Here is a 144179-nt window from a genome sequence, read left to right as displayed (position 1 = left end):
AAAAGTAACATTTGTAAACTGTACATTTTTCTCCATTTATGTACGTTTAGCAAATGCTGCCAGGTCTGCAAATTAAAATGTATCAGCCAGGTGATTCTGCTGCTGTAATGTCACTGGTCAGCAAGCTGCAAAAAAAAAAAAAAAAAAAAAATCAGGATGGTCTGTCTTTTCAAGGTAATGAATAATAAAGGTTCCAGGGTGGGGGTATTCAGCCCATCAAAATTGCTCAATTTGCTAACATGTCCCTCTCCCCTTCTTTTAAATCCTGCAGTGCAGGTACCTGCCAATGGTTTCAAACTCAGGAAAGACCAATTTATTATAAAGCAGCTACCAATTTAAAATTCGTAGGTGCAGTAGTGATGTCTTTCTTTCTCAGCTTGTGTTGTTTCATGCATCTTAATGTTCCCATGACGAAGGAGCAATGCTCTTCGTTTTATTTTTCCTTGAATTTTATTAGTATTTATTTCAAAACAAAAATGAAAGAACATCAGTGCAAAAAAATCCTCATTCTTTGGGTAAATATCAGGGTTTATTATGATTTAGAGAAATAATGGAAGCACCGCTTGGAGTCACTTATCCTCCTGTGCTTGTGAGGATAAGAAATGGGGACTGGGGTGTGCAAGGGGACAACTTCATACCGGATGGGGGTGAATACTTGGCCAGTGTTGAATTCTACATGAACAAAACAAACTTCTGATTGCTGTATGTCACAAAATTTTGTGAAACCCAGGATTTATTTTTTGGTTAAAAAAAACTGTTAAATGAAAGGCTCTACCGAATCCTAAAATACTTCACAGCAATGCCTATGATAGTATTACTCAGTTTACGCACAAGGAGGCGCTGTGTAGCTAATTTCCGTTTCCATCTGCCCAACTTTCAGGAGAAAGCGCCTCATTTTGTGTGACGTCACTGCCTCTGGGTCTGGCAGAGCAGTAACTATCTTTTCATCTAAACCCCAATTGCTGAAAGCTAAACAGCCCTGGATGAAGACTACTGCTCATTCTAAATGCCTCATGGAGGCAGCCTTCCAAAGTAAACTGAAAGCAGGAAAACCAAAAGGTGACGTACCACGCTACAAAGAAAGCCAGTTTCTTTTTTTGGCAGCAGGGGATTCAGGGACCTAGAACAGAATGTGAGTCATACCCCCACCCCACCACGTAGACAGAGTGAATACCTCCCACCTTTCTTTTCAAAGTATCCTGTTACAATCCCTTTCCTGTCACAAAGAGAAAGGTTTGCACCCTGTAAGTTTCAGCATTTCCCTTTGTCTCTGCCAAGCTTACCCAGAAACCTAGCAAATAAAGTCATACAGTATAAATCCTCCGTTATATTGAACCAAAAGGATGTGGAGAATGGGTGAAGTTAAAAGTGACCAAGTGTCCATAATCTTGAGAAAAACTTGAATGTATATCTATTTTTATAAAGCCCTTGTAAGGAGCGTATGCTGTAACCTCCATCCGCCCCTTAGTGTAATTAGAGTAGAGATACATTTGCAGTGGCTGGGGAGAAAGACTTGGACTAGAATCTGAATGGACTCAAGAGTAGGCTGCATTCACAGAGGACAATCTTCAAAGCCATTTATCTGGGTTCATAGCGACTTACCTGAGTAAATTGGCTGGTAGAAAATTAACTTGCTCATCCTGTCTAAAAGTATGTGCAGAGTTCCATAGCACGAGTACCTATCCCTAGAATGAGGGGCAGTGTTCCCTGTACATATCCGGATCAGTCCAGACTCCTGGGTTTGGTCCCCCCCCCCCAGCAGATGGAGACAGAGCAGTTACCATAACAATGCTCCGCCTATAAATAGAATGGTGTCACCTACAGTCTGGCAGTATTCCTCTGTCTCCAACAGATGGTGGGGGTACCAAACCTACAGTCTGGTCTGTGTGGTAGTTTGTTTTGTCAGTTAGTCAGTTAGGTGGTTTTTTGGTTCCTTTTCTTATTTCTTAGTCAATTTGGCTTAAAAAATATAAATAAAAATACCTTAGTCATAGCAGTGTTGTCTTCAGCCTCCCAGGGGGTTGTGAGGTTCTGAGAGGGCCATCCCCCACTGGTTGTGAGGCAGCTGCATAAGAGGGTCGGACTCTAATTTCTTTCTTGGGCAGCTTTGGGTGTGACACCTGGGAGCCTGTTTCACTCCACCCTACAGGAATCAGCACCTTGGACCACTGCTGGGCAAGTTTCTTAAAAAAAAAAAAAAAATAAAATAAATTTAACTTTTCATTTGGCAGGTAGTATCGCGGCGGCTCTCTCCTTCCTGGAGCGGGGGTGAGTTATTTTTGAAATGTTTTCTTGTCAGTGTAAATTTCTGTTTTCTCTCGACGCTGCAATCTTTTTCATGCCACGCGTGCGGCTCAGCCCGCATGCGCCTTTCACGAGAGGGCCTCTGCTCTGCGTGTTTGCTGGGGGGGGGGGGGAAAGGGGGTCCTCCAGGACCGTTAATGCTGTCAAAATAGTGAAAACTAAATTTACCCGAGTGAACTGCGGGCTCAGATACTGCAGGTCAAGCTGGTGCTGACCCGTTCCCGTTCAGCACGGGCACGGATGCCATTTTGCAGTCTTTCAGAGCTGCCACTTGTGCTGCGATGGGGGATGGGTTTTTACCGCCTCTTTCTCCTCAGCAGAGGTTCCCAGGTGAAAGGGACCTTTTGCATCATGATTTGCCAGCAATGGAGGATAGCCCCAAGGGGATTTCTGACTCCTCTTCCTCTTTCTTGTTGGACTTTGTTTTACTGCTCCATAAAGCTTATAAAGCAAAAAAATTAGGGAAGCAGCAGTCTGGCTTAAAATCCGGCTCTCTGGGGTCCAAGCCTATTTCCAAGAAATGCTCTAGGTCTCAGGGGGCTGCTGACACATCGAGACTTAAGCGCCCTCTCCGAACAGGGGTCTTTCAGACTGACTCAGGTACCTCTGATCAAGATACTGACCCTGGGGACCCAGACCCTCAGTCCAAGCCCCCGCAGGAGGTGGATGCTGATGTGCATCCGCAGGGTTCAGCTTGTTATGGTTAAATGTGTTTTGGTGGATGCTTGGGTGCTGTGGAGATGACCATGCCCATGGGGAGGAGCCCCGTGAGGAGCCACAGCAATGGGCTAGACTCGTAATGCACAAAACACAGTTAGTTCTTTATTAAACAGCTTGAAGAGAGCCACCAGAGGTGGCAGTAGTGAGGCAGTCTAGTAGTTGCAGTCTCAGGGACCTCGGCAGAAGGAGCCCTTCTCTCCTTGATGCTGACAGGAGGTTCCGCAGCAGGTTTCCCAGCTAGGAGATACTGTGGATGAGATAGACTGAGAGTTAGAGTACTCACTAGGTGTTTGCTGTTGGTATGCGATTCCACTAGGTATGTTGAGGAAGGTACAGGCACCGAGACAGGGAGAGCAGGCCCTCAAGGAGCAAGTACCTGTTCCCTGTAAGGCACCTGAAATAAAGCAGAGGGCCCCCGAGGAGCGGGTACCCAGGTTAACAAAACCCCGAAGGGCAGAGAGGGAGCTTCCAGCGGCAGCACGAAAGCAGCATAGTAGCTCAGTCTGGCCGAGACCAATCATTACTAACTCGTCGGTTAGCAAGTAGAAGGCAGCCTAAATACCCCCACCAAAGTGAGGAACTTCCGGGGCTGGCCCGGGTCTTTCCTGTGCTGGCCCCTTTAAAAGGAAAGGCTGATGTCGCCGCGCAGGGCTTCGGCAGCGTCAGTAATCCTGCCTCTGAGGAAGGTCGCTCGGCATCTCTGCACTGCTGAGAATGCGGGTAAGTGCGGTCGGCCACGGCCTCTGTGGTCAACCGTCGTAACAGTACCTCCTCTTCAAGAGCCCCCTCCGATGAGTTTTCATCACCAGTCGTCCAGTCCACTTCTTCCTCAGTAGTTCAGTTCTGTTCGCTATCATAGGAATCCAAGTTGTATGTCTCCATGACCTGCTGGAAGGAAGGTCTATCCAGTCTCTCTTGTAAGGAATTCATGGAGGTCGGGGTAGTTGATGATGATACCACGGAAACCTCTTGAGCACTCCTCTGCTGCAAGAGATTGTGTAAATGCTGGATCTCTTGTTGTTTATATGCCAGTATGGCTAACAGGCCTTGGGTGGTTGTCCATGAGATTTCACCAGTTCCTTATTCTTCAAGGTCTTACGGTTCAACTGTGCAAGTACATCCAGTGAATTGAGTATCCCTGATGATTCGGCTCTCCAGGGATCCTTCTCGACTCTCTCTTGGGGAAGTACAGATTCCGATAGGACCATAGCCATCTTCATAGACTGGGATGGTTCCAAAATTTCAAAGCAAGTTCCTGCACAGTGAGGTCCCCACTGAATCTGGTCAGGAGAAGACCAGTCGAACTGAGGCTGGTGTCTCTGTAACCACGGTAACCCTAGAATTATAGGGCTCAGAGCTCAATGTATTATGTTCCAATTCTTAACGACAATGATTGAGTGATCCGTGTGACTTCTCCCGGAATGGGATTCCCATGAACAGATGAGAGTACCAATGGAGGTTTCACCAACGAGGTAAAGAGACCACAATGATCCACCAGGTCCTGTCGGATAAAATTTGCCCAAGCACAAGAATATACCAGAGTCTGTGAGGAAAACCTAGTGCTAGACAGCTCCACTGATACGGGCAACAGGAAAAGGGGTGAACCCGTAGCAGGGCTGAGGGTTATAACTTCAGCCGACTTAGAACAAAGTGGCATCGATCCATGAAGTAAAGGTGGAGAAGCAGAAGATCCATCAGTGCCAGAGACGACTGTTTGAATGTACGGTGTGGTCACGGCCGCCGAAACTTGGGCCCGACCCAGTTGCATCGGTTCTTCGATAGGGTCGGAAGAGTAAATCCGAACAATATCCTCGTTGCCCTTTATGATCCTTTCGGGCTCTCTCCTGTAACCTCTGGTCGATCCTCCCTGTGAGGTTAATAAATCCCTCCAGGGTAATGGGAAGGTCCCGTGCTGCCAGTTCGTATTTAATCTGCGGAGATAAGCCTTCCAAAAATATGGTATTTAAACTGTTCCCCTGCCAGTTTAATTCTGTAACCATAGTGCGGAATTCAATGGCATATTAACTTAGGGATTGAGAGCCCTGTCGAAGATGAAGGCAATCAGCACCTATGGCTGGCAGCCTGCCGGGCTCCTTGAACACCTGTTTGAAGGCGGACACAAACTGAGGCAGATCAGATAGCACAGGATTGGATTGCTCCCATAAGGTTGAACCCCAAGCCAGGGCTTTACCATCTAATAGGGAGAGGATAAAGGTTGTCTTAGTCAAATCATTAGGAAACAGTGATGGTTGTAGGGTAAAGTGCATACGGCACTGGTTTAAGAACCCCCGACAGTGCTTAGGATCCCCAGAGTAACGAGGGGGGTTAGGTAGAGAAATTGCTGTTTGATGGGTTCCTGGGGTCACTGTTGGAGCAGCGGATGTGGAAAAAGTTAGGTCTGACTTCTGCAAAAGATCCAGGCAAAGAGTCAGACGATGGACATCTCCCATTACTAATTCTACCGAGGACTGGAGGCTTTGAAGCTTCTGAAGAAGACCGGGGAATCTTTGGTGTTCTTGACTGTTCTGTGCCAGGACAGGGATGGCCTGGAGTGCGAATGTCTGAGCCGAATCCATGGAGTTAGCAATCTGTTATGGTTAAATGTGTTTTGGTAGATCCTTGGGTGCTGTGGTGATGACCACACCCACGGGGAGGAGCCCAGTGAGGAGCCACAGCACTGGGCTAGACTTGTAATGCACAAAACACAGTTACTTCTTTGTTAAACAGCTTGAAGAGAGCCACCAGAGGGTGGCAGTAGTGAGGCAGTCTAGTAGTTGCAGTCTCAAGGACCTCGGCAGATGGAGCCCTTCTCTCCTTGATGATGACAGGAGGTTCCGCAGCAGGTTTCCCAGCTAGGAGATACTGTGGATGAGATAGACTGAGAGTTAGAGTACTCACTAGGTGTTTGCTGTTGGTATGCGATTCCACTTGGTATGTTGAGGAAGGTACAGGCACCGAGGCAGGGAGAGCAGGCCCTCGAGGAGCGAGTACCTGTTCCCTGTAAGGCTCCTGAAATAAAGCAGAGGGCCCCTGAGGAGCGGGTACCCAGGTTAACAAAACCCCGAAGGGCAGAGAGGGAGCTTCCAGCGGCAGCACGAAAGCGGCATAGTAGCTCAGTCTGGCTGAGACCAATCGTTGCTAACTCGCCGGTTATCAAGTAGAAGGCAGCCTAAATACCCCCACCAAAGTGAGGAACTTCCGGGGCTGGCCCGGATCTTTCCTGTGCTGGTCCCTTTAAAAGGAAAGGCTGACGTCCCCACGGCTTCGGCAGCATCAGTAATCCTGCCTCAGAGGAAGGTCTCTCGGCGTCTCCACACTGCTGAGAATGCGGGTAAGTGCGGTCGGCCATGGCCTCCGTGGTCGACCGTCGTAACGCAGCGAGGGGCTTGCATGTGATGAAAGGGGACGACCCTAAGGTGGTCCTTCTCTTTAGAAGGGAGGAGCTACAGACTTTTTCGGCTACGGACTTGCTCTTCCGGGAGTGGGTTTGAAGTTGAGTAAAGCCATGGATAAGCTATATCCTCTGCCGGAGGATGCTTTAGAGCTGCTACGACTGCCTAGGGTGGACGCGGTGGTGTCTGCGGTTACCAAGAAGACCACGATCCCGGACACAGGGGCTACAGCACTCAAGGACCTGCAAGACAGGAAGTTCGAGGTGCAGCTTAAAAAGATTTTTGGGAGTGCGGGCGACCATGTGCAGCAATTTTGCCTTGCGAGCAGGTCTGCACTGGGTTCAACAGTTACAGGCTAACGTGAGGAGGCCGCTCAAGCACGATGGCTAGAAGCTTCAATGGCCTACAGTGCTGATGCACTTCACGATCTGTTGCGGATGTCAGCGAGGTCCATGGTATCCGCAGTCTCTGCTCAGAGACTCCTATGGTTAAGAAATTGGTCGGCGGACGTGTCCTCCAAGGCGCAGCTGGGTTCTTTGCCTTTCAAGGGTAAATTGCTTTTCGGAAAGGACTTGGAAGATCTGATTCAATCTCTGGGAGAGAATAAGGTCCATAGGCTGCCAGAGGACAGACCTAAGTCACGAGGTGCTTTCTTGTCTCTGGCCAGATTCAGAGGGAATAGCCATTTCCGGCCAGCTAGAGTGCCCAGTTCTTCTTTTCGTCAGGCACCAACTAGACAGCAGTCCTGGTCCCAGCCCTTTCGTGGCAGAAAATTTGGCAGAGCCGGGAATTCCCAGTCTACTTTGGGGGCTAAGTCTTCACAATGAAGGGGCGCCGGTCCATTCCTTGGTGCTTGCGGTAGGGGGCAGACTATCCCTAATTTTCGAGGAATGGGCCAAGGTAACAATGGACCAGTGGGCGCTGGCCGTGATAAGACAAGACTCTGCCTTAGATTTTGCACGGCATCCTCTGGACAGGTTTCTCATCTCTCCCTGCGGTTATGCAACCAAGGGAAGAATGGTCCAGGAAACTTTACAGCGCCTGTGGCATTTAGGAGCCATCGTCCCAGTACCTCCAGAGGTAAGAAGGAAGGGTCGTTATTCCATTTACTTCGTGGTGCCAAAGAAAGAGGGATCCTTTCGGCCCATTCTGAATCGCAAACGAGTGAACAGATGCCTCAGGGTGCCAAGTTTTCTCTTGGAAACGCTCCGGTCAGTCATTGCCTCGATGTGAAAAGGAGAGTTTTTCTGGCGTCCCTGGATCTCACCGAGGCGTACCTTCATTTAGGCATCCGGTTGGATCACCAGAAGTTCCTTCATTTTGCGATACTGGGTCAGCATTTTCAGTTTCGAGTGCTGCCCTTTGGGCTAGCCTCTGCGCCCAGGACGTTCATCAAGGTAATGGTAGTCGTGGCAGCCCATCTCCGGAAGGAAGGGCTGCTGGTACATCCCTACATGGTCGACTGGCTGATTCAAGCGAAGTCGGAACCACTGGCTTGGTTGGCGGTTCACAAGGTACTCCAGCTACTTCAGTCGCTGGGCTGGGTAGTCAATTTATCCAAGAGCAGGCTCATGCCCTATCAGTCCTTGGAGTATTTGGGGGCTCTATTCGACACACAGCAGAGCAGAGTATTTCTTTCCACAGAATGCATTTCCAAATTGCAAGCTCAAGTAAGAGCCTTGTTACTCAAGCATCCTCCCAGGGTCCGGGATTACTTGCAAGTTCTTGGCTCAGTGACCTCAACCCTTGAACTGGTTCTCTGGGCCTTTGCTCATATGCGGCCTTTATAGTCCGTGTTGCTTTCCCTCTGGAATCCCGTCTCCGAACTGTTTTTCTTCCTCTCCCACTGACAGATGCAGCGCGGTCCAGTCTCGATGGGTGGCTGGTAACGGACAGTCTGACTCGTGGAGTTCCCCTGGAGGTGCCTGACTGGTCAGTGGTTACCACAGATGCCAGTCTCTCCGGTTGGGGGGCGGTATGCCGGAGGAAATCTTTACAGAGGTTTTGGTCTCCAAAGGAGTCACAGTGGTTGATCAATCGTCTGGAGACCCGAGCGGTGTAGTTAGCGTTACAAGCGCTAACTCCCTGAAGGGGTGGTCCATCAGAGTTCTCTCGGACAATGCAACCACAGTAGCGTACATCAATCATCAAGGAGGGACCAGAAGTCAGCCAGTGGCAGTCGAGGCTCGTTAATTGATCAGCTGGGCGGAACAGCACTTAGCATAGCGGCTTCACATTGACGGCGTGGACAACGTGAGACAGACTTTCTCAGCCGAAATCACCTAATCCCGGGAAATGGGAGTTAGCGGACGCAGCTTTTCAACTAATATGTGACACGTGGGGTACGCCCAGCATGGATCTCATGGCGATGTTTCGGAATGCCAAGACTCCGCATTTCTATGCTCGTTGCAGAGAGATGGGAGCAGAGGGCGTGGATGCCCTAGTCCTGCCCTGGCCCACCGAAGTTCTACTGTATGTCTTTCCACCTTGGCCGTTGATCGGCAAAGTACTCAGGTGAGTAGACCTCCAACCGGTGAATGTCATCCTCGTAGCCCTGGAGTGGTCCAGACGCCCATAGTTTGCAGATCTCCTCAATCTAGTGGTGATGGGTCCGCTGCGGATTCCAGACAGTCCAGATCTGCTACATCAAGGGCCCGTCTGTTTGGAGGAAGTCGATCGCTTTTGTCTAGTGGCATGGCTTTTGAGAGGCGACGGTTACGGGGCAAAGGCTATTCTTCATACGTAGTGGCTACGCTCCTGCGATCATGTAAGACTTCCACCAACCTCACTTATGTTAGAGTATGGAAGATTTTTTTTGAGGCTTGGTGTTTAGCCCGAGATGTTTCTCCTACCCAGGCCTCTGTGTCGGATATTCTGTGTTTTCTTCAGGCTGTTCTGTCCAAGGGCTTGTCGTGCAGTTCCCTCCGTGAAAAGGTGGCGGCTCTTGGTTGTTTGCGTGGCTCTGTGCAAGGTGTAGTGTTAGCGGCACATCCAGATGTGGCTCGTTTCTTAAGGGGAGCAAAGCACTTGCATTGTCCGCTGAGTCATCCTTGTCCGTTTTGGAGTCTAAAATTAGTTCTCACGGCTCTATGCTCGGCACCCTTTGAGCCTTTGAAGAGGGCGACTATGAAGGATTTTACCTTGATGGTAGTCTTTCTGGTGGCCATTACATTGGCTCGTAGAGTCTCGGAACTCCAAGCTCTTTCCTGTAGAGATTCTGTTTTGCAGATTTCGAAGTTGGGGGTTTCATTACGGACAGTGCCTTCTTTCTTCCGAAAGCGGTTTCTTCCTTTCATATCAACCAATCGGTGGAGCTTTCGGCTTTCGCGAAATTAGACCATTCGGATCCCTTGTCCAGGGATTTGTGGAAGTTGGACGTTCGCAGAGCATTGCTCCATTATCTGGAGGTTACAAATGACTTTCGTGTTTCCCACCATCTTTTTGTGCTCTGGAGTGGCTTCAAGCGGGGTCAGATGGTCTCCAAGACTACCATAGCTCGCTGGCTGATGGCGACTATTAGCTCAGCCCATCTTCTTTGTGGTAGATCTCTTCCTGTTGGTCTAAGGGCTCACTCTACTCGTTCGCATGCAGCGTCTTGGGAAGAGTTCCAGATGGTTTCTCCACAGGAAATTTGCAGGGCGGCTACGTGGAAGTCCTTGCATACGTTTGCGAGACATTACAGACTGGATGTTCAAGCACCAGGTTCCGGTGGTTTTGGAGAAGGTGTGCTTCGAGCGGGCCTCTCCAGATCCCATCCCAGGTAAGGTAGCTCTGGTACATCCCAGGAGTCTGGACTGATCCGGGTACGTACAGGGAAAGGAAAATTAGTTTCTTACCTGATAATTTTCGTTCCTGTAGTACCATGGATCAGTCCAGAGTCCCGCCCATCAGAGGCATAGAAGTACCGGAGAGACCGCTCAGTTATTATGTAATTAATTTTTAGGTCTGAAGAAATTTGCGATTGTCTGTCCTCAAATGGTTCACAGGTTCGGTTCCCAGGAGGGTTAAGTGGACCAATTATTTATTTTTCTTGTTAAAGGGTTATTGTACATAGTTCAAGAGATTTTGATGAGATATTCTGCTTTGACATTGAGTAATACTGCCGGACTGTAGGTGGCACCATTCTATTTATAGGCGGAGCGTTGTTATGGTAACTGCTCTGTCTCCATCTGCTAGAGGGGAAGCCAAACCCAGGAGTCTGGACTGATTCGTGGTACTACAGGAACGAAAATTATCAGGTAAGAAACTAATTTTCCTTTTTATAATGAATTTTCAGATCGATGTATGCTGTTTTTGAAAGAAGTTTAACCTGCAGAAAAAGCAGTTGCAGAGCCTATGTACCTGTGGACTGTTTTTAGTGGGAGGATAAGAACATAAGAAAATGCCATACTGGGTCAGACCAAGGGTCCATCAAGCCCAGCATCCTGTTTCCAACAGTGGCCAATCCAGGCCATAAGAACCTGGCAAGTACCCAAAAACTAAGTCTATTCCATGTAACCATTGCTAATGGCAGTGGCTATTCTCTAAGTGAACTTAATAGCAGGTAATGGACTTCTCCTCCAAGAACTTATCCAATCCTTTTTTAAACACAGCTATACTAACTGCACTAACCACATTCTTTGGCAACAAATTCCAGAGTTTAATTGTGCGTTGAGTAAAAAAGAACTTTCTCCGATTAGTTTTAAATGTGCCCCATGCTAACTTCATGGAGTGCCCCCTAGTCTTTCTACTATCCGAAAGAGTAAATAACCGATTCACATCTACCCGTTCTAGACCTCTCATGATTTTAAACACCTCTATCATATCCCCCCTCAGTCGTCTCTTCTCCAAGCTGAAAAGTCCTAACCTCTTTAGTCTTTCCTCATAGGGGAGTTGTTCCATTCCCCTTATCATTTTGGTAGCCCTTCTCTGTACCTTCTCCATCGCAATTATATCTTTTTTGAGATGCGGCGACCAGAATTGTACACAGTATTCAAGGTGCGGTCTCACCATGGAGCGATACAGAGGCATTATGACATTTTCCGTTTTATTCATCATTCCTTTTCTAATAATTCCCAACATTCTGTTTGCTTTTTTGACTGCCGCAGCACACTGCACCGACGATTTCAATGTGTTATCCACTATGACACCTAGATCTCTTTCTTGGGTTGTAGCACCTAATATGGAACCCAACATTGTGTAATTATAGCATGGGTTATTTTTCCTTATATGCATCACCTTGCACTTATCCACATTAAATTTCATCTGCCATTTGGATGCCCAATTTTCCAGTCTCACAAGGTCTTCCTGCAATTTATCACAATCTGCTTGTGATTTAACTACTCTGAACAATTTTGTGTCATCTGCAAATTTGATTATCTCACTCTTCTTATTTCTTTCCAGATCATTTATAAATATATTGAACAGTAAGGGTCCCAATACAGATCCCTGAGGCACTCCACTGTCCACTCTCTTCCACTGAGAAAATTGCCCATTTAATCCTACTCTCTGTTTCCTGTCTTTTAGCCAGTTTGCAATCCACGAAAGGACATCGCCACCTATCCCATGACTTTTTACTTTTCCTAGAAGCCTCTCATGAGGAACTTTGTCAAACGCCTTCTGAAAATCCAAGTATACTATATCTACCGGTTCACCTTTATCCACATGTTTATGAACTCCTTCAAAAAAGTGAAGCAGATTTGTGAGGCAAGACTTGCCCTGGGTAAAGCCATGCTGACTTTGTTCCATTAAACCATGTCTTTCTATATGTTCTGTGATTTTGATGTTTAGAACACTTTCCACTATTTTTCCTGGCACTGAAGTCAGGCTAACCGGTCTGTAGTTTCCCGGATCGCCCCTGGAGCCCTTTTTAAATATTGGGTTTACATTTGCTATCCTCCAGTCTTCAGGTACAATGGATGATTTTAATGATAAGTTACAAATTTTTACTAATAGGTCTGAAATTTCATTTTTTAGTTCCTTCAGAACTCTGGGGTGTATACCATCCGGTCCAGGTGATTTACTACTCTTCAGTTTGTCAATCAGGCCTACCACATCTTCTAGGTTTACCGTGATTTGATTCAGTCCATCTGAATCATTACCCATGAAAACCTTCTCCATTTCGGGTACCTCCCCAACATCCTCTTCAATAAACACCGAAGCAAAGAAATCATTTAATCTTTCCGCGATGGCCTTATCTTCTCTAAGTGCCCCTTTAACCCCTCGATCATCTAACGGTCCAACTGACTCCCTCACAGGCTTTCTGCTTCGGATATATTTAAAAAAGTTTTTACTGTGAGTTTTTGCCTCTACAGCCAACTTCTTTCCAAATTCTCTCTTAGCCTGTCTTATCAATGTCTTACATTTAACTTGCCAATGTTTATGCTTTATCCTATTTTCTTCTGTTGGATCCTTCTTCCAATTTTTGAATGAAGATCTTTTGGCTAGAATAGCTTCTTTCACCTCCCCTTTTAACCATGCCGGTAATCATTTTGCCTTCTTTCCACCTTTCTTAATGTGTGGAATACATCTGGACTGTGCTTCTAGAATGGTATTTTTTAACAATGACCACGCCTCTTGGACATTTTTTACTTTTGTAGCTGCTCCTTTCAGTTTTTTTCTAACAATTTTTCTCATTTTATCAAAGTTTCCCTTTTGAAAGTTTAGCAAGAGAGCCTTGGATTTGCACACTGTTCCTTTTCCAGTCATTAAATCAAATTTGATCATATTATGATCACTATTGCCAAGCGGCCCCACCACCGTTACCTCTCTCACCAAGTCCTGTGCTCCACTGAGAATTAGATCTAAAATTGCTCCCTCTCTCGTCGGTTCCTGAACCAATTGCTCCATAAAGCTATCATTTATTCCATCCAGGAACGTTATCTCTCTAGTGTGACCCGATGATACATTTACCCAGTCTATATTGGGGTAATTGAAGTCTCCCATTATTACTGCACTACCAATTTGGTTAGCTTCCCTAATTTCTCTTAGCATTTCACTGTCCATCTCACCATCTTGACCAGGTGGACGGTAGTATACCCCTATCACTGTAGTCTTCCCTGACACACAAGGGATTTCTACCCATAAAGATTCAATTTTGTATTTAGTCTCATGCAGGATGTTTATCCTGTTGGACTCTATGCCATCCCGGACATAAAGCGCCACACCTCCTCCCGAGTGCTCCTCTCTGTCATTGCGATATAATTTGTACCCCAGTATAGCACTGTCCCATTGGTTATCCTCTTTCCACCATGTCTCTGAGATGCCAATTAAGTCTATGTCATCATTTACTGCTATACATTCTAATTCTCCCATCTTACTTCTTAGACTTCTGGCATTAGCATACAAACATTTCAAAGTTTGTTTTTTGTTTGTATTTTTATTCTGCTTTTTAATTGATAGGGATATGTTAGAATTTTTTTGCTCAGGTGAGTTTTTAGTTACAGGCACTTGGACTACTTTTCTAATTATTGGAACCTCACTGTCGGGATGCCCTAATTCTAATGCATCATTAGTATCCTTTAAAGATACCTCTCTCCGAACCATGCGCTGCTGAGCGACTGTCGGCTTTCCCCTTTGTTCTAGTTTAAAAGCTGCTCTATCTCTTTTTTAAAGGTTAGCGCCAGCAGTCTGGTTCCACCCTGGTTAAGGTGGAGCCCATCCCTTCGGAAGAGACTCCCCCTTCCCCAAAAGGTTCCCCAGTTCCTAACAAAACTGAATCCCTCTTCCTTGCACCATCGTCTCATCCACGCATTGAGACTCCGGAGCTCTGCCTGCCTCTGGTGACCTGTGCGTGGAACAGGGAGCATTTCAGAGAATGCTACCCTGGAGGTTCTGGATTTAATCTTTCTACCTAAGAGCCTAAATTTGGCTTCCAGAACCTCCCTCCCACATTTTCCTATGTCGTTGGTGCCCACGTGTACCACGACAGCCGGCTCCTCCCCAGCACTGTCTAAAATCCTATCTAGGTGACGCGTGAGGTCCGCCACCTTCGCACCAGGTAGGCATGTTACCAGGCGATCCTCACGCCCACCAGCCACCCAGCTATCTACATTCCTAATAATCGAATCATCAACTATGACGGCCGACCTAACCCTTCCCTCCTGGGCAATAGGCCTTGGGGAGATATCCTCAGTGCGAAAGGACAATGCATCACCTAGAGAGCAGGTCCTTGCTACAGGATCCTTTCCTGCTACACCTGGTTGGTGCTCTCCCATTATGAGACCTTCTTCCTCCAAGGCAGCACCAGGGCTGCCAGTCTGAAGTTGGGACTTGACTACTATGTCCCTGAAGGTCTCATCTATATACCTCTCTGTCTGCCTCAGCTCCTCCAGGTCTGCCACTCTAGCCTCCAGAGATCGGACTCGTTCTCTGAGAGCCAGGAGCTCTTTGCATCGCATGCACATGTACAACTTCTCACCGGTGGGTAAAAAATCATACATGTGACACTCGATGCAAAAGACTGGGAAGCCCCCCTCTTGCTTTCTCTTACTTTCTCTTTGAAAATTAGGCATGAGGTCCACAGTTGCAAAGTACCCCTGAACTTTGTACCTAGGTGGACAGTTTTAAAATTCTTTAGGGGAGTGAGCGCCTACAGCAACTCATGTACCCTCAATGCCATGCCTGTTCTAGCACAGGTTGCCCCAGTAGCACCTGAAGCCAAAGCAGTTCTGTTGTGCTCCCAAGTCCTACTGGCTCTGAGTGGAACCTGAACCTAAGTTTCCTGTGTACAGTACTGTAGCTAAGTCACATAGTTAGTTTTCAAATTCTACAGTTTTAGAATATGTAGTGTGCATGCTATATCCATGCGACACATGTATATGTACTGGTCAGGTATTTGTAGCAATCCTGACTGGTTGTGGAATAGCTTGAGTCAAATGTTCAGAAGGATACCATCAAGGGCTCAATATTGCTGGGTTTCCAAAGAGCCCTGGTTCATAGGTCATGAAAGAGGGAGAACTAGAGGGGAAAATGTTGCAGATATTGTGCATTAGAATAGTGTATGGCCATATCTGAAATCACCCACTTTCGGGTTGTAATGTGAAATTGGGATGGTCCAATTTGATCCCCCAAATAAGTGGCTTTAAAGTAGGGGTAGGCAAGTCTGGTCCTGGACCACCACAAATGGGTCTGATTTTCAGGACAGTCTCAAAGAATGTGCAGTACATGCAGTTATACTTCATGCATATTCATTATGCATATCCAGAAAACTAGACCCGTTTGTGGCAGTCCAGGCCCACATTTGCTTTCCCTGCTGTAGAGGAAAAATCATTAGGAAGGACAATGTGCCTGGAGGATTTCAGATAGGGTCATTATCCTTAGAATGAAATGAATTGGAATACTTGTAGATACTGAATGCAGAAATAATTTAGTTTTATCCAAAATGCAGTTTGTCACTCCCACATAGGAAAATTTGAATTACCCTGCAAATTGTGCATATTTAGTACATGCTCTACCAACCAGGAATGGGGACAGACTAAACCTGCTGCTCTTTAACCATTTGGTAAGGACTGATGTGACATAGTAGAACTGCCGCTAATTCAAGATTTTTATTCTTGCTTTCAAAGAGCTCTAAAACCCAACATGGTTTAGCAAGTTATACTTGCATCAGGGTTTTGAAACCTATAAACATTAAAATGAAGCTTATTTAAAAAAGAACTTAATAGCCAATGAAAATATCCTTTGAACAGGTCTCATTTCTATACTATGTGCGGTGATTGTACTCAGAAATGGGACACCTTTATTTCATATGCTAAGTACTGTCCTCTTCTGACAAATGTATTGCTGAGAATGGCTCGGCAACAAGTGCAAAGGAAGAATCTGGGTTTGCTTACTGGGCCAGGCTTCTGCACTTTCGGCTGAATGGAATGCTCTGGAGGCAGCATTTATTTATTTATTTGTTTATTTATTTATTTACATTCTTTTACTATACCGATACTCAAGACAAGGTCTTATCGTACCGGTTTACAATATAACAGGGGAAACCAATTAACAGCTAAGTAGAAGGTAAAGTTACAAAAAAACAGGGAGCAAAAAACATGGGAGATGGAAGACAGGAAAGATTTAAAATAACAACTGCAGAGTGATAAAATAATCAACTAAAAACCATAGAGTAGCGAGACTTAAATAGAGATTTATCCTAGGCGATTATTAACATAATATATCCTGTGGGAGGAGGAGACAAGGAGAGGTGAGCGGGGGGGGGGGGGGGGTGTGTCGGGGCAGGGACTGGAAAGGGGAGGGGGGGCGTGATAAGGGAAGAAATCGAAGGGTGAGAGTCAATGTTGGTTGATCGAGGTTCCTTCAACGGTAAGCTTGTGTGAACAACCAGGTTTTCAGTTTCTTTCTGAAGGAGAGATGGCATTGTTCTTGGCGTATATCTGAGGGAAGCGAATTCCAATGGAGCGGACCTGCTGTCGAAAGTGCTCGCTTGTGAATAGAGTTGTGGACCGAGGATTTTTGGGGGGGGGCCTTGAGCGAGCCTTTGTAGGCGGTTCTAGTTGGCCTTGCGGAAGTATGTAGTTCGAGAGGGATGGCGAGTTGGAGTGTGGACTGTTGGTAGACGGATTTGTGGATGATGGTGAGAGCCTTGAAGAGTATTCTGTATTGGATGGGTAGCCAATGTAGGATTTTTAGGATTGGTGTGATGTGGTCCTTACGACGTGTGTTTGTAAGGATCCTGGCCGCTGCGTTTTGCAGCATCTGTAGAGGTTTAGTAGTAGAAGCTGGGAGACCGAGTAGTAGAGCGTTACAATAGTCGATCTTTGAAAACAGAATGGCTTGAAGCACTGAATGGAAATCCTGGAAGTGTAAGAGCGGTCTTAGCTGCTTCAGGACCTGAAGCTTAAAGAAACATTCTTTGGTTGTAGCGTTAATGAACTTTTTGAAATTCATTCTAGAGTCAAGGGTGGCCCCAAGGTCTCTAACCTGGCTTGCTAGTGGAGTAATTGCATTGTTGGCAAAGGGGTTGTTATCGCTAGGGGAGATAAGCAGGAGTTCTGTTTTGGATGTATTAAGGACCAGGTTGAGACTCGAGAGAAGTAGGTTGATGGCGTGTAAGCAGTTGTTCCAAAAATTTAGAGTAGAGGAGATGGGGTCTGAGATGGGGATAATGATTTGCACATCGTCCGCGTATATAAAATGGGTGAGGTTGAGGCTATTGAGTAGCTGGCATAACGGGAGTAGATAAATATTGAACAGGGTAGGGGAAAGTGAAGAACCCTGTGGTACTCCTTGATTTGAAGGAATGGGGTGGGATTCTTTGTCATTTATTTTAACTTTGTAGTGCCTGTTGTTCAGAAAGGATTTGAACCAGAGCAGTGCAGAGCCAGTGATGCCTACATCCATTAGACGGTTGATGAGGATAGAATGGTTTACCGTGTCGAACGCCGCAGAAATATCGAGTAGGGCTAGAAGGTATGATTGTCCCTTGTCGATGCCCATCAGAATGTTGTCCGTTAAAGAAAGAAGGAGAGATTCTGTGTTTAGGCGTTTCCTGAATCTGAATTGAGAAGGGTATAGAATATTGTGAGAGTCCAGGTAGTCTGTGAGTCGGATGTTGACAAGCCTTTCCATTAGCTTGGCTATAAAAGGTAAGTTTGCAATGGGGCGAAAATTTGTAGGGTTGGCTGGATCCAGATTGGGTTTTTTTAGTAAGGGTTTCAGCGAAGCAATTTTTAAACAGTCTGGGACAGATCTTTGTTTGAGGGAGCAATTTATGATGTCTGCCAGAGGCCCCCGTGGAAGAGGGACTCTTTGCCCCCGTGGAAGAGGGACTCTTTGCCATTATACATTGGTGACTCCTAATGGCCAGATTGTGTACATTAGCTGGGTTCTGGAGGGAGCTGCAGTGTCAGGCCATTGGCCAAGGAATGTTGCTGCAACAGTTGGTAAGTTAGTAGGGGGATATGAAAATAGGGGGAAAAATCCTCAGTTACTAATTGAGGAGTCATGGCACCATAGTCCAGTAGACTATTTCAGAAAACCAGATGTATTGATATTTTTTGAGAAAAGATGAAGACTATACATTTTTCCATCGATAAGCAGGCTGAATTAGCCATACTATTTGGGTGACGTCATCAATTGCACTCTTGTGGACATTCAATTCTCTAAGAAAAATTTTTAAATTACTGCACGGCACTTCCCTCGTGAAACGCGATACCCGTCTCTTCAGTTAGTTTTTTTTCCACACTCAGGCACGGACACGTGTTCTTTTCTGTGTGTCTCGACAGGTTTTCTTCTTCTAGTTTTCTTCTATTTTTCTTCTTTTTTCATCGTGCTAGTTATTCCTCAAACAGCACTTTTCAGTTCTATAATGACGGGCCCCAAGAAATCGAGCTTTAAATATTGTCATTGCGGACACAATGTCCGTCACTGACAACCATAACTATTGTTACATTTGCCTAGGTCCAGATTATGACTAGGCAGAATGCAAGTATTGCGGCTGCATGTCTCCCAGAGCAAGAAGACAGAGAATGGCAAAGATCGCAAGCCTCCGAGAATGGGAGGGTGCCTCATTGACTTCAGGTAGTTATGCATCCTCACCGCAGCGTTCCATCCACTCGTCTCTGGGACATAAGTCTCATGAGATAGCCAGGAGAGCCTCTTCAGAGGAACCAGGGGGTAAGAAGCTCCTGATTTCTTCGCTTTGGCACCCAAGAAACCCAAATCTCTGGTCCCAGTTGGAGCTCAAGGAGAAGCACTTTAAGCACCATAAATCTTAACCATCGGTATCAACATTGACACTGAGGGACCCAGGCCATGTTACTCCCTTGACCCGTCTCCATGTGAGGAGAACCTAGTGGACTCTCTGATCACAGTGGCTGCAGGCCGCTCAAGATTTTTGAGACAGCATCTGCATCATACAGCCATTCAAAAACTCCTTGTTCTGGTGGCAGAACAATTCCAATCTGACTAGAGGCATTCCTTTCCAAATCCCTCCAGTCCAAATTGTCCTCACAAAATTCCTTTCCAAATCCCTCCAGTCCAAATTGTCCTCACAAAATTTCCAGCTTAGGATAAGGAGCCCATGTAAAGGGGTTCTGAATGCTTTGGACTATTTAGGAAAAGCTTAATCAGATGAACTTGCTAGAGCTAAGGGTGGTTGGTTACACTCTGGTGATTTTCAGAGATCAGTTGGCCAACAAAGTGATCCTGGTCTAGGAGGACAATCAAGTAGTGATGCTTTATATCAACTAGCAGTGAAGTACAGGGTTGTACCTCTTTTGTCAGGAGACTGTCGAGATATGGGACTGGACCCATCTCTTAGAGTATGGTCCTCAGAGCCATGTATCTGGCAGATGAGGAGAATGTCCTTCCGGACAGATTGAGTTGGGTCCTGAAACCCCATGAATGGTCCTTTGATTGGGGGGTAGCAAACCAGATATTGCTTGAGCGGGGCACACCCATGGTAGATCTGTTTGCTTCTCCGCAGAGCATGAAGGTCCTACTCTTCTGTTCCAGGAAAGGGAATACAAGGCAAACTAGCCTTCCCATTTATAAGGCTTGAAACACGAGACTCACAATCATACAGCCTCTTAACACTTTATTCATCTAATTCTTAATGCAGTAAACAAAATAAGAGGGGCACAGAACTTCTCTCCAGCTTTTAACCAATCTTCCACTGAAAGCTGTACTCTAAGCAAAAATACATTACAGCCCTTATCAAGCTGTCAGCTACTCACGGACCTTGGTCTTAAGTTCTACTTTTATGCTGATGATGTACAAATCATCATTCCCATCCATAACTCATTATCTGATGCCCTGAAGCATTGGGATAAATGCCTCACATCCATAAATAACTTGCTCACCAACCTTCTCCTGGCCCTAAACACATCCAAAACTGAAATGCTCCTCATATCCCAACAACAAACCCCAAAACTTAAGACCATCTCCAAAGACCCAGCCTTCAGCGCCTTCTCCTCTCAATCATATGTAAGAGACCTTGGGGTCCTCCTGGACCAGCAACTAAACCTAAAGAAATACATTAATTCAACTCTTAGAGAGGGCTTTTTTAAACTCATGACTTCCAGAGTGTCATCCAGGCCACCCTCTCCTCCAAGTTTGACTATTGTAACTCACTTCTGCTTGGGCTCCCCTACTCCACCATAAAACCATTACAAATGTTCCAGAACGCAATAGCTAGGGTTATCACAAATACGCAAAAAAGCGCCCACATCACACCCATACTCAAAGACCTTCACTGGCTCCCCAACCCCTCACGTATCCTCTTCAAAACACTTACTAGCATCCATAAATCCATCTACAGCCATAATTCGAACTGGCTAGATGAACCGTTCTACTGCACACACTCTAACCGGCCCACAAGGGCAGCTAAAAAAGGACCCCTCCAAGTACCCTCCCTTAAAAAGGCCCACTTTTCCTCCACACAGGATCGTGCCATTTCCATTGATGGTCCCAAGCACTGGAACTCTCTCCCTACTTTTCTCCGTCTTGACCCCTGCTCCAACAAATTTAAAAAGAAACTAAAGACATGGCTCTTTAGACAGGCCTACCCAGACTAGACACCTCGCTTCAGCTCCCTTAGGCTCCCTCCTGATCCACCTTGACTTTTAACGCTGGTATGAACCTCTGTACCTAATCCTGTACATCAATTTTGTACATATTTTGTAACTGGTTATCGTGCTACATTAGCATAAGTACTGTTAGTGGCATTACTTGTTATCTCTTGCTTCTGTTCTATCTGGCCTATCGTTGCAATCTTTTGCTCTCCCCTCCCCCTCTCCTGTGTTTTGTACTTTCTAACTGTCAGTTTTAATGTAAACCGGTACGATGTATCACACTAATGTCGGTATATAAAAGTTTCAAATAAATAAATAAAAGCTAGTCCCAGTTAGACCCAGGTTAAGGCTGCACATTTCTTATAATATAAGTTAGTCCTGGGGGAATTCTGCGCTACTGCAGAGCACAGAATTTGTGCAGAATTCCCCCCCCCATGCAGAATTGCCATTTTCTGCGCAGAATTGCCAAATAGCAGAGGAGACCCCAGCATGCCGCAAACGGAGCGCGTGCCGCGGGAAGCTTCTGTTCACGTGAAGATGAAGGCCTGGGTGCGCCGTTCACGGCACACAGGGGCCTTCCATCTTCGCCGCGAGTGGAGCACAAATGGAAGGTCCCCGGTGTGCCGCGAACGGCGTGCCTGGACCTTCATCTTAATGGAGCGCGTCCCGTGACAGATTTCCACTCCCCATATACATGACTCTGCACTTCTTGGCATTGAATCTCAGCTGCCATATCTTCGACCACTCTTCCAGCTTCCTTAAATCCCATCTCATTCTCTCCACTCCTTCCGGCATGTCCACTCTGTTGCAGATCTTAGTGTCATCCGCAAAAAGACAAACCTTACCTTCTATCCTGTCTGCAATGTTACTCACAAAGATATTGAACAGGACCGGTCCCAACACTGATCCTTGCGGTACACCACTTAAAACCGCTCTCTTCAGAGAGAGTTCCATTTACCATCACACATTGTCTTCTGTCCGTCAACTAGTTGGAAAAATGAGAGATCCAAGATGGCGCATTAGAGTGAGGACGTATTCTGCCTCGTTCTCCCATTCCGCATTTCTTATCGTTTGAACAATTTCCTCATGCCTCACTCTGGTCGAAAGAGAAGGGCCAGAGAGAGGCTGTTACTGGATTCTTCAGATGGAACAATTCAGGGACCGATGGACGCTTACCTTCTCAGAGGAGCGGCAATACCAGGTGAGGAGTCGCTGGAGAGATGCCGGGGAGACAAGGAAATAGCCGGCGCCCTCCCTGACTCTTTACTATCTCTCTCCCTGGATGATAGAACAGCCCCTGGAAACCCTGCAGCTAGTTGGATATCTACCTTTGAACACCTGGAGTTTCTTCTGGGGCATATCGAGAAGGAGGAAGTGCCGAGAGCTGGTGCTGGAGACAGCCTCAGGAGGATGACACGTCCATATACTACTGGGTCGGAGGTTGATTTACCCGATGGAGGAGAGAAACGGGTGCTGGATGAGATTACTTCGTGGCAAGTAGCTGAAGTGAGAGAGGAGGATCTTCAGGGCCTTTGTCCCGAATTAACACCTTTGGTAAGGCCAGAAACTTTTTCGCTTGAATCTATTTGGATAGCAATTGAAGCTATGAATAACAACATGATAATTCAATTCAAACCTGTTGTAAGGAAAATTGCTCAGACTGAGTTACAATTGCAAAATATAAAAGAGAAAATTTTAGATAATAAAAAGGAAGTAATACAATTAAAATCTGAGATGGGAGAAATAAAAAAGTTAAATCAAGGTATGATTAAAGATAATTTATATATACTGCGGAAACTTGAAAATATAGAAAATTATCAAAGGAGTAAAAATCTAAGACTGATTAATTTTCCCAAAAGAATGTCGGTAACACCTACAGAAATGTGGACAAAGTTCGCCCGTAAAATCTTGAAAATACCTCAATCTGCTCTTCCCCCATTATCAAAAATCTATTTCCTCCCTACAAGGAAAAAGATCCAAATAGAAGGTAAAGAATTACAACAATTAACTTCTCTGAATATTTCGGCAATTTTGGAGTCATCAATGGAAGAAGAGGCTTTACCCGCAACGTTAATAATAACTTTTCTTTTATATTCTGATAGGGACTGGGTCCTTAGGCAGTATTTTCGAAACAAGATGTAGTCATTCTGTGGTTTGAAGGTATTAATTTTTCCAGATTATGCAAAGGAGACACAGACCAGGAGGAAACAATTTCTTGAGTTAAGAGAAGGAGTGGTTCAAATTGGAGCCCAATTTTTTTTAAAGTTTCCCTGTAAGTGTCTCATAAAATTCAGAGATGTATCTTATACCTTTTTTCAACCACAGCAGTTAAAGAAATTTATAATTGATAGAATTAATGCCTTGCCAGAAGATGTCTCAGAAAAAGCACCTGTGTAAACCTCCTTTAAGGGTAAAAAAAAAAATGTTCTAAGCAAATGTAATATTACCCAACTCCTATCTAATGCTTTGTATGTTTGAGGTGGTATATGTTAATATTAATTTCCTATTGTAAAATGTGTCTTGTGTGGATCTCCCGGGTTAAGAAAGGGCTGGATAATAGTGAGACAGTAATAATTTGTTTCTTATTAGGTATAGTTTCGTGGTTAATATTCTTGTACTGTATTTCACTAATTTTTCTTTTAATGTTTGCAAATTTTTGTAACATTTGAAAATTTAATAAAGAGAAAATTACAAAAAAAAAAGAAAGTGAGTTGGGATACTGTAAAGGGGGTTCTCCATAAACAGGATGAATTAGCCATGCTTAATACCCTCCTGATTCCCTGGAGAGTCAACTATGGCACTAAAGCTAAGCTCTTATTTACTGAAGGGCTCATGAGGCAGCACTTGCATGGGAACTCCCACACATACTCAGTGGAGCAAAAGCTCTGCTGAGCTCAAAGAGAGGGGTCTGTTCGATGCCATCAGATAATCTTACCCCATTTGTTATGACTAATTCATTTTGCTGTCTACAGAGAAACCCATTTATGGTAATCAAACTCGCTTTCTAGGTATGCGAGAAAAGTATAGAAGAAAAAAAGACCTGTTGCCAACAAAATCAGTTGTTCTGCCAGTTGATGCTGTTTTTATCTTTCCTTTTTTTAAATTTTATACCTTTATTCAGATTTTTTTATATTCCGCTTTTTGCACTTTTTTAAGCACTTCAAAGTGGATTACATTCAGGTACTGTAGGTATTTCCCTATCCCCAAAGGGCTCACAATCTTTCATTTGATATAGTCTGTAAATACGGATTCTCCACTTGTAAGAACTGCCATTCTGCTTGTTCTGATAGAAAGCAAAGTTGCTTACCCTGTAACATGTGTTCTCAGAGGACAGCAGGGTGTCAGTCTTCATGAAACCCACCCATCTCCCCTTGGATTGTTTTCTCCAATTATAAGCTAAGAAAGTAGACTGAAGGGCCCCCACATGAATGTGTGGTGGTATGCCATTCTGCACGTGTCTAGTAGGGCTCAGTTTAAAGTTCTAGAAAGTTCCAGAGTGGGCTCCATCCTGCTGCCATCAAAGAACACTTGTTACAGGAAAGCCTTTCTGCTTTATCTTGCAATCTGTAGTTAAGCAAAATCAGAGTGGTAGTAAGTTTTATTTTTGTGTGAGTCACAGAACTGTATTTAGTTGGGTCTAGCTGTTGTGACATAATATTGGACTTTCAAAATGTGCCCTTCTTGCTAAGTGATGATGCAGGAGGAAGGTAAGGCCAGGTCGGTTGGGGCACAGATGCCTTTCTCCTGTACCGGGGACCATGGCGGGACACTCTAGGAGCTCTTCCCCTCTCCTTGAGCAAGGAGGGAGAGGATGGACCTGCTGGCATCACAGCTGCTCATCGGCCCTCCCCCCAGACCTGAAGATTGCGGTGGCAACACTGGAGGCACACACACGAAGAAGCACAACAAAGGAGTTTGCCCCCCCTTTGTGTACCCCTTTGTGCATGCGTGAGGTGCAAGCCTATGGTGCACATACAACAGTAACCTTTACTACTGACAGAAGGCAGCCTAACAATGGATCAAATACACATTGTTGAACCCATAATTGGTCAGGGCATATATGGAGAACTAAGAAGGAAAACACAAAAAAAGAACCAAATAATAAAAGACTGATCTTTCCCATGATAAGTATTAACTCTTCTGTAATCTCATCTTGCTTAATGTTTACACTCCTACTATTGAGTGTCAAGTCACTATCCAAAAAAATCACACTGATAAATGATCTTTTAGAGGAGTTAAATCCCACTATCTTCTGCATTGCTGAAACCTGTTTGAATGACAACGATCAACCCAAATATGATGTCTTTCACTTCCCAAGACTTAAATGTAAAGACGGGGGGCTACTAATAATCTGTTTAAAAAAAAAATCTTAAACTTAGGCATTACAAAATACAGATTAACCGCAGTATGAGGTGGCAATACTAAAATCACCACAACTTAACATTGGAATGGTCTATTGTCCCCCTGGAATACTACAAAAAGACTGCTCACCTTTGACGAACTATTCACCAAAGCATCTCCATCACCTGAAATTACACTAATTGTAGGAGACTTTAACCTACATGTAGATAGAACACCAAAAACCACACTATGTGAATTATTTTTAGAGACAATGGAAACAATGGGATGGTCACAATATGAAACCAACCCACTCATAAAGCAGGTCATATCCTAGATCTAATATTTGCCAACTACAACAGCTGACTAATCAACACATTCCACAAATTATTGCCCTGGTCTGATCACCAACTAATAAAAGCGAACATAACCCTCCTCAATGCTAAGCAAACAAAGTTCATTAATAACCACACCTTGACCTTCAGAAATAAGATACAACCAGATATACTTGAAGAAGCAATTAAAAATAAGCTAATTAATTTTAATCAAGCTATTGCCTCCTCAGCTTTTGACTCCTGGGAAAATATAATCATTGATATTAGAGATAACCTAAGCCCAATACAGACAAAAATAGCGTACACAAATCAATAAAGCAAAAAAAAGATTACTATGCAAAACAGATTCACAGGGTAATATTTAACTCCAAATTACTCTTCAAAACAGTCAAACACTTAATCAAGGACCCATCTTCCTCAATCTCAATTAACTCCAACTTCTCAAAGATTGCCTGCAATGAATATGCCACCTCCTTATTAGATAAAATATATAGGTTTAAAACACAATTCACTTACCAATTAAAAAACCTGAAGAAAAAACATGGGCAGCCTAAATGGAACACTTGGAGCACTTTCGACATAGTAACTGAACTCGAAATAAATCAAATCATTAACAAAATTAAGCCAGTTATACACCCCCTAGACCCAATTCCGGTGAGTTCCCTTAAAGTACACAGCATAATCACTCCAACAATAGCAACCATAATCAACTACTCGCTCTCAGAAGGATTGGTCTCCTATGGGGCGAAACAAGCTGTGATCAAACCAATCTTAAAATATAAAAATGGCAGAATTGATGATTGGGACAATTACAGGCCAATATCCAACTTGCCTTTTATCACTAAAGATCTAGAAAAAGCAGTGTTATCCCAATTCGAAAACCACCTAGAAGACAATATTCTATACCCAAACCAATTCGGAGTCAGAAAAGATCACTCAACAGAAACTTTACTAATATCTTTAAATAGACCCTGTTCTACAGGGGTTTGATAATGATGAATCTTACATACTGGTTCTTTTAGATCTAACAGTAGCCTTTGACACCGTGGGCCATACCCTGCTATACCATCAGATGAAAAAAATTGGAATAGATGTGTTATGCACCCCATCTGCGCATGGCCCTGCTCACCCCCCTGGTTCCACAGCAGGTCCCGGGGCGGCCTCCCTAGTGGCAGCTGTGAGCTCTTCCAGGCCTCGGCGTCCCTCGGCGGTGGTTGCCGGGCCTTCCACTACGCATCGGGCCTCACGCTGGATCTCGGCGTCCTCGGTGGCATTGGCCACGCCCCTATGCGCGTGTGTGCTCGGACCGCCCGGCCTCTTGTAGGGCCAGGGGCAAGTCTTAGCTCCATGGCGTGCCCTAAGAACATAAGAACATGCCATACTGGGTCAGACCAAGGGTCCATCAAGGCCAGCATCCTGTTTCCAACAGTGGCCAATCCAGGCCATAAGAACCTGGCAAGTACCCAAAAACTAAGTCTATTCCATGTTACTGTTGCTAGTAATAGCGGTGGTTATTATCTAAGTCAACTTAATAGCAGGTAATGGACTTCTCGTCCAAGAACCTATCCAATCCTTTTTTAAACACAGCTATGCTAACTGCACTAACCACATCCTCTGGCAACAAATTCCAGAGTTTAATTGTGCATTGAGTGAAAAAGAACTTTCTCCGATTAATTTTAAATGTGCCACATGCTAACTTCATGGAGTGTCCCCTAGTCTTTCTATTATCCGAAAGAGTAAAAAAACGATTCACATCTACCCGTTCTAGATCTCTCAAGATTTTAAACACCTCTGTCATATCCCCCCTCAGCTGTCTCTTCTCCAAGCTGAAAAGTCTTAACCTCTTTAGTCTTTTCTCATAGGGGAGCTGTTCCATTCCCTTTATCATTTTGGTAGCTCTTCTCTGTACCTTCTCCATCGCAATTATATCTTTTTTGAGATGCGGCGACCAGAATTGTACACAATATTCAAGGTGCGGTCTCACCATGGAGCGATACAGAGGCATTATGACATTTTCCGTTTTATTCACCATTCCCTTTCTAATAATTCCCAACATTCTGTTTGCTTTTTTGACTGCCGCAGCACATTGAACCGACGATTTCAATGTGTTATCCACTATGACACCTAGATCTCTTTCTTGGGTAGTAGCACCTAATATGGAACCTAACATGGTTCCATATTAGGTACTACTATAGCATGGGTTATTTTTCCCTATATGCATCACCTTGCACTTGTCCACATTAAATTTCATCTGCCATTTAGATGCCCAATTTTCCAGCCTCACAAGGTCTTCCTGCAATTTATCACAATCTGCTTGTGATTTAACTACTCTGAACAATTTTGTATCATCTGCAAATTAGATTACCTCACTCGTATTTCTTTCCAGATCATTTATAAATATATTGAAAAGTAAGGGTCTCAGTACAGATCCCCCGAGGCACTCCACTGCCCACTCCCTTCCACTGAGAAAATTGTCCATTTAATCCTACTCTCTGTTTTCTGTCTTTTAGCCAGTTTGTAATCCATGAAAGGACATCGCCACCTATCCCATGACTTTTTACTTTTCCTAGAAGCCTCTCATGAGGAACTTTGTCAAATGCCGTCTGAAAATCCAAGTACACTACATCTACCGGTTCACCTTTATCCCTGATTGATTCGCTGATATAAGGAAGTCTCTGCTTGCACTTCCTTGCCTTGGCATCGGGTTAGTGTCTTGCTAGATTGTCACTGCGTCTGAACCTTGTTCCAGTCTTGTTCCAAGTCTCGTTCCAGGATCCTTCTGTTCCAGTCTTGTTCCTGCATCCTAGTTCTCTAGCGTCCTCCTGTTTCTGTTCGTCTACCTAGGTAGTACCCTCGGACTGTCTCTCTGGTACTGACCTCAACCTGCTCCTCGACCTGCCTGCAGCCTGTGACCTCCGGAACCTGACCCCTGCTTTGATGACTACTCTTCGGACTGATCCCCGGATTCTGACCTCTGCCTGCTCGACCACGTCTCAAGATTCTGGCTCTGCTCCTAGCCTTGTCATCACCTATGCTGTTCTGGTCCTCCTTGCTCCATCTGACCTCCAGTCTCGAACCTGACCATGCTCCCCTCCTTTCTGTGGGCACGCCTGACTCTCATCTCTCCAGGAGACCCTGCGAGGCCACCTAAGTCCAAGTGGCCCAGGTCCCTAGGGGCTCCTCCCAGGGGGGACCTCGGGCTTCCAGTGGTGAAGCTCATCCTAGCCTTTGTCTCCTTTAGTGCTCCCCCTCCAGGGGATAGGTGCTTCTTGGTCCCTACCAGGGAGCCGTTCTCCACTGCTCCAGGACAAGGGTCCATCCCCGAGCACAACAAGATGGAAGTGTTCTAAAATTGTTCTTCCTGGCAGATAGGACATTCCAGGTCAAACTGGGCAACCACTTATCGGACACATTCCATATTGATATAGGTGTCCCCCAGGGCTCAGCACGCTCGGCAACACACTTCAACATTTATAAGCTTCCTCTGTGTACACTACTAGCAAAACTAGGAATCAACTTCTTATACGCAGACATACAGTTCTACATTCCATTCTCCAAATCAATTGAAAACAGAGCATCGGCACTATCAACGTACATGAGGGCAATACAGTAAGAACTGTTTCCAGTCTTGAGTTGCATCTCCGATGATGCTTAGATTAGTTGAAATGACCAAAGGTTCCAGCCAAGTACAAAAGACAGAAGAATGTACTTGGGGGAGGGGGGGGGGGAAGACATTAAATAACAGGAGTTTTGCTTTAATAAAAGGTGCACATCTTTCTAGTTCAAAAAAGTATAAATAAAAAAGGTATATATGAAAAAAGAAAGGAGACATGGGACTAAGATCCCCAAAAAACAACAGACACACCTGGCAAGTTTCTATTAAGGGGCCCTAGTACTGTATGTTTAAATGGAAGATAATCAGCAGCTTTTATGCTGGGGCAGTTACAGGTAACTATTTCCAGAGAGCAGCAAGATGGAAGCAACTGCAGTTACCTCTCCTGCTTTTACTTCTCCATCTGTGGTATTGTAACAAGGCCTGACTCCCTTTTATCTATTGGGTTACCACAGAGGACACTGCTAAGCCAGCAGTACCATTAGCAAAGCCAAAAGGTTTAGATAATGCATCTGGCAGCTACACAAAATCATTAAGCTCCTGCTTTTATGTTCTGAGTCATGTTTAATTCCTGAGAGGATTTTTGTGCTTAAAGTTTTGAAAAGCTCCTGCTTGGCTGCTCTCATCTGAGTTGGAGTGAATCAGAATAATTTGCTACCAGTCCTAATCAGAACCTCTCTATATGTCTCTCACTTATAACTGAGGCATGAATGCGACATGAACAGTTGAAGAGAAGGGAGAGGGAAAGAGATTAAAAAACCCAAACAGCATTGGCCATAATAAAAGTGCTATACCTCTCATTCCATAAAAGTGTAAAGCTGTATCAAATAAAATATATAAGGGCAAGTAAAAACAGATGTTAGATAAAGGCACATAGAGGAAGCACCAAGTTGTTGTTTTGAGCAATGCAGCTATTACTGCTTCAAGGTCATGAGTGAATGGTGAAGACTGGATTTGAACCTGAGTCTGGCACCTTTATGCATTATCCACTGCACTGCCAGCTCTGAAAAAATCTTACTCATCAGAGTATAGCTAATTCTGTTACTTAAAAACTGTGTGGAAGGAGTTTTTTTAATGGCTTTAAGAGTATTTAACTGCAGTAGTATAATGAGGTCAGGTTTTCATTTAATTCATCCACAGGATGCCATCCTGATGGCTCACTAACCAAGTGCTCTGCATTGCTATTTGAAGGACCTGGATTTAATTTCTCTCTTCTCCTGATCTCTGCTCTTGGGGATGGCCAGGGTTGGGTGTACTACGGATGCAATGTTCACAGCCCCTGTAGAGAGAAAGTTTCAATCATCTCTCTGGAGGTACGTAGTGACGAGGTTTAGCATCAATGTTAGCTGAGTTCCGGAGAGAGCTGCAGTTTGTAACCCCTTGGCTAAAGATTGTCACTGCAATGCTTGGGCTGAGTTGGGAGGAGGATACAAATAGGAGAAAAACCTTAGGTAGCTGTGAATGAAGACCCATGGTACTTTGTAGCTCAGAGGCTCGTTTTGTTTGAGTTGGAAACCCAAAAGCGCAGGAGGAAACTGCTGGGGAAAATAATCATTTTTAGAGCCCCCCCCCCCCCCCCCCCAAGTGGTGAACACACAGAATAATTTCACATTTATCTCCGTCGACAAGTAGGTATGAATTAGCCATTATGTTGAAGTGTCATCATCTGATGGTACTGGCATGGATCCAGCTCTCAAAGCTCAGTAAAGACTTTACCAAGCATGCACAGGAGTTCCAGCACATACATGCTGTGTTATGAGTATCCGAGCTAGTGAACAGATGTGTCCCAGTTTCTCAGAATATTTTCTACTTTTTGGGGCCTAATGCTCCTTTCTGCCTTATTGCTTAAAATTTTTCTGCTGTGCTGCCTCAAAGATTGCTTAAAAAAAAGGGCGGAGAGGGGTAAGATGGAGAATTTAAGAAGTAGATGTTAAAGAGCACGGAGAAGCCCAAAGCCAAGAAGCCTGTTGTAAGTGATTTTTAGGCCTCCATCAATGGATGACTGATGTTCGTCACAGGTACACACTCCATCTACTATTGCTTTTTGGACTTGGCCTACAACTCCATCAACCGCTACAGCTATGTTTGGATGTCAGTGCAGTACATAGTTCGGAGCAATGTATCTTTGAAGGATACTAATGAAACAGGAGAGTTAGGGCATCCCAACAGAGAGGTTCTGTGGCGATCCTGCCCGCGGCAGCGCCACGAGCAGGCTCTTACCTTCTCGTCGCCAGCCCGGCCTGACCCCCGACATCGTCTTGCCGGGACGGCAGGAGCCATACCGTGATTTCCTGCAGCAGCAGGAGGCCACCATCGTGCCAGCGCAGCGGGAGCTGTGCCGGGGATCTTCCTCACGGCATGGAGCCTCTCCGGTCCTGCCTCCACGGTCCTGTGGCCGCCATCTTGCCAATCCTGAGGCTGCCCAAGGCTGTGCCTGTTTCCTCGCCGCAGCAAACAGCCGCGGACTTCGGCCTGCACAGCAGCTCGGAGGCTGCTGACATCGTCGTGCATGCTGCGGCCTGGAGGCCGCATTCCCTGGATCTTCTTGCGGCTGGAGCCACCCTCAGTCTTTCCTGTGCGGCAGGAAGCCGTCTCCCACATCGGGGCCTGCATGGCCCAGCTCCAGCTCTTCCTCGACATCAGCGACTGCAGGGCCGCTGTCCAGGGTCCACCAGACTTCCTCTTCCTGCCTTTCCTAAGGTGCGGCGCTGCCTCTCTATGCCCTTCTTGTAGGGCCAGTGAGGGAGTGGGCCCTGGATGATGTCATCTCCTGAATCCACCTCTTCAGCCTACAAAGGCTCCTCAGTTCATTCCTTCCTCGCCTTCGCAAGGAGCATCGTCCTTCCTGGAACTGGTCTCCTGAGGATCTCCACTTCCAGCTCCTGCCTGGCATCCTTGTCCTGGGATCCCATTCCTTGTTTCTGACTATCCTGATGTTTTTCGTTCCTTGGTCTCTTGTCTTTGTTGTTGTTCCAGATGTTATCCTGATGTTCCATTCCTGTCCTGAGGTTCCATCTTCCCGTCCCTCGTGGCCGCGACCAGTCCGGCTGGGCTGGTAGGGCGCGTAGTGGCCCAGTGGTCTGCGACCACCCTGGCTGGGATGTGTAGGGCATTGGTGGGATTCTTCCATCTTCAGAGCCAAGGGTACCCATGTCCCTGTCTCGGATTAGTGTCCTCGACGTGTGAGCCTTCGGCGTCCTCGACGTGTGAGCCTTCGGCGTCCTCGACGTGTGAGCTTTTGGCGTCCTCAACGGCTGAGCTTTCGGTGCCCTCAAAGTGTGAGCCTTCGGCTATCTCCAAGCCGAGTCTGCCATTGCCCTCGAATAAACTTTGTCTTGTCAGTCCATCTAGTCCATCTAGGGTAAAGCCTTACCTTTCGACCGCGGAGTATAGATATCGATAGGGGGACCCCTATGGGGTAAAATGTTTTGAAACTTTTGAGAGAAGTTCCGTGAGGAAAATTCCTGTCAGGAATCTGAAGAGAGCTCCTTAAGCCAGTGGCTACTGTTGCGCTGGTTGGCTGTGGAGGGTGCCCTTCGGTACTGGCCTTAGAGTCTTCGTACTTCCAAGTTTTCATTGTCCTGCAACATCCTGATGTCTTCATCTGCCTTGAATCATCGTATGAATCCTCGTTCTGTGTCTTGTCCTCATCTCTCTTGTCCTCTGTCCGATCTGCTGCTTCCCGCCGCTCCCTAGCGGCAGTCCGAAAGGGCTTGGAATGGTCGGAGGACCATTCAGAGACCATCATTGTGTTGGTGGTCTCAAGAAAGCTCGCAGGTTCGGTCAAGGCTCAGGGTAAGGATGATTCACCGCAAGGGCACACATTTCATCCCGCGCTGGAGAGCGCCCCCTGGTGCTCTCATCCATCGCAGCTCAACAGGTTCCAATAAAAGCAAATGTAGTTCATGTGCCTACATGAATTGGTTAAGGACTCTGTACCTCTGAGGTGACTCCCTTCAGTTCTAATGGACAGTTGCTGCCGCGGCTTCTCCTTGCTGTTTCTTCCCGGAGTCCTTGGGCTGGCCTGACGCTGCAGATCCGCCATGTTCCTGATGACGTAGGGCGCGCGCATGCTCAGAAGTTTGTACCAGCAAGGGCACGAACCTCGGGGGCATCCCCCCGTAGTGATGTCATCTGCTTCCAACATAAAAGATCTTTGCTTACGCTTACGAATCGGGTTAGCAAGGGATTGATTGCGGGGATCATCTCGACCCACTTCATTCTCCACTGCTCTGCCTCTTCGAATTTACCAGGGGTACCCGCTCCTCGAGGGCCCCCGCTTTCTCCTCTTGTTTTCAGATTGCTAAGACGGGATCCGGTACTTGCTCCTCGAGGGCCTACGTCCCTGAACGCTCAGAAGACTCCCTACTGCCTGGAAGCAATCGCAGACGTGAGCATTGTGAGTTTCTTTTCCAATTGCATACAGGAACTGGTACTCGCTCCTCGAGGGCCCATGTTCCTAGAACTCTGAAGATTCTCTTCTGTCTAAGATGCTATCACAGGTACGGAGATTGTGAGTTATTACAGATTGCAGATAGGAACCGGTACTCACTCCTCGAGGGCCTATGTTCCTAAAACCTTCTGAAGACTCCCTTCTATTTCAGAAGTTATTTCATATACAGATATTGTGAGTTCTTATTACAGTTTGCCTAGAAACCATTACAGAGATAATTAACTGTGAGTTACCATCGCTCTCTCAGAGCGGTTCCTGGACCCAGGTACTCGGTCCTCGAGGGCCTAACTCTCCAGCTACTGAGCTTTATTATAATCTATGTGAGTGTATCATCTATGTCTGGTTATTTGTCCAGCATACCCTATCTACTCACTATCTATGAGTCTCTCTCTACAGCTCAGCAAACCTAGAGATTGCAGTTCCAGGATCTGAGGGACTTCAGCCCTGCCAGGCACATCAACTCACTACTGCCACCTCTGGTGGTTCTACTACCTGTCTGATAAAGAATTATCTGTGTCTGTCTCCATACTCCAGCCTAGTCGGTGGTTCCTCTCTTGATATCCTCTTGATGGTGCCGTCATCTGCCATCGACCCAAGGATTCAACATTCTACATTAGAGTGCTCATCTCTCACACTTCAAGAGCTGAGTACAACAAACTGCTACCTTGCAGTCGACCCTCAACTTTTGCTAAAATCTTCTTCCTCAGGAACTGTATCATAACCAATTGCTACCTCTTAGCAGGAACCATACAGAGGGCCAACACCTCCCTTCAGGAGCACTCTCATATAGCAGGTTGCCACTCTGTGCGGAGATCCATAACAGATACTATTTCCTCCTCTCTGGAAGAACAGATCTTAGATGGTTGCTGACTTCTCCTCCCTGGGGAGCAACCCCATAGCAGCTTCTACTACAGATTGCTATGCAGAAGTCATAAGCTATAACAGACTGTTAACTCCTAGTAGACACTCTAATAGATTGATAATTCCGCCTCCTGATGGGGTGATTGACAACAGATTGCTAACTCCTCTCTTCTACAGGAGTCTAGTCACAACAGATAGCTAAGTCCACCCTCCTGGCAGAGTGACCACTCACAGACTGTTAACTCCTCCCTTCTTGAGGAGTGAAGCATGACAGATTGCTAGCTCCTCCTGTCTTGAGCAGAATTACCACAGATTGCTAACTCCGCCCTCCTGGCGGGGTAAGCCACAACATGGAGGGACTGACCGCTGCATTTAATCTACTGCACACACAGATGAATTCGCCTTCCACTTCAGGTAAAGAAGCTAAACCGTCTGAGGTGACGGACAAGACTACTGTGCCTCTAGCAGCTCCTACCCTCTTCTCGGGAGAAGTTTGGAGATACAGAGACTTCATTAACCAGTGCTGCATGCACTTTGCATTACAACCTGGCCACTTTCCCACAGCCTATGCCAAGACACCTATATCCTGTCGTATCTAGATGGATGAGCATTGTCTTGGGACTCTTCGCTGTAGGAGCGCGAGGATCTAATCCTTCATGACCTTGAAGGATTTCTCGAACTGTTCAAGTCAGTTTTCAATGATTCTGCCCGGTATACCATTGCAGGATCTTCTTTGGTTCACCGGAAGCAAGGGAACAAACCACTAGCTGACTTTGCTATTGAATTCAAGACACGCGTCTGAAATATCCTGGGACCCGAGATGCATGAAGACCCTCTTCTTTGAAGGACTGAACTCTTGTCTGAAAGACAAACTCGCCGCTTGTGAGAGGCTTGAGACCTTGACTGAACTAGTGAAATTGGCAACAAGGATTGATCACCGACTTTGCGACAAGGTTCAAGAGACCAAGACTCCCAGGAGACCCTTTCTGAGTGAAGTTCGAGTCAAGTCCACACCCAGGCCTGTTCCTTCAGTCCCAGCAGCTGGCGAAGAGGAACCTATGCAGTTAGGCCGCAACCATCTCACATCAAAAGAGAGAAGAATGCAGAAGAAATTGGGGCTGTGTATGTACTGTAGACAAGCTGGTCATGCTGTCCAAACTTGCCCTATATGTCCGTGAAACTGGAAGACCTAAATCCTGCGGGAGGACTCTTCTTAGGTCTCACCACTCCTCCTCCTCCTCCGCTCTTTCTTCCTGTATCCTTGGTCTGCGGACCCTTAGAGAACCAGACTCTTGCCCTAGTGGGTTCCGGGGCAGGAGGCAATTTCATTCTGCAACGATTAGTGGAGCACCTAAGGATCCTCACTTCCACTATGAAGTCTCCGCTACTTCTTTCATTCATCCATGGAGAGTCCTTACCGGGTGAAGTAACACTACTCACCGAACCAGTGTGTCTACGGACCGGTGCCCTCCATTCAGAGACCATCTCCTTCTTTGTTTTAGAGAAGGCCATGCACCCTATAGTACTGGGATTACCTTGGCTGCAGCAGCATATGCCTCAATTCAATTGGGCTCCACTGGAACTGTCAAGATGGGGTCCAGACTGCCATAATAAATGCCTGATGGAGGTAGCTCCGTTACCCTTTATACCTACCACCCCAGTAATGCCGGGGTTGCCACCTCAATATGCATCTTTCCAAGATGTCTTTTCAAAAGAAGCTGCAGATGTACTTCTGCCTCACAGACCTTATGACTGCGCTATTAATCTGAAGCCTAATACAGAGCCACCCAAAGGTAGGGTGTACCCCCTGTCTGTGGCAGAAAATAAAGCCATGTCCAAATATATTCAGGAAAACCTCCAAAAGGGCTTTATAAGACCATCTAAGTCCCCTGCTGGTGCAGGCTTTTTCTTTGTGGGCAAAAAGGACGGAACATTACATCCATGTATAGATTACAGGGGCCTCAATGAAATAACAATAAAGGATCGTTGTCCCCTGCCTCTGATTTCAGAGCTATTCAACAGACTACAAGGAGCTCAAATCTTTTCCAAACTGGATCTGAAAGGAGCCTACAATTTACTTCGCATTCGAGCTGGTGATGAGTGGAAGATGGCCTTCAACACTCGGGATGGTCACTTTGAATATCTAGTGGTGCCCTTCGGCCTGTGCAATGCCCCGGTTGTCTTTCAAAATTTAATGAATGACATTTTCCGGGATCTCCTCTATAAGTGTGTTGTTATTTACTTGGACGACATCTTGATATTCTCTCAAGACATGATCACTCACCCGGAGGATGTTAAGAGAGTCCTCCAGAGGCTCCGTGAGAATCAACTCTACGCCAAGCTATCCAAATGTGAATTTCACAAAGAGTCAGTGCCTTTCTTAGGCTACATCGTTTCCAATCAAGGTTTTCAAATGGATCCACAGAAGCTGGAGAGTATCAAGAAATGGGCGCAACCCACCGGGTTAAAAGCTCTCAGACGCTTCTTAGGTTTTACCAACTATTACAGGACCTTCATAAGAATTACTCTTCACTCACAGTGCCACTTACAGCTATGACGAAAAAAGGTGCCAATATTGCTAATTGGTCTCCAGAGGCTATAGCTACATTCCAGAAACTAAAAGATGCCTTTTCAAGCAAGCCATGTCTTCGACACCCAGACCTTTCCAAGCCTTTCATCGTGGAGGTCGATGCCTCAGACGTTGGAGTATTTAGCCAGGCTGGTGATTCAAAGGTTCCACAACCATGCTCATTCTTCTCCCGTCGCTTCTCCCTGCAGAGAAAAATTATGGAATAGGAGATAAGGAGCTTCTGGCTATAAAGATGGCATTCAAAGAATGGCGCCCTTGGCTTGAAGGAGCGCAACATCAAGTAACGGTCTTCACAGACCAGAGGAATCTGGAGTACCTCCGCCACGCACAGCGCCTGAATCATAGGCAAGCGAGATGGTCTCTGTTTTTCAACAGATTCAACTTTGTGCTCAAGTACCGCCCTGGAGATAAGAATATCAGAGCTGACGCTCTATCTCGCTCATTCCTCTCTGAGGATATTCCAGAAGAACCGCAACTCATCATTGACCCAGAGAAGGTCATATTGGCAGCTACCCACTCAGTACCTGCAGGAAAGACAATCGTACCCAAGAACCTCAGAAAAAAGTTATTGGCTTGGGCCCACGACTCTAAACTTTCAGGACATCCTGGTCAACGTAGAACCCTGTCTAAACTTCAAACCTTTTATTGGTGGCCCATCATGAAGGAAGACACATTTGCCTACGTCGCTTCCTGCGCAAACTGCGCTAAACAGAAGACACCGCCGGGTCGTCCCTGGGGTCTACTCCAACCCTTGCCAGTGCCAGAAGAACCATGGACACATATTGCCACAGACTTCATGGTAAACTTACCATCTTCAGGAGGAAACAACACTATTTGGGTAACCGTAGATTGGTTTTCGAAGATGGCTCATTTTGTGGCTCTCCCAGGCTTCCCCACCGCCATGGAGCTCGCCAAGCTATTCATTACGCACATCTTCCGCCTGCATGGCATGCCTAAGCAAATAGTCTCCGATCAAGGAGCCCAATTCACAGCTAACTTCTGGAAGGCACTATGTAAGAAGTTTGATATTGCCCTCAATCCAACAGGCAAACAGAGAGGATGAACAGGACACTCAAGCAGTTCATTTGTGCCTACATAAACACTCGCCAGAATGATTGGAGTGAACTGTTGCCCTGGGCAGAATTTGCCATTAATTCTCATCCAGCAACATCCACTGGATGAACACCATTCGAAGTGGTCTACGGACGACTACCACTACCACCTCTGCCACTTCCGTTATCAGTGTTGACCCGGAAGCTCAATGTACTGCCAAAGATATCCAACAACTTTGGACTTAGACAAAAGAGATGCTTGTTAAAGCAGGACTTCGAGCAAAGAAAGGTACGATGCTCATCACTGCAAGCCTCCAGACTTCAAACCTGGTGATAAAGTCTGGCTTTTCACGAAGCACTTAAGACTTAAACTTCCTTCAATTCGCTTCACTCCTCGTTTCATTGGACCATTTCCCATTCTCCGACGACTGGGCAATCTCACCTACAGTCTGAAGCTACCATCTATTTTAAAGATCCACAATGCATTCCACGTCTCACTATTGAAACCTTTGATCCTTAGTGAGTTCTCAAACAAGATACCTGAAGCTACACCTATAGATGCAGAAGAAGACATCGAATACAAAGCAGACGCAGTTCTCGATGTGAGATGATGTAGAGTATGAGAATACCTCCTGTCATGGGAAGGGTATGGCCCTGAAGAAAACTCTTGGACACCAATGTCTAATATCCTGGATAAAGAGATGCTACAGGACTTCCATCATTTGCATCCTCAAAAACCAAGACCTGGTAGCAGACAGCGTGGACGCCCTTTGAAGGGGGGGGGGGGGTACTGTTGCGTCCGTCAGTCCTAGATGGCTTCGCCCCATTTGCCTCACCTTATTCTTGGCTCCTCCCGCTTACCTGGTAAATATGGCTACTGCCACATCTACAAGCCAACCTCTCTGGCGTCCCCAGAACGGCTATGGTGCAGCCTTCTGCTATTGCTCCTCCCAGGTACCTACTAGGGTGTGCGCACGCACACAAACCACGTATTTGTACCACCCTTTGCGCGAACCTCAAGGGTGTTCCCTCATGCTGACGTCATGCCATCCGGGTATATTACCTTCACTAATTTGCTAGCTCATTGAGTTAGAAAGGACTCAAATCCATTCTTGTCTACGCTACTCTGCTGCTTCCATGCTGCCACAGGAAGCGCTCTCTCTGCGGGTACCCACTAACCTGGGTACCCGCTCCTCGGGGGCCCTCTGCTTTCTTTCAGGTGCCTTACAGGGAACAGGTACTCACTCCTCGAGGACATGTTCTCCCTGCCTTGGTGCCTGTACCATCGACAACATATCTGGTGGAATCGCACAGCTACAGCAAACACCTAGTAAATACTCTAAATCTCAGTCTGTATCATTCACAGTATCTCCTTGCTGAGAGACCTGCTGCAGAACCTCCTGACGTCATCTAGGAGAGAAGGGTTTCCTGCCGAGGTTCCTGAGACTGCAACTACAGACTACCTCACTACTGCCTCACTACTGGTGGCTCTCTTCAAGCTGTCTAAATAAAGAACTACTTTGTATTTTGTGTAGTACGAGTCTAGCCCAGTCCTGTGGCTCCTCCCGGTGCTCCTCCTCGTGGGTGTGGTCATCTCCACAGCACCCAAGGATCCACCAAAACACACGTAACCATAACAGTGAGCGCCAACGTGGTGAAGTGGATTACAAACTGGTTGACTGACAGGAGACAATGTGTAATGGTAAATGGCACCTGTTGTGAAGAGAAAACAAGTGGAGTGCCTCAAGGGTCAGTTTTGGGACCAATTCTGTTCAATATCTTCGTGGGTGAAATTGCAGAGGGATTAGAAGAAAAGGTTGGCTTTTGCTTATGATGCTAAGATCTGTAATAGAGTGGACACGTTTGAAGGAGTATAGAGAATGAAAAGCAATTTAAGTAAAGTTGAAGAGTGGTTGAAGATTTGGCTGCAGAGATTCAATGCCAAGAAGTGGAAAGTCATTCTCTTGGGGGTGCAGTAATCCAAAAGTATTTTATGTGATAAGGGGCAAAAGACTAACATATACACAGACTGGTAGAGGGACCTTGGGGTGATTGTGTCTAGTGATCTAAATGCAGTGAATCAAAGTGACAGTGTGGTAGCTAAAACCAGAAGGATGCTGGGCTGCATAGACAGAAGAATAACCAGCAGTAAAAAGGAGGTGATATTGCCCTTGAACAGGTCCTTGGTGAGGCCTTAGCTGGAGTACTGTGTTCAGTTCTGGAGACTATATCTCAAAGTGGATAGAGACAGTATGGAAAAGGTTTAAAGGAAGGTGACCAAAATGGTGTGGGGGTCTATTTTGGAAGACTGAAGGATCTAAATAATTATACCCTGGAGGAGAGAAGGAACAGGGGAGATATGATACAGACCTTCAGATACCTGAAAGGTATTAATGATGCACAAATATCAAACCTTTTCCATTGGAAGTTTGAAGCTCCAGAAGTAACATCAGGAAATATTTCTTCATAGAGAGGGTGATGGATGCCTGGAATGTCCTTCTGAAAGAAGTGGTGAGGACAAGAATGGTAAATGAATTTAAAAGAGCATGGGATTAATATTGTGGATCCTTAAAGTCTTGAGTTTGGTAATGAAGGAAAGGAGAAATCAGTGTTGACTTTAGGTATAACATTTCTGAATGGGAGTAACTGCACAGAATCGCAGCTTCTACACTTAACAGAGCACATGGGTGATAATCTGAATGGTATGGCAGTTACTACCATTAACAGAATGAATGGGGTAACCTGCACAGAGCAGAAGTTACTACCAAAAGCCACTTGCTTATATTCTGCTTTTCAGCACTTCAAAGCGGATCACTTTCAGGTATTATAGGTATTTCTCAGTTTCCAGATGACTGTTTTGGACATCCCAGATGAACCATGTATTAAGCCTACTATTTTTGAATTGAAATTTTTTTTTTTTTTTTTATTAATGGGAATTTTGCTATTAGGTCCTTGGGAGTGGCATGTTAGCCTGCCAAAATTAAAATTCATTACTAGAGAACCAATTTAGTAATTGGGTAGATACACCTTCATCATCTCTAGAATGTCATCAATCTCTAGATTACCATCATCTTTGGAGTGTATCTATGTCCATCTGCTTTGTTGGCTTTCTTGTAATTAATTGTAATTCTTGAATTGAAGTTTGAGTATATATAGTGTTGCGGAGCGCGCCCTCTGGCCCGGTTAGGAGCTCAGAGGTGTGGTCTCATCTAAAAGCAGTGAATCAAAGTGACAGTAACCGATTTGATATGGTTATTACCATGAAGGTCGGTATAGAAAAGTGTTAAATAAATAAATACATAAATAATTAAAGTAGGATGTGAGCCCTTGGACTGCGGCACGGCTCAGGGAGGAGCCCCAAGACTCCAGGCAAAGACGTGGAACTTGAGACTGGAACATGGTGAAGATTCAGTAGAGGCCTGCACCGGGGTGCGCCCTACACAGCCGCCTGTGGCTGGTCGCGGTCCATGCTGGAGCGGAGCAGGTTCTGGCAAAGTCTTAGGCATGGACAGATGCAGGCACAAGGGATCTCCGTAGACCAGGAGCAATATACTCAGGAACAAGGCTTTAAAAACAAGTCTACCGGAGGCTTGCGCTGCAGATGAGAAGAAGGCCTTGTACCACGAGGCGCCCTACACAGCCATCCCAAGGGCTGGTCACGGACCATGACATGGCACGCCAAGAGAGGTGGACAAACAAGGGACTGGGAACTGGACGAAGAGCTGAAGATGAGACAGACAGAGTCAAGACAGGAACCTCGGACATCAGGAACAAGAAACATGGCACCTCAGGACACAGGATATCAGGACGTCTAGACAAGGAACATCAGGGACAGAAGACAGGCGATGAGGGAGCTCTGATGAGGGACGGGACCAGGGACATCAAGGAGACGAAGTTCAGGAACATGAAGAACATGGAACGAAGATCCATCAAGGCACAGGAGACTCCAGAAGACCTGGAACGGAAGGAAGATCACAGACATTGTGCAAACCCGATCCGAAGGCATTAAAGAACTGAAGCAGGGCCCTTTTATAGGGCTGAAGCAGGAACAGGCTGGTGACATCACTACTGAGGGCCGCAGGGCTATTCTCGCCGCTGGCTCTTTAAATGCCGAGGTGAGGCACGTGCCCGCGCCTATGGGGAAGTCAGGAAGAGAGCAGGCACGTCGGCGGCGTCCCTGCCGCATGGGAGGCCTGAAGGATGGCGGCATCCCTGCCGTGAAGAATGAAGCAAGGCAGGCTGCAGGTGTTATGGAGAGAGTCAATAGTGGACCCTTGGGCCAGCTGATTATAGACAAAGTCCAACAGTTGTTAATGAGCCGGGAGGCGGACCCTAGCTGGAGCGGACTGGTGAAGTCTTCGCCCTGGAAACTCGAGACCCCCCCAGGAGGAGCCCGTAGGGGTCCGAGTCGCTGGGACTTAGGAGAATCGTGAAGAAGTCCGAGGGTCGTGGCTGGCTGAAGACAAGGAGGATCGTGAAGAAGTCCGAGGGTCGTGGCTGGCTGAAGACAAGGAGAATCGTGAAGAAGTCCGAGGGTCGTGGCTGGCTGAAGACAAGGAGAATCGTGAAGAAGTCCGAGGGTCGTGGCTGGCTGAAGACAAGAAGGATTGTGAAGAAGTCCGAGGGTCGTGGCTGGCTGAAGACAAGGAGGATCGTGAAGAAGTCCGAGGGTCGTGGCTGGCTGAAGACAAGGAGAATCGTGAAGAAGACCGAAGGTCGTGGCTGGCTGAAGACAAGGTAAACCTGGAACCGGAGCTGGAGTCAAGGCACGTTCGAAACAAGCAGGAACCAGAGCTGGAAGCAAGGTACGGCTGGAACTAGCAGGAAGCAGAGCTGGAAGCGAGGCACGGCTGGAACTAGCAGGAACCAGAGCTGGAAGCAAGGCACGGCTGGAACAAGCAGGAACCAGAGCTGGAAGCAACTAAGCACTCAAAAGGAGCGACCTCGTTGCAAAGGCAAGGCAGGAGAGTCAGACGCTGGTGTAAATAGGCAGCCGGCGTCTGACGTCAGGAACGGGGCGGTTCAGGACTTCCGGGTGCTGGACCTTTAAGAGCCAACTCCTCGTGCGCGCGCGTTCCCTGGCAGGAGGAGGAGTCAGATTCGGCCTTCGGCGGCGTCCCCACGTGGAGAGAGCTGCCGCCACGAGGCCGTGCAGGCCCCAGGAGCAGCGGATCGCGGCGGACCCGGGGAAGCCGGTGGAGAGGTAAGGACCCGGTCGCTAGCCTAGCGACCGGGACCGCAACAGCAGGAGCGGCTTCGTGCCACAAAGAAGAGACTCCCGCCGGCGGCTCTAGCACCGCTGGGAAGCGCAGAGCGTTGAGGCTCGGCCTGCCACGGGATGGCGTCTGCAGCGTCCTGGCTGGTCGCGTTCGAGGCAGCAAGAAGGTAGGGAGATGCCCGCGCTTGTTGTGGGCAGGCTCACAACATATAGTCTTGCTAAAATTTGGATTTGATGCATTAGCAAATCTTTGAAAATTTCACAGGATCCATTGATTGCATAATTACAAGTGAAACAAACAGTGCAATTTGTGATAAAGTTAGCCATGATTAGGCAGAAATATTCTGGGGTGGAAAAAGCTGTAGCTAAAGAGGTGATCATGGCACATTTTGCACAGATTGCATTGTTTAAAAGAAAATATGTGGTTTCATTATTATTATTTTTTGCTGTGAGCTACAGTATTTCTGCAAGAACGAGCCAGCCTAAAATTTGCATAGGTGGCTTCTACGATGAATTTAGTTACATAAATCTTTAAGGACTTCTTTTGTCTTTCGTTGCTGGAGCTGATGAAGGTGATGGGTCAGAGCTGCAAGAATGTTCAGAAGCTTCTGCAAACAGTTAGCATGACTTGTGCACCCAAATGCAAACCGTAAGTTTGTCTTGCACCATTCACATTCTTAAGAGAAAAGTAAAATTTCATCACACACAAATAACTGAATACCTTTATCCAGAGCTGCCTTTCCTTTCAGTTTAAGATACATGTAGACCTGGACCATAGGCAGAAATAAGGAGTCCAGTTACATTTTGTTTTCATTTTTTTCAATATTGATTTTGAATATTTCTGCATTAATTTGAATAATGTTCTCTTTGATTCCAGTCTGTATGATTGACTGGCGTGCATGGTGTTTATCTTAGAGGTTGTGCTCCTCTCAGTAAACTCTTTAGAGGGGGACTTCTCTCCCCTTCCCACGCTCCTTATCCTCCACGCTTTTCAATATCTATCTTCTCCCCCTCTGCCATCTTCTCTCCGACTTTTTCCTGTATGCTGACGATGTGCAAATTCTTATCCCCATTCAAACTACAGTCAAGGCTTCCCTGCAATATTGGGAATCCTGCCTCTCCACTATTAACTCTCTACTAGCCAACCTCCACCTCGCACTCATTGCAGCTAAAACTGAAATCCTCGTCATCTCCAATCAACCTGAGTACACCACCCTCCCCACCGCCTCCGCCCCCACCCTAACCCACTCTCATACACCCTCTGTAAGAGACCTAGGAGTCCTACTAGACCAACACCTCAACTTTTAAACCACACATCAAATCCCTACTAAAAGGAGGTTTCTATAAACTCCACATACTTAAAAAACTGAAACTACTCCTCCATATCCAAGATTTCTGCTTAGTCCTGGATTATTGCAACTCCCTTTTGTTAGGCCTCCCCGCATCTACTATCAAACCCCTACAAATCCTACAGAACGCTATGGCAAGAATTACTACTAATACCCGTAAGACTGAACACATAACCCCTATAATAAAAGACTTGCACTGGCTACCGATCCCATACCGGATTCAATATAAAACCCTCACCATCCTGCACAACACCCTGCATAAAAATAATTCTGCATGGCTCAAGGACATGCCACGTTTCTGTACCTCTAATCTCCTCACCAGAAATGCCCTCGCAGGCACCTTGCACACCCCACCCCTCAAAACCGCATACCTCTCAAATACCAGAGAAAGAGCGTTCACCATCGCCGGCCCTACCCTTTGGAATTCACTTCCTCACTATCCTCGACTTGAGCCCTCCTTACATACTTTCAAATAAGGCATCAAGACTTGGCTCTTCAGGCAAGCCTATCCACATGTCAATCAAACATAGCCCCCGCTACCGCCCACTTTCCCACCGCCCCCTCTCCTGTCTTTCCCACCCTCTTTCCCTCCCTGCCTACCCTCCCTCTCTAAACCCCTCTACATCTCCCTGCCGCCGTGGCATTTCCCTTCCACCCCTACTCCCTGCATCTCTCCTCCCCAGTTCCCCCTCCCTCCCCTTGCCTACCACGAAGACTTCCTAAGGATTTTATGTAAATAAGTACCTCGCCTCTTTCTTAAATTAAGTAATCAACTCAGTTATGTTTCTCCTTACATTGTTCAATTATTGTTTTTTATGCTGTTTTTTCTCTCCTCCTTCTGCCCTATTTTTCCCACTTCTCTTACCCCTGCCCTCCTCTCGCCCCTTTCTTGCCTGCTTCCCTCCCCCCCCCCGTTCATTGTAATTTCTGCCTGCTTCAGTTTTTTGTAAACCGGCGTGATGTGTCCTACAAATGTGGGTATAGTAAAAGTCCCTAAATAAATAAATAAATAAATAAATATGTGGCATGACACATAGGCATGGTTTTCTTTTATTTCCACTCACAAGTTCATTATTTCCAGGTGGCAACTCAGTTCTATGGACTTTAATCACTCAGGGATTCCAGTCAGACATATCTCCATGCACTAAAAAAACAACCTGTACGCCTATAGTCTGACAAGCTCTTGAATACCCTAGCAGCTGGCTGCCACAGACATATGTTACAGCATGTTGGCTCTTAGGCTTTCCTGGCCAGAACAAGAACTTTGTCTGACATCCCAAAATTGACTGTTTCTCTGCCAGCTGTCTGTCTTTTTTTTTTTTTTTTTTTAACAGTTTCCCTAATTACTTGCATGTAGCTTCCCAGAACAAAGTGCCTTAAAATTACACTTCCCAGAAAATTTTTCCCAGGGCTGACATCAACTTTCTGATTTCCAAGAACTCTTTAGAGTCTCCACTACTGGCTGGCTAGTGTATATGAACTTCTACACCCCTATTGAAGTCTTATATATCTTATTTAACTGTTCAGAATGCTTATGTCTTTTGCATTTTTTAAGGTAAAATTTAATCTTACCTGATAATTTTCTTTCCTTGAGTCTTGCTCATCCTTGCTCATGGGATTTCCCTCCTTCACAGCTGCTGGAGACAGATCACACACCTTCTTTTTGTCCCTTATGACATCATGTCCAGGTATAAGGGAGATGTAGCCTCAGTTATTTGCAAGTAACCTTCTGCCAGAGCAAGAAAGGGACAAATATCTCACCCAAATTTGAGGGTCCACAAAAGAAAAAAAAACCCAAGGCTGCCCCAGAGAGAGAGAGAGAGATCTCCTGATCTCCTGATCTCTCTCTCTCTCTCTGGGGCAGCATAATTATGAGGTATCTCATAATTTGGGATAAACCCAAATTATGGGATACCTCACTGAGTTTTACTATTATGATTTTTTCAACTGCACTATGATTTTGAGTTCATATGTTTCTTGTATTTATACTGTATTTATACTATATTATAATATTACTATGTTTAATTGGTATTTTGTTCTATTGTTCTATGTAAAGCCCCTACTCTTTTTGGCATTTCAATGTTGTATGTAAACCGGAGTGATTTGTAGTTCTTACAAGAACTTCGGTATATAAAAATTAAAAATAAATAAATAAATCATCTTTGAGTGGCTTTATGATCAAGTAACATCATAAGTGTGTGTTTTATCTCTTTATTTTTATTCACCATCATTTTTTTTAACATCTAACTTCTCCATCCCTTTTATTTTTTGAAAGGAAGGGACAGAGTCTGGAGCTTCTATCCCTCTTGCAGGATAGTAACTGGACAGATAAAGAGAGAGTTCATGGAATGCGCTTTGTGCTAGCATCTAGCCACACTCTCTCCCCGCTTGGCCTCTGGGCTGATCTAGCAAGACTCAAAAAAAGGAAATTATCAGGTAAGATTAAATGTTATCTTCCTGCTAGACCAGTCTTTATTCATGGGAAGTACCAAAGCTGTTATTCTCTTGGGTGGAAGGAAAGGCATGCAGCCATAAGGCTGTATCTGCCCTAGCCAGTACATCCAGCCTATAGTGTTTAGTACATTAATTCAGGAGGCCCAGGTGGCTGCCCTACAGATTTCTTCTGAGGCCATCAAGGATACTCTGCCCATGATGTTGCCTGTGCTTTGGTGGTATGTGCCCTGAGCTCTGTTGGTACCTGCTTTTCCTTGATGTACGTTGAGACGCCGGTTTCTTTCACCCTTCTAGCTATAGTAGGTTTCTAAGCTGCTTCTTCCATCTGCAGACCTTCATGTAATGCAGACAGCATATCCATCGTCTCAAAGGGGGGTTTATGATCTTTAGGTATCATAATGGTACATCCAATAAATGGAGTTCAGTGTCTTCCTTTCGTGCCTTGCTGTCCCTAAAGGCTGGAAGTGATACTGCCTGGTTCAGGTGGAATGATGTCATTACTTTGGGCAAAAAGGAGGAGATCAGTCAGAAGATGACTGAATCCACTGTAAAGGACAGGTCTGTATTTGGCTAGATGAATCTCAGAGATAAATGGCTACTAGCAAGGCTGCTTTCAAAGAGAAGTCTTTTAATGATGCTTGCCTTATTGGCTCAAAGGAAGGGGTGCCTGCCAAGGTCCTAAGAACCAAGATAAGGTCCCATTGCTGGATTACTGCTCTAAAAGGAGGTCTCATATGCTTCGCCCCCTTAAGGAAATGGACAATGTCTGGATGTGCAGCTACATGCAAGCCCTTAATTTAGCCCTTTATAACAAGATAAAGCTGCAGCCTGCACCTTTAAGGAATTAAGAGAGAGCTCGTTATCCAAACCTAGACTAAGATGAAAGCAACCTCTGCTTTCCAGGATGAGATTGAGCATTTACGACCGAAAGTTTCGAATAAGTGCCATATGTGAATGTAGGCTGGTGAGGTGGATATCTTTTGCACTTTCAGATTGTCAAGATGACTATAGGGGAGTAACCTTTCCTACGTAACCATGCTTTTGAAGGGCCAAGCCGTAAAAGAAAATGGAGATGGGCTCTCCATTGGGACCTGACCTTGCCATAACAATCCGTGCCACCCTGAGAGATGTAACAGGGTTCCCGCGAGTAGCCTTTGTAAGCCTGCATACTATTTTATTTATTTATTTATTTATTTATTTGAAAGCATTTATTTTGGCATGCCCTCAAAACATAAAATGAAAGTCTTGAACAAGTGCTGTTTACAATAAAATAAATCTCCAGGAGATGTGCTGAATGCTTTACAGGATAGCTGTCTCATCAAATTGGAACAGGAAGTTGGGAGATTACTGGGAATGCTAATTTAAAGAGTGCATGGATAAAGGAGGGGAATTTTAAAAAATTGGCTCTGCTAAAGAAAAAGTCCTTTTGCAGGTAACCAACAATCCTGGAGCTATCAGAATTGTTAGGAATGAGTGATCCTCTATTCCTTTCAATATTTTTCCTATCAGGGTCTGTTCTGTCCTCGGCTCCCGATTGTCCTAGCTTGGAAACCTATACAGAGTTAAACCTTTTTCTTCTTTAAGCTTCCAAAGTCAGAGAGAACTCAGATCTTAATACTAAAAACATTCATTGAATGATAAACATTTTGACAATTACTGTGGTATGGTATTGAAGACAACTGCTCAGACAGCAGAACTGATACAGCTGTGATGAGAAACTCTGAGAGCTCAGTCCAAAACAGACGACTGCAGCCGTAGAGAAAGTCGAGACCATTAGAAGACAGCAGCGATGGAGGAAGGCAAGGAAGTATGTTGAAAAGAGCGATGCTTCTAGAATCTGTAGAGGAGATCTGGAGAGCAAGTCAAGAGCCATTTCCAAACGAACTATAGCAGGAAGTAAGGTCTCACAAAGATTTCAAGAGACAATAGAACAGTAGAAAGACGCAAGAGAACAAAAATGGGGGGGGGGGGGGGGGGGGGGGGGGGGTAGCAAAGAGGAACAGATTCAATAAGAAGCTTAGCAGCATTTAAACAATATCCAATAAGAAAGAGGAGCTCTACAACATGCAGAGAATTTGAGTTGAATATCATTACAAATAACACCAGGTGGCAGCATAGTAAGAAAGCATATTTACATACACATTTAAATATACTGTGAAGGTAGTACACTCCCCGCTTGGTATCATAGATACCACTATTTTATTTAAACATCTTGCAACCAAAAACTGCAAATGGTCCATAATGTTCAAGTATTTTCATGAGACATAAGGAGCACTATCTCAGTGAATGGTCTAATGAATGTCTTTACTGCTTCTTGTTTTTCTGCTTTGATTTCAACTTTACAAAACTTTCCATCGCTACTGGGAAAAGTTTTTTCAGTGAATTCCATTGGACTCTTCCATCTTTTAACAGAACCAGATCACCTTCTTGAATGTCTGGGTTGTTAATTTGCTATTTGTAATGGCTTTGCAGAGTTGTGAGGTATTCACGCTTCCAATGGCTTGAGAGGGTGTTGGCAAGATTTTGTGCTTGTCTCCATTGTCTTTTGTAGAGATTCTTGGTGTCAAAGTCTTCAGGTGGAATTGAAGTTACACCAGTTTTCTGAATGAGAAGAGTGGCAGAAGTCAAGAAGATTGGTACCTCAGGATTGGTAGAAACTGGGACTAAGGCTCTTGTGTTGCTGATAGCAGAGACCTCTGCCAGAAGCATTGTCAAAACTTCATGGGTAAGATGAGTGGGTCCAGTCTCAGCATAAAATTCAGAATGTGCTGTTACACTCTGTGCATTTAATGACTGTCTTATAGTCTTTAGAGAGGTAATTTGTTGAAGAGCAGCATCTGTATCAGATTCCATATTTTTGAACAAGGTTTTGTGCTCAGATAGTGTCTTTTCCCTAAAGCTATGGCATTTCTTTAGAGAGTAAGATTTTCTGTGTATGGCATTGTCTGTCTGGATCCTCTACCCTCTTGTTTGCTATGGAGAGGGAAGAAGGACATGGGTGACACTTGTTTTGTGTGCAGATATGGGGTTTTTCTTGTTATGATACCTTTTAGTTGATCTTCAGTCTTAAGAGTGGTTTGCACTGGTCATATCTGAGATGTCATCTGATGGTGCCAGACTTGAAACTCTGATAGTTTCTTGTCACTGCTTGATCCTGGATGCCTGGAGAAAACTGTAAATGGAGGAAAGGCAACATTATTCTCTGCTTTATATTTAGAGCTTAGGGAAACCCATTTTTCCTTCAGGCTGTGTGACATCTTTTGCACTACTGGGTTCACTCCACCAGCAATGTCCAGAGAGCTGAAGCCTCAGAGATATGAATCAGTTTAGGCCGCTTCCAGTTCTATAAGGAAATCTCCAAGTTCTTGTAGCTTATGATTGACTCTGAGATTTTTGGAAAGTTCTCCATTCTTTTGAGGAGAGCATTTTCAGTGACTTCGACTGCCATAGTATTGTTCAATTCTTCTCCACATTATTGCCAGGCCCTCTGAGAGATTGTCTATATATACTGACCTTAGCCTCTTACATGTTCTGAGGACACATTCCCCAGCCATTTCACTAACAAATCCATTTCTTCGCTTGCAGAGATGTTCAGATCTTTGACACTTTTGTACATAGAATTCCATGCTCTGTAATTCTCAGGATGGTTGTCAAATTTAGTGAGCCTTGAGTTAACAGGCTCATGATGGGCTATGTACTTGGCCAAATCTGATCTGTCTGATACTTCAGTTTTCATTTAATGATGTGCTTGTGGGGTACTGTGTGATATGTGATTGGGTTTCTTTCTCACTGCATCATTTTGAGGTATTGAGGGTAGTGTGAGGTTAATTTATATGCATTTGATTCCTGTGGATGTCACACTCTCAGCACCATATAGGGTGCTAGGGTGTAGGCCTAAAACAGGATGTCTCTTTACATTTGGTTACGTGGATCGTGAACCAGTTCTAGTGCATCTGTGAGGATACAAGTGTATGGATCACTGTGGCAGCAATTAACATCCATGGTATAGTATGCGTTGAGCTGGTCTCCAATAGTGAAGCATTATAGAGCACTCTCATGCTTTATTGCCTCTATAGCTATAGAGTCTCTTACTCACACTGAACTGAATAGGCCTTTTATCTTTGGTCCAAGGTCCTGTGATACTTAGGCTCCTGCAGCATCGGTGTAGAGTTCAAGACATGCTAGAGAAGGTCACTGATGCTCACAGAGTGTCAAAGACCTGCCAGAGGACGAGGGAAAGGTCACAAAATCCCTGTGCAGGCTAGATTGTGCTTCTCTGACATCTCCTTAGGTGATCCTAGGTGGTGTTTTTATTAATTTTGCTATATTTTAGGCCATTTTAGTTATTTTGATCCCAGGATCGCTAAGGTTCATCCAAAGCTTCTTCTCCTTTTTCTCCTTCACTTTTCTCTCTGTCCTGGTCCTCTCATTTATGTCCTTTCTTCTCCTTGCTTGTTGCAGCAGCTAATACACTTCATTTTCACCCTCAAACCAGTAGATGGCATTTACAGTGTGTGCAGTCAGTGCCTAATATGTGGCCCTGAGCAGGTGCTAAACTTTGGCTGTAGCTTATAGTTATTAATTAGTGTTTAATGATAGTGTGATAATTTGTGCAAGCTCGTTATACAACCCATTATACTCATTGCCATAAACCTAGATATTATGGCTTGGTATCTTTGTGAAAACATTATTGTGCATAACTGTGAGCAACCTTTAGTTAACTGTCCTCACTGGGGTACGTATTCAAAAGCCATGAAAGTTATCTGACTAAATGGCTTAGCCACATATTTAAAAGACTTATCTAGCTAAATTCTAGCCGGATAATTCATTATCCGGCTAGAATTTAGCTGGGTAAGTCAGGGGCACTCAAGGGGCGGGAGGTAGGCATTCCAGGAAGGAGTGGAATTAGCCGGTTAATTTAACCGGCTAACTCCAGACACGCCATAGGGCAGGTCTAAAGTTAGCTAGATACCACATATCCGACTAGCTCTAACTTACCTGGGTATATTCAGTGGCGCAGCTGAATATACTGGTTAATTAGCCAGATATGTGTATCGGGCTGTTCTGAAGATTAAGGAGATGTGGACCCCTAACCCAATGAGGGGTTGGTACTACCTGAGGAGACAGCTCCTCGGGTTCCTTCGTTGGGTGGAGAGGCCGGATCAAGCAGAAAGCGGTCGAGTCTTCACCACTGGAAGTCCGTGGTCCCTCCGGGACGAGCCCATAGAGACCCAGACCACTGGGATTTAGGTGGACCTTTCGGAGGTCGAAGGTTCGTGGAGACGGGCCAAGGGCCAACTGGATCTTTGCCACTAGAAACCCGCGCCCCCCGGGAGGAGCCCATAGGGACCCGGACCGCTGGGACTTAGGTGGGCCCTTGGATGGAAGATTGTCGAAGTCCGGTCCGAGGTCGAGTACCTGAGAATCGCAGCTTGCCAGTCCAAAGTCGAATGCCAGAGAATCGCCGCTTGCCAGTCCAAAGTCAGGTGCCAGAGGTTTGCCGCTTACCAGTCTGAAGTCGAGTACCAGACGTCCGTCAAGATCCGAGGCAGGAGGAAGGCTCAAAGAGGAACCAGAAGACTCACACGAGTGAGCAGACTTGTTGCCAAGTCAAGGGTCAGAAAGAGGTAGCCTCCCTAAATACTTCCCAGGTCAATAAGGCAGCTGCAGGGAATTAGTGATCAGACCCCTTTAAGAATAGGGAGGAGGTGTGGCCGCACGCCTAGGGGAGGACCGTACTGCCGGCATTGAGAATAGAGCTGCATGGCCTGAGGGCTGAGAGAGGAGGTCAGCGCACGCGCCTCTGGCGCCGACCTATCCAGGAGGGCCCGTTCAGCTCGGTGAGGTCCGGGCTTTACTCCGGGGATGTTTTCCCACCTCTGCCACGGCTCTGCTGGCAGTCCTGGTGTGACGCCAAAGGTGAGCCAAGGCCAGCCGCTGTCGCCCGCGGGTGGAAATGCTAACAGTACCCCCTTCCCTAGGGCGTCTCCCCAGTGGTTTAGGTTTGGAAGGATGATCTGCGTGGAATTGAACAAGAAGGCTTCTGTCCAGTATATTGGCCAGAGGTTCCCACGTATTTTCTTCAGGGCCGAACCCTTCCCAAGCCAGAAGATATTCCCATCTCTTCTTATGTTTCTGGACGTCCAGTACCTCTCGAACCTGAATAGGTGATGTCATCCTCAGCGGAGAGAGGTAGTGGTACTGGTGGTAGGCTGGATGGCCAAGTTAATACCAATGGCTTCAAAAGGGAAACATGGAAGGTGTTGTGGATTTTGAATAAAGCAGGTAGTTGAAGTTGATAAGCTACCGCACCTATGTGGTGGAGTATGGGAAATGGACCAATGAATCTCTGAGCAAGTCGCATTGACGGAAGCTTTAAACGGATATATCGCATGCTCAACCATACTTTCTGACCAGGTTGCAGGGGAGGACAAGGTCTCCACCTGCGGTAGAAATATTTTTTCGCCATTTGGTTGGCTTTAAGCAGGGCATGTCTGGTAGAGGTCCAAAGATGATGCAGTTCATCGGCGGAGAGTTGGGTCATAGGAGAGGAAAGGGTAACTGGAATAGGCAATGGTTGTCGAGGTTGCTTGCCATAGACTAGTTGAAATGGAGAGGAGCCAGTGCCTGTGGAGGGGTGTGAGTTGAGGGCAAACTCAGCCCACGGAAGCAAATTTGCCCAATTGTCCTGTTTATCGTTGACATAGATACGCAGGAATTGTTTGAGGGTTCTATTCATTCTCTCCGCTAGGCCATTGGTTTGCAGGTGATATCCGGACGTGTATTCCAGCGTGACATCGAATTTGGCAGTGAATTGAGGTCCTTGATCCAAAAGGATATTCTTGGGTAGGCTGTGCAATTTAAAGATATGATAGATGAATAATTGCGCCAGTTGAGATGCGGAAGGTAACCCCGGAAGGGGTACAAAATGAGCCATTTTACTGAACCGATCCACGATTACCCAGATGACGGTATTGCCGCTAGATGGGGGCAAGTCTATGATAATATCTGTAGAGATGTGTGTCCACGGTTCAGTGAGAACAGGCAAGGGTTGGAGCAGGCCAAGATGTGGTCCCGAGGGATTTTTATGCCAGGCGCATATATGGCAAGATTCCACATAGGAACAGACGTCCTTAAGTCATTCCGGGCCACCAATAGAATCGACGAAGGGCGAGCAGTGTCCGGTATTGTCCCGGTTGCCCTGAGCTGCGGGAATTGTGGGCCCAAGTCAATACCTGCTTCCAGAGATGAGGTGGCACAAAGGTTTTTCCCGGGGGAATACATGTAGTGGCAGCCAGAAGTTCTCGTGATGGTTCAATGATGAACTTGGGAGGTTCGAGGGTATCTGTGGTGTCGAAGGCTCAAGAGAGAGCATCTGCCTTTATGTTTTTCTCGGCCGGACGATATCACTACCGGTGCCATTGGCCAGCCCCTGTCACATGGTAGGAGCACAAGATGGCGCCGGCCATCCATTGCTCCTACCATGTGACAGGGGCTGACCAATGGCACCGGTAGCCCCTGTGTCATAGTAAGGTCAAAGGCTATCGATGCCATTTTGAATACCGGCAGCCGAGGGCGTGAGTGCAGGAGATGGCTCCTGGACCCCCCACTGGACCACCAGGGAGTTTTGGTAAGTCTTGGGAGGGTCAGGAGGGTGGGGGGTTTGTTTAAATTAGCTAATTTAGACAGCCGAATAATTCGGTGAAGATTCGTTGTATTCGTGGGGAATTGCAATACATTTCGCTTCCCCACGAATACAACGAATATGGCCCTATACGTTGCGGATTACCAATACGTAGGAAACAAATGCACACCCCTAGCAGTTGAGTCTTCGCCGCTGGAAGTCCGTGGTTCCCCCAGGAGGAGCCCGTAGAGACCCGGACCGCTGGGACTTAAGTGGACCTTTGGGAGGTCGAAGGTTCATGGAGACGGAGCAAGGGCCAACTGGATCTTTGCCACTGGAAGCCTGCTGCCCCCCCGGGAGGAGCCCGTAGGGACCCGGACCGCTGGGACTTAGGTGTCCAAGGTCGAGTACCTGAGAATTGCCGCTTGCCAGACCTAAGTTGAATGCCAGAGAATCACCGCTTGCCAGTCCAAAGATGGGTGCCAGAGGTTTGCCGCTTGCCAGTCCGAAGTCGAGTACCAGAAGTCCGTCAAGATCCGAGGCAGGAGGAAGGCTCGAAGAGGAACCAGAAGACTCACACGAGTGAGCCGACTTGTTGCCAAGTCAAGGGACAGGAAGAGGAAGACTCCCTAAATACTTCCCAGGTCAATAAGGCAGCTGCAGGGAATTAGTGATCAGGCCCCTTTAAGAGTAGGGAGGCGGCGTGTTCATGTGCCTAGGGGAGGACTGTCCTGCCGGCGTTCGGAAGATATCTGCATGGCCTGAGGGCCGAGAGAGGAGGTTGGCGCGCTCACATCTGGCGCTGACTTACCCGGGAGGGCCCGTTCAGCTTGGTGAGGTCCAGGCTTTATTCCGGGGACGTTTTCCTGCCGCTGCCGCGGCTCTTCCGGCAGTCCTGGCATGACACCAAAGGTGAGCCAAGGCCAGCCGCGGGCGACCGCGGCTAGAAATGCTAACACTGGCTAACTTAACTAGCCACTCAGTGGCTGAATATTTACCCCATTGTATTTCATTTTATGGCTAAACCATTGATACAATAGTACGGTATTTCAGTTTTTCATCCTTGATCTCTTTGAACTGAAAACGTTCAGAATATGTTCACAACTGTAATAATGTAAATAAAATGTTAGCTTATTCGTTGAAGTATTACACACAGATATGCAGAAAAAACACATTTTGAATTAAAAACATCATAGCTTTTGGTCTGTTAATTTAAGGCTTATGAAGTGAAGAAATGATGAATGAATGACCCTTCTTTGGCCTTCTTACTCACAAATCTTGACAGTTTGGACAAAGTTCTTTATGGTGGAGTAGCTTGTGGGAGCCTTACAGAGTTACTGTAATAGCTGGATCTTTTTCCTTGTCTGGATTGTTGGTATCTGTTAGCTTGAAATGTTAAGGGTGGAAGTATTAATGAACATTGAGGGAAATGATTGGATCAATTTTTCAAAAGCAAATCACATATCATTCTGGACTACAGCTGATGTTGGTGGAGAACTGCTGAACAAAGTACATAGAACAATATTTTCTGGCTGAAATTCCAGTTAACTATTTATTTAGAAGTCCACAAATCCAATAATGTTCAATGTGGCTTACAATAAATATACACATATTAAAATTCATAAACATACAAATGAATATAAAAACACGAGGTACAGTACACAGAAAATCTCAAAATATATGCAAACATTAAATTCCTGCATTTGCTTGTAAAAATAAGAAAGTTTTTAATTTCTTATGAAAAGACCTGTAATCAGTTTCCTGTCATAATTCGGTAGGTAATTTATTCCACTCACTTGGTCCAATAGTTGAAAATGCATTAGTGTGAGTGCTTTGCAATCAAAATTCATGATGGGAGTAGTATCTAAATTCATGATGGGAGGGTATCGTAAGCAAATTTTCTTAGGCACATAATTAGAAATCCTCCCTGCTTGGCAACTAACTTCATCATAAATAGCTCTTTGAAGCTAAGTGCATGATTAGCTGCTTCAACTTATCAAGAACACTGAATAAAATTATGGCACTGCATGGGCTAGTTGTTTTTTTTTTAATAGTATCTGTGACACTTGCCAGTGTTCATTCTTAACCAAAGGAATTATAAAAAATAACTTAAAAACTTTTGAAGTTTTATTTGAGGAGATTTAAGGCAAATTGACAAACTAAAGAGTAGCAAATCACCTGGACAAGATGGTATACATCCCAGAGTGCTGAAGGACCTGCTATTTTTTTTTTTTTTTTTTTTTTTTTTGTTCAAACAAATGGTATCTTTGTTCAAACAAATGGTATTGGAACCCACGAGAGAAGGAACTATTCTCGACTTAGTGCTCAATAATGGAGAAATCGTCTCTGATGTCAAGGTGGGCGCCCACCTCAGCACCAGTGATCATCAAACGGTATGGTTTAATATCACTAAAAGAATATGGAAAAGGAGCACAAAGACCAGAGTTTTACAGTTCAAAAACACAGACTTTGAGGAAATGGGGAAGTACCTAGAGGAAGAACTAAATGGATGGGAAAATGAGAGAGATGTGGATCAACAGTGGACCAATCTAAAAGGAGCAATCGCCAAGGCAACTGCTCTATATGTTAGAAATGTAAAGAAAAGCAAAAGAAAAATGAAACCTATCTGGTTCTCAAAGGAGGTGGCTGACAAAATTAAAGCTAAAAGAACTGCATACAAGAAATACAAAAGATCCCAAAGGAAAGAGCACAAAGAAGAATATTTGTATCAACTGAGGGAGACAAAGAAATTAATCAAGTTGGCAAAAAGTCAAGCAGAAGAGAGGATTGCCAAGGAGATAAAATATGGTGACAAAACATTTTTCAGATACATCAGCGAAAAGAGAAAGGTCCAAAGTGGTATAGTGAAATTGAAAGGTGGAAATGATCAATGTGTGGAGGGAGACGAAGAAATGGCAGAAATATTAAACGAATACTTCAGCTCTGTGTTCACTAAAGAAGACCCTGGAGAAGGACTATCTCTACACAACAAGAAACTGGAGGGAAGCGGAACAGAGGAAAATCCATTTACAGTAGATAATGTATGGGAAGAGCTAAAGAATCTGAAAGTGGACAAAGCCATGGGGCCTGATGGGATTCATCCAAGGATATTGAGGGAGCTCAGAGATGTGCTGGCGGGACCGCTGTGCGACCTGTTCAATAGATCCCTAGAAACGGGAGTGGTGCCGAGTGATTGGAGAAGAGCGGTGGTGGTCCCGCTTCACAAGAGTGGGAACAGAGAGGAGGCTGGTAACTACAGACCGGTTAGCCTCACTTCAGTGGTGGGAAAAGTAATGGAGTCACTGTTGAAAGAGAGAATAGTGAACTATCTACAGTCCGGAGAATTGATGGACCAGAGGCAGCATGGATTCACCAGAGGAAGATCCTGTCAGACAAATCTGATTGACTTTTTTGACTGGGTAACCAAGGAATTGGATAGAGGAAGAGCGCTCGATATCATATACTTGGATTTCAGCAAAGCTTTTGATACGGTTCCGCACAGGAGACTGGTGAATAAAACGAGAAGCTTGGGAGTGAGTGCCGAGGTGGTGACCTGGATTGCAAATTGGTTGACGGACAGAAGACAATGTGTGATGGTAAATGGAACCTTCTCTGAAGAGAGAGCGGTTTTAAGTGGTGTACCGCAAGGATCGGTGTTGGGACCGGTCCTGTTCAATATCTTTGTGAGCGACATTGCGGACGGGATAGAAGGTAAGGTTTGTCTTTTTGCGGATGACACTAAGATCTGCAACAGAGTGGACACGCCGGAAGGAGTGGAGAGAATGAGACGGGATCTAAGGAAACTGGAAGAGTGGTCGAAGATATGGCAGCTGAGATTCAATGCCAAGAAGTGCAAAGTCATGCATATGGGGAGTGGAAATCCAAATGAACTGTATTCAATGGGGGGGGAAAGGCTGATGTGCACGGAGCAGGAGAGGGACCTTGGGGTGATGGTGTCTAATGATCTGAAGTCGGCGAAACAATGCGACAAGGCGATAGCTAAAGCCAGAAGAATGCTGGGCTGCATAGAGAGAGGAATATCGAGTAAGAAAAGGGAAGTGATTATTCCCTTGTACAGGTCCTTGGTGAGGCCTCACCTGGAGTACTGTGTTCAGTTCTGGAGACCGTACCTTCAAAAAGACAAAGACAAGATGGAGGCGGTACAGAGAAGGGCGACCAGGAAGGTGGAGGATCTTCATCGGATGACGTACGAGGAGAGATTGAAGAATCTAAATATGTACACCCTGGAGGAAAGGAGGAGCAGAGGTGATATGATACAGACTTTCAGATACTTGAAAGGTGTTAATGATCAAAAGACAACGACAAACCTTTTCCTAAGGAAAAAAATCAGCAGAACCAGGGGTCACGATTTGAAGCTCCAGGGAGGAAGATTCAGAACCAATGTCAGGAAGTATTTCTTCACGGAGAGGGTGGTGGATGCCTGGAATGCCCTTCCGGAGGATGTGGTGAAGACCAGAACTGTGAAGGACTTCAAAGGGGCGTGGGATAAACACTGTGGATCCATAAAGTCAAGAGGCTGCCAATGAAGAGTGGGTGACTCGCCAGAATGATGGCTACTGCCTGGAGTCAATACCCTTATTAAATAAACATACACAGGCGTGACTCCAACATCGCTCTAAGCTTCAACAGCAAGAGGAAATGTGGAAAAAAGGATTCACACTCACAAAGAGGGGAGTAGCTGGCTTGTTACGGCGGTTACTACCCCAAATCAAATAAGCCTGATACTTCACTTTCAATGCATATACAGCATAGTTCTCTGATTCAACGGCAGGGGAGAAGAAAAGAGGGTTCGCACTCACAAAGCGGGGAGTAGCTGGCTTGTTACGGCGGTTACTACCCCAAACCAAATGGGCCTGATACTTCACTTTTGATGCACATCCAGCATGGCTCTCTGCTTCAACGGCATGGGAGAAGACTTATACGTCACGCATATCCAGCATAGCTCCCTGCTTCAATGGCAGGGGAGAAGAAAAACAACCAATAAGGGCTAATAACATAGTCTGGGTAAAACAAATAAGCATGGGTGCAGCTTGCTTATTGCGGCGGCTACTACCCCAAACTAATCAAGCTAGATATTTCACTTGGATGCAGCTCCATCACTGCTCTCTACATTAAATTTGGGGATGGAAGGGAAATAGAACCAAGAGCTAAGAGAAACAGATAAGTATGAGAGAAAATATGTGTGAAGCTTGCTGGGCAGACTAGATGGGCCATTTGGTCTTCTTCTGCCATCATTTCTATGTTTCTATGTTTCTATGTTTCTATTAGTATTTTGTAAACTATCATTAAAATCGTTTATGATAACTGAAGACTGGAGGGTTGTCAATGTAACACCAATTTTTAAAAAGGGCTCAAGGGGTGATTCAGGAAACTACAGATCAGTGAGTCTGACATCGTGCCAGGCAAAATGGTAGAAACTATCATAAAGAGCAAAATTGCTGAACATAAAGAACAAAATTGCTGGACTCAGCCAACATGGATTTAGCCAAGGGAAGTCTTGCCTCACCAATCTACTACAATTTTTGGAGAGCATAAATAAACATGTAGATAAAGGTCAGCCAGTTATCTGCATTTCCAGAAAGCATTTGACAGAGTTCCTCATGATAGACATCTTAGGAAATTAAAAAGTGATGGGTATAGGGGGCAGTATCCTATTGTGAATTGCAAACTGGTTAAAAGATAGAAAACAGAGAGAAAGACTAAATGGTAAATTTTCCCAGTGAGAAAGGTGAATAGTGAAGTGCTCCAGGGATCTGTTCTCTGGGACCACTGCCTTTGAATATATTTATAAATGACCTAGACATGGAGACGCATGATGAGACCAGATTTGCTGTTGACACCAAATTATTCAAAGTTGTTAAATCGCAAGAGGATTGTGAGAAATTGCAAGAGAACCTTTCAAAACTGGGAGACTGGGCTTGCAAATGGCAAATAAAATTTAATGTGGAGAGTGCAAAATGATGCACATAAGAAAGAGTAACTCAAATTACAGTTACACAATGCAAGGTTTCACAATAGGAGTCACCATTCAGGAAAAGGGTCTAGGCGTCATCTTTGATAATATGTTGAAATCTTCTGTTCAGTGTGCAGTAGCAACCAAGAAAGCAAATAGAATGCTAGGAATTATTAGGAAAGTAATAGATCTGGATGATGGACCCTTGATGCCGAGGAGTGGTTGGCACAACCTAACAGGAAACCTGCTAGGTCCACTCTGTTAGCAGGTGGGCACACCCTTAGATGGGACAGATTGGAGCTTCACCTATACCAATTGCCTTCCCCTCAGATTTAGCCCTTGGGTTCCAGCAGCCAGCAGGTCTTAGGGGGGGTCCCTAGAAGTTGGGGAACACAGCAGACCAAGAGAACCAGTAAGACTGGCTGTAGGTCAGGACAGGTAGCAGCCATGGTGAGGTCAGGTCCGGAAGGAAAATGAGAATGGTTAGAGTTTATAGCCAATGTCAGAATCCTGGAAATCAGGCCGAGGAAGGACAAGATCAGATGGATGAGCACAAGGAGGGGACAAGACAGGAACAAGGCAGAAGACATAAACAGGACTGGGAAGAGGAACACAAGACATGGAGCCAGACAAGATTGTAAGGACAAGGCAACATCTACTGATGAGCAAAGCACAACAGGACACCTGTTGCTGAGGCAGGGAAATGTAGGTCAGGAGTCCTCAAATAGGCCGCGTAATGCGATATCATTCCAGTGCGCCGAAAGCCTTTCCTGCTGCGGACCTTTTAAGAGTTTGAGCATGCCTGTGGGAGGGCCCGGAGGAGACTGAGTACAGTGGCAGTGTCCGGGTGTGGCACGATGTGTTCCATGGTGTTTCTTTGTTAGCGGCGTCCAGGCCAGGAGGGGAGGCTCGTCAGGTCTGGGTGAATGCAGCGGCTCTTGGAACCATCCCATGGGCCACCAAAATGTAACAGTACCCTCCTTTCCATAGCCTCCTCCCTAGTTTTCTGGGTTTAGGCTTATTGGGGAATCTCTTGTTGAAGTCCTTCAGTAGTTGCAGAGCTTGCAGATTAGAGACTGTCTCCCAAGAATTTTCCTTGGGTCCATAGTTCTTCCAGGAGTGAGGTATTGTACTTAGTTTTGGACCCTTTGAGAGTCTGAAACTGTATCTTGTACCTCAAACTGAGTATCATCTTCAACAGCAATGTCAGGGTTCTGGAGATGCAGTCTGCCTGGCCAGAAAAGGATTGCAGGCTTTAATAGGGAAACATGGAACATGTCATGAATCTTTAATGATGCTGGCAACTTGAGTTTGTACACTGCAGGACTGATTTGTCTCTCAACAAAGAAGGGCCCCACAAATCGTAGTATGAACTTCATAGGCGGCATTTTAAGCCATAGGTTCCTGGTACTAAGCCAGACTAGGGTTCCTGGGTGTAGTGGCAGTGCTGAGTAATGTTTTTTATCTGCTTGTTCCTTTGAGTGTTTCGCCACTTGACCTAGAAGAAGATGACTCCTTTGCCATAATTTCTGGAGCTCCTGACCAATTAGGTTGATTGCTGGGCAAGTGTCAGAGAAGGGAATAGGTTTAGGTATACAAGGATGGCTTCCAAAGACAATGTAAAAGGGGGATGGAATTTTGGAATTGTTTATATGATTATTATGGGCGAGTTCAGCCCAAGGAAGGAGAGGGGCCTAATTATCTTGTCATTGGTTCACATAGTCCCGTAGAAAACCCTTGAGACTTTGATTCACCTACTCGTTTTGTCCGTTATTCTGGAGGTGGTAAGCTGAGATAAAGTCCAATGAAATTACAAACTTTTTACACAAGCCTTTCCAGTAATGGGCTGTGACCTGAACCCCTCGGTCTGAGAGGATGTGAAGTGGTAGGCCATGCAAGTGGAAAACATTTTGAGCAAATAGTTGCAGTTTCCTGCTCCTTCGGTGTGTTTTGGAACAAAACGTTTAGCCAACTTGGGCACGAATGGGAGACCTGGAAGGGATATGAAATGTGCCATCTTTGAGAATCTATTTTCTGCTACTCATATGGTGGTGTTGCCACCAGAGAGGGGAAGGTTAGTGACAAGGTCAGTGGCTATATGGGTCTAGGGTTCCTTGGGGGCTGGCAGTGACTCTAACAACCCCCAAGGCTGTGCTTTAACACTTTTATTCATGGCACACGTAGGACAGGACTCTATATAACGTTTAACGTTGGTCTTCATTTGAGTATCGCACGATTTATTCCATTGTCCTAGTGATGCCAATATGAGCAGACAGACAGGAGTCATGAGTCCATCAAAGAACCTTCTGTCATAGGTGCTGGGGTATCACAATCTTTCTGGGTGGAACGGTGAATGTTGTTGTAACCACGATTTTAGCTGGAATGATAATATGGTGTGGAATCTCCAGGCTTTCCCTTAGTATTGAAAGAGTGAGAGAGAGCATCGCCTTGGTGGTTCTTCTTAGCAGGCTGGTACTGCAACTTGAAGTCAAATGGGTTCAAAAACAATGACCAGCAGTTTGCCTGGGATTTAGCCTCTGGGCTTTTGCCAAGTGTTCAAGGTTTTTATGATCCATGTAGATGGTTATTAGGTATTTAGCTTCCTCCAGCAGGTGCCACCATTCTTCCAAGGTCAGCTTGACTGCTAGTAGTTCACAATCACCAATGGTATAATTCCTCTCAACTGGAGAGAATTTCTTTGAAAAGTAGAAGCCTGTCAGGAGCGTGCCATTCCGGTTATGTTGCAGGAGGACAGCACCTACTCCGAGGGTAAATGTATCTATCTCCAAGATGAATGGCTTGGACAGATCTGGATGGTATAGATATGGATCTAGGGTGAACTCTTCTTTGAGATGCTCGAAAGCCTGGATGGCATCCTTTGTTCAGATCTTAGTATCAGAGCTCTTTTTAGTCAAAACCATGAGGGGGGGCTGTTACGGAGGAATAGTCGCGAATAAATTCTTTATTAATTAGCAAAGCCAAAGTAGTGCTGGATCACTTTAAAGCCCTCCGGACAGGGCCATTCCAGTATGGGGTTTTTTTTTGTTGGGTTCATTCATTGGCATGAGATAATGTATCTTCTGTTACATGAAGAAATCATATTTCATGTACTATTTTCTCTTTAAATTGAATAAACACTCAATTTGAAAATGCTCATTTAAAATGTCACAACATTTAATAGAAAAAATTCAATAGAAGTACAATGAAATTAAACATAATACATATGTTATCATCTAGCAAAAACAACTGTGAAAACAACACTTTAATATTCACATTCTCACACATCCATGCATACTTACAGCAGAACACTATCTAGTACATATTGTAAAAATTACATAGCACTATATTGCATGAGTTGTAAAACATTCTGAATTATGTATATATTCATGAAAAAATACAATGTTACACTTTTGTTTCAACTAACAATGTATCATTAAAGAGTAAGTAACAAGGTAACACTAAAGGGTAAGTATAACAATATATAAAAAAGGACTAAACAATGCCTGATGTCTCAAAATAGTAGTGGAAATTAAATGTCATAATCTACAATTATAACCACAACTGATCTTGCCCAGGATGATGATATATGTTCCAAGCTGACAATGTGAACCTCCCTTCCTAGGGAAGTTCATCCCTTTTGAAGGTACATTTCTCTAATTTGGCATAAAGATGTTATCCCGGAGATTCTGGAGGACCTGTTTCATGTGGCATCGATGCTCAAACAAAGAGATAGAGAAGATCAAGATACCATCCAGGTAAGCTACCACATGAGAATAGAGAAAGTCCCAGAAGATCTCATTGACCACAAATTGGAATACTGCGGGGGCATTGCAGAGCCCAAAGTGCATCACTAATTATTCATAATGACCATCATGGGTATTAAAGGCGGCTTCCATTCATCACCTTCTTGGATTCTGATCAAGTTATATATCCTTGAAGATCCAGTTTAGTGAATAGCTGTGTGCCCCAGAGGTGGTCAAAGAGATTGGGGAGAGGGTAGCAGTTCTTTTTTTGTGATCATGTTAAGACCACAGTAGTCAATGCAGGGATGCAAGGACCTATCCTTTTTCTCCACAAAGAAGAATCCAGCCCTGGCAGGTAACGAGGAAGGGCGGATGCAACCTCTTTCCAAATTCTTCTTAATGTATTTGGTCATGGCTTCAGTTTTGGGAGTGTAGAGTGGATATACTCTGCCTTGGGGTGGGGCTTTGCTGGGAACCAGGTCTGTAACACAATTGTAGGAGCAGTGAGGTGGCATGGTCTCTGCCTGCTGTTTGCAGAATTCATATGAGAAAGCTTGAGTATTGTGGAGGTAAGCCAGGCATTTCAACTACAGTCACTTAGGTAAGGGGGTTTGCTGGTTGAACCTGGGCTAAACAGTGGTTCTGGCTGATGACACCTCATCTGGAGATCTCCAGAGTGTCCCAGTCAATATGGGGCTGATGCTGCCGCATCCAGGAAGATCCAGGATGACATTGACAGCCCCCGGCAGGACATATAGGCATATAAGCTCCTGGTGGAGCAGGCCAGTTTGCATCAGTAGTGGACTGGTGGACAGGGTGACACGGTCTGACAAAGGCTCTCCTGAAACTGATGAAACATTGAGCGCTATTTCATATGCTCCATGGAGATCCTGTCATAAAATTCCATCAGTTTGAGAGATAATAGCTTCTGTACTGCATCAAGGATGGAATCCAACTTGAAATACATCCATAACCATCAGTAACCTTGAAACATGTAGAAAGCTGCTTTTTCCAGAAGTTTGGCCATAAAAGGGATATTAGCAATTGGCTTGAAGCTTACACAAGCTGAAGCTTCCAGAGTTGATTAGTACCTTAGTCTTGTACACCCAAGAGACAAATCAAATTAGAAATCCCAACCTCCACCATCCCTCCACCCGAGATACCAGTATGAAGGAAGTGCATATTTGGATCATTCATATTCCATTTTCTACTGAAACTCCTATAAAGTATTTAGAATCATACTTCTAAGTCAAGAAGACAGACTAAAAATATATTTCTCCCACATTAATAGGAAGTGCTTTTTCTGCGTAGGATTAGTGTTATTTGGCAAAGCCAAAGATCACATAGTCGTCCTATCATGTAAGGTATTTCTCCACTGCCAATAAGATTGTGGTGGTACTTTGCACCATAGCAGCAAAATAGATTTTTTTTCCCTAATACAGGGTGGCCCATGGAAAAGTAGCCTGCCTCCAATGCACTGGTATTGGAGGCGGGCTACTTTTCCATGGGCCACCCTGTATAAATGCTTTACGAGCAAAAAGAATGGCCCCTTTTTTCAGAAAAAACTTTGAAAAATCCTTTTCAAATAATACCACTTCAGGAAGCAGTGCAACCACACCCCCCAGCAGTTCCCTTATGTAATTCAATACCTTCTGCTAAAACCTTAGTGGTATTACTGGTCCAAAAAGCATGGGTCAATATCCCTTTATCAAGTTTGCATTTTAAATATATCGATGGGGCCAACTTAGCATGAAATTCTAGTAAATGAGAAATATAAGCTCTATGTAAGAACTTAAACTATAACTCACGTAAGTACATATTCAAAGAAATATTCTGTAATATTAAATGCGCCCTCACTGACCCATCTAGCCGTTCCCACCCCAAAAATATTACTCTGGGATACCTTTTGTTCTTTATATAGAAGTGATATAGATACTTTCCTCCGTTCCATATGAAAATTTATCAGCTCCACTACTTGTGATAAAGACTCCTGTTGTAATGAACCAACACAGTGTTTTAGTTTTAAGTAGGGGAAGCTATATCTCTGAGTTCATATTGAGTACTCAATTTCTGCAACGATAATATTATTCCATCCACAGCTAAGATCTGTTGTAGAACAGTAAGACCTGCTGTGTGCCAAAAAGAAAATAATTTTGATTGGAAACTTGGAGAGAAATCTAAGTTCCCCCTAAGAGGTAAAAAAAAAGAAAAAGGGAGCTACACTTAGCTTCAATAGGGGCATTGCTTTATGCCAAGCCCATCGGAGAGGAGAAATGAATACGGTGTTCAACTTCCTTTTACAAACTGTATTCGCTGCATGTAGCAAATACCTTAAATCTAATGGTTTCACAAAAGATTTCTCACTTTCTAAGCAAACATATTTCGCAATATCAAACATCCAGTTACATACTATCCTTAGCAACATGCTAAAATATACTGCTCCATAGGGGTGTGCATTCGTTTCCAACGTATTGGTAATCCGCAACATATAGGGCCATATTCGTTATATTCGTGGGGAAGCGAAACGTATCGCGATTCCCCATGAATACAACAAATGTTCACCGAATTATTCGGTCGTTTAAAGGAGCAAATTTAAACAAACCCTCCACCCTCCTGACCCCCCCCCCCCAAGACTTACCAAAACTCCCTGGTGGTCCAGCGGGGGGTCCGGGAGCCATCTCCTGCACTCACGCCGTCGGCTGCCGGTATTCAAAATGACGCCAATAGCCTTTGACCTTACTATGTCACAGGGGCTACCGGTGCCATTTGTCGGCCCCTGTCACATGGTAGGAGCAATGGATGACCGGTGCCAGTAATCAAAATGGCGCCGATAGCCTTTGCCCTCATTTTGAATACCGTCAGCCGAGGGTGTGAGTGCAGGAGATGGCTCCCAGACCCCCCGCTGGACCACCAGGGAGTTTTGGTAAGTCTTGGGGGAGTCAGGAGGGTGGGAGGTTGTTGTTAATTCAGTTTTAGCCAGGAAACGAATAAGAATGAATGCGTGAATGTATCGGGTGGCCCCCCTTTCCAAATGCAACGTATCTGCCCCCCGACGAATATGAATACCGAATGCAACGTATGCCGTCCCTCTGCACATCCCTACTGCTCCATATCTGGCACACCCAGTGCACCATTATGCTGACTGGGTTTGTCTTTGAAATACAACCCTTGATTTTTTACCCCTCCAAATAAACAGACCAAACATTCACTCTAGCTTCTGTATATCACCCCATTTCAATATGATCGGCAAAGTTTGAATTGTATAAAGCAATTTCGGAAGTAGTATTTTAAAAAGATTTGTCTGACCAGACAAAGACAAGGGTAACTGCTGCTGTGACTGGAGTTTATCTTTTGTATAAGCTAATAGAGGTAGTAACTTCGGTATATAAAAGCCTTTAAATAAATAAATAAGTAAGTAAGTTCAACTTGCAGTCCCAAGTATCGAAAGGTGCCTGGTGCCCATCATACAGGGAATTCCCCCCATCCACTGAGACTTAAGTGAATCAGGAAATGCTACTGCCTCCGACTTATCCATATTTTGTTTAAATCCCGAAAATTCCCCAAAATGAGTTATCATCTCCAAAGTGTTTGCCAGTGAGGAACATGGATTCGTGAGAGCAGAATAAGGATGTAGGCCCAGAGGGGAATAAGGAAGCAGCTCCTGTAAGATTGCTGTCCTGAAGGTGAGTGCTGTATTTATGTTTATGCAGCTGGAGGTAAGCAGTTTAGATGTATTACTGTTTTGTGTTATAAATAAACCATTCATTAATAAGAGAAGGAGCCCTGTGTGTGTCCATGTCTTCAGGTTAAGACTGCTTGGCTATGTCACAGCACACACAAACGAACTGTAATCATTTACATCAATATCAATGGGAGATTCCATTTTATTTATTAGAGATAGTTATAGAATTGTAGATTATGCATTTGAAAGGCCTCCTTATTGGTATAATTATTTTGAAAAACTGCTCAACAACAAATTTTTACATTTTTTACATCTTTTTTTCTCCTGAAAATCCTTGAAAGCAGATTAAGTTCTCATATAAAAACGGCAAATAAATAAATAAATATATCAAAATTATTCCATAATGGAATCTGCTTTACACAGCCACAGTTTAGTCCATTTTAAGCTACAAAGATTGTCAACAAATTTTAAAAATCTGTGAGCAAATACTACATAAACAGAATTGGCAAAAGAGCCTGGAGAGCAACAATAAAGATTTCCATCAGGGCTTGCAGGAATCTGCTACCACTGCGAATCGATTATTCATTCAGCTACACCTCCACTGTAGTCTTTTTCAAAGTACATGTTAATCAAGAGTCCAAGGAAGAAAGGAGAACTGACAGTTTAATTCTGTACCTGAAATACATTTTACTAGAGGAATGGAGATTAAAACATCAATTCACATGCATTTCCAGTCAAATATTAGAGATTAAAGATAATCATGAAAAATGTTTCCAATTTTCTATTTTCAAAATGAGGATTACAAAAGACAGGCCAGCCCTCAGTGCAGCTGAGTTACATTTGTTAAAACAGCAGCAGATTGCGAGGTACTGCAGAGGAACCCTGTGAGACTAGGAGAAAGGGCAATTGAATGGCAGACAAAATTTAATGTGGAAGATTGTAAAATGATGCACATAGGGAAAAATAATCCAAAGTACAGGTACACAATGCTGGGTTCTGCACTGGGAGTCACCTCCCAGAAAAAGACCTTGGTGTCCTTGGGTATAATACATGGAAATGATCAGTTCAGTGTGCGGTGATGCTTAAAAAAACAAAAAGAATGTTGGGAATGATCCAAAAAGGAATAGAGGATAAAATGGAAAATATATTGCCTCTGAATCAAGCCATGGAATCTTGACTGTTTGTGCAATTCTGGTCACCCCATCTCAAAAGAGACATAGAGGAGCCAGAAGCGAGGCAAAGGACGGCAACAAAAACAATAAAGGGGATGGAATGGCTCTCTTATGATAAGAGGTTACACAGGCTAGAGCTTCTCTGTTTGGAAAAGAGGTGGCTGAGAGGGGACATGATAGAAGTTTGTAAAATCATGAGTGCAATGGAGTGGTTAAAAAAGGGATGGTTATTTCCCATTTTTAAAAATACTAAAATAATGGGATACTCAATGAAACTAACAACCAGAGTATTTAAAACATAGTAGAAAGTACTTTTTTCACTCGGCGCACAATCAAGCTGTGGAATCTGTTGCCAGAGGACATGATCAAGACCAACATAATGGGGGGTTTAAAAGGTTTGGACAAGTTCCTGGAGGAAAAGTCCATCACACATTATTAGCCAGATAGATGAAAAAAAAAAAAGTTATTGCTATCCTTGGGAGTGAGAAACAGAAAATAGATCAACTTTTTGGGATCTGCCAGGTACTTGAGACTTGGACTGGCCACTGTCGGAGATAGGATGCTGGGTTCGATGTACCTTGTTCTGTCCCAGCATGACATTCTTATGTCTTAAATGGTACCACTTTATCATCAAAATGGTTACTGACCTAAGGTTAGAGAGGCTACTTAACTCTGCAGTGAATTTGAAAAACAGCCAGCATTTTGAGAGACGTACATAAGGAAACTAGTAACTTACCAGTGGTAAAGCACTGCTTAAGTACAGTGGTAACAAAGTTTGTGATTTACCGTTCAGTAGATGGGGACAGCAGAATTCGAACCAGTCAGGAGATGAAAGGCCAGAGCCTTAGCAAGAACATAAGAAATTGCCATGTTGGGTCAGATCAAGGGTCCATCAAGCCCAGCATCCTGTTTCCAACAGAGGCCAAACCAGGCCACAAGAACCTGGCAATTACCCAAACACTAAGAAGATCCCATGCTACTGATGCAATTAATAGCAGTGGCTATTCCCTAAGTAAACTTGATTAATAGCCGTTAATAGACTTCTCCAAGAACTTATCCGAACCTTTTTTGAACCCAGCTACACTAACTGCACTAACCACATCCTCTGGCAACAAATTCCAGAGCTTTATTGTGCGTTGAGTGAAAAAGAATTTTCTCCGATTAGTCTTAAATGTGCTACTTGCTAACTTCATGAAATGCCCCCTAGTCCTTCGATTATTTGAAAGTGTAAATAACCGAGTCACATCTACTCATTCAAGACCTTTCATGATCCTTAAAGACCTCAATCATATCCCCCTTCAGCCGTCTCTTCTCCAAGCTGAACAGCCCTAACCTCTTCAGCCTTTCCTCATAGGGGAGCTGTTCCATCCCCTTTATCATTTTGGTTGCCCTTCTCTGTACCTTCTCCATCGCAACTATCTTTTTTGAGATGCAGCGACTGTTGTGTCCGTTGGTGCCTGATGCCCTCTTTCTGCCCTCCTTACTTCTCTGGCGCCTCCCTCTCCGTCCGCGGGAAGATTGGCTGCCACGGCGTTCTCCTGCCACTTGTCCTCGGGCTTTCCCGGATCGGCTCGACACTGCAACCGCCATGTTTCCTGGAGGCCTAGGGGTGCGCGCGCGGCGCGGCCCCGATTGAAGTACTGGCATTGGTGCGAATCTCGGGGCCGTCCCCCGAAGATGATGTCACTAGCGACGGATATTTAAGGCCTCAGAATTTGGTAACACATCGAGTTAGCAAGGATTGACAACGGACTCTCTTTGTCTAAGCTAATCTGCCTCCTCGGACTTACCAGACATACCCGCTCCTCAGGGGCCTCGCTCTCCTTGTTTTTTTAAGGTGACAGTCTGGAACCGGTACTTGCTCCTCGAGGGCCCTCATCCCAGACTTACTTCGTATACTCTTCTGTCTGGAAGTTTTCACTACCAACTATCTCAGCTATATCAGTGAGTTACCATCATTCTCTCTGAGCTTTCCCCTGGAACCAGGTACTCGCTCCTCGAGGGCCTATACTTTCCAACTCATGGGCTTCATTGGGACATTGTGTGAGTGCTACCAGCTGTATACCCTGCCTACTCACTATTTATTTATTTATTTAAGAGTTTTTTATATACCGGGGCACGTTAAAAACATCACCCCGGTTCACAATGTAACGTAACGTAGCAACAGGCTTTACAATAATTTAGAATAGATAAACATAGGTAAACATTATTTAGATTTACAATAAATTAGAATAGATAAACAAAGTGACAACTCCCAGTCTCTTTTTCAGCTCAGCCTCCAGGGATCGCTGTTCCAGTATCTGAGGGACTCCAGCCCAGCCTGCTTACCAGCTCACTACTGCCATTTCTGGTGGTTCAGTATACTGTATAATAAAAGAACTAGTGTGTGTTTGTCTCCTAACTTTGAGCCTGAGCGGTGGTCCCTATTTGGATCATCCCCCGAGGGCATAGTCATCTGCCACTGGTCCAAGGATCCACCCTCAACTCTCATATATAACTACAGATCTCGAACAGAGTGCTAACTACTATCTGATTGCTCCTCCCATCAGGCTTCAGATCAATAACAGCGACCAGAATTGTACACAGTATTCAAGGTGCGGTCTCACCATGGAGCGATATAGAGGCATTATTACATTTTCCGTTTTATTAACTATTCCCTTCCTAATAATTCCTAACATTCTGTTTGCTTTTTTGTCTGCTGCAGCACACTGAGCCGACGATTTTAAAGTATTATCCACTATGATGCCTAGATCTTTTTCCTGGGTGGTAGCTCCTAATATGTAACCTAACATCATGTAACTACAGCAAGGGTTATTTTTCCCTATATCAACACCTTGCACTTGTCTACATTAAATTTCATCTGCCATTTGGATGCCCAATCTTCCAGTCTTGCAAGGTCCTCCTGTAATGTATCACAGTCCGCTTGTGATTTAACTACTCTGAATAATTTTGTATCATCCGCAGATTTAATAACCTCACTCGTCGTATTCCTTTCCAAATCATTTATAAATATATATATATATATATATATATATATATATATATATATATATAGAAAAGCACCGGTCCAAGTACAGATCCCTGAGGCACTCCACTATTTACCCTTTTCCAATGAGAAAATAGACCATTAATCCTACTCTCTGTTTCCTGTCTTTTAACCAGTTTGTAATCCATGAAAGGACATCATCTCCTATCCCATGACTTTTTAGTTTTCGAAGAAGCCTCTCATGAGGGACTTTGTCAAACGCCTTCTGAAAATCCAAATACACTACATCTACTGGTTCAACTTTATCCACATGTTTATTAACCCCTTCAAAAAAATGAAGCAGATTTGTTAGGCAAGACCACGTTGACTGTGTTCCATTAAACCATGTCTTTCTATATGCTCTACGATTTTGATCTTGAGAATAGCTTCCACTATTTTTCCCGGCACTGAAGTCAGGCTCACTGGTCTATGGTTACCCGGATCGCCCCTGGAGCCTTTTTTAAATATTGGGGTTACATTGGCCAGGCCACCCTCCAGTCTTCAGGTACAATGGATGATTTTAATGAAAGGTTACAAATTGTAACTAATAGATCAGAAATTTCATTTTTGAGTTCCTTCAGTACCCTAGGATGCATACCATCCGGTCCAGGTGATTTGTTACTCTTTAGTTTGTCAATCTGGCCTACTACATCTTTCAGGTTCACAGTGATTTCGTTCAGTTCGGCTGACTCATCACCCCTGAAAACCATGTCCGGAACTGGTATCTCCCCAACATCTTCCTTAGTAAACACGGAAGCAAAGAATTCATTTAGTCTTTCTGCAATGGCCTTATCTTCCCTAAGAGCCCGTTTAACCCCTTGGTCATCTAATGGTCCAACCGACTCCCTCACAGGTTTTTTGCTTCAGATATATTTAAAAAGGTTTTTATTATGAGTTTTTGCCTCTGTGGCCAACTTCATTTCAAATTCTCTCTTCGCCTGTCTTATCAATGTTTTACACTTAACTTGACAATGCTTATGTTTTAGTCTATTTTCTTCAGATGGATCCTTCTTCCAGTTTTGAAGGATGTTTTTTTTGGCTAAAATAGCCTCTTTCACCTCACCTTTTAACCATGACGTTAATCGTTTTGTCTTCTTTCCACCTTTCTTTATGTGTGGAATACATATGGACTGCGCCTCTAGGATTGTATTTTTAAACAATGTCCAAGCTTGTTGAACACTTTTAACCTTTGCAGCTGCACCTTTCAGTTTTTCTCTAACTATTTTCCTCATTTTATCAAAGTTTCCCTTTTGAAAGTTAATGTTAGAGCTGCAGATTTGCTTATTGTCCCCCTTCCAGTTATACGTATAAATTTGATCATGTTATGATCACTGTTGCCAAGTGGCCCCACCACCATTACCTCTCTCACCAAATCCTGCGCTCCACTAAGAATTAAATCTAAAATAGCTCCCTCTCTTGTTGGTTCCTGAACCAATTGCTGCATAAAAACAGTCATTTATTACATCCAGGAACTTTATGTCTCTAGCAAGTCCTGATGTTACATTTACACAGTCAATATTGGGGTAATTGAAATCTAAGAAAGCACTGGAGTAATGCTTGCACTTTAATATATTGACATCAACACAAGTGCAAGAAACTACGTGAGATCCTGGTGAAGTTTAAAGTTTCATGTATATCATTTTATTGCGGCAACTCCTGAATTCAGAATAAAAACTTTAAATACGATACCCCCAACACGGTCCCGTGTTTCGCCACCCGGCTGCTTCGGGGGGGAGTTAATTTTAACAATAATCTAGAAAGAGCACAAAAATATATTAGAACCAGGATCGAAAGCTATACCGTCCAGACTAAAAGCCAAATAGTTGCGCTGTAGTCTTCTACAAAGTCATTTCTATTAGTAACAATACTTATAACCATCTAATACAATGTTTAACAGTAGCATAACAGCTAGAATCTATAATAGAACAATTCTATAAGTAACCGTACCTTTTTCAATCTGACAGCAAGTTTGGCAGGAGCGCAACTGTGGCGATTTGACAGAGGTTTAAAAACGCTGTCTTTTGGCGTGAAAATCATGTCAGATTAGACTGCCCTGGTGACGTAATAGACGTCAGGCAAGCGTGCCGACGTCATAAACCTTATATGGAGACTGCAGGGGATACCCGCTGGCATCACGAACTGACTAGAGCTCACTGGATAACCTAGCTAACACTTTTTGTAATTGATATATCAATCTACTTGAGCTACAGTGGATGATCTTAAAAGAAATCAACTAACCGCGGGGCTATGCAACTATGCTCAGAAGATGTATGATGTGAGTTAACTCACACCTCTACTCTGTAAAAAGAATGGGAAGAGGGAACTGCTGAATAATACTCCTGGTATCAGGGTTAGGGCACTGCATGCAGGAAGATCACAACACCCCTGGTATCAGGGTTAGGGCACTGTGTGCAGGAAGATCACAACACTCCTGGTATTAATAGGGATAGGGCACTGCATGCAGGAAGATCACAACACACCTGGTATCAGGGTTAGGGCACTGTGTGCAGGAAGATCACAGCACTCCTGGTATTAGGGATAGGGCACTTTGTGCAGGAAGATCACAGCACTCCTGGTATCAGGGTTAGGGCACTTTGTGCAGGAAGATCACAGCACTCCTGGTATCAGGGTTAGGGCACATTGTGCAGGAAGATCACAACACTCCTGGTATTAGGGATAGGGCACTTTGTGCAGGAAGATCACAGCACTCCTGGTATCAGGGTTAGGGCACTGTGTGCAGGAAGATCACAACACTCCTGGTATTAATAGGGATAGGGCACTGCATGCAGGAAGATCACAACACCCCTGGTATCAGGGTTAGGGCACTGTGTGCAGGAAGATCACAGCACTCCTGGTATTAGGGATAGGGCACTTTGTGCAGGAAGATCACAGCACCCCTGGTATCAGGGTTAGGGCACTGCATGCAGGAAGATCACAACACCCCTGGTATCAGGGTTAGGACACTGTGTGCAGGAAGATCACAACACTCCTGGTATTAATAGGGATATGGCACTGAGTGCAGGAAGATCACAACACCCCTGGTATCAGGGATAGGGCACTGTGTGCAGGAAGATCACAACACCCCTGGTATCAGGGATAGGGCACTGTGTGCAGGAAGATCACAGCACTCCTGGTATTAAGTATAGGGCACTACATGCAGGAAGATCACAACACCCCTGGTATCAGGGTTAAGGCACTGTGTGCAGGAAGATCACAACACCCCTGGTATCAGGGATAGGGCACTGTGTGCAGGAAGATCACAACACCCCTGGTATCAGGGATAGGGCACTGAGTGCAGGAAGATCACAACACCCCTGGTATCAGGAATAGCGCACAAGTTCTAGTCACATTGACTGATCACATTACTTTTTTTGTCAACTACCAACAGTTTCCTTTTCCCATCCCCCCAACCATCACCTCAGTGGGAACCTTGGTAACATCAATAGATAAGAGGGCAGCCAGCCAATAGGAATACATATTCATTCCTAACTGACCTTTACTGACCTGGTGCGCACTAACTGGGAATTAGTGCGCACTAACTCCCGTTAGTGCGCACTAACACGATTTAACGATTTTTAACGATAAATCGTTAGAATTTCTATTGTATTGTGTTCTTTAACGATTTAAGATGATATTAAAATTATCGGACGATAATTTTAATCGTTGAAAAACGATTCACATCCCTACTAGAGATGTGAATCGTGTGATCGATCGTCTTAACGATCGATTTCGGCTGGGAGGGGGAGGGAATCGGATCGTCGCCGTTTGGGTTTTTTAAATATCGTGAAAATCGTGTAAATCGAAAACCGGCACACTAAAACATCCCTAAAACCCACCCCGACCCTTTAAAATAAATCCCCCACCCTCCCGAACCCCCCCCCCCCCCCAAATGCCTTAAATTACCTGGGGTCCAGTGGGGGGGAGGGCGGGAAAACCGGCACACTAAAACAGCCCTAAAACCCACCCCGACCCTTTAAAATAAATCCCCCACCCTCCCGAACCCCCCCAAAATGCCTTAAATTACCTGGGGTCCAGAGGAAGGGTCCCGGTGTGATCTTTTACTCTCGGACCTCCGGTGCTTGTAGAAATGGCGCCGGCGCTACCTTTGCCTTGTCATATGACAGGTCAAAGGTAGCACCGGCGCCATTTTGTTTTTTGTCCCCCGAGGTCAGGAGCGTAGGAGATCGCTCCCGGACCCCCGCTGGACCCCCAGAAACTTTTGGCCAGCTTGGGGGGGCCTCCTGACCCCCACAAGACTTGCCAAAAGTCCAGCGGGGGTCCGGGAATGACTTCCTGCATGCGAATCATTTTTCCGTACGGAAAATGGCGCCGGCCATACAGCGTATGGCCGGCGCTATTTTCCATACGGAAAAACGATTTGTGGCAGATCGCTCCCGGACCCCCGCTGGACCCCCTGGGACTTTTGGCCAGCTTGGGGGGGCCTCCTGACCCCCACAAGACTTGCCAAAAGTCCAGCGGGGGTCCGGAACGACCTCCTGCAGTCGAATCGTGTTGTCTACGGCCGGCGCCATTTTGCACAAAATGGCGCCGGCGCCATTTTGCACAAAATGGCGCCGGCCATAGACAACACGATTCGACTGCAGGAGGTCGTTCCAGACCCCCGCTGAACTTTTGGCAAGTCTTGTGGGGGTCAGGAGGCCCCCCCAAGCTGGCCAAAAGTCCCTGGGGGTTCAGCGGGGATCCGGGAGCGATCTCCTGCCGCGAATCGTTTTTCCATACGGAAAAACCAAAGGTAGCGCCGGCGCCATTTCTACAAGCACCGGAGGTCCGAGAGTAAAAGATCACACCGGGACCCTTCCTCTGGACCCCAGGTAATTTAAGGCATGGTGGGGGATTTATTTTAAAGGGTCGGGGTGGGTTTTAGGGTTGTTGTAGTGTGCCGGTTTTCCCGCCCTCCCCCTTCCCCTCCCCTTCCCCCGATTTACGATTTTTTGACGATAAATCGGGGGAATTGTTATTGTATCGAGGCTCTTAACGATTTTTGATGATTTAAAATATATCGGACGATATTTTAAATCGTCAAAAAACGATTCACATCCCTAGACCTGTTAGAGTTGTGCATCCTTGTGTTGGGAGTGAGGTTGATGCTGCCTACCTGGAAGGCCTAGTAGGTCTTCACTGCCAACTGGCAGAAGAAGATGCAGAGACTTAATTGGTCCTTCGCTTATACCAGCCTCTTTCCCTATGGGTTGTGCCTTTGGGGTCCAGGGGCTGGCAGGTCTTGGGTGTGTGTCTCTGGTGTGAAGGCTAAGAGAGGCTCCATAGTCAGGCTGTGGTTGAGGCAGGCAGCAGGCAAGAAAGGTCAGGTCACAGACTATGATCAAGGCAGGTGGCAGACAAGGATGGTCAGGTCACAGACTATGGTCAGTACCGAAAGTCAGTCTAAGGGGCTCAAAACAAAGCTGGAGATGCAGAAGGCAGAGCAAGGCTGGATGAGGCTGGAGACAGAGACGAGGCACTGAATCAGCAACTCACATTACTGGGATGGTAGTCAAACTGTTGCTGAGTCAGTGGGGAGAGTCAGAGAAAGCTCTTCATAGGGCTAGGCATGTGATATCCATCTGAGGGTGCTGCTGGTCTTTTCCCACTGCGGGCCCTTTAAATCTGCCCGAGTTTGGCATGAGGACGCCTAGGGGCATGTCGGAAGGCAACAGAAGTGGTAGCGTCATGTCGTGCTTCGGAGAGACCAGTGTTGAGGTGATTGAGCCGGTTTGTGGGGCAGCCCTCTAACCGGCAAACGCAAGACCCTCACCAAATACAGAATAGAGAGACCATAAAGTATAAATAGAATTGTGCAGACAAAAAGTGAACTAGAAATCACAAGCCAAGTTCTGTATGCAGTGGAAATTGGCTTTATCATCAGATTAAACCCAGTGAAAAGTAGAAGACCAGAAATGTATTAAATATCTGAAGCTGTACATAATGGCTTTGTAAATAACAGAAGCTGTAAAGAACTTTTCATCAGTTTAATCATGAATCAATAAAAGCTCAAGTTGGAAACCACATCAGCTTCCAACGTGATTATTATTATTAATACTGTTTCCAATAGACTTTAATGCTTGTTTGAGAACTAAGTATCGCACAGGGCTTAGAAGAATAATCTTCTCCCCCCCATCAGGAAATTTTGAACACTTAAGAAAAATGTATCATCTTGCGAGGACTCTTGCCATCTACCCTACTGTTTGAGGGGCGAACCTGGGGCCCTATTGTAGGATTCTTGTCCAAGGGTTACACACACACACTTCAGTTTTCTGTCCAGACGGAAACTGCCCCAACCCCAGTTACTGCCCTTTATGGACAAGGAAATGGAAAGCAGAGGTGCCTTGGGCTTTAATTTGCAGTTACCATGGGATATTCCTTATATCTTCTTACCTTTAAATTCTACCTTCATAGCAAGTATATTAGTGGTGGGGGGAGCTGTAGGAATTTACAACAGCTGCGCCATGAGCACCACCCATAAGTGTTTCTGTTGTGTAATGGATGAGACTTTTTTTCTCCAAGGGATGTGAATATTGCTTCCACAGCCCCTGTTGGCTTGATGAGCAGAAGCTGGGTCTGAGCAGCAAACCCAGGACTTCTGCATAGCTAAACATTTTTATTATGTGTTACCTTGTTGAAGATGTGGTTTGAATTGTTTATTTGCGATGTTCTTAGATTGTTTTAAAATGGTTTCTTCCAGCGGTAACAGGGCTCTTTCTCAAAATGAACTAGTTCAGGATTTGCTGAGGGTAGTCCCAGTAAATAGGGTCCTTATACAGTTACCCTTAGTATTTCAAAATGCAGCCATTCATCCCCATTTGATAGTTTAATACAGTGAATCCAATGGGACATATGGATACCTGTATTCCCAATGCTGTTCCATGTATGAGTGCAATAAACGTTCTTCACAAGACCAATTAGGCAGAGGGTGTTTATGCCCTGCACCTGGCTTGCACTAGAAACAGCTCCTGAGTGTGATGAGTAAAGTTCAAGTAAGATAATATGTTGCCATGCTGATTTTCTGGGATGACACTAGCAAACTCTGCCAACTCCAAGCCTTCTCACATGACCCTGATCTTTGCTCTGATGAACTTAAAGTGAGCTTTGATTCTGCGCTGGATACTCCACTGGTGTACAAAACATCTCCATCTTATATGGTTAGATGCAAATACTCATCCATAGTCTATAACATCCTGTAGTTAGATCTTCTATGAGACAGGCACTCACCAGTCCCTGTTCTGGGAACAAGATCCTTTCTTTGAGCCTCAGTCTGTACCTCAACTGACCCTTTCCCCCATGATTGTGAGATTGATTTACTCTCCTCCAAAGTCATCTTTCCACTAACCTCAACCAATTTGGGTGGCTTGGAGCAACCCTCTTCCAGCCTCCAGGGCCTGATTGTCATCAGCTTTCTCAAGACATGCAGCTCCGTCCCACACTTGTATCGGACCTGTTTTTCCTGCATTGGTGGCTCAGGTGAAAACAAACCTCCTCTCTCATTAGAGACTTTAATAGACTCACTGACTGGGCTATTACAGTATAACATCCTCCTCAGGAGGCTCAGGGTTTGTGTATGGATGACTTCTGAGCTGTGAAGGATAAACTCATTGAATTCAGAGTGACAATCCCTGCTGTAAGCATCTTATAATCTAGTCAAGGCAAGCATGCTGTTATGCTCAGCGGCTCATGGGACGACTCCGGGAGCTGTCTTATTCACCCTGGATGCTGCTGACTTGTTCCGATCCCAGGGCCTCCTCTTTGTAGCTGAGACGCAGCTGATGCTTTCCCTTCCGGGCTGCCATGCCTCCCCATAGGTGTGCGCCACTGAGCTGATTAAAAAGATCCAGTGGCGGGAAGGCTCTCTCCGGTCGCCCTGATGATATCAGCTGGCCTGCTATTTAAACTCTGTTGGCTCTTTACTGCCTTGCCTCAGCAATGGATCTCTTGCATTCTGCAGTGCGTGTTGCTTCAGCGTCTTGGTTCTTGTTTGTCCCTGTGTTCCTGGTTCCTGTTGTTCCTGCCTCATCCAGCCTTGCCTAGTCCAACCTTGTTCATCCAATCTCTTCTTGTCCACCCTTGTCCTCTTGCTCCAATGTCGTCTGTGTATCTTTGTCCATCTCTAGCTTGATCTTCTGGTACCGACCTCTAGCTTTGGACCTGACCATGTTTGCCTGCCACAGGAACCTGACCTCTAGCTTTGGACCTGACCACGTTTGCCTGCCACAGGAACCTGACCTCTAGCTTTGGACCTGACCACGTTTGCCTGCTGCTTGAACCTGAACTTGCTTGTCTTGCCACCTGCCCTGACCTTGGCTTGTCTCTGGCTTCTCCAGTCTGCTGCCTGCCTGGATCCTGGCGTGTCCTCAGACTCTTGCTTACCTGACCGCCCTAGGGAACAACCTAAACCCTACCGGCTGCCAAAATCCAAGGGCTCAACCTGCAGGGGAGGCAGCTGGTCTAGGTGAAGCTCCAGCCTGTCCAACTACAGGGTGCATTCACCAGCTATCGGCGTAGGCCTCATAAGTTTGCCTATGCGGTAACATCAACTATGCTACAGCAACAAGAGTCAGTCCCATGCCACCTGTCATACATGCATAACAAGCAAGAATCTGTAAGAAGAATATTATAGAGAAGTACTTAGGATTTTAAAGCAGTTTCGAAAAGGTGAGGTTTAAAACTGGATTTGAATATGGCCAGAGAGGGAGCATAATGCCCATACTGAGGAAATCTATTCCCGGCATATGGCATGGCAAAATTCTGAATGGGAATTGGTAATTTCACTGACAGCCATTGGTCTTTTCAACCAGAATGAAGTCAAATTAATACTAATGTTCTGGGAGCTATCAGTTCTATCATACTTAGTATTCAGCCCAGTGGGTTCCTTTTGGGAGGTCAGTAGATGGAGATTTGGCCAATACCTTTCTAAGGTAAGGAACAGGGGATATGGCACCTGCTTGACATTTTAGTTTTTTTCCCAGTATTGAAAAGCTTGGTGAGAGGCAAATTTACCTGGATAACAATATCTGCATAATTTTAGCAAAGTATATTCTGCGAGAGACTTACCCAGTAAGTCCTGCTGAATATCCTGACTAAAGTTAGCTGGTTATCTTTAAATGGCAAACCTCCCACTCACTGCGCTACTGAATTAATTTTATTTATGTATTTAAATCTCTTTACTACTGCTATTGACCTGTAAGTTGCTATTGTGCTGTAAGTTGAGGAACTCTCATCAGCTGTTATTTTTTTCGCAAGTATTTGTTTTTTTAAAGCCTCTCTTTTTTTCTCTACCTAAATCTCATAACTTCTGACAATGCAATATCTAGGCGATGTGGGTATTCACCTACGTAAACAGTAGTATTTCAAAAGATCCACAAGATGTCACTGTTCTCATAGGTTTGAGCAAAGATGGCGCTCTTGAAGCTGAGTTTTTTGCCAGCTGTTGTTAAAGTACTTTAGTAGGTTTGATTTATGATGTAATCCTTGTAAATATTCAGTAGTTCACTATTATTTTTGAGATTTTTCAAACTCATATATAGTGAAAAGGAGCAGCAGTCCTCCAATACATCATCAGACAACAGTATTGCAGTTTTTAAAGATAAAAAATAAAGTTGACAAGTTGCAAATGATATCTTTTATCAGTTAGATAGTTGATATTTGGGAGTTATACATCCTTCATCAGGGCAATGCCAAATGAGCTAAAGATGGTTTTGCCTGACAATACCAGTAAATTACTAGTTGGATTGTGTAATGTGGTTGCCATGTTAGTTCAGCGGAATGCTAGAAATTAAAGGTTAACTTTTATTTACATGAAAGGTTGGATTGCAATATCAGTGTTTGATTTAAAGGTTGTAGGTGAATGGAATAAGCATCGAAGAAGTGAAGGGAAAGCCAGGAATAATCTGATGTCTATGGCGTTGCACCAAAAATGAAAGCGAGCAGATTAGATGACCTAAAGGTCCTTATGTGCCATCCTATTCTATATTTCTCTGTTCCTTTATTTAGTGAAAGGATGTGTGGTGAGGGGAGATGAATCTGAACTTAATGTGCTTGGATGTCTTTCCAGCCATTGCATTTTGTTGGCTTTAATGTGTGAGGAGTAATTGAGGCTTAGAGAAGGAAAACAGACAGAAAGAATGACAACTAATTAATTTACAGTTTTATATAGTGCTCTGTCTAAGGCATCTTACAGCATGCTTAACAAATATGAAGTAAAGTGAAAAGTAAGTGGAGAATAGAAACATGGTGGCAGAAAAAGACAGTATGGCCCGTCCAGTCTGCCCATCCATCCAATTAATTTAGCATTATAATTTTCATCACTTCCTTAGAAATCCCCTGTATTTATCCCATGCTGTCTTGAATTCAGATACTGTTTTTGTCTCCATTGCTTCCACTGAGAGGCTGTTTCACACATCCATCACCCTCTCTGTAAAGAAATATTTCCTAAGATTACTCCTGGATCTACCCCCTTTCAACCTTATTGCATGACCCCTTGTTCTAGAGCCTCCTTTCCATTGAAAGGGCTCACCTCTTGTGCATGGAAACTTTTGAGATATTTGAATGTCTCTTATTATATCTTCCCTATCTTGCCTTTCCTCTAGGGTATACATGTTTAGATCTTTAAATCTAGAATAAAGACCGTGGACCATTTTAGAAGCCATCCTCTGGACCAACTCCATTCTGTTTATATTGTTTTCACAGTGCGGTCTCAGAACTGTACACAGTATTCCAAGTGAGATCTCACCAGGGGCAATATCGCCTCCCTTTTTCTGATGACCATTCCTCTGCCTATACAGCCAAGCATCTTTCTGGTTTTTATCATCGCTTTATCCACCTGTTTGGCTTCTTTAAGATCACCAGATACAGTTACCCCCAGATTCCACTATTCCTTTGTGCTTAGAAGAATTTCACTTCCAATACTGTAGCTTTCCTTTGGTTTTTGCACCTTAAATGAATTCATCTGCATTTTTTAGCATTAAATCTTAGCTGCCAGACATTAGACCATTCCTCGAGCTTCTCTAGATCCTTCCTCATGTTTTTGACTCCTATGTGGCTGTCTACCCTATTACAGATTTTGATATCAGCAAAAAGACAAACTTTTCCGACAACCATTCCATTATGTCGCTCACAAAATTGTTGAAAAGAACCGGTCCAAGGTCCAATCCCTGATGCATATTGCTAGTAACAAAAAAGCTCCATTTACCCCTCTACCCTTTCTCGCATCCCAGTCAGCCAGTTTCTAACCCAGTCAGGATCCATACCCATCACACACAATTTATCCATAAGTCTTCTCTGCAGAACTGTGTTAAAGGCCTTGCTGAAATCCAAGTCACTATGTCTACAGCTCTCTCTTGATGCAACTCTTTGGTCACCCAATCAATGAAATTGATCAGATTTGTCTGACAAGATTTACCTCTGGTAAAACCATGCTGCTTCGGATCTTGCAATCCATTGGATTCCAAAAATTTCACTATCCGCTGTTTTAGCAGCAATTCCATTAATTTGCCTACTGTAGAGGTCAGACTAACTGGCCTGTAGTTCCCAGCCTCCTCCTTACTTCCACTTTAATGAATAGAAACCACATTTGCCCTTTTCCAGTCCTCTGGAACTACTCCATATTCTAAAGAAGCATTGAAAAGGTCAGCCAATGGAGCTGCCAGGGCATCTCTAAATTCCCTTATTACCCTCAGATATATCCCATCTGGCCCCATTGTCTTATCTTCTTAGTTTTAGTTAGACCCTCACGAACGCACTGTTGTGAAAATCGATTGAGGTTTACCTCGCCTCCAGTCTTATTTGTGTTAGTTTTATGTGGTTCTACTTCAGGCCCTTCCACAGTGTACACTGAACAGAAATATTTGTTAAGCAATTTTGCTTTTTCCTCATCGGCCTCTACATATTCCTCCCCTTCACCTTTGAGTCTCACAGTGCCACTTTTGTTCTTCCTTCTATCACTAACATACAGTTTTGCTCATAAGTTTATATACCCCTGGCAGAATTTGTAAGGTGTAGTATTTTAAGAAAACATGAGTGTAAACATGTCTGTAAGTTTTAATGTGTTTCAAATTAAAACTATTATGCATATCTGAATAGCACAATTATTAAACAAACCATAAAGGGAAATAATAAATTGGTCCTGTTAAAAAGTTTGCATACCTTTGAATGTTTGGGCTGATAATATACACACAGGTTGAGATGGCAATGAAGGGTAGGTATCCTCCATTGTGCCTTGGTTGATTGTAATTAGTGTCTGTGTATAAATAGTGAGGTTTTTTTTTAGCTCTTGAGAACCCCTTTTGTATTTCATCCAGGGCTGAAATGATTTTGCTGGTTACTGAAGCATGGGGAAAGCCAAAGAACTGTCAAAGGATCTGCAAGTAAAAGTGGTTCAACTTTATAACTCAGGAAAATGATATAAAAAATATCCAAAGATTTGAAAATGCCAATCAATAGAGATGTGAATCGTGTGATCGATCGTCTTAACGATCGATTTCGGCTGGGAGGGGGAGGGAATCGGATCGTCGCCATTTGGGTTTTTAAAATATCGTGAAAATCGTGAAAATCGAAAACCGGCACACTAAAACATCCCTAAAACCCACCCCGACCCTTTAAAATAAATCCCCCACCCTCCCGAACCCCCCCAAAATGCCTTAAATTACCTGGGGTCCAGAGGAAGGGTCCCGCTGTGATCTTCCACTCTCGGACCTCCGGTACTTGTAGAAATGGCGCTGGCGCTAACTTTGGTTTTTCCGTATGGAAAAACGATTCACGGCAGGAGATCGCTCCCGGACCCCCACTGGACCCCCAGGGACTTTTGGCCAGCTTGGGGGGGCCTCCTGACCCCCACAAGACTTGCCAAAAGTCCAGCGGGGGTCCGGAACGACCTCCTGCAGTCGAATTGTGTTGTCTACGGCCGGCGCCATTTTGCGCAAAATGGCGCCGGCCGTAGACAACACGATTCGACTGCAGGAGGTCGTTCCGGACTATAAATCGGGGGAATTGTTATTGTTTCGCGGCTCTAACAATTTTTGACGATTTAAAATATATCGGACGATATTTTAAATCGTCAAAAAACGATTCACATCCCTACCAATCAGTACTGTTCAAACTCTGATCAAGAAGTGGAAAATTATGGTTTCTGTTAATACCAAGTTAGACCAAGAAAGATTTCAAACACAACTGCCAGGAAATTTTGTTCGGATGCAAAAATCCCCCCCACAGGCAACTTCTATTGAAATACAGGCTTCTATGAAACAAAATGGTGTGGGTATTTCAGCATGCACAATGAGATACTTGAACAAAAATGGGCTGCATGGTAGAATTGCCAGGAAAAAGCCATTGCTGAACCAATGCCACAAAACAGCCCGCTTACAATATGTCAAACAGCACCTAGAAAAGCCTCAAAACTTCTGGAACAAAACAATTTGGAGTGATGAGACTAAAATTGAACTTTATGGTCACAACTATAAATGCTGTGAAGAGGAGGACACCATCCCTACCGTGGCATGAAGGTGGATCTCTGCTGTTTTGGGAGTGTGTGAGCTACAATGGAACAGGGAGTTTAGTCACAATTGGCAGGATGAATTCAGCATTTTATCAGAAAATATTGGAGGAGAATTTGCATTTATCAACCACGAAGTTGCGCATGGGGCGTATTTGGACTTTCCAACATGACAATAATCTGAAACATAAAGCCAGGTTCACTCTTCAGTGGCTGCAGCAGAAGAAAGTGAAGGGTCTGGAGTGACCATCACAGTCTCATGACTTCAAGATCATTGAGCCACTTTGGAGGAGAACTCCAACATGCAGTTCACACTAGACAACCAAAGAATTTATTTGATCTGGAGGCTTTTTGCCAAGAGGAATGGGCAGCTTTACCACATGAGAAAATGAAGGGCCTCATTCACAACTATCACTAAATACTGCAAGACATCATTGATGAAAAAGGGGGCAATACACAATATTAAGAGCTAAGGGGTAGATTTAAAAAAAATACGTGCGTACTACCCGGCGCGCACACATGGATACACGATTTTATAACATGCGCGCACATGTTATAAAATCAGGGGCAGCGCACGCAAGAGGGGGTCGAAATCAGCAACTTTTGTGCGGCGATGCATCAGGGCCTTCCCCAGTTCCCTCCCAGTCTGCTCCAATTAAGGAGCAGACTGGGAGGGAACTTTCCAACCCCCTACCCTAACCTCCCTTCTCCTTCCCTTCTCCTACCTTCCCCCTATCCTAGCCCCCCCCCCTCCCCCCCATTTTCTTAACTCACATTTTGCTTCTGAAAAGGAGCAGAAGCAAGTTGTGCAATCCCCTGGCACAGTGGCAAATGGCTGCTGTACCGGGCGCCTCTATCCCCACCCCCAGACTGCCCCCTTTTAAGAACCCGGCACTTACTCGCGCCCTGAGGTTTACGCGCGTGGCCTGGTCCGTTTGAAAATTGGCTCGGTGTGCATAAGGCCCAGCCACGCGTGTAAACCCCGGGATTTATGCGCGCCAGGGTTTTAAAATCAAGCCTTAAGAGTATATAAACTTTTGAACAGGACCATTGTATTATTTCCCTTATTGCTATGATTTGTTTAATGATTGCGCTATTCTTGATGCATAACAGTTTAATTTGTAACACACAAAAATAACAGACGTATTTTATCTGATCACTGTTATTTTCTTAAAATGCTACACAGCTTACAAATTCTGCGAGAGTTATGTAAACTTATGAGCATAACTGTATCGAGCCCTATGCTACTGTTTGCTATTTTTATTTCTCTTGGAATTTTTGCATGCCTGACTACTTTCCATTTTTCCAGATATTGTCACCTGTCCTCTTCTTTCTGTGATCTCTTGTAGTTTGAGAAGGATAACCTTTTCTCCCTTACCTTTTCAGCTACTTCTTTAGAAAACCATAATGGCCTCTTTTTCCTCTTCCCTTTATTTACTTTCTTAACAAAAAGATTAATTGCTCTTATGGTATCTCCTTTTAGTTTTGCCCAATGCCCTTCTACTTCCCCTAGATTTTCTCATCTAGCTAACGATTCCTTGAGGTACTCCCCCATTTTGAGAAAGTTAGTTTTCCTGATGTATAGGACCCTCCCCTTAGAAGGTACGTTCATCTCTTGCATCCTAATATTGAACCACACTATCGGGGTGGTATCTGGTGCTAGATGATTGTCCACTACAACATCAGAAATACTGTTCCTGTTGGTAAGCATCAGTTCCGTATCAACCCCTCCTGTGTGGGTTCTGTTACCAGTTGACAGAACAGTTCTCCTTGCAGAGAATCCAGAATCTTTCTGCTTCTAGAAGATATTGCAGTTGGGATGTTCCAATTGAAATCTGGAAGATTAAAATCCCCTAGCAGCTCACTTCCCCTCTCATATATCAATCTTATGAATATTTTCCATTAAATCTCTAGCCATCTCTTTTGTCTGTGAGGGAGGTCTGTATATTATACTGATATAAATAGATGTTCCATTCTCTCTTTCCAGATTAACCCACAGTGCCGCCTCCTTATCTCGTAAGCCCAGCAATGCTGTTGCATTAATACTGTTCTTTATATATAATGCCATGCTTTCATCCTTTCTTCCTACTCAATCCTCCCTTTGTGCGCCCCTTCGTGCAGTACCGTAGTGAAGCATCTGACTACTACAGAGTGCTGGCCCTTCATCTCACATAACTTCCTCTAACAACTCAGGCTTATGACCTACTACAACAGGCTAGCGACCATGTCTCCCCTCTACCAACAGTATAACACCAGTTCCCTTCCTTTCTACAACCCCTCATCCCACTAAACCAAAGAAGCATACCTTCTCCATCCCCATCATCAGAAATCCCTTCAAAAACCGTACTAAACCCACTACCCTACCTACCATCCAACAGAAGAGGCTGATTCATATTATGATCTCTCCCTTCACTCAATTCCTTGGCCTCTCTCTTTTTTCACTAACTCTTTGCAATGCCCAATCTCTCACGAAAAAAACCCATATCCTCAATGACTATCTAATGGACTCCAAACCTGTCATATGCACAATTACAGAAACTTGGCTGAAACCCACTGACATAGCTTTAACCAACCAACTACCTATACAGCTCTACGACCTCTTCTCAATCCCCAGACCTAAAAAAAAAAAGAGGCGGCGGTCTACTATTAGCTGCAAAAAAAGAACTAAGATTAACCCTCCATCATACAAATTCAGAATCCAAACTCGAATTCACCATCTTCAAATCAAAACTTCTTCAAATATGTCTAATCTATGCCCCCCGGGGCTCCTAGAATCAGACCCTTCTCCCCTAATTGAACGCATTGCCAAACACATCAACACCAACGCCCCAGCCATAATTTTGGGAGACCTCAACTTACACATTGACTCTACTCCTCAATCCCCTAACTGCGAATCTCTACTATCCTTCCTCAGCTACATGGGCTTCAAACAAATCATTAACAGTCCCATGCACAAAGCAGGACATACCCTGGATCTAATCTTCATAAATGCAGGCCTTACTCTCTCATCCACACCTATTTGCTCCCCTGTTCCCTGGTCTGACCATTGGATGATCACTACTGACCTAGAGATTTCTGGGATCCCATCCCCCCCTTTTCCCCAAAACTACAATTCAATTCAGGAAACCCTGTACTATGGACAATCTCAGCTCTCATCTCTCCAGAGAACTAGTTAATCTTGATCTCTCAGATGCAGACTCGGCCACAGCCTCATGGTTCAATATCACTAACAATGTAGCTGAACAAACATGCCCTATAACAATGAAAGTACTAAACCCCACCTTCGATAATAGAAAACCCTGGTTCACACCGGAATTGAAGATACTCAAATAAGAATTAAGAAGCAGAGAACACAAATGGCGCAAAAATCCCTCCACAACAACATTGGCCGCCTACAAATCCCACATGCACAGTTACAGGAACTCCATCCTCTGCAAAAAAAGAGATTTCTTCGCCCGAAAAATCCATCACTTCATCTTCGACCCTAAGGCCTTGTTCGTTTATGTCTCGGTTCTCACTAAACCGTCCCCACCAACCATCCCCAATGACCAAGCACTACTCAAATCTACAGAACTCGCTACCTACTTTGAGAAAAAAATTACCAACCTTATATCCCTGCTTATCTTATCCAATCTCCAGCCCCCACCTCCCTACACCCTATCAACCACCGGACAACAAACTTTGAATCATTCGAACTCACATCTTCCCTTGAAATAGAAACCATGCTCAAGAAGATGAAACCATCCTCTCACCCTTCGGACCAGATTCCTTCAAAACTACTCATCTCCATCCCGAAAACCATCGCTAAACCTCTCGCAGAAATCATCAATTGCTCTTTATCACAAGGATTAGTACCAGTCTCTCTTAAACTTGCCATTCTCAAACCTTTCTTAAAGAAACCTAACCTGAATCCAGCTGATCCTGCTAACTTCCGCCTGATAGCTAACCTACCGTTTATTGCTAAACTCATGGAAAAAATAATCAACAAGCAACTCACAGAATACCTGGACGAACACAAGATCCTTGCTCCCACTCAGTTTGGATTTCGCAAATCGTTAAATACTGAATCCCTCTTAATCTCGCTCACGGACACCATTCTCCTGGGCCTAGAAAAAAGACAACCATATATTCTTGCTCTTCTAGACATTTCTGTGGCCTTCGACACGGTGAACCACTCAATGCTCCTAGATCGACTCTCAGACATTGGCATCACAGGAACGGCACTCAGCTGGTTCAAATCATTCCTTAGCAACAGGAACTTCAAGGTCAGAATCAATAACAAAGAATCCCACCCGGTCAGCTCCACCCTGGGAGTCCCACAAGGATCATCTCTCTCCCCAACGCTCTTTAACATTTACCTTCTTCCTCTCTGTCATCTACTTGCAAGTCTAAAGATAACTCACTTTATCTATGCCGATGATGTGCAAATACTCATCCCAATCACGGATTCCCTTTCCAAAACCCTCAGTTTCTGGAACTGAGGGCTATCTACAGCTGTCTACAGCCAATCAACCACCTTCTCACCAGCTTCAACTTAGTCCTCAACACTAACAAAACTGATATCCTTATCATCTCCCAGAATGAAAAAAACAGGCTAATCAACAAATCGGTATCTTCCAAACGACGGTATAGAAAGATTTAAAAATAAATATCTCAAAAGACTGACACCTCCCATGTGAGAGACCTCGGTGTAATTCTGGGCAACCATCTAAACCTAAAAAAATTTGTCAATAATACCACAAAAGAATGTTTCCACAAATTACAAATCCTAAAAAAGCTAAGACCCCTCCTCCACCTTCAGGACTTCCGCATGGTGCTTCAATCTATCATCTTCTCAAAAATCGACTATTGCAACTCTCTCCTTCTCGGACTCCCAGCTAACACCACCAGACCCCTTCAGATGTTACAGAACTCTGCCTCCAGGATCCTGACCAACACCAATAAAGGAGAGCATATTACCCCCATCCTTCGTAATCTTCATTGGCTCCCCATCAAATTCAGAATTCTCCACAAAGTCCTCACGATGATTCACAAATCCATGCACAATCTAACCCCTCTTAATCTAAACATCCCTCTTCAACTCCACACGTCAGCTAGACCTATAAGAACAGCTTACAAAGGCACTCTGTATGCCCCCTCAGCCAAGACCTCTCTAAGGAAACGCTCCATATCAACAGCAGGTCTTCCTCAATGGAATGCTCTTCCTCCTGATCTCCGTCAAGAACCGTGCCAGTTGACTTTCAAAAAAAAGCTTAAAACATGGCTATTCAGACAAGCCTTTCCCTAATGGATGAATGCTCTCACACTCTTGACAGGACAGGACATTTATATTGACTCTGGATAGGGCCCTCTCCTGCTGGCAGGCTTGACCAATCACTAGCTCTCATTTACCAGTTTTTTATCACTGTTCGATATATCCTCTACCCATCCTCCCCTTCTCGTGACCCTGACCCCCATCCCTAGCGAAAGATTGTAAACTTATCAGAGAATCAGAATCAGCAATTGCTTAGTCTCCGGTTGTAATCCTCTAGTCAACCGACTATTATTCTTCACCTGATGTAATCTTTTTTTTTTTTTGTTAATTTACTACTATAAGAAATCCCCTCACTCTCGCAAACGAGATCCTCATCCTCCCCCTGCCATTGAAGTAACTCTGAGTTCATCAGAGAAGTTGTGTGCAGTTCAGTTCCATTTCACGCTTTTACATTATTTAAGTTATATGTTAGCAGTATGCTTTTAACATCCCGGGTCCCAGCTCGATGTAATCCCTGTTCTATGTAATGTTATTCCAATAATTTGTTTTGCTGTAAACTGATGTGATATGTATTTTTACATGAATGTCGGTATAAAAAAGTTCAAAATAAATAAATAAAATAAATGAGGAAGGACTGAGGCATTAATCTCTCGGCAGGCCAGCATGAAGGAATGAGTCTAGTTTCGACTGGAAAATTAAAGAAAGCATCTTGAATGTTAGGTGAAAGAGAGGGATCAATTAGAGAATGTAAATGTGAGAGGAAAATAGAGATGAGATAGTATATAGCAGCAGACTTAAGGGCCAGCATACTAAAACATGTTAATGCAGTTGCAAGCATTATGTTATGATTGGCTGGTCACAGGGCTGTCCCGCAACAAGCCACACTCACCCCTGGAAACCACTGACAAGAGCCTTATCGCAGCAGCTGGAAAGCCGCCATCATGCTATCACCAATGATTCCCTTAGGTGCACATGCCTCTTCTTAATGGCCCCATGGCAGAAAAGCTCCTGGGGTACTGGCTGATGACATCAGAGCCGGCTGGGGATTTAAACTCCAGCTACACTTCCAGTTGGCGCCTGAGCAGCAGGTCTCCTGTCTTGTACAGTGTGTGTTGCAGCATTCCTGAGCCTTGCCTTGTCTCACCAGCCTGCTCTTGCCTCGTCTTGGTCCCAAAAAGCAAGAAGGCAGGCGATCTAAAATAGCCGTTAGGAAAACAAAAGGATTAGATGCCAAGGTCTTTTTCAATTCTTTATTGAAGTGGAGACGTGTTAAAATAATACAGCCCGACTCTGGCCGAGTTTCGCCGCTCTCACAGCGGCTGCCTCAGGGACTTGGATATATATGTTTTGGACTCAGGTTAGCTGATCAAGCTGTTGGCTTGTATATCAATATTTTTTGTACAAACATAATCCGCAATAGCATTGAATTTTTTTTGTTGCTACAAGTGGAGACCATAATCCGAACGCAAAGTGCGAGGAGCCAATACATGAATCATATATACAAGACTATGAATTACATTTGAAAAGAAAAGATTCAATGCTATTGTGGATTATGTTTGTCTACGTCACTAACACATTAACACATGTTGACAGCTTTATTATTGATTGCAAGTAATTAATGTGCATAAACTAGCTTGCAATAGGTTAATGCAAAATTTGTCAACAAGGTAATAAAATGTAAAATAGGTCAGTACCTATTAGAGCAGTGAAAAAGCACCTGCATTAAAATGTGCAAAATAAATTGCAGACCTAGGAGGAGTTCAGATTTTACGCTACCATCTGCGTGTACATGTGTTCTTTGCTATCTGTAGTAATGCATGCCTCATTTCATTAATATTGACTATTAATATGTGTGATAAATACCTTGTTAATGACTGATATTAACACACTCTAACATCAGCCCCTAAGGTTGAAAGGTAGTGGATATCCCAGGGAAATGTTTATAAATGAGAGCAAGCACAATATTGGTAGTGGGACTCAAAAATCAGCTAGATTGAAATTCAAGCTATGTTAAGATGTTAGTAGCAGAAGCAAAATCAATGAAAAACAGAGTTTTCTTCTTTACAGAACAATTCACAATAAAACATCTGCTTCGGTGAATTTTTTTTTTATCGAGTTTAATGGGAGAGTATTGACCAGGGCAAGTGAAAGGTGGTATTCTGCTGCATTTACAAATCCCCTTATTGTCATCTTTTTAAAAAATACAGTGAAACTGGCAAAATTCTCCATTTTCTATAATTTGCATGGATATTCTCTCCATCTATGGTGAATAGTTTCATGAATATGTGAACTTTTCAAAATATTTAGAAAATGATTAATGAATAGAAAATATTACTATTTGTGCATCTTGTGAAAGAGTATACATAAGAAAACCCCAGAATATCTTAAAGGACTGGATCCACATTAAACACAGACAATAGGGAATTCTGGTCTGGGAGGAGGATTCTAGGAAGGTTTATATCTAGCCAGGCCAACAGGAGAGAAGGAAGCCTAGAAAAAGAAAACATTACTGAACTGTAAGTTGTGATACTAAATTTTGTTACTGATCGGCAGAGAATATCAGAACTGCTTTTTAGCTTCTTTTTTCTCACTAATAAAAGGTTTATGCAAAGTTTTCTACCAGAGTCCAGACTGAATCTGTCCTCTGTTTACTCTGAGGCCGCTCACGGTGCAGAGGCAAAAGTATAGAATGTAAGTAAATATGGGGCCTAAGAGCCTATCATGTGTGTTCACAGATCCTATATTGGAGGAGGAAACCACTGTGGGGCTCGTGAGCATGCATGATGGTCTCACAGGTCCTCACAATCTACCACTGTCACTGTCACTGCTGCAGCTGACTCATAACTGCTGGTGCTAGGGAGAACTGAGGTCAATAGACAGTAAGGGAATTGGAGCTGAGTTAGAGGGTTAGGCAGGTGGGAGAAGGAGCCAAGGTCTGAGAGGGGGCATGTATTTTGTGTGTGTGTGTGGGGGGGGATGGGGGATGACAGAGCTGGCAGCTATAGAGAGAGGGTACTCTGGGAGCTGCAGTATTGATGACTGTTCTCCTGGATAAATGTCTGACATGGAGAATGTAATTTCCGAATAAAGACATATATATATATGATTTGTGTTGGTCAGTTTGTTGTGTCTGTCTGTGGCCACCAGAGAGCCCTTTGAATTGTGGAAGGTGCACTGCACAAAGACAATATGCTCTATCTGCAAAGCCCTGAGGAATTGGAAGACAAGCTGCGGAACCAAGGGGCAAATTGGAAGTTGCCCCATGGGATGGGAAGAAATGCCATGGGTTAGAGGCAGCTAGCAGCGACAAAGGGGCAGGAAGGAAGAGGGCAGATGCAGCAGGAGGGAAGAAAGGGGATGTTTACAGATGAGAGACAAATGCTGGCAACCCTCATCTGGGTTGTTTTGGCTAAACTATATATATATTATGAAAACTATTTTATTGTTACAGACTAATAGGGAAGCTTTCCAATTTATCTGAGCTGATTGGGTAAAGTGCTTTTTAAATTGGTAGATTTATTTTTTGGATTAGTGGTCTTGGGTTATTACTGTAAGGATGTTTACTGGAAAGGACTGATCAAAGCCCTTATTTAATTTTAGGGAAAGTATTTGGCAGAGTTTGGAAGCATGGAAACCATAAAATATGTTTATGTATGAAAAATAAATTCAGAACAGGGATACAAGCTAATATAAAAATGTTGCACAGCATATTGTGATATGTCATGGGGCAAGGCTTAATCAGTTTTTAGATAAATGTACACATATTCCTCTTGTTTTTAAACCGCTGTGAGTGATAGAGAATGCTACTAGCCACTAGCGATCCTGGAGGAAGAAGAACTTTACATTAATCCCCCACTATGCAACAAATATATATTGTTTGGTAATCCTGAGGTATATGATTCTTTGGTTTTGGTTTGCTGAAATGAGAATTTTTGCACATAGCTTGGAGGATGCGGGTGACGTGGAGAAAAATTACTTGGGCTCATATGTGTGCGCAGGCTGCATCTCAGCACACCCCTTGGTGAAAACATCTTTTGTTTTGTGCTCCTATAGATTGGTTGAAGTGGCAACACATCGCTTTCCAAACTATTTTGACACGGAAGAGAAACTGCTTTCCATGACGAGCAGAATCCATTTGTATTGTGAACTCACTTGTAATGGGGTGCTGAAAATGTGCCGTGCAGAGCCAGAAATGTCTATGGTTAATGTACACTTAATTATCATATTGATCCATTTGTGCTGGATGGCTTGGGTACACGCTATTGTCCCTGTGTATGCACTGCAGTACATACATCTATAATTACAAGCTGTGTCTGCAGTAGGAAGCTGATTCACTAACCTGCGGTACACGTCTGTATGTTAAACAGGAGTTAATGTGCATTATTTGCTTCAGGCCCCCATTATTTTGAGTGAGATCTAGTCACTGATACTGTAACAAGTAACACAAGTTAATGTGCATTAACTGAAGGTGAGTGCATCATAAGAACAAATAAATTGCCATGCTGGGTCAGACCAGGGGTCCATCCTGTTTCCATCAGTAGCCAAACCAGGCTACAAGGTCCTGACAAGTACCCAAACATTAAATAGATCCCATGCTACTGATGCAAGTAACAGCAGAGGCTATTCCCTAAGTCAACTTGATTAATAGTTAATGGACTTCTCCTCCAAGAGCTTATCCAAACCTTTTTAAAACCCAGTTACACTAACTGCACTAACCACATCCTCTGGCAAAACATTCCAGAGCTTAATTGTGCGTTGAGTGAAAAAGAATTTTCTCTGATTAGTCTTAAATGTGCTACTTGCTAACTTCATGGAGCCTCTGGGAAGGCAATTTTGATACTACCCACAGTGCTTGCAAGCTTGTGATATTTTGTATCCATGAGCCTGCAAGCTAATTTTCAAACTTGAAAATGCAGGTGACACCCCCCACACCATGGGTACTGTTTTGCTTGCGCCGACGTTAATAAAAATATATTGTGCACAGTAAAACTCAACTTCATGTGATATGCAGTACCTTTTACCAGTTGCACATTAAATTTTTGTGTGGTCATGGTAATAACCTGTGGTGCAAGCTAGCTACCATCCAAAATCCTCACCCCTCCCCGCGGCACCTGATTCCTTCCTCTAAGCCCCAATCATTTCCCCTATGGCCACCCATCAAGACCCGGTTGCTTTCCTGATCCCTTTTGCACCCCTCATCCCCTGGCAGGAAAAATGAGAGGTCTCCAAGCCTTGTCTCCATCTCTTCCGCAACCCTCTTAAGACCCAAACCATAGGACCTCCATGGCCTTATATCTCCCATGCCCCTTTCCTCTTCTCAGAATGTTCCCATGTAACTCCTACTGCATCTAATATAGGGCAGTTGAAGGTTGGAGTAGAAGTGAGCTGACCACCCTCCTGTCCTACAGCCATCACTTTAAAAAAATACTATATTATTTTATATTTTCATACTTCCTCAAATCAGAGTTTGACCAAAATAGTGCTGGCTGATCTCTTGCACTACTTTGCCGCATGATGTCAGTTCTAAAAGTGACAGCTGCAGGGTGGGAGGGTGGCCAGTGCTCTCCTGCTCCAGTCTTCAGTGGCTCTACATAAGATGTGTGGGAATTCGAGAGGACCATTTGGAGGTAAGGATGTCTAGCCATGGAGTCTCCTTGTGCCTGGGGTTAGGGGTGTGTGTGGGTTTTAAACTCAAAGGCTCCTTGTTTTTGTTGTCTGGAGTAGAGGGAGGGATCTGTGTTTGGAGACCCCTTGATTTGCCTCTGGGAAGAGAAGGGGTGAATTTGCTTCAGCCAGGGAATGGGGGAAATTAATGTTCAAAGGTCCCTTGTTTTTGCGGGGGTGGGGGATGTATTTCTGGAGAGGTTGGGGGGGGGGGGGGGGGAGGAAATTCCTGCATTTTAGCTAGTTGTTTAATTTTGATTGGTTAGCACAGGGGATTTCAGCCAGCACTGAGCCTATTAAAAATCCCAGTACCTGGTTTGAGACAGGTGTTACATTTTTGGGCTTCACTGATCCTAAAGAAAATAACGGGTGTAGAGAGCATTTCTTGCAGTTTCCCATGGGCCTGGTAAAGTTTTCATTTGCATGTGACACACCCTCAATTGCAGTCATGCAGGCACTAATTGTAGCACCTATAGGTTGATGTTTTAGACTGTCTTAATATGCATGTTAAGGTCTTAGAACATAGCATGCTACTTTTGCTTTGCACAAAAGGCCTTTTAACATGCATGTTAAACTATATGGCATAGGCCTCCAAATTTACCAAAATGGAATCAAATGAATATTGAAGTTGATGTACATAGTAATGAAACAAATGATGAGCAATGTGGAAAAGCTTTTTTTTCACACCAAACATTCTGGATGCACTGAGAGATGTGCCCTTTTGCATCCACTGGAAAAATATTTAATGGGTCAGACCTTTAATATTTTTCTGCTTGCATTGAAAACATTGAAACAGTTTTGTTTACTATTACAGTTTGTGGTTTTAAATTAATATTTTAACTCTTCTTTTGTAGGATTGAGTCTTTGGAAGAAGAAATCATATCTAAAAAGGTGAAACTTGTCATTGTTGACTCAATTGCCTCAGTAATAAGGAAGGAGTTTGACATGCACCTCCGAGGAAATCTGACAGAAAGAAGTAATCTTCTGGCTAGAGAAGCATCTTTGCTGAAGTATTTTGCTGAGGAATTTTCTATACCAGTAAGTGCAGTTTCCTCATTTTCAGTAATGGGTGATGAAATCAATGATTACTTGGATATGCAGCTTGTGATGTGTTTTGTAAAGATGTGCTTATAGCAAACATCTGGAAAATAGATTTGTTCTTTTCCCATGCAGATTCCTGAGTTGGTTATAATTTGTTTTGTCTTTAAATGAATTCCCTTGAAGTGATGTGATTGGTCCATCCTACTGGGTCAGGCCCCTCTGGCTTTGCACCACCACTGTAAAACATTAAAAATACAGTCAGTTTAGTCACATAACTTCAAACAAAAAGACTTATCTTTTAAAGATTGTCATGTTTCCATTTTACTAAGCTGTTAATCACCTGCATGCCTCTCTTTTCATAGTGTAGCTGTAAAGCAGAGCAGATAGTATCTGCAAGATAAAGGACAAAGTGTTGTATGGGCTCAGAAACACATACCTGCAACATCCAGGAATGCATCAGGAATATCTTCTGGTGCAGGTGTTCGGAAGAAGGATTAAAATCGTATTTCTGAAAGAAGAATGTGTAATTGTTATCCTCAGCCCTGTTCCCTGTGTGACCAGTTAATATAGCTAGAAAGGGGGCTAATTGAATATTGCAGCAAGAGAAGCTGATTGTAAGATGATACCACGGTGAACATGTGTGAGCTGGTGCTGGGTTTCTGCAGGAGCTAGGAGAAAGGGCCACAGGAAATGAGATTGCGAAGGCTGAGAGAGACAGAGAAGCAACTGATACAGAGCTCATGGAGTTTTTAAGTTGTTGCTGTGGAGAAACTCGTTGCAGCTATCCTGGACAGTATTTGCTGTTTTGTAAATGATCAGTCAAAGCTTTGTGATTTCAGCAGGCTTCCCATATGGTGGTTTGCTTGGGAAAAGCCAGTCTAAGCAAGAATGGCAGTTGGCATTTGACAGTACACAAGGAAGAGCACAGGGCACAATAGCTGGGCGTTATACCCGTGCTGATCTCTGGGTGGAGTATCAAGGCCCAGTGTCAGTTCAGGAGTCCAGAGATCTTCAAGGAAACTACTTCATTGATTCAAAATCACTTGACATTGATATGCAGCACCACTTAGCCGGATAAGTCCAGATTTATCTGGCTAGGTGGTGCTATTTGAATATTCGGTCACGTTCAGTGGACACCAGTTAGATAATTTTATCTAGCTAAATGGTGGGAGAGATGGGGGCTTTCTGGTGCATGCTTTTTCTCTGGCTAATGTAGCTGGATAAGTGCAATATTCAGCTTTATCCAGCTAAGTTAGACCTGCAGTCGAGCGGATCTAAAGATAGTCAGATAAACTTAGCCTGCTTTTAGATAGCCTGGTATATTCTGCGGGGCAGCCACACTGTTGAATATCCTGGCTAAGTTAGCCAGATATGTTTAACTGGTTGAATATCTACCTTGTTGTCACTGGGTTTGAAGCACATTGGTCCTGCCCACTCTTCTGGGACCATTGCACTAAAGAAAACAGTTATCCTGCTGCAAGGCCTCTGCTGTTGGTTAGAAAGCGTGCTAAACATCCTATTACATAATACTGAACAAAAATGGATCACATGTAAAATCGTTGTGTTACAGATTATTCTGTTACTCTTTTGTTGTGAGTGAACTGTTTAGTGGACCCTTGGGCCGACCTGTGAGAGACTGGGGAGAGGTGTACTATAGTCTCTGGTGAGTGACAGGTCGGGAGGCGGATACCAGGCAGGAGCTGGACGTGAGCTTCACCCTGGAAGTCGGTACTCCCCTGGGAGGAGCCCGTAGGAGCCCAGCTGCTGGGACTTAGGTGATTCACCCTGGAAGCCGGTACTCCCCCGGGAGGAGCCTGTAGGAGCCCAGCCACTGGGACTTAGGAGATCACGGAAGCTGGAGCTGGAGCAGGCAGGCAGGCAGGGAACAGGAGACAGGCAGGAACTGAAGCAAGCTAGGATTGAAGCAAGCAGGAACTGAAGCAGAACTGGCTACTGGAACCAGACAGGAACTGAAGCAGGACTGGCTACTGGAACCAGACAGGAGCTGAAGCAGGACTGGCTACTGGAACCAGACAGGAGCTGAAGCGGGACTGGCTACTGGAACCAGACAGGAACTGAAGCAGAACTGGCTACTAGAACCTGGAACCAAGCTGGAACTGAAGCAGAACAGGTTACTCAAGCAAGCCAGACAAAAGCAAGACTTGGGCATGGAGCGAAACAAGTCTCAGGCAGGAACGGAGTCGCTAACGCAATAGCACACTCCAGGGCATGGAGCAACAGAGAACCGCAAGGAACCCCATTGCAAGGCAAAGTCCTGGGCTCCGCGGCGGCCTTACATAGGCCGTGGCGTCTGACATCATCGATGGGGCGGAGCTTCCAATGGGGGGAAACGGCCTTCATAAGTGCGGGTTGCGCGCGCCTAGGGAGAAGGCATCCAGGCAGGGCTTCTCTGCAGCGTCCCCCCTCTGGGATGCCGCAAAACAGGTCGCAGACCCTCGGAGACGGGCCGGGACCAAAGAGGTAAGGGCCTAGTCACGGCTGCTGCGTCTGGGACCGCAACATCTTTTGTGGGTTAGTGGAGAAGCACAACTTTTGCATAATTTTGACACTATTCCTTCTACAAAGAAAAATTAACTAGAATTAGGATTCATTCTCTCTTTGGAAAACAAGTACTCAGACTCTCAAATAGTAATATAGCTTTCATCCTATAAGGTCTAGATGATGCCCCAGATGATAAAGCAAATAGGGCTACCTAACCTGCTCTAGTTATTACACTGAGGCCACCAGCAGTTAAGGCATTTAAAGGTCAATATGCAAAACTAGACATTTCAATGACTAACTTGGAGTTAGATGGCTAACTTGGATAACTTGTGAGTTATATGGATAACTTGGCATTTAGTTGGATAACGACTTATCCAACTAAATGGCTTTGAATATTGACCTTTTATTTGATAGAAAGTGGATTTGTTATTTAGAATTTGACTGCTATAACAAATATTGGGGCAGATTTTCAAAAGGTTACGCGCGCCAGGCCCTGTGATGTGTGTAAGTCCTGGGGCTTGCAAAAAGGGGGCGGGGCAGGGCGGAGTCAGAGGCTCCCGGCACAGCGGTCATTTGCCGTTGTGCCAGGGATCGCGCACTGGCAGTTGACCGGCGTGCGCAACTTACTTCAACCCCAGGGCTCAAGTAAGTTTTACAACAAGAAAAAAAAAAAAAGAAAACGGAAGGGGGGAAAGGGTGGGGGAGCGAAGGGAAGGTGGGGTGGGGGGTAGAGAAGTTCCTTCCGAGGCTGCTCCGATTTCAGAGTGGCCTGGGAGGGAATGGGGAAGGCAATGCGGCTCGGCATGGGCTCAGTGCGCACAAGGTGCACAATTGTGCACCCCCTTGCACGTGCCAACTCCCTATTTTATAATATATGTGCGCGCCTGCACGCTCATGTTATAAAATAGCGTGTTCATGTGTGTGCAACCTACTTTGCACTGTTTGGACTTTTAATGCATTTGGAATCTGTTCCAGTCATACTCATTGACTTTTAAGAGGCTGGAAGGGAAGGGGTATTTCTGAGGCAATTTCCCATTTTGCAAACATCCCTCGCTCATTTCTGTCTAATTTAACCATTGCAACTGCTGTACCCTGTCAGGGGAGTATAGATCATGACTTCCTCTGGAACATCACATGTGTTCCCTTAAGCCAGCCAATGGTGTTATGAGCATCTTTAGCCATGGTTGATGTGATGTAGGGTTTGCATTCAGCAGCTGAACCTGGATTTTATTTTTTTGCAGCACACAGTTCTTCCACTGGGCTGAGTGGGAGATTCGTTTTGAAATTGTAACATGAATTATTCTCCACTGTCATAGAATACATCTAAAACTGATATTAAATCAGTTTCAAATACATTTCTAGAATGACTGCATTATTCATGAATTCCATTACTCTGAAAACTGATTTACTAGATATTTTTTCCTTTTCAGCTAAAGAAAGAATAGGGAACATACCTCAGTGGTAGTGGTGTTCAGAATAGTTGACATCACATCTAAGCATGAATGCATAGGGTAGAAGAAACAGCAAGAAAGAAAGGTAGATGCAGGAAGCACAAATAGCTGATTTTAGAAAAAAAAATCCAGAGTATTAAAAATAAAGATCCCGGGGAGCCAATGTAGCAACTGCTGGACAGATGTATGGGCTAGCTATGGAAATAGCCTTGCTTTATTTTCATTTATTGAGAGTTTTCTTTTTCTGGTATGAAGAGCAAATGATTCGCCAAGAAGAAGTGCCATCAGAGTCTAGTGCTGCGGCATGGGGGCAGCTGACTTGCTGGAGGCCATTTTCCTGAGCCTTGATGGTCGAGTAATGCTGGCACCTCCAGTGCAAGAAGCAGCAGGCCAGCTGGGGGCGGAGGACTTGACATGTAGTTGGAACTCAGGCCGCATCATCTGAGGGCAGCTGGTTGCCGGATCTTGCAGTGAATGACAGGGCCAGAGAGGAGTAGTTCTTGAATCTGGTACTGAGAGTGAGTAGGGGACTGGAGCTGAGTGCTTGTTTTCTTGGGCTTAGTCAAGCAGCTGTTGAAGGCTCCAGACCATTGCTGGGGGATAATATCAGTGGCTCCCCGGAGGTGTTTGCAACCATTATGGCCTTGAAGGTGAGAGTCCCATTGGTCAAACCCTCTACAGTCACATAGAATGCTATGGCTTCAATAGAACTGACAGTTTTTAATTTAGCTTTAATGACTATAGATATTCATTATGGTTTTCAAGCTCAGGAGGCCAGTGAGAGATCACAAGAGCAGAGGATAGGGAAATTGGGGACTTGTACTATACAACGGAATTCAGTTCAGATAAGTCTGATTCAAGATAAAAAAAACAACCTGTTTATTGTAGATTGTAAATTTTAGAAAATGTAACTAGATTTTTGAACTTGCATGTTTTCAATTTTTCAGTTATCTCCCCTTTCTCTGATGAATCTACCTGAAGGAATTTTGAGAGTCCCAGATGAGAAAAAACTTGAGGGGGCATTAAGCGGCAAAGGGAAACAGTTGATGTTTCAAGAATATTTTGGACTTATCTGGCTTCTTTAAGAGATCTGAATCAATATAATTGAGAGATTGGAAAAGGAATATGCCAATGACAGAAAACATTGTTTGATAGAAGATGCTTGAGGCTTAAAGGATAGAATACAGGTTAGCCTCCAATCTGGGTTGCTGCATTTTGGCAAAAAAAGCCACGCACAGTGACAATGTGTTGCTCGTAAAAGAAACCTTCCAAATGCAACCGACAGGATATCCCCTTGATGTAAACTGTGCTTCCATGGCATGTGCTTGATAAAGAAACATTTGTTTGGGGATATAAATATATCATAATCTCCAGAACTGACTGATTGGAAGGCTCTCTTTAAGAGCCCGCTGGTGAGCACTATCAACTCGTAATAAAGTATTACTGTCAGTAGGCTTATGATAAGAGTAATATGAAAACCTTTGGATGTTTTAATTAAAGTGAGATCCAAGAATGGAATTCATTGTGCATCACTAACTGCTGTAAATTTCAAGTTGACATCAATAGTGTTTAACCAGACTACAAAATTTTGAAATAGGGTCTTAGAGCCCTTCCACAACACATACACATCATTGATGTAACGTTTCTATGTAAGTAGGTGAAACTTAAAGGGATGATGATGTAACCAAGATTCTTCAAATTGGCCCATATTTAGATTAGTCAAATTGGGAGCCTTTGTGGCCTCCATAGCTATTCCCTATGGGGTAGATTTTCTAAATTTGCGCGATCGCGTACTTTTGTTCGTGCAGCAGGCGCAAACAAAAGTACACTGGATTTTATAAGACATGCGGGTCGGCGCGCGCAAGGGGGTGCATATTTGTGCAACCTGCGCGCGCCGCCTGTTCCCTCCGAGGCCGCTCCGATTTCGGAGGGAACTTTCCTTCGCCCTCCCCCCCACCCCGGCCCTATCTAAACCCCCCTTACCTTTGTTCCACGATTTACGCCTGCAAGCGGGCTGCTGGCGGCGATCACCCGACCCGGGGGCTGGTCCGGAGGCCTCGACCACGCCCCCAGGCCGGCACCACGCTGCGTCACGCCCCCGAAACGCCGCGTCATTTTAGACGCGCCCCCGACATGCCCCCAACACGCCCCTTTTAGAAAGCCCCGGGACTTACGCGCATCCCGGGGCTCTGCGCGCACCGGTGGCCTATGCAAAATAGACGCGCTGGCACGCCGGCCGGATTTACGCGCGCAGGGCATTTAAAATCCGCCCGTATATTTGTTGATAGAAAGTTTGATCAAATGAAAAACAGTCTTTGGTCAAGGCAAAAGATCCATCAAAAAAGCTGATGATCAAAGTAAAAAGAGGATACTTTCATAGCATGTTGTTGCTGTATGTTTGTGTACAAAACCTCTTAATCTAATGTGGCAAACAATGTCTCAGGCCCCCTTGATGTCTTCTAATAAAGACAGCATATGTTGGGAAACAAGAAACAAGTGATGCTAAGGTAGGAACAAAGACAAAAAGTAATCTACAAACTCGAAAGTGACTCTAGAAGTATATTAGAACCTGAGAGAATTGTTCAGCTGGGATGATTGACCAGCTGCTTGTGTATTTTTGGTAATATGTACAATACTGGTATCTTCAGATGCCTGATTTTCAAAAACAAGGCATCTTTCTTTGTCAAAAAACCTAGGCAGAGTCCACTCATTAGTAGTACAAGAGTGAAGAATCGGTGTAGTGTCAGTTGAAAGAGGTAAATAAAACATAAGAACATAAGAAATTGCCTTGCGGGGTCAGACCAAGGGTCCATCAAGCCCAGCATCCTGTTTCCAATAGAGGCCAAACCAGGCCACAAGAACCTGGCAATTACCCAAACACTAAGAAGATCCCATGCTACTGATGCAATTAATAGCAGTGGCTATTCCCTAAGTCAGAGCTTTCCAAAGTGTGTGTCGCGACACTTTAGTGTGTTGCCTGCAGTGTGCCGCGCAAGCCTGGTGCACGTGACAGGGTGGAGCAAGTGGTATACTGAGGAGAGGTCAGGGGGAGCCAATGCGGCCGCCGGTGGACCTCATCCCACTGGCAGCTGAGTAGTGAAGTATTGCTGTGTTGTGCCGGAGACACACAGCAGGAAGATCGGCAGGGCCGTGGTGGAGCTCATGTCACTACGGCCCGAAGAAAAAGGTCACGTCTAAACATGCAGGTGCTCCCCCTCCTTCCTGTCCGCGCAGCCCCGGAAGAAAAATGTTGCCAGAGCCGTGTGGGCAGGAAGGAGGAGGAGCATCAGCCATGTGCAGAAGAGGAGCAACGTTGTTGCAGTGGGCTGAGAAGAGGAGGAGGCCCGGTAGCAGGGCCGCCACCGCGGATCGGCCCGAGAAGATCAGGGCCGCCGCAGATCAGCTTGAGAAGATCAGGGCCGCCGCCACCGTGGACTGGCCCGAGAAGATCAGGGCAGCTGCTGCTGCGGATCGGCCTGAGAAGATCAGGGCTGCTGCAGAGCCCATCCTGCAGTGACCCATGAAGAGGAGGCCCAGAGGTAAGAGAGAGGCTGAGGGCCCATAGAGTGTGTGTATGAGATGAGTTGAGAGATTGTGTGTGTGTATGAGATGAGTTGAGAGGTGTGTCTGTATGTGAGAGTGAGTTGAGAGACTGTGTGTGGGAGTGAGGACCTGAATGTTTGCAGAGACAGCATGTGAGAGCCTGTGTGTGTGAGAGAGAGACAGCATGTGACAGTGAAAGCCTGTGCTTGAGCAAGATAGCATATGGGAGTGAGAGAGAGCCTGGGTATGTGAGAGTCAGACAGCATGTGCAAGAGAGAGACTGTGTATGAATGATTGTATGAGAGAGAGCATGTGAGAGTGAGAGCCTGTGTGTGTGTGTGAGAGGGAGAAAGCATGTGAGAATGAGAACCTGACTGTGTGTTTGAGGGAAGAAGATAGATGGAGAGAAAAGAAATAGAAAAAAAGACAATATGAAAGGAACTGGCAAAAAAATAAGAAAAGGAAGGTGGAACAAAAAAGCCTGTGACCAACCGATTAGAAAACTAATATCAGATAGCAAAGATAAAAAAAAAATTACTTTTTACTGATTGGCACATGTAATCTTTGTTAATGTGCAAGAGTAGAACTTTCTCTATGCGGATCTCACAATGTACGAGATCAACATAGAGGAAGTGGAAACCCATGGGGCCTGCACAGAGGAGGCAGCAGAATGGGCTTCAGTGCCAGTAGCAGCAATCAGCGCCTCCCCAATAGCCATGTGGCATCAGTGACAGTGTCAACAGAGGAATGAGAGAGGCTCCGAGGTTGCTGGCAAAAGAAAGAGAGGGGGTCTGCCTTTAGTGTGTGCATGTGTATGAATGGGAGTCTGCCTGGGGGTGTATGTGTGTGAATGCATGGGTGCCTGTCTGAGGGTGTGTCTTGTATGAGAATGAATGGGTGTCTTCCTGGGGTTTGTACGTGTGAGAATAGGTGCCTGCCTGTGTGTGGTGTATGTGTGTGTGAGAATGAATTGGTGCCTGCCTGGGGGTCTGTGTGTGTGAGAATGAATGTGTGCATGCCTGGGGGATGGTGAGGGAGTGGTGTGAAAATGAATGGGAGCTTGTCTGGGTGTGTGTGTTTGTGTGTATGTGAGGGAGCCAGAGAGAGTGAGAGCATGAGTGTGTATGAGAAAATCCAGGGGAGTAAGAGTTTGTGTGGGGTGTGGGTGTGGAGGGGGAGAGAGTGTCTTAGAGCCTGAGAGTGTGTCAGTGTCTGTGAGAGCGAGAGGTTATGGTGTATGTATTAGGGATGTGAATCGTTTTTTGACGATTTAAAATATCGTCCGATATATTTTAAATCGTCAAAAATCGTTAGGGCCACAATACAATACCAATTCCCCCGATTTATCGTTAAAAAATCGTAAATCGGGGGAAGGGGGAGGGCAGGAAAACCGGCACACTAAAACCCCCTAAAACCCACCCCCGACCCTTTAAATTAAATCCCCCACCCTCCCGAACCCCCCCCAAATGCTTTAAATTACCTGGGGATCCAGCGGTGGTCCAGAACGGTGGCGGTCCGGAACGGCCCCCTCAATTGAATCCTGTTGTCTTCAGCCGGCGCCATTTTGCAAAATGGCTGCCGCAAAATGGCGGCGGCCATAGACAAAAACGATTCGACACAGGAGGTCGTTCCGGACCCCCGCTGGACTTTTGGCAAGTCTTGTGGGGGTCAGGAGGCCCCCCCAAGCTGGCCAAAAGTTTCTGGGAGTCCAGCGGGGTTCAGGAAGCGATTTCTTGCCGCGAATCGTTTTCCGTACGGAAAATGGCGCCGGCAGGAGATCGACTGCAGGAGGTCGTTCAGCGGGGGTTCACCGCCGCTGAACGACCTGCAGTCGATCTCCTGCCGGCGCCATTTTCCGTACGGAAAACGATTCGCGGCAAGAAATCGCTTCCTGAACCCCGCTGGACTCCCAGAAACATTTGGCCAGCTTGGGGGGGCCTCCTGACCCCCACAAGACTTGCCAAAAGTCCAGCGGGGGTCCGGAACGACCTCCTGCGTCGAATCGTTTTTGTCTATGGCCGCCGCCATTTTGCGGCGGCCATTTTGCAAAATGGCACCGGCTGAATACAACAGGATTCAATTGAGGGGGCCGTTCCGGACCGCTGCCGTTCTGGACCACCGCTGGATCCCCAGGTAATTTAAAGCATTTGGGGGGGGGGGGGGTTCGGGGGGGGGGGGGATTTAATTTAAAGGGTCGGGGGTGGGTTTTAGGGGGTTTTAGTGTGTCGGCTCACAATTTTAACGATTTTCACTATAGTTTACACACCCAAACGGCAACAATACGATTCCCTCCCCCTCCCAGCCGAAATCGATCGTTAAGACGATCGAGGACACGATTCACATCTCTAGTATGTATGTGACAGTGTACGTGTGAGAGAGAATGGACATGTTGAGTATGTGTGAGAGAGAGAGGATAACTTCCTAATCCTTGACAATATCAGGGTGACTGGAAATCAAGAGCTCCCACGTATGGACAGCAGGGGCTTTTTAAAATCCTTATTAGTTTTAATTATTGGGTGTTGGTTGATATATGTGCTGTTTTGAAATATTTTATTGGTGTTTGTAAAAAATGTATATGATTTTAATTAATAGAAATTCTATTTATCAGTAGTTTTAAAATATTCTTTTATTAGTATGGTTTTACTATTATAACTGATGCTTTATGTTTCTTGATTTTATTTGTTTTATGAAGAATGTTGGTTCTGTTTTTCCATTGTTAATACACAGAGTCTGGCTTCTTGGGGTTTCCATTTCAGTTTTTGTCTAATTTGTGCTCCTTTATTTTGTATTCTGTATTTGGTGAGGGTCTGTCTTTGCTCTGTGTGTGTGACCATGATGAGAGATTCTGCTAGCAGAGGGGATCTATAGCAATCTGATTTGTTTTGTTTCCTCAGTAGGTGGTGTATTGGTATTCTAGGACCCAGTGTAATATTTACCCTTGCTTTTTCACAGGTAGGGTTATTGTTGTTTGAGTCCTTGGTGTTGTTACTGTTATGTTACAATGGGATTGCAGTATAGATTTTGAGTGTCTTTTTTGCGGGGTTTTGTGTTAGTTCACAATGTGCCTGGCAGTGGAAGGTGTTTGTGCTGCTGTTACTGTGAGGTGACACCAGAATTTGAAAATATCTTTTAGTACGATGAGCTGTAAGGGAAACATCCAAGCTCCATTGTTTGGGAGAATTTCAGTGGATGCACAGAGTTACAGAACTGGAGGTGAAGGATTTATATTGACCTTCTGTCCCTTCCTATAAATTCCAGGCTTCACTTTCATAGCCACATAGAATTAGTTGAATGAGGCTATCAAATAATTTTATAGTGTGAAACTGGCCAGCTTTTTAAAATTACGTAGAATACCCTTTGGACTTTTTTATTAACACCAAATATTCAAAAGCTGTGTTCATCCCATCAAGCTCATATATCTCATTAAAGAGGTAAATTGAATAACACAATAACTTTGTTTTATTATTGTTACTCATAAATTATAACAATAACATTAATCTTGGAATATTATATATATTTAATATAAATGAAAGGTTTTCACAAGATAGGTTGTGTCGTGAAACATTTTATTATGTATATATTTAAGGAAACATACATAAATTGTCGAAATACATTTCGTTCGTTCGTTCATTTAACCTTTAACCTCTGGTTTGCTAGTAGACTGAATTACTGTGTCACGAAATTATGTTTGTCTAAAAAGTGTGTCACCAACATGAAAAGTTTGGAAAGTTCTGCCCTAAGGAAACTTGATTAATAGCAGTTAATGGACTTCTCCTCCAAGAACCTATCCAAATCTTTTTTAACCCAGCTACACTAACTGCACTAACTACATCCTCTGGCAACAAATTCCAGAGCTTTATTGTACGTTGAGTGAAAAAGAATTTTCTCCGATTAGTCTTAAATGTGCTACTTGCTGACTTCATGGAATGCCCCCTAGTCCTTCTATTATTATTAAAATGGCGCCGGCGCTACGGGTCGTATGACATAGTGAGGGCCAAGGTAGTGCCGGCGCCATTTTGAATATTGGCAATATGGCGCGAGTGCAGGAGGTCGCTCCCGGACCCCCGCTGGACTTTTGGCAAATCTTGTGGGGGTCAGGAGGCCCCCCAAGCTGGCCAAAAGTCCCTGGGGGTCCAGCGGGGGTTCGGGAGCAATCTCCTGTACTCGTGACGTCGGGTGTCAGGAACCAAAATGGCGCCGGTGCTACCTTTGCCCTGTCATATGATAAGGGCAAAGGGCCACTGGCGCTATTTCTATTAACGCAGCCGTGGCCCGAGAGCGGGAGATCGCGGGAGATCGTGCCGGGACCCCCCACTGGACCCCAGGTAATTTAAAACATTTTGGGGGGGGGTTCGGGAGGGTGGGGGATTTGTTTTAAAGGGTCGGGGTGGGTTTTAGGGTTGTTTTGGTGTGCCGGTTTTCCCGCCCTGCCCCCTCCCCCGATTTACGATTTTTTGACGATAAATCGGGGAATTGTTATTGTATCGCGGCTCTAACGATTTTTGACGATTTAAAATATATCTGACAATTGTTTTAAATCGTCAAAAAACGATTCACATCCCTATTACTGAATCCAGACAGGCAACATGTATATCATGACAGCCATCAGAAAACAATTCCTCAAGGTGTGTACCCAGCACTAATTTCATGGCTGTGAGATTTCCTCCCACTTGGCATTAATGTGGAACTTAGTGTTGTAGAAGTACTGCAGGCCAGCCAGCATCTGGAGGTGAAAAGAATGACTTTTTCTTTCTCCTTACTTGGCTCATTCCTGATTATTCAAAATAGTCTTATATTTCAGTTTTAAATTAGAATATATATTAGCTAATAGGTGAAAATTTACAATTTGAAAAAGCATGAGAATGAGAGGCCTTCACTAAAGCTAGATCAGAGGGTAAGAAACAGCAGCTCTACATAGCAAAGCTCAAAAATAAAAAAAAACACCACGATGACCTTGGTTTCTTCTTGAAAATTATTAGATAAGTAAATACTAATTTTGTCAAAAAATGAAAGAAAAGCAGAAAGAATAAGGAACATGTTGACTGGATTATACAAAGCATTATCTGTACAGTGCTCTTCCCATGTTTAAGGAGCAACTCATCTTTATTTCCTTTCACTCTATACTATACCGGAAAACCTGCCCTATATGATGATTGCTTAAATATCAGTTGGTTTGCTTTTCTTACATTTATGTATATTTGTAATTTTACATTTATAACAGAAATGGGTGCACATGTCAGGCAGGGAAGATCTGGCTGGAGAGGGGGAGGGAGAAAAAAAATAATAAACATCCTGATTTACCAAGGGATCCTGGTACTATAAATTATGGTTACAGTCTAAAAACATCAGTTGGCAGGGGAGGGTGTTTCCTCTATGCATCTGCTGTACTTGTACTTCCTTGGCTGTGGTGTGCTGGCTTGATCCACATTTATAATTACAACCAGTATCCAATTTTCATGATGCAATCTTGCGGTGAAAGCTAAATTATATTTTTATTCAACTCTTGCTGAAAAACATCAAATAGAAACCTTTCTAGGCTCTTCCAAAATACGGCAAAGAATTTCAAGGTGCAGGCTGTTAAGGTCCCGGTCGCGACCCGGCCCTCACCTCCTTGGTCCCGTTCCATCTCCGAGGGCCTGTGGCCTGTTTCGTGGCGTCCCCACGGGGGGAACGCCGCCGAGAAACCCTTCCTGGACACCATCTCCTTAGGCGCGCGTGCAGGAGTTGCACTTATGTATGCCTTTTCCCGCCACTGAGGGCTCCGCCTTACCCCTGACGTCAGACGCTGCGGCCTAGGTAAGGCCGCCGCGGAGCCCAGAACTTTGCCTTGCAACGGGGTTCCTTGCGGTTCCCAGTTGCTCCGAGCCCCGGAGCGTGCTATTGCATTAGCAGCTCCGTTCCTGCCTAAGTCTTGCTACACTTCTGTGTCCAAGTCCTGTCTTTGCTCCTGCCTGGTTCCAGTAACCTGTCCTGCTTCAGTTCCTGCTTGGATCCAGTAACCTGTCCTGCTTCAGTTCCAGCTTGGTTCCAGTAACCTGTCCTGCTTCAGTTCCTGCTTGGTTCCAGTAACCTGTCCTGCTTCAGTTCCTGCTTGGTTCCAGTACCTGTCCTGCTTCAGTTCCAGCTTGGATCCAGTAACCTGTCCTGCTTCAGTTCCTGCTTGGTTCCAGTACCTGTCCTGCTTCAGTTCCAGCTTGGATCCAGTAACCTGTCCTGCTTCAGTTCCTGCTTGGTTCCAGTAACCTGTCCTGCTTCAGTTCCAGCTTGGATCCAGTACCTGTCCTGCTTCAGTTCTTGCCTGATTCCGGATCCCTGCCCGTCTGCTTTAGCTCCAGCCTCCGTGATCTCCTAAGTCCCAGCGGCCGGGCTCCTACGGGCTCCTCCCGGGGGAGCACCGGTTTCCAGGGTGAATCCCCTAAGTCCCAAGCGGCTGGGCTCCTACGGGCTCCTCCAGGGGGAGTACCAGCTTCCTGGGTGAAGCTCACCGTCCATCACCTGCCTGGTATCTGCCTCCCGGCCTGCCCTCAAGCAGAGACTATAGCCCATCTCTCTCCAGTCTCCCGCAGGCCGGACCAAGGGTCCACTAAAACAGCTAATTCACAACAGATTGCAAGGCCATGGACTCGGCCAAGGTACCAGGACCCCAGGATCTTCCTGGGTTGGCTCTGCAGCTACAACAGCAACAGCAATACCTGGATGTCCTGGCCAGCTCCGTTGGGCAATTGGCCGCCCGAGTGAATGCCAGCGATACTCGTCCTTTGGCTGTTGTGTGCTCGATACCCGTGGACGCAGCCTCACCTGTGACTCAGCTGCCGGCACCCGCTCGCTACGCTGGAGATAATAGGACCTGCCGAGGGTTCCTGAACCAGTGTTTTTTACGCTTCTCCCTGTTGCCTCGACAGTTCCGTACGGACTCCATTAAAGTAGCGTACATTCTCTCCTTGCTTGATGGGAAGGCCCTGGTGTGGGCCTCTCCCCTTTGGGAGTGTAATGACTCATCCCTGGAGGACTTGTAGCAGTTTGTCTCCAACTTTTGTCAAGCCTTTGATGAACTGGCCCGCCAGGCCTCAGCTACCTCTGAGTTGCTACAGCTTCTCCAAGGGTCCCGTTCCCTGGCGGACTACGCAATGGACTTTAGAACTCTTGCTCAGGAAGTAGGCTGGCAAGACGGCAGCCTCAAGGCTATCTTCTTGGAAGGATTGTCTGGGCGCATGAAAGACTAGATCGCCGCCCGTGATCTCCCGGAAGATCTTAATGCGCTCATCAACATGGCTGCCCGGATCGACCGCCGCCTGCAACTGCGAGCCTGACAGGTACGCACAACGAGACACAGTCCTGCCCATGGTTCCTCATGTCTGCCGGCTCCTCTGAGGCCTGCCCGTCCTGATGTTCCTGCCTCTGAACCTATGCAGTTGGGACATGCCCCGCTCTTCACAGAGGAGAGACAACGTCGTCGCTCGATGGGCCTGTGCCTGTATTGCGGGCAGAAAGGCCACTTCCTAACACGCTGCCAGGAGCGTGCGGAAAACTCCAGAACCTAGGAGGTCGGGAGGATCTCCTCCTAGGTTGTGCTACAGCTCCTCAAAGCACTATACCTATTACCTTGGAATTTCCTGGAGGGTTTTTGGAAACCCTCGCCTTCCTGGATTCCGGAGCCGGGGGTAATTTTATCCAGCAAGACTTGGTCTGTCAGCTGTGGATCCCTACGCAGAACGAGAGGTTCCGCTTCGAATTACCTCCATTTAGGGAACGCTCCTTCCAGGTCGTATTGTGACATCCACGGTGCCCATCACTGTCCGCACCAGGGCGATCCACTCGGAGGAGATAGCCTTTCTGGTCCTAGAAAAGGCTGTCCACCCCGTGGTGCTAGGGCTGCCGTGGCTCCAGAAGCACTCGCCTATGATTCAGAGGGATACTCTGCAGATCACCAAGTGGAGTCCCTATTGCCTCTCTCACTGTATGAAGGTACCCAAGCCTCCAGCACTCCTGCTTCTGCACTCTGCCCTGGGACATCCAGCTCCTTATGAGGACTTTACCGATGTCTTCTCGAAGACTAAAGCAGAGATTCTCCCGCAGCACCGTCCGTACGACTGTGCTATTGACTTGCTGCCCGGAACCATGCCTCCTCGAGGTAGGGTGTATCCCTTGTCCTTGCCCGAGACTCGGGCAATGTCCGAGTATATTACAGAGAACCTGGCGAAAGGGTTCATTCGCCCGTCAAAATCGCCTGCCGGGGCGGGCTTCTTTTTTATTAGCAAGAAAGATGGCTCCCTGAGGCCCTGTATAGACTACCGAGGACTCAATGTGATTACGAAGCGGGACCGCTACCCACTCCCACTAATCCCGGAGCTACTTGATAGGCTCCAAGGCGCGAGAGTCTTCACCAAACTGGACCTACGCGGGGCCTACAATTGGTTAGAATCCGCCCCAGAGACGAATGGAAGACCACGTTTAACACCAGGGATGGGCATTACGAGTATCTCGTAATGCCCTTCGTCCTTTGCAATGCCCCAGCGGTCTTCCAGCACCTGATGAACGAGGTGCTACGGGATTTACTCAACACCTGTGTGATCGTCTACCTCGACGACGTCCGGATTTACTCCCATGACCTGCCTATGCATCACCAGCATGTCCACCAGGTGCTCCAAATACTCAGGAAGCACAGCCTGTATGCTAAACTTGAGAAATGCAGTTTTGAAAAGACTTCCCTGCCATTCCTGGGTTATATTGTCTCGGCAGACGGCGTCCAGATGGACCCAGAGAAAGTTGCTGCAATCAGGAACTGGCCACGGCCGAGGGGTCTCAAGGCATTACAACGCTTCCTCGACTTTGCTAACTTCTATAGGCACTTTATCCCTGGGTACTCTCGTATTGTGGCTCCCCTGACTGCGCTCACCCGGAAAGGAGCCGATGCGACGTACTTGCCTGAACAAGCCTGCCAAGCCTTCGAGGACCTTAAGAATTCCTTCCTGCTAGACACATGCCTCTGCCATCCTGACCCCAGTCGACCATTAGTGGTGGAGGTCGATGCCTCGAACCTGGCAGTCTGAGCAGTTCTGAGCCAACACTCCGACACAGGACAACTTCTCCCGTGTTCTTACTACTCATGGAAGTTTTCCCTGGCCGAGAGTAATTACTGTATTGGAGACAAAGAACTCCTCGCCGTAAAACATGCCCTGGAAGAATGGAGACAGTGGTTGGAGGGAGCCAACCATCCCGTCACCATTTACACGGACCATAAGAATCTGTCATTTCTACGCCTAGCCCAGCGCCTAAACCTGAGGCAAGCTTGGTGGTCCTTGTTCTTTGACCAGTTTGATTTTATACTGCGATAATGTCCTGGCTCAAAAAACATATGCGCAGACGCCCTGTCACAGTCCACCGAGGTTGAAGAGACTCCGGAGATGCCTCAGTATATTTTAGATCCCAAGAAGGTGTGTCTTGTCGCCACCTCTGTGTCTTCCGAAGAAAAGATTGTCATCCCACACCGCTCCCGAAAGGCCGTGCTACTTTGGGCCCATGAATCCCTCACCAGGGTCATGCGGGCCACACTGCGACGTTAGACCTCCTTAACCGGTAGTATTGGTGGCCGTCGGTAAGACAAGATGTTCGTCTCTTCGTGGACTCTTGCCCCACCTGCGCACTACAGAAACCACTCGTCGGGAAACCAAGAGGACTGCTACAACCCTTGACCATCCCAGTGGAGCCGTGGACGCATATCTCCACTGATTTTGTGGTGGACCTCCTAGCATCCGCCGGGAACACGGTCATCTGGGTAATAGTGGACCGGTTCTCCAAAATGGCGCATTTTGTCCCTTTGTCGAAATTGCCCTCAGCTCCCGATTTGGCTACCCTGTTTGTCCAACACGTATTCCGAGTCCATGGTCTCCCACAAGACATAGTATCTGACTGAGGTCCACAATTCACCGCCCGCTTTGGAAGGATTTATGCAAGCGCTTCAATGTACAACTGAGTCTCTCATCTGCCTTTCATCCTCAAAGCAATGGGCAGACAGACCGAACAAACCGGACCTTAAAGACTTTCCTACGATCCTTTGTAAATGAAAAACAAGATGATTGGGCCAAGCTACTCCCATGGGCGGAGTTTTCTTACAACAATCATACACATTCCGCTACAGGAAGCTCCCCCTTCCTAGCAGTTTATGGGAAACAGCTGTGGCCACCCTTGCCTTCGCCTGAACCTAGTGTGCTGCCAGCAGTGCAGCTTTCCGCCCGCCAGTTACTTACTCTATGGAAGTCCATCCAAAAGAAGATACAAGAAGCTGCCCGGTCTGCCAAAAAATGGGCAGACAGCCTTCGCCAGCCAGCGCCAGTCTACCTCCCTGGAGACCACATTTGGCTGAGTACAAAGAATCTGCAACTTCGGATTCCCTCCCGCAGACTCACCCCCAAATTCTGTGGACCATTCCGTATTGCCGAGCGTGTAGGGGCTGTTTCCTATCACTTGCGCTTATCCTCCTCGGTGCATGTGCACATCGTCTTCCATGTGCCACTCTTGAAGCATCTCATTCTTTCCAGGTACCATCCCCGGGCTCCTGATTCTCCAGATCCTTCCGTGCCAGGAGATACCACCTATCAAGTTCGGGAGGTCCTCGACGTAAGATTCCATCAACGCTGGTGGGAGTATCTAATTGCCTGGGAAGGCTGTGGACCTGAAGATAACACATGGGAGCCTGCCCGCAATATTCTTGATAAGGAGTTGTTGAAGACATTCCATCAAGACCACCCAGGTAAACCCGGGCCTGCTAACTGCTAAGAGGGGGCGTAAGAAGGGAGGTACTGTTACGGTCCCGGTCGCGACCCGGCCCTCACCTCCTTAGTCCCGTTCCATCTCTGAGAGCCTGCGGCCTGTTTCGCGGCGTCCCCACCGGGGGGGGGGGGGGGGGACGCCGCCGAGAAACCCTTCCTGGACGCCATCTCCTTAGGCGCACGTGCGTGCAGGAGCCGAGCTTATGAAGGCCATTTCCCGCCAGTTCCAGCTTGGATCCAGTACCTGTCCTGCTTCAGTTCTTGCCTGATTCCGGATCCCTGCCCGTCTGCTTCAGCTCCAGCCTCCGTGATCTCCTAAGTCCCAGTGGCCGGGCTCCTACGGGCTCCTCCCGGGGGAGCTCCGGCTTCCAGGGTGAATCCCCTAAGTCCCAAGCAGCTGGGCTCCTATGGGTTCCTCCCGGGGGAGTACCAGCTTCCTGGATGAAGCTCACCGTTCATCGCCTGCCTGGTATCTGCCTCCCGGCCTGCCCTCAAGCAGAGACTATAGCCCATCTCTCTCCAGTCTTCCGCAGGCCGGGGTCCACTAAAACAGCTTATTCACAACACAGGCGACATGATTTAAGACAGTGTTGCAACAGCCCTGATCTGAAATGATTCAGGATACCTAATAAACCGTAAATAAAATAACATTTTAATTCTGTACAGATAAACAATATTTATTCTAACTTCACCATCAAAATTAATGAAAATGTAAGGGGAGATAATCATACATGGCTACTAAAAGCACAAGATTAACGATGCCTGTACCCTGGTGTAATCTACCTTACATGATATGTTGAATCAAGATAAGTATTTTGAAAATAAACTTATTTTAAGGAAGTGTAGCAAAGAATTCTGTCCTCTGATATAACCACAACTTAGTGGACTGAACTATTTGCTGCACCTCCTTCAGATAAGATTTTTATTTGCAACATTATCAAAATTATTTAAAAAAATATTGACTTCAAATTGCCATATTATGTAAGGTGGTGAGAGATGATTATATTGGGGTATTGGTATCCTGTATCTCATGTGTATGAGATAACCATATATGATTATCTCCCCTTACATTTTAATTAATTTTGATGGTGAAATTAAGGATAACAATTGTTTAGTTGTATATAATCAAAGTGATTGTTTTTGTATGATGAGTTCATTTTCACTTTGCATGTGATTGGTTGAAGACACCTAATCACATTCTTCAAAACAATGCACCAAGTTAGGAATGAATAAAGACTTCAAAGGCTGTCCTGTAATTTCAGGATACAGCACAGTTCATTTAAGAGTTAAAACTATTCAGAGGATGAAGCGACAACATAAGTACATCATCCACCTTAATATTTCCACAGGATCAGGCTACGAAAAGCATTAAATGTACAAAACATAGAACTCAAGACTCTTCAACCAAGGCATCAGCAAAGGCTGAAGGCTGGCTCACATTCAGCACATCATTTAGCATTTCAGCCAACTACAATTAAATTAAAAGGAGATGAACATCCTCCAACATAAACTCCGCAGCACTAGGCATTGCCAGAGAACAGCATCATATTTTCCCTCCATATGAATAAAAACTTCATTAGATATAATACTTTACTTGCAGACATTATTTTGCAACTCACGGTTTATTTTCCTGGCTCCCCACTGCTCTATAAATAACATACCTCAGTGGTTTTACAAACCTCATTCACACATTATTAATGTCACTTAGCTTCATGGTTTGTCTGGGTTTTTTTTCACTTTGGGGAGGAGAGGGCTGATGGAGGTTACATTTTTCTTTTAAGACCCCTTCCTAAATCTTCATACTTGTCACATAAAAGTACAACCCCCTTCCCTCATTCTTAAAAAAAACCCAAATAAACCCTGATGTACAGTATTCCACAAGTGCCACAGTACAAGCACAGGTATCTTCTAAATCAGTGTTTCTCAATTAGTGTGCCCTCAGAACTGATCAGATGTGCATATACCACAGAAACGTCACCACTGCACTGACTATTGATCAGATCCTATCCAGCACCTGAGCTCTACTCTTAGCATCTTACAGCCACAAGAATCACCAGTGGGAGCTCTTAAACATGTTTTCTGAGAACATGTAGAATTGTGTATGTTTCTTCTTCCTAACTACAGCATGAGTCCTGGAGTGTGCTAATTCAGTGCTTCTCAACCTTTTCCCCCAACGTGACACACCTGACAGACTATGCTCACGTGGGTGACATACTGCTCATTACAATTCACGGCGAAAATAAAAAAACAAAGGTCCAGTATTATTTTTATTGTTAAGAATGACCCAAGGGAAAGATAAGTACTCTGAACAAAAATTGCATAAATAGTAAACATCCCATACCAGAACAGCACCATCTTCCAGCACTCAAACAGTATTCACCTTACAAGGCAAAACTGAAAATATTACACCAGGCCTTAAAACTCCAGTACACCTCCTATTAGGAAAACGGATGAAAGCAGTCTGCTATGGAGCTCTACACATAAACTACACACCAGCAGGAATACCTATTCTCAGTCACATGTGCAGACCCTCACCTAACAAAGAATAAAGAGACCATAAAGCATAAACAGAGAAACATGCAGACAAAAACTGAACTGGAAACTGCAACAAGTCAGAGACTCTGTATTCAGTGTAACAAAGGAAAAAGAGAAACATCACCAATCCTCATAAAACAAATCAAGAAATATAAAATCAATAGCAGTAAAACCATAATAATAAAAAGAACAGATTATTTTGAAACAGCTGATGAATGGAATATCCAATAATCAAAAACTCATATCAAAAGTTTCTAGATACCAATACAATATTTCAAAATAGCAGGCACAAAGACTCAATAATGAAAAATAAGGATAAAAAAATGATTTGCTCTGCATACCTGGTAACGTTTGATATCCAGGTGCCCTGAGATTGTGTTGAATTAGCAGGAGGAATGGTTTGCTTGCAACTTCTCTGTCACACACAAGCTCTCTTTCTCACTTACATAGGCTCCCAATCTTGCACATATACACATGCTTTTTCTCTCTCACTTATATAGGCTCTTAATCACACATTTATACAATGCTGTCTCTTTTCACACATAACACACACAGGCTTTCAATCTCACACTTACATCATGCTGTCTCTTTCTCTCACACACATAGACTCTCATTCACACACTTACACACATGCTCTGTCTTTCTCACATTTACACACAGGCTCTCAATCACATACTCACATACCACATACTCTCTCACCTACACCGGCTCCCAATCACACAAGAGACAAGTGCTCTCTCTCTCTTACTTATACACAGGCTCTTAATCATACAGACGCATGATCTGTCTCACACATACAGGTTCTCAATCATTCACTTACATTCATGCTATCTCTCTCACACACAAAGGATCTCAATCACACACACATACTCTTTCACACAGAGGTTTTTAATCACACACTTACACATGCAGACTCTCAGTCACTCACTTATATACATGCTCTCTCTCTCTCTTTCACACACACACACTCACACAGGATCTCAAACACATATGCTTGCTCACTCACTCTCCCCCCACCCAACTAGCGGCAGCAACAGCCTCCTTCAATTCCAGCTTTAGCAGCAGCAGCAGCAGCCGCCTCCACTTACAGCCCTTGCGGCTTCGAGAAAGGAGTCCGATCGGCCACAGGGGCTGACGTGGCTCTTCTTTTGCTCCGCAGTGCGCTGCTCTTTTTCAGGCCATTCCTCTCTTCTTCGGGTCGATGCTGCACGCACTAGCATGGTCTCTTCTGCGTGCACAGCTGCTGCATACCAGTTCCTCTTCTGGGCCACGTGGGGGGAGGGGGGGGGCGGGAAGAAGATACCATGCTGGTGCCACTGACTCCAACTCTCCTGCCGCGTTCCGCCCGTGCTATCAGCATTTTAAGCCTAGGTGCAAGATAAGTTCCTATTTAGCTGGGGCAGGGGGAGCAGCTGGGCCAGCGGGGGACCGGGAAGTGTGGCGACATTCCTGCGTGTGCTTAGTGACACAGTGGTGTGTAGCGACACACCAGTTGAGAACTGCTGTGCTAATTAATAGGCAGCATGGATAGCTTACTCCTGGGGGGAATGCTGCAAAAAGAAATTGAAAATTCTGCATACTCATATTTTCAAAACTCTGCACATTTATTTGTCAAAATAACACAATATATTTTGCAAATTATCATTCTGCATTTCATTGCAATTCAGTTTTTTCATTTAATAGTACAGAAAACAAAGAGCCTTCACATTTTTCTCACTTAGCAAGGGTCTGTAGTGCCCTAGGTAGCGGAGCTAGGCTGTAAGCCCAGCTATGCTGTCTCTTGTGAGCCTGACCTGTGCTGCATTGTCTTCCACCTGCTTCTGGGATCGTGCACTTCCTCTTGCAGAGGCTTGCAGAGCAACCATTAATTATTTCCATGATCCTGCCTGCAATAGCGCTTAGAGCAGCGGTGTGGCCTGGATTCTGCAAGTGAAGAGGGAACACTGCGGGAAAGGGGAATTCTGCGCAAATTCCTCAGTAGTGCTAGGACTAATAGCTGGACCCAGCTTTATGCAGCACCTCAACTTCCTCCTCCTGAGCCTCCTGCTATTGAGTCTTTCCAACTTATGTCTCATCTCCAGGCTGAGTTTTATGGGGAGAGCATGCACTGTGCATTGGATGTGACTTACTCTTAGAGTTGGAAGCAGTAGCAGCAGTAGTGAAAGAACTCTGGCAGCCACATGCGCTAGCTAAAGTTAACTAACTGAACGGGCTGCCCACATCACACTGACTTCCTTACTCTGCACTTGTATAGAGGGAAGTGGTCCATCATAACAGGTTCGGGTCTGTCTCTGCCCCCCACCCGCTCTTTGTTTTAAAATTTGGAAGAGAGACTGGTGGGGCTTTAAGTGCTTCCCAAGCTCTTCTTTTGGCCATATGAGTCCTTTCCATGTTTGCATGATCTGCTCCATGGAGTATGGGGTGCCACACAACATTTTTATTAAAATGGGCATGCCTTAGGCTTGGAAAGATTAGGAACACTGTTCTAAGTCACTGCCTTTTCACTGTACGTAACTGTAGGTGAGAGGAAAGAATATTTCTATTTTTTCAGTGCATTCTACCTTTTAATCAAGGCCTTGACAAATTTTCTTTGCATTCAAATATAAATAAAATATACACTATTTGATAGAAAGGTAAATATACAGAAAAACACTTGCAAGAAATATAAAAAATATTACATTACATAGTACATACTTCGAGTCCACAACAAAAGAGAGCCAAAAAAAGAAAGAAAAACTTAGGGCTTATAGGCAAATAATTAGAAATAGGCAACAAGAAATCTGATATCCAGTTCTCAAATTAGACATAGGCAACTAAGCTGCCAAAATTTGAAGGCACAAAATATCCAAGCCAAATTGGAGCCTGCTTCTGCTTGCCTTAGGGTCATGTGCTGGCAGAGCCTCAAAGTGGCGCCAAAATGTTAAATATTGCCCTGGAGTCACCTCATGTGGCTGTTAAACACCTAGGAGCTCATTTCTGAGAACATGTGTAATCATGCATGCCTCCTCTTCTGAGCTACAACATGAGCCTTGGAGTGTAGTAATCAATGGATAGCAGGCAGGGCAAGCAGAGCTGGGCTCTGCTTTGTATGGCACACATACAGGCCGATGCAATACGGTGTGCTGTAGCCAGCACACAACTTAAGAAGCGATTGGACGTGCATCCATAACCACCAATGCAATAGGGGAATTAGCGCGTCCAAAATGTGCGTCCAATCGAGCGCGTAGCTAATAGCATTCATGACATGTAAATTCCATGGAGATGAGGCTATTAGCTAATCCCCACTATTCAAAAAATTTCCCATGCGGCCAATGTGCCCATTGCAATACAGCAAATTTTATGCCAGCTTGAGGCTGGCGTAAAGAGTAGTCCACACTCAAGTGCTCACTGGAAAAAGAAAATTTCCTGCTTTCTGTGATTCTTCCACTTAGTCATCGTTGTGATAGTAAGTAGGAGGAACCACAGAAAGCAGGTTGAAGTAAAAAAAATAAATAAATAAAATAAGTCTGGGCATTCAATATAGATGCATATCTTGTGACGGTGGCGATGGAAAATGGACACTCGTGTTGAGTGTCTGTTTTCCCAGCCTGCAATGACAGCCACCGAGTCGCTTGTGCACCCAATGCTGAGGAGGTGCTAGGGACGAACTATTTTCCCGAGATCCTCCTTTTTAGCGTGGCCCCTCATTTAAATAATGCATTGAGCTCCCAGGAGAGGTGGCTAGGTGCATATTAGGAGTGCGGGTGTTCAATCATGAGCAACTGCTTTACACATCAGCCTGACAGTGCACACAGCGGTTCCTGAGCTTCCTCCTTTGAGTCCTTCCACACTCTGGGGCTGATGTAATGAAGTCCTCAGTAAAACTGAAGTTAAATTTTAGCGTGAGTGATACTTCACGCATGTTAAAAATGGGAGTCCCCAAAGGATGCAGTAAACTAATGGGATGCAAATCAAACAGGAGTTTAAAAAGCATGCTAAAACTGGAGTTAAACTGAAAAATGCACACTAATGCAGAAAAGTGCTTTAAAATAGGAGTAAGGAGATAAGTGCTTGAAGTTGGAAAGAGTATGAACAAAATGACCTTGCATGCAAGACTGGCACTGGGCATCCTGACTTGGGTGCAGTCTCACATGCAAAACCTTTTGGGCAAAGCATGCCAAGTGAAATCAAAGGTTAGCTCTCTAAAGCAGGTACCTACAGCTGAACAGTATGCACTTTGGTGCTGTGCATCTCAAATAGCTGCAGTTGCCTGTTCCAGAGAGCTTACCCTTTGATTTTACTTGGCAACATGGCCTTGCATGCAAGATTGGCATTGGTCATCCCGACTTGGGCACAATCTTGCATGCAAGTCCATTTTGGTCATACTCCTTCCTTCATTTGCTTACGTCCGTACTCCTGGTTTTGCACTTAAATGGATTTTCAGGTTAACTCTTTGGTCTGAAGTGGAGTAAAAGTTAACTGACATTTTTGGTGGCCATGATATTCTGTTGCTCTGCCCATGTAGTAATATCTTTCTTCTAGACTGGGCGCAGCAATAGAATAACTTTGGCTACCAGAAATGTGAGTTTATGCCACCTCAGAACAAAGAAGGCACAAGCTCTCTGGGGCTAGCACCTACAACTGAACAAATTATAAGCTCTTTAGAGAAGGAACCTTAAGCTGAATGGTATGCACTTGGTGTTCTGCATAACAACTTTCAAGTACTGTTCAGCTGTAGATGCCTGCTCCTGAGAGTTTACATTGGAAATGAATATCCTCCTGTGTGTAAATGTCTTTCTCACATTTACACATCTCACATTTACATCCTCCTGTGTGTAAATGTGAGAAAGACAGAGCATGTGTGTAAGAGGTGGAGTACCACACTGGGCACAATAGACATTTGCCACCAGAAATGTGAGTTTACCCTACCCAAGAGCTAAATTTCCAATGTAAGCTCTCTGAGGCAGGCACAGGTTTTCTTTGTTTTCCTGAACAGCTGACAGTACATGCACATGTGGTGCTAAAGTGTGTTCTGTTCAGCTATTGATGCCCACTCAGCCAGCCTATGCTTTGTTCATCTAGCTGTAGGTGCATTCCCCAGAGAGCTTATGCTTATATTTTACTTTATATTCCTTGTCAAATTGACTTTGAATAAGAGAATGTGCCCACAAGTTGGGATGCATAGCACCAACTCACACGCAGTGCCATTTTGGCAAGGCATGGTAAGTAAAATCAAAAGCATTAGCTCTTTGGGGAGGGCACCTTCAGCTGAATAGTATGCAGTTTGGCGCTGTGGGTCCAACTTTGGCATCCTGTTCAGTCCTCCAGAGAATGTATGGTTTGTTAAGCTAGCTGTAGTTGCCCACCCCAGATAGCTTATACTTTGATTTACTTGCTATTCTCTACCAAAAGGGCCTTGGATGCAAGAATTTGCTCTCTGGAGTGGTCACTTACTGCTAGCCGAACAAAGTATAAGCTCACTGGGGCGGGCATCTACAGTTAAACAGTTCACTTAAGTTGGTTGCACAGTGCTGGTGTACTGTTCAACTGTAGGTCCCTCCCCGAGAGCACCTGAAAACTCTCATTTCTGGTAGCCAAAGTTATACTGTTGCTGTGCCCCGAGTAGCAGAAGCAGCTAGACACTACTAAGCGGGGCACAGCACTAGAATAATATGGCAACCAGAAACACGAGTTAAGTTTTACTCCTGCTCTGATCTAGGAGTTAAATTTCCAGTGTTAAGAAAATGTGCTTTAAGCTCAGTTAACCAAGCTTACAAATTCTTGCATCCAAGGCCCTTTTGGTAGAGAATGGCAAATAAAATTAAAGCAAAAGCTCTCTAGGGTGGGCAACTACAGCTAGCTTAAAAAAGCATACACTGTCTGGGGAGTGGACGGTCACCTAAAACTGAACAGGATGCCAAAGTTGTGTGCACTTTAGCATACTGTTTAATTGTAGATGCTCCATTTAACGGTCCTCCCTACATTGCTGAGGAATAGATAATGCCTTTTTTACATGGAATTTGCATGCACCCATGCTAATCTTTGCGCTGGTTCTTATACCTGTTTTAGTGTGCACTTTTTAGGAGTTAACTCTGGCATGTAACAGGGATTTAACTTATGCCAGAAAAATGCATGTTAAAACAAAAGCAAAAACCTGTGCTAATGTTAATGCTCCTTATTATATCAGCCCCTTTGTTTTATCCCCAGCCAGGGCTTAATTTGTAAAAAAAAATAAGTGGAACTATGAAATAGGCAAAGTTGATCTTGTAAGGAGACAGGGCCATGACTGGGTTTGAGCTCCCTCTCCCCAAATACACACACACTCTCTCACACATACACATATGCAGTCTTCTTCTTCCTCCACATCCCATTGATTATCCATCCACTACCCCATCAGTGCTCAACTCCCAGCTAATTCAACCTCTTTTTGTGTTTGTTCTTTGCTGTGCAATGTCTGTTTCTGAATCACCCGCCACTCCTGTTCCACAGAGAACAGGAAGGGAGAGGGGGAACAAGAGGGGAAGGGGGCTGGTCTGGATCAGGGAGCAGAGTATGTATCCTCTTCTCTGTCTGCCCCAGGTTCACCCCCCCCCCCCCCCGCCCTTCTTCTCTACAGGCTGCTTGGATAGGAATGACTGGAATAGAAGACCCCTTGCTGCTCAGATCTGAAAAGAAGTGGCAGAACTGTGTTTCAGGCCATTACCCTACAAATTAAGCCCTGTCCCTAGCCCTAGTCATACAGGAGAGTGTGTTCAGGGCACTGGATATATGTATGTAACTCATTCTGAGTGCTGGGACTAGCAACACTGGAGGAGCTCTGGTAGCCACTTAAAACAGCCAAGGTAACCAACTAAGCCGGCTGTCCACATCACATCAACTTCTCCCTTCACTTGTATATTGAGGGATCTGACCCATTTTGTGAGCTGATATGGCTCTCTGCTCTCTCTCTTCGTTTAAAATTTGGAAAGAGAAGGGCTTTCAAGGCTTCCCTAGCTCTTTTGACCATATGAATCGTCTACATGCCTGCATTGCTGTTGCCATGGAGATTGGTATTCCACACAATATATTTGTTAATGTAGATGTTCCTCTGGCTTGAAAAGGTTGGGAAACGCTGGTTTAAGATGCTGAAAATGTACATGCTGGAGGAAAGAGAGGATATGATAGAAATATTAAGGTATCTGAAAGGCTACTAATGTATGAGAATATGAAATTTTCTATAGAAAAATGAAATTAAAGGCCAGAGGTTCATGCTATGAAATTATAGGAAGGAAGACTCAAAGGAAACATGGGAAATTACCAGAAGAGTGGTAGATGCCCTAAACAGCCTACCAGTAGAGGTGGCGGAAACCAGTACAGGGCCTGAATTAAAGTGTGTTTAGAACAAATATAGAAGACAGTGGTTAGGAGGTTGCAGCATTGTAAAAACCCAAACTTCATGCTTTGAGACTGGTGGCAAGGGGAAAGGTTATAGAAGTGGTTTGACAGATTTAAACCGTTTTAAAATAACGATTTTAGGAGGTGAGAAAGGCAGGAGCGCCGGTAATAGTACAATGTTATTAAGTATTTAGTTTTACATTGTTATATTCTATTTATTTTTATTATTTTTTGTTAATTAAAAATATGTATAGCCCGCTTATAATGAACCAGTTGAGTTAAGAGGGTTACAACACTTAAAAGCAGATACAATAGCAAACACTAAAATACATTTCTTAAAATCTTGATAAACATTTAAAACAAAACTTTATGAAATCAAAACAAGAAAACACTTAGCACTGGCACTTAATTGTTAACAGATACACCAAAACCTTACTGAAAAAGATAGAACTTCACCTATCTCCTGATCACATTCATATCATTAATGGTCCATAATGATGATGGTAAAGCATTCCGCATTACCGAGCCTATGCAGAAAATGCCTGACTTTGGTTTCTTTTAATGGAATGAATTTAACAGGAAGACTTCAAAATATAACCACAATTAGAGAGAATAGAACAACCTCAATCTTAGGTGAAAAAATGGGATCAAATATCCGAAAAGATTTTTTTGTGAACTCTGGTGACCAAAATAGTTTTAGAAATTATGGAAAGGTGTCAGCAAACCTGACAGCGCGTCATGCACCTCAGTGCTAAGACCGCCTGGACCTATCAATTATTCCTCAGGGTTAGCTTAAATTTGTAAATCCAGTTAGACTTTCAACATTTTTAGTGGCACGTCTCGCCTCAACAGGAAACCTATGACGAAACACCGGCCGTGTTGGGTTTCTGATTTGTTAATACTTGGGACTGTTGTTTTGCTTTTAATTGCTTTAAAAAAAGACTTAAAAAATGATTTCACTTAGAATTACAAAGATGGATGATTGATAAGTCTTAGCACTGAGGTGCATGACACGCTGTCAGGCTTGCTGACAACTTTCCATAATTTCTAAAACTATTTTGGTCACCTGAGTTCACAAAAAATCTTTTCAAATATTTGATCCCATTTTTTCAGTTTTCTGGACTTCAAGGTATCCCATATCTTGGGAAAGTAATATTCTGGTAGGGGCACATGGTGCCAATAACTTTGGCAGATAAAAAAATCTTTCCATCTTAACCACTTTAAAAACTAGGACCAGTATTTTAAACTGAATGCATTGCCGAGGGGACAACCTGTTATTATTTGTGATAATTGTGGGTGGATCCTTGGGCCAGTGGCAGATGACCACGCCCACAGGGGAAGATCCCGAGAGGGGCCACCGGTCAGGCTCAGAGTTGGGAGACAGACACACACTAGATCTTTTATTAAACTGTATAGTGAACCACCAGAGGTGGCAGTAGTGAGTTGGAAAAGCCCGGCTGGGCTGTAGTCCCTCAGGCACTGGAACTGCGATCCCAGGATGGCTGAGCTGTAGAGAAACTGAATATAGTGAGTAGGCAGAGTATGCAGAGTTCAGGAACAGAACCTGGATGGTAACACTCACACAATAGTCTCTTGAAACAGCCCAGAGGCTGGAAGGAAGGAGGCCCTCGAGGAGCGAGTACCTGGTTCCAGAGAAAGCTCTGAGAGAGAGTTGGGAACTCACTGGTGTTGTAGGCATGGTGACTTCCTGACAGAAGTTCTATTCGGTAGCAGGTCTGGGAACGTGGGCCCTTGAGGAGCGAGTACCGGTTCCAGACTGCGACCTGAAAAGTAAGAGAGAGAGCGAGGCCCCCAAGGAGCGGGTACCCCTGGTAAAATCTGAGGAGGCAGAGTAGCAAGGTATGCAGAGAGCGAATCCCATCCGCAGCGATACCTGGAGAAAGCCCTTGCTAACTTGAATAGCTAGCAAAAACGAAGACCTTAAGTATCCGGTAAGGATGATGTCATCTCAGGGGGACACCCCTGAGGTTCACCCCACAGCTGGTACTTGAGTTGGGGCCGCGCCTCACGCACGCGCGCACCCTTAGGCTTCAGGAGAACATGGCGGAAGGCAGCGTCTAGCCGGTCCGGGGACGCCGGAGGGGGTTGGCAAGATGATGCTGCGGCAGCCAAACTTCCATCAACCAAAGGGGAAGTCGCCAAAGAGGTAAGGTGGGCGGAGTGGAGATGTTGGGCAGCGATGGTCGCAACAGTACCCCCCTTCAAAGGGCGATCTCCTCTTCAGGTACCAGACTTGGGTTTGGAAGGATGCGCGACGTGGAACTGATGAAGCATCTCTTTGTCAAGGATATTGGTCTGAGGCTCCCAAGAGTTTTCTTCAGGACCAAAACCTTCCCAGGAGAGAAGATATTCAAAAGTATTGCCTCTTTTTTGAACATCCAGAATCTCTTTGATTTTTAACTCTAAGTTGTCTTCTGCATTGATGACAGGTGGGTCCTGAGATTTGGAAGAAAATTCGCTGAGTATGAGCGGTTTCAGAAGTGAAACGTGGAAAGCATTATGTATGTTAAGACCAGGTGGTAGCTTCAGACAGTAGGTGAGTTTGCCAATACGTTGAAGGACTGGGAATGGTCCCACGTAGTGAGGAGCAAACCGAGAGGAGGGTAGTTTAAGTCTGAGGTACTTGGTTGACTACCAGACCTTGTCTCCTGGCTTGAAGACTGGAGCTTGCGAATGGTGCTCATCATAGTACTTCTTTGCATGGTCACTCACTTTGATTAGCATGTCCTTTGTCTGAACCCACAGATTATGGATATCATCAGCAGTGGATTGAGCTGCTGGGGACGTCACTGAGAGCTTCAGTGGAAGTGGCGGTGTTGGGGAACGTCCAAAATCCACTTCAAAAGGTGACAATCCAGTAGATGTTGCTGGATGAGAGTTGATGGCAAATTCAGCCCATGGAAGAAATTATTCTATCGGGACATGACATAAGCTCAAATAAACTGCTTCATTGTTCGATTCATCCGTTCCTTCTGGCTATTCGACTGCGGATGATAGGCTGAGGTGTAGTCTAGAGAGATATCAAACAACTTGCACAAAGCCCTCCAGAATCGTGCTGTGAATTGGGACCCACGGTCAGATACGATGTGAGAAGGTAGTCCGTGGAGGTAGAATATGTGCGTTATGAAGAGCTTTGCAAGCTCCAAGGCTGAAGGTATGCCAGGGAGCACCACGAAGTGTGCCATCTTGCTAAATCGATCCACTGTCACCCAAATGGTATTAATTCCTCCAGAAGTGGGTAAATCGACTAAAAAGTTAGTAGCGATGTGCGACCAGGGCCGTTCTGGAACTGGCAGTAGTTGCATCTGACCCCATGGTTGTCCAGAAGCGGGTTTGTTCTTGGCACAGTTGGTGCAGGATGCCATGTAGGAATAGGTATCCTTTTTGATAGTAGGCCACCAATACAGCTTCTGTATCTTGAGCAGGGTACGGCGTTGGCCAGCCAGCTTGGAATCGTGCGCCCAAAAGAGTACTTTCTTCCTGAGTCTTTTAAGAAGGATTGTTTTACCAGTGGGTACAGACTGGGTGGATGCAAAGAGGATCTTCTTCGGGTCAATTATGTGCTGTGGCTCATCAGGTACATCCTCCGAATGAAAAGAGCATGACAGAGTGTCTGCTCTGGTGTTTCTATCTCCAGGGTGGAACTTCAGCACAAAATCGAAACGATTAAAAAATAAGGACCATCTGGCCTGTCTGTAATTCAGACGTTGTGCGTGGCGGAGATACTCTAGATTTTTATGATCCATGAATATAGTTATTTGATGTTGAGCGCCCTCAAGCCAAGGCCGCCATTCCTCGAATGCAAGCTTTATTGCCAAGAGCTCTTTATCAGCAATTCCATAGTTTTTCTCGGCTGGAGAAAATCTTCATGAGAAGAAGGAACAGGGATGTAAGGCTTTCGAGTCTCCTGTTTGGCTCAACACAGCCCCTACACCCACATCTGAAGCATCAACTTCGACGATAAAGGGCTTGTTGGGGTCTGGATACCGCAAGCACGGTTCTGTGGAGAAGGCAGTCTTCAATTTCTCGAACGCGGAAATGGCCTCCGCTGACCATTTTGAAGCGTTGGCACCCTTGCGGGTCATCGCAGTCAAGGGTACGGTTAAAAAAGAATAGTTCTTTATAAAGCTTTGATAATAGTTGGTGAACCCCAGGAATCTCCTTAAAGTCTTCAGGCTGGTAGGTTGGGACCAATTCTTGATACTTTCAAGTTTGTGAGGGGCCATTTGGAAGCCTTCTTTCGACACTATGTAGCCTAGAAAAGGCACTGAGTCTTTGTGAAATTCACACTTAGAGAGTTTGGCGTACAGCCGGTGTCCGCGAAGATGGTGGAGTACTTGCTTGACATCTGCAATGTGGGTGTCCAAATCCTGGGAGAAGATTAATATGTCATCCAGGTAAACCACAACATTCTTGTACAGCAGATCCCGCAAGATGTCGTTCAACATATTTTGGAAAATGGCAGTACATTGCACAACCTGAACGGCATTACTAGATACTCGAAGTGGCCATCTCGCGTGTTGAAGGCCGTTTTCCATTCATCGCCACTCCGAATGCGAATGAGGTTGTAGGCCCCCTTCAGGTCGAGCTTTGAAAATATCTTGGCCCCTTGCAGCCGGTCAAACAGCTCCGAGATTAACGGCAAGGGGTAACTGTCTTTGATTGTGATTTTGTTTAGACCTCGGTAATCGATACATGGACATAGGGTACCTTCCTTCTTCCCCACAAAGAAAAAGTCTGCGCCAGCTGGCGACTTTGATGGCCTAATAAAGCCCTTCTGGAGATTTTCTTCAATGTATTCCGACATTGCTTTATTCTCAATGGCTGAGAGAGGGTACACCCGTCTTTTTGGTGGCTCAGCATTGGGCTTCAGTCTTATGGCACAGTCATAGGGCCTATGTGGAGGAAAATTATCAGCCGCTTCTTTGGAAAATACATCCCCGAAGGATGCATATTGGGGCAGTAGTCCTGGCAACACTGGAGTTGTAGGCATGCAAATGATAGGCGAGATTTCCTTAAGTCACCTCCCATGACATTCTGGGCCCCAGCGGAAGAGATCCAAGGATGTCCAGTCAAATTGGGGTTGGTGCACTTGCAACCAGGGTAACCCCAGGACGATAGGTGCATGGCCCTTTCCAGTACAAAGAAGGAGAGTGATTCCATATGGAGAGCTCCAGTGCGGAGAGTAACTGGTACGGTTTGGCAAGTCACGTCACCCGATAAGGGCTCTCCATGAATGGAGGATAACAGTAGTGGATCTTTCAACTTGATGAGGGGAATCCTGGTATTCCACTAGACGTCTGAGAATGAAGTTGCCTCCTGCCTCTGAATCCACCAGGGCAGGAGTCTGAACTTACCACTGTTTTAACTGGGATCATGAACCCATGGTCCGTAGGTCAAGGAGACTGGGAAAGAGAGAGCGGAGGAGAGGGCGTAGTGAGGCCTAAGAACAGTCCTCCTGCAGGACTTAGTCCCGTCCGTTTTCCGGACGAATGGAGCATGTAGAGACATTGTGGCCAGGCTGACCACAGTACATGCTTGTCTAGAAATGAGGCGATTTTAACAAGATACCCTGATGCCAAGCAAAGATCGGCTTGAACTTGTGTTTTCTTTAGCATACCAGACAGAGAAACTAATTTTTTTACACAACTGTCAGCAAAATACTGTGCGGAAAACTGGCCAACTTTCTGTCTTATTTTCTTGGGCTCAGCTAATTTATGGATGACAGAAAATTACTTTCTAGGGCTATTTAAAGATTCGGTCAGATGAATTTTAAAATATTTTTTTCTATTTATCTCAAAACAATGTTAATAATCCTGGCATAAAACCAAATAATTGGTTCGATTGTCTGCTGATGGATGTTTTCACCATTGCCTTCTGCTTGACACAGGCATTGCTTTATAGTATGTAATTTCTAATTGTACCAAGGTACCCTCAGTTTAGACCAAGTAGCTGTTTTATTTTGCAATGGCACAATTTTGTCAGTAATTTTACCTAAAGTCTGAGTAATGGAATTGGTGAAAATAATTCTTGACTCAGACTCCATAAAATGAGTCCTATCTACCCATTCTTCTTTAAAATGTGCAAGGTCGATGGGTCTTCTAAATTTTCTTATAATTGGGGTATTAAAATACCTGATGGAATTATTCCCTAATTTAAGAGACAAGGATATAAAATATTGGTCAGATCATAATAGGTTGAACTACTGTATCATTAACTGAAGTCTGATAATGGCTATGGATTATTATTTGATCCAAAATATTCCCATCTCTATGAGTCATAGAGGAAATCATTTGTATAAGATTTAAACTACTCAGGCTTTCTTGAAAGTCCGCAAAACTAGATTATGGATATTCAAATTGCCGATTACTAAGACCATATCCGCTTGCAATAAGAGGGATGTAATAAAATGCATTACAGGAGTAGGGTCTCTGCTAATCACTCCCGGTGGCCAGTAAAGCACTGCCAACAACCAGTCCTGGAGACTCAACTACCAAGCTTTCGCATCCATTTCTCAGCTTGGTTGGGATGGAAGGATTTACAATACAATATACTCTTCCTTTTCTTTTTGGACTAATGTCTTGATAATAAGAATAACTTGTGGGGCAAGGTAGATTAAAAAATGGAGTATCACTCAAGGACAACCATGCCTCAGTAAAACATAATATATTCAAATCTCTCTCTGCTAATAATGCCAAAATCACTTCAGGTTTATGCCGTAATGAAGCTGCATTAATATATGCAAAAGACAATGTGAGTTTGTCTATATTTTTAATGACTGTATTGTAATGTTAATTGTTTTATGTTTGAATTATGGATGAAACATGAGCTGCCATGATCATCAGAGTGGGTGACTAACGAATAAAATAAAGTGATAAGGAAAATATAAAATATAGATAAAGGAAGCACACGCTAGTGATACTTTAGGCCATGGGGTAGCTAGGTAAAGAGCAGCAATCCCCAGAAACTAACATGATCAATACTGGAAGGTTGGTGATAGCCAAGTATCGTCCAGCAAGGCTACAGGGACATAAGTAACTGGTTCTTGGCAACGGTATCACTAGGTTTGGGCTACAGCCTTATTAGTTTTCAAAGCTGATTATGTTATTATAGGACTTGGTAGTAAGACATGAGTTGGATAAAGAATGATATTGTACATGTTATTAAGCTTGTATGATTGGAAACTGGGATGTGTTCTTAGTAGTGTTTAGACCAAAAGAATTAGGTAGATTGCTATAATCTACTGTTACTAGTAAAATGGCTGTGATCATAAGTCATCCCACACACATTTTGCTATTGTGCCAATTAATACTTAACTGTCACTGACAAGGATAGATGAGATCTGGTGCTGTACCCCCTGAGGAGCTAAGCCCTAGTTTTTGGTGGAGGATGGGACAATGGGCAGTTTATAGTAGCATTGTGTGAAATCTTGTGTTTTGCTCCTTTGGACTTTGGAGCAGTACAGTAGGTGTAATCCTTTTTCAGAAGTTCATAGCAAAACTATGATGCCCTATGCTTTAGAACAGTGGGTCTCAACCTTTTTTCCGCTGTGACACACCTGACAGATAATGCTTACATGCATGACACACTGAACACTTGACCATCATGGGCTAAATGTAAACATATACTCTGCATCCATAGGAACCCGCCCCCTCCCCAAACAATGGATGCAGAGGAGATTTCCCCATACAACTTGCCATATAAAAAAGAGATTCTGATTCTGGTGCTTTGTCAGTAACAGAAACACAAACTCCCTTACTACCAGGCGCATTGTAAATATACAAAACCTGACAAAAAAAACAAACACTCAGCACATGTGTAGCAAACCTGCCATATTATAGCAATACTAACTCCAAGAACTCAGACAGCAATATCCCTACCTATGAAAAGGCAACAGAGCACCACCAGTGCATGTCCTACTGAGAATGAGAAAACACAACAAATAAGACTGATACAAATCCCTACATACTAGTAAAATACCTCACCTCACTCACAGATACAGTTCCAACCTTCACCAAATACAGAATAAGAGACCACAAATTACAAATGTGGAGGCAAAAACTGGAATGGAAACCTCAAATAGCCCCTCTGCATGCTGTGCAAAACTGGAGAACTAGAAACAGAAATACATTTCCTCCTATACTAAGCAAAGTACAAAGAGAGAAATGAACATTCCCAAAACTGACACATTATGGCTCTTGCACCCCGTCACTCCCCTTACATGCCTCTATCGTCCTTCACTTCTCTCAATTACTCCCTTTCAATCAACCGCTCACACTCATATCCCTGCCCAGCATTCCTGACACCCCCATATTCTCTTCCCTGTGCTCCCTCTCTCTCCTACTTGACTCTCCCTACCCCTTCATCCCATCTACTCCCTGCCCAGCTATCCTGACCCTTGTTTCCCACCCCTTCCTGCTCAGCAGCCCCCACATTCTCTCTCCCTTCCTCCTCTATCTGCTCAGAATCCCCAACTTCCTTTCCTACATCCTCCACAGGGTGAAGAGATCATCATCACTCCCAGACTCAGAAGAGGAAGATAAAGTTTGTGCCCAGAACAGTAGGAGTTGGCAATGTCTTTCTCTGATCTGGATGAAAGAGGAAACAGCCTCCCACTGGGCTAGAAAGATGAGAAGGAAGTGAGAGTAGTGTCCTGTCAGGCCCAATGTAAGAGAAGTCAATCAAGTCCCACCCCGGCTGCTAAGGAGAGGAGACAGCAGCCTGTGACACACCTCCCAGGACCTCGCAACACATCAGTGTGTCCCGACACACTTGAGAACCATTGCTTTAGAACACATGGACAGTGCAGTATTTGTCCCGTGAGGTAAACAGAATTGATCACTGTAACCAAAACGTGCAATAAATGCTATTTTCAGTAGAGGGCACAATTCTGAATATTGGCTTAGCTTCAGTTTTCCAAGGAAAGACAATCTCATGTCATTTGTGCTTTGGAATATGCAGCTGCCATATTATACCTATGCTCGTTTTCTCCACAGTCTGCTCTTTTGTTAGATGGAACCTTCTGTTGATACTGGATGTAATTTTTAGCTAATTAATAGATGATGTCTGTGCCCTACTAGTTGTTGCCTCATATAACATTTCTTTTCATCCACAGTATGTCATATGGGAAAAACATTTCTGAACAAGACACTTCTTTCAGACTTGCATGAACGCTGTTAATGCACCTGGATCACTTTCTGTGTAATGAGTGGAGTGAACAGGTCCTAAAGGAAGGGGAGGAGACCGAGCCATAAAGACAGGATCTAGCATGAAGGAGCAAATTACACAAATTCCTGAATGCAAAACCTAAACAATTTCCAACTGACCTTGGCAGCATTTCAGAAGGAATGCATTAGGCACAAACAGACTTTCATTTACTTAGGATATGTGTGTTCTTGTTCTTCAACTGTTTTATTTTTCAGGAACAAACATGTTTATTGTACCCTATATTTTTACATCTCTAACTGCATTACAGAATTTTTGTTTCACATGAGCATTAGCATTTAGTTGTAGCAAGGTGGACATTACTGCGGGGAAAATGAGGGGGGTTTTTGTCTGTACTTCTGTGTTTGGTAATGAATCTGGAACTTTGGGCCATTAATTTCCAGGAAGTTCTGCATACTGTCTTCTTTTATTTACACACACAGACTATTTGATTACATTCTTCTTTTCTCTTGTCCAAGCCCAAACATGTACCTGCTGGCTTATACTCCATGATTGACTCTCTCCTTTCTGTTCACCCTGTCCCCTTAGAAGGAGTGTGCCTGAGAGTCTAACAGAGAGGTGGGCAAAGTAGGAAGGGCGTGTTGCGTGTCATTTAGAGGATGGAATTTCCCTGTTGTCTGTCTGCTGCCCTCTCATTCGAGCATGTCTGTTATAGTTAGCAAGGCTGTCAAGTTATCCTGTTATGCTGCTACTGAATAAACAGTTGGGATGCTTCATGAGCGACTTAAACTTTACTCATTTCTGCCCAGTTTGATCAGTTCTTTAGTCTTATTTCCCACCACATCTGCAGTTTTTCCAATCAGAAGCATTACCATGCTATTGAACCAGACTATAATGCCACTCCTGTAAATGATTATTATTGGAATTGTCAATGAATGAGTTTCAAGGTGCATCCAGATTTATGTTTGAATGTATAATATTTTGTTTCTATTAAAGGTATTGAAAAACTCCCATTTTAGTGACAGGGGCACGTAAATATATTTGCATGTCCTGCCCTCAGTCTGAACCCCACTTCTCCTTCATGCCACTTTGATCACCAGGTCCCTTCAACCTGGATGAAAGGAGAGCGGCACTCTCCCTGGCTTTTCATTTATTGCTGGCATTCGCTTACATTTCGGTCATTTTTCTGCCCCAACAGGTTTTGTGACCTAAGCAGATGCCTCTCTCACCAACCTCTAGTTATGGCCCTGAAACCTTCAAGGAATCCAGTTGCAAACAATTTTTCCTACAATCTGGAAACAAAAATTAAGAATACTGCTACTAATAATTAGTACTGGTAGAGGAGACTGAAAAATACCATTCTGAAAAAGGGGCTTGGATTTTCCACAGAAGGAGCAATATCTGCAGCATGCTGGAATAAGGTACCAGAGATAGTGGCTACACATAGAAACATGACAGACGTATGGCCTATCTAGTGTGCCCATCCGCCCAACTAATTTAGCTTTACACTTCCCATCATTCCCTCAGAAATGCCCTGTATTTATCTCATGCTTTCTTGTATTTAGATACCTGTTTTTGTCTCCACCATCTCCTCTGGGAGCCCATTCCATGCATCCACTACCCTCTCTGTAAAGAAATATTTCCTAAGATTACTTCTGAGTATACCCTCATCGCCCTCATTCCATGGACCCACATTCTAGAGCCTCCTTTCTGTTGAAAGAGGCCTACCTCCTCTGCATGGAAACTTTTGAAATATTTAAATGACTCTATCATCTCTCTCCTATCTTGCCTTTCCTCTAGGTTGCACATGTTTATCTTTAATTCTGTCCCCATATGCTTTAGAACAAAGACCACTGACAAGTTTAGTAGCCATTCTCTGGACCTACTAAAACTGGTTTATATTCTTTTGAAGGTGCAGGCTCCAGAATTGTATACAGCATTTCAAATGGGGTCTCACCAGGGACCTATACAGGAGCATATCACCTCCCTTTTTCCGCTGACCATTCCTCTCCTTATACAGCCAAGCATCTTTCTGGCTTTTGCTGTCGCTTTATCCACCTTAAGATGATCAGATGCAAACACTCCCAGATCTTGCTCTTCTTTTGTACTTAGAAGAATTTCACCCCTAATGCTGTGCCACTCCCTTGGGTTTTTGCATCCTAAATCAATAACTCTGCATTTTTTTTTAACATTAAATCTTAGCTTCCAGATCCTAGACCATTCCGTGAGCTTCCCTAGATCCGTCCTCATGTTTTCCACACCTTTCTGGCTGTCTGCCCTATTACAGATTTTGACATCATTGGCAAAAGGGCAAACCTTTCCTGATAGTCCTTCTGTTATGTTGCTCACATCTCCTTTAAGAAGAAAGAAGCTATGTGGTCTCAAAAGTTCATGTACTGCATCATCATCTTTGGATTACTTTTATAGTGGTTCAATAAAAGATATCACAATCTACAAAGAGTCCTTTATCCAAATAAATAGAAAAAAGGATCTTCAGTTTTGCAGTGGAAAAAAACTCCAAGGCAGGGAAGGACTATCCCTTGATGAATATAATAGGTGCTAAGGTATGATGCTAATTACAAAGTACACTAACGTAATGACAAACATTATACTTGTTCTAACTACTCTTAAGTGAATTTAAATAAAATAAACTGTTTTCATGTCTGGAAATTCTGAACAGTTCCGGGTTTGTTTTCTGGTTGAGTGTTTCAGGGTTCTCCGATGTCAGTAAACAGGATATTTTTATATACACTTGTACACTGCTTGTTAACATTCACTCCAAGGTCTGTTTACATTGTGTTTAAATGACATGCCAGCATTTGTATCTCATTCACTGAACTGAAAATTATTTTAAAATTATTTTTTTTTTCAGAATGTGGTTTTCCATTGTACAAAAAGGTTTCTCTAATTGTTACATGTGCACTTTATAATTATTCAGGCAACTGGGGGTTACTATAACAAACATGCAGGATTATAAAATATTTCCAGAAGTGAATCTCATGGGCTAAGGCTATGGTAGACGTTTTCTGAGTATGAAACCCTTATAGTCTTTGTGGGAATTTTGGAGTAATGAACAAAAGAAGTTGTCATGCTGGATCAGATGAAGGGTCCGTGAAGGCCAGCATCCTGTTTTTAACAGTGGCCAATACAGTTTACAAGTACTTGGCAAGTACCCAAAACATTAAGTAGATCCCATACCACTAATGCCAGTAATAGCAGTGGCTATTCCTTAAGTCATCTTGATTAATAGCAGTTAATGGATTTCTTCAAGAACTTAACCAAACCTTTTTTAAACCCAGTTACACTAACTGCCATAACCACATCCTCTGGCAACAAATTCCAGAGCCTAGTTGTGTTTTGAGCGAAAAATAATTTTCTCTGATTAATTTTAAATGTGCTACTTGCTAACTTCATAGAGTGCCCCCTAGTCCTTCTATTATCTGAAAGAGTAAATAACTGGTTCACATTTACCCATTCTAGACCTTTCATGATTTTATAGACCTCTATCATATCCCCCCTCAGCCATCTCTTCTCCAAATGAACAGCCTTAACCTCTTTAGCCTTTCCTCTTAGGGGAGCTATTCCATCCACTTTATCATTTTTGTCGCCCTTCTCTGTACCTTCTCCAGTGCAACTATATCTTTTTTGAGATGTGGCGACCAGAATTGTACACAGTACTCAAGGTGCGGTCTCACCATGGAGCAATGCAGAGAAATTAAGTCATTTTTTGTTTTATTCACCATTCCCTTCCTAATAATTCCTAACATTGTTTGATTTTTTGACTATTGCAGTACACTGAGCCAACAGTTTCAATGTATTATTCAGTATGATGCCTAGATCTTTTTCCTGAGTGGTAGCTCCTAATATGGAACCTAACATTGTGTTACTACAGCATGGATTATTTTTCCCTGCAGGCATAACCTTGCACATGTCTGTTTCCTGTCTTTTAACCACGCCATATTACTAAACCAACTGGCTAACATCGGTATTGCAGGATCAGCGCTGACTTGGTTTAAGACTTTTCTAGAAAACAGAGGTTTCAAAGTCAAAATCCTGAACAAAGAATCCCATAGATACCCATCATCACAAGGAGTTCCTCAGGGCTCCTCTCTCTCACCTACACTCTTCAATCTATACCTTCTCCCACTTTGCCAACTTCTAAACAAATTGAATCTAAAACACTTTATTTATGCCGACGACGTCCAGATTGTGATCCCCCTCCAAGAATCCATTAATAAAACTCTAAAACTGTGGGAAAACTGTTTCAAAGAAATTAATGACCTCCTATCCAGCTTAAACCTAATTCTAAACCAATCAAAAAGTGAATTCCTGCTAATCTCACCGGATAACTGCAAAATCACTACGAACCCGCCAGCCAACTTACAAATATCAAAAGTAAGAGATCTAGGAGTATCCATAGACAACAGACTAAACCTAAAAGCATTTATTAAGCAAACAACTAAAGACTGCTTCCACAAACTACACACATTAAAAAGAATAAAACCCCTATTTCATTTCCATGATTATAGAACAGTGCTCCAAGCAATAATCTTTGCGAAAATAGATTATTGCAACACTATACTACTAGGCCTCCCATCATCCCATACCAAACCTCTCCAAATGATTCAAAACACGGCAGCAAGAATCCTAACTAACAAGAAAAGAAGAGATCACATCACGCCGGTCCTTAAAGACCTTCACTAGCTGCCAATCCACTTCAGGATAATCCATAAATCCCTAACCACAATCTTCAAAAATATCCATGGACTAGCTCCACTCCATCTACAAATAGCACTTAAAAAACACTCCTCCAACAGACCCACTAGAGAAGTGTACAGAGAACTTCTACAGGTACCACACGCCAATACCACCCAACACATAACCCTGAGAGACAGGGCCTTCTCTACAGCAGGCCCCCCACTATGGAACTCAATCCCCTTAGAATTACGACAGGAACCATGTCTTCCAACCTTCAGAAAGAGACTTAAGACATGGCTGTTCAAGAAAGCCTTTCCGGACTCTGACTGATGATCTCACCAAATACAGAAAGACGGTCTATCTCCCACTAAACTGATACGGACATACCAAACACTACACGTTCTTATTCTTGTTAAATTTCTATCGTCTTATTCTTCTTCTTTTCCCAGTTAGAACCATCCTTGTTTTATTGTAACTGATTTTTTCTGCGCACTGTTATAACTTGTTATAATTTGTAAATATATAAAATGTATACTCATGTTATATTTATACACGTTTATAATGTATTGATCACCCCTGTTTTATGTAAACCGACATGATACGAATCTCCGTGAATGCCGGTATAGAAAAACTCAAATAAATAAAAAAATAAAAAAAATGTCCACAATAAATTTCATCTGCCATTTGGATGCCCAGTCTCGCAAGGTCCTCCTGCAATTTATCACAATCTGCTTGTGATTTAACTACTCTGAATAATTTTGTATCATCTGCAAATTTGATTACCTCACTCATTGTATTCCTTTCCAAATCATTTATAAATATATTAAAAAGCACCGGTCCAAGTACAAATCCCTGAGGCACTCCATTGTTTACCCTTTTCCACTGAGAAAATTGACCATTTAATCCTACTCTCTGTTTCCTGTCTTTTAACCAGTTTGTAATCCATGAAAGGATATCGCCTCTTATCCCATGACTTTTTAGTTTTCTTAAAGCCTCTCATGAGGGACTTTTGTCAAATGCCTTCTGAAAATCCAAATACACTACATCTACCAGTTCACCTTAGAGAAGTGGAGTTTACACATGGACTTCAGAAACAGATCTTTATCATAGGAGGCTCTGTTTACTCACAGTTTTTGACTTTAGAAATTTCTAGCAGATATTCAGCAGCTTGAGCAAATTTAAAAAAAAAATTCACATCCTATATTTAAGAAAGGAGGTGCAGGCCCATCTTAGTGGTAGGTCTCTATGTTGTTATATGGGAGACTTGAGTTCTGCTCCTAAGCTAGCCAGAGACAATATTCACTGTCCAGCGGAGAGGAGTGGGGGTATGTCTCAGTCTTCGCTCAATGGCAACATATAGAGGAATCAGAATGCATTTGCAGTGGGCTATGAAGGGGACTCTGACCAAGGAAGACTGTCACTGACTGTTTCTCAGTTTATTTATTTACACGTTTTTATACCATGTAAATCCAACAGAAAATTGTCATGACTGTACTAGATATGGGTGAGGTTACGAAACATATGTCAGGAAGACAGCTGACCACAAGCAAGTGAGCGCATAACAAGTATTGATAATTTCGGAAGTCAAGCACATGAAAAGATAAGTAATTTTATTGAATAGAGGGACCACGTAAAACATAATGGTGAATAATTTTCAAGGGTAAAAAAATTTTAAAAGGAAAAATTTTTTTATTGGGTGATTTATTAAAAATAAAAACACAAATAAAATAGGCTTACTCTTATGGGGTAATGGTAGATGACGCGATCTAAGTGCCGATACATGAGAAGGGTTGTAGCCCTGTATAGGGCAAGAGCCTGTAAGACTGTGAGCACTTCTATCTGATACCTTCCCCAGTAGAGTTTGTTAAAGTATTATAAAATACAATATATGCTTTTGAGCATTAATCCTCAAAGTTAATTGTTTTTGTTAGTTGATAAAATTTGAGGTAGTGAGCCGTTGTTGCAGAATAATCCAGAGGAGTGCCATCAGAGGTATGATAGAGGCATTCAGTTACCTTAAAGGTATTGATAATGCACACAAAGTAAACAATTTTTTTTAATGAAAAGGCATTCTACAGCTAAGGGTCATGATATGAGAGACTTCAAAGGATAGGAAACATTTTTTTCACAGACAGGGTAGTGGATGCATCAAACACCTTCCTGGAGCTGGAAGCAGATGCTTAAACAGTAAAAAACTTCAGCATGGCATGGATTCTCTGCTTATCTCTTAGTTGAAAAAAATGAGAAAACAGAGGAAGCATGATCTAGCAGCATGTGCTTAAAGTGCCTAATCAAATAATTTAACGAGTGTTGGGGCTCATAGAATGCAATGTGGATAATATGAAATATTAAAACTTTTAGCAGAAATGCAGGCAAACATATATCTGTCCAGCGGGCTTTGACTTTTAGAATTTTCTAGCAGGTGGGTCTGTTTGGTGGGCAGTAAGTGCAGCAATATCTACACGTCCCAGCAAAAATGCAGGTACTCATGTACCTTGTCTGTGTCTGGCAGGTTACCTACTTCTCCTGTTGGCAGATTGTTGTTTTGATGGGTACTGTTAAAAAAGGCCATAGGTATCTAGGGAGCTGGATATTTGGGCAAACGCCATGATGATGCTTGGATTATCTTAGCTAGACATGAGAAGGGAGGAGTTTGTGGATGAATTAAATAGGATCTTGCATGCTCATCCAGGAGGATGGAGTACAAAGGAGGAAAACCTAAGCTCATAAGAACATGCCATACTGGGTCAGACCAAGGGTCCATCAAGCCCAGCATCCTATTTCCAAAAGTGGCCAATCCAGGCCATAAGAACCTGGCAAGTACCCAAAAACTAAGTCTATTCCTTGTTACCGTTGCTAGTAATAGCAGTGGCTATTTTCTAGGGATGTGAATCGTTTTTTGACGATTTAAAAAAATCGTCAGATATTTTTTAAATCGTCAAAAATCGTTAGAGTCGCGATACAATCGAAATTCCACCGATTTATCGTGAAAAATCGTATAGAGCAGGGGTGTGCAAGCAGAATTGGGACCGTTGATGGAGCATCAATGATGACTTTTTCTCCTATGCATGTTGCATATCTTTTTTTTTCAGGCCATGACAAATATTTTCTATTTTTGTTGCCAAATATCTCATGAATATCTTTTTTTTTTTAACAGCAGATTCTATTTGGCAAAACCTTTTCTAATGTTTACCTGCTAGAAAAGAGGTGCATCACACTGTTAATGACAGATAACCTTCCAGTAATACTGTAAAGGTATTACACAGCTCTTAATGTTGCACAGCAAATGTCAATTTTTATCCTTGGGATGTGCTGCTTCCTGGCCATCAGTTTTATTATTTTCAATCTGGTTTACATAGCACTGCACATTGCCAAAGTCAGAAATAACCCTATAAGACCATGTATTCTCTGGTAATAACAGCAGGTCAGAACTCCTGGTTCAGGTCCAGCTGTGTGCTGTCAAAGGGAGGGTTTGATTGCTTTAATTCAAACATCAATCTTACATTTTTTTTTAGAGCTGCTAATTTACAGAAGCAATAGTAGTACTCTTGTTCCCTGTTATGGTGTTGCGATCAGCGGGGGCCGACCCCCACGGCCGACCGCACCTACCGGCAGTGGCAGAGGCGGGTCTCTTCGGTACTCTCTGCGCGGTCTTCATCATCGGCTAAGGCAGCAGGGAGCCAGCAGCATGGCTCCCGCAGGGGCAGCCTTAGCCCCAATCTGACACAGATGCTTGGCTCCTCCCCCCACTTATAGGAGCAGCAACAGGAAGTAGTTCCAGGCTCCCAGGAACAACTTCCTCGCCCAGGACTATATAAGGAGGCTTCTGAAGGATTGCCAGAGCCTTGCAATAGGTCCAGCTTGGTGTATCTCCTGCCTTGCTTGCCTTGCGGTGATTTCTGCTTTGGATACTGGACTCTGCCTTGCCTGCCGCCTGCCTCTGACCCTGCTTTGGATACTGGACTTTGCTTTGCCTGCCGCCTGCCTCTGACCCTGCTTTGGATACTGGACTTTGCCTTGCCTGCTGCCTGCCTCTGACCATGCTTTGGATACTGGACTTTGTCTCTTTGCTGCCTGCCTCAACTCCGGACTGTCTATACCACTGCCCTGCTGGTAACTCCGGCTGCCGACCCTGAGGTTCATCTCCCGCTGACGAGGAACCACAGTAAGACTTTTTACCTTGTTATTGCAGCCCAAGGGTTCACCGATTCATTGAATCGTAACAGATTGCAAGGCCATGAACCCAATGGACCTCTCCGGTCTGCAGGCTATTCCAGGCCTAGCATTA

General features: G+C 44.6%; 1 protein-coding gene across 1 annotated transcript; it reads left to right on the top strand.

Annotated features, from left to right (window-relative positions):
* The first annotated feature begins 40634 nt into the window (after positions 1 to 40634).
* On the top strand, positions 40635 to 103228 carry RAD51B (RAD51 paralog B). Its single transcript, XM_029597455.1, has 6 exons — positions 40635 to 40682; positions 43911 to 44023; positions 56042 to 56140; positions 95203 to 95322; positions 97668 to 97851; positions 102755 to 103228. The coding sequence occupies exons 1-6, from the start codon at positions 40635 to 40637 to the stop codon at positions 102890 to 102892; spliced, it is 702 nt and encodes a 233-aa protein (XP_029453315.1). The 3' UTR covers positions 102893 to 103228.
* Positions 103229 to 144179: the final 40951 nt, after the last annotated feature.

The sequence above is a fragment of the Rhinatrema bivittatum genome, chromosome 4 (assembly GCF_901001135.1).
Source record: "Rhinatrema bivittatum chromosome 4, aRhiBiv1.1, whole genome shotgun sequence".
Taxonomy (NCBI): Eukaryota; Metazoa; Chordata; class Amphibia; order Gymnophiona; family Rhinatrematidae; genus Rhinatrema; species Rhinatrema bivittatum.
This window is presented reverse-complemented; position numbering and strand designations above follow the sequence as displayed.

What these genes read in the sequence shown, in the direction of transcription:
- RAD51B (XM_029597455.1), top strand. Translation starts at nt 40,635, where the DNA reads ATGGATGCCTGGAATGTCCTTCTGAAAGAAGTGGTGAGGACAAGAATG. An exon ending in AAGTGGTGAGGACAAGAATG is followed by an intron (nt 40,683 to 43,910) that starts GTAAATGAATTT and finishes TAAATCTTTAAG; the next exon opens with GACTTCTTTTGTCTTTCGTT. An exon ending in CTGAGGAATTTTCTATACCA is followed by an intron (nt 97,852 to 102,754) that starts GTAAGTGCAGTT and finishes TCAATTTTTCAG; the next exon opens with TTATCTCCCCTTTCTCTGAT.